The sequence below is a fragment of the Haemaphysalis longicornis genome, unplaced genomic scaffold, assembly GCF_048455015.1.
Source record: "Haemaphysalis longicornis isolate Haplotype H1 unplaced genomic scaffold, Haemaphysalis longicornis Haplotype H1 scaffold_5, whole genome shotgun sequence".
Lineage (NCBI taxonomy): Eukaryota > Metazoa > Arthropoda > Arachnida > Ixodida > Ixodidae > Haemaphysalis > Haemaphysalis longicornis.
The window spans coordinates 118,132,807-118,276,985 of record NW_027526385.1 but is presented as its reverse complement, the minus strand read 5'-3'; positions in this window follow the sequence as shown (position 1 = coordinate 118,276,985).

Sequence of the window (144,179 nt, the reverse complement as noted above, 5' to 3'; positions counted from 1 at the left end):
TGCTGGATTCCATCTGCTACTGTTGAGAAAGCTGCACTGCTTCGTGGTGATCGCCACAATTCTGCTGACCAGGGCATTGCGCGAACGCCACCATTTTAGTTGAATCAACCCTGGATTCTCATGAAAAGTGTGTCCCGCTTCCTGAACATAGATATCCTGAGCAGTTTGGGCGAATTCGAGATGCGGAACCAGACGTTCGCGTGTCTTTCAGCGTTACAAGTACTTTTTTCTTTGACTGGTGCTGTCTTGTCACAGTGTTCCCCCTTAACGTCGAAGTGCTCCTCCCGACCACCCGGTTTCCTACATGACATGAGCCCATTTGCGGTGATCGGCTGACGGTTACTAGTTGCTTCCTTGTTGTGGACGTTTGCATCTTGGCGGCGGGTGGAGTGTGTTAATGATAATAAAGAGGCGGATGGTAGGGGCACGGCGCACGGGCACAGCTCGCACCGCGTGATGGTGGCAGTGGGTCGTGTTCAGCCTCAGGGAACAGCCGACTGGCTGTGTGGACCCTTTTCTCCGTCGCTTTCCGCCACACAGGTTCCGAACAGAAAGCGACGTTTTCTATGAAGTTTGCCAAGCGTTAGCTACCGCAGAGGGCATTGTGATTACCAAATACTCAGGATGTCTCCATTTATTTAGGCAAATCTAAAATGCTTTATTGGTGGTGCAAACACAGTAGACGTTGTGGTCGCAGAATTATGCTGCCAATAAACCGATTTTGACGCTTTGAAATTCCGTAAGCATTCTGAGAAAAGCGAAGCACGTTTTAAATGCCGAGCACTTTATGGGCTCGCCTTGTTTTCTGAGCTCGCTAACAGTCGCGGCGACTGCCGGAATCGGGCGGCGCAGCGAGGTAACGAACCAAAGAAGAGCCTTCTGCAACTGGGTAGTGTGTTACGCTGAGGCTTCGAAAAACCACGCGGTTTAAATATTCATACCGGTTCGAACCTCTTTAACCGCTGGCGCTTGGATACATCTCCCCGTTGTTTAGCGCACAGAACCTTCAAGTACATTTCAGGCAAAATTTGTGTATGTAACCGGCAATCCCCGCTTTGTTTAGTTAGGAACGTTTGTTGGGTTGGTTTTTACTAAAGTAAGCTAAATAGGCGGCCCCGCAAGAAAAAATGGCAGGGTAAAAATTACGCAAAAACACTGCAGCCGCGAAAAAAATTACGCTTCGAAATGATGCAAAAATCATCAGCACACAAAGTTACAGCAAGCACAAAAATAACAGACTCCCGCTGGCGCAGTTTCAGGCAGGGTGCGCGCGAGAAATCCTAAAGCGTGAAATATAAAATTTATTGGGTGGCAGCAGCGAGCGGATAACGGTGCTGCAGCCCATTGTGGCGAATCACTGCTCTGCACTTCCGACAGCTTCCACATTGAGCAGAATGGCTCTACTTTTTTTCAATTACAATGTTACCTCCTTTTTAAAAAAAAACCGTGGTTACGCCATCCTCACCTGCATATGTTTAGTATTTGCTTGTTAATGAGAGCTTTTTCTATTTCCTCATTAGCTATTTGTGGGATATAGCAAGTTAAGCGTTTACCCTCAGTAGTTTGACGTGGGCTTACGTCGCTGGCGTACATCCTGCTGTAGGATCGTAATGCTACTTTTGCTACATCGACCATGTTGTGTGTAATGTCACCCTGCCCATTTCTGAGTGCGTAAATTCTGAGTTTGCTTATAGCTATCTTTCTGTTGGTTGCTTCTAGGATTCCTTTCATTTCCACCGTTCCCTGAATCGCTGCCGTGTTGTAACCGCGAATGTCATTGGTTTTATACCTGTAATCAATTTTCTGTTAATCATGCGTATAGAATGTGTGAAATAAACTTGTATTTCTGTATAATAATTGCGTGAAAAGTGATATTCAACCCCAAAACACGGGCGTACGACTTTATACCATCCAGACGCATTCTACTTTTATTCTTCAAGTACTGCTGAATAGATGCTGTATCGTAGAACATGGACGAATATACCGAACCCACCAGCTAGACACACTGCTATATTTACGCTCGTTGTGATAGCGGTGAATTATTCATTACAAACGCTATGCTGGCGGACGCTGTTGGCGGTGCCTAAAGAACAGGACCCTACCCGCTCAAGGAGATTGGCCCTGGTACTTTGTGAACAAAAAAGAACGAACACGCATAACACCATCAGCTACCATCATCGGCGAGGATATCGAAAAGATCACGGAACAGCCGCCGGTGTGTTCTGCTCGTTTAGAACTGCCATCGCTAAGCGCTTGCTGCCTCTTTTTGGGCAATAAACCCATTTTACATTTCGTGGAGCGTGCAGTTTCCACCTACACCCTTCTCCTCAGCTTCACCCTAAGTACCCACGACCCTAGAACTCGTGAGCCGCTCCGTCCTCTAAACCCTGAATCATTCATGGCTAGGATTAGACAAATGCCGTGACATCTTCTGCACAGGCTAGCACGCGCTCTCCCCGGAACATGCGGTAAAGATGGCAAGTGAACGCCTTCTCGCTGATCCTGGTAATCCACAAGGTATTGCCGACTTCACAAAACCAACCCCCCTAGAAACCCTGCACATTTTCCGTCGAGTCTTTCACGTATCCTTCGATTCTGAATTGCACTGAATGTGCAATATCAACAACGGAGGGTCGAACCGTTTCGGCATGAACTGGTAACTGTTATTTCTTTTCCGGTTCAGTTCGGGTTCGGGTTCAGCGTGCTCAAAAAATACCGGTTCGGGTTCGGGTTCAGCGTGCTCAAAAAATACCGGTTCAGGTCCCGTTTTCGGTTCTGTTCGGTTCCGGTTCGACACCCTGATTGTATATATAGGGGAGAAGCACAAGGATGATTAGTTCAACTTGTAAATTGTTTTTTTTCTGTCACACTGCGCTAGTCTTTTCGTCACACCTATAAGCACTGCTTTCCAGAGAAGTTTGTATGGACTGACAAGTGCCATGGAAGGCCATGAGTGTGATTTAAAATCCAGGAACCCCATAAAAAAGTTTTTCTTAGTTGAAATCAAACCCCGGTTCCTTGTGTTTTGTGCCGACGTATATACGATTGCGCCATTCGGGCACGGTACATATTCAAAGCGTTCGAGGTGACAATTGAGCTCCTCGTTGGTATGTGCCCATCCTCAGTTGATAAAACACGTTGAAATGCTGGTCAATAGCGGCTTATTTGAAAGTTGCGGAGAACTTTAGGGCGGCAGCAGACACGCCAGTGGAAGTGAATCTGTATGTCACCAGGAATTTTCTTGTGACTAGCGGTTACTTTTTATACGTTGTGTGAGGTATAGTTTTTGTTAAGCATCAGTTGAAGCTCAGGCAGTAGTTTGAGCGGGGTTCGGTTTGCGTTGATCGATGGCTTGGGTTCTGGTTAACTGGGTGAAGGTTTTGGTTCTGGTTAACTGGGTGAAGGTTTTGGTTGATTGGTAATTAGCTTGTCTTTTTTAACCATTGGTTTGAAATTTCAGTTTTAGTTTTGTTTTTACTGACTGCTAACAATTCTCGTGCGGACCCCTGGTCTTTTTATGTAAGGTGTTGGCTAGTTCTTACCAGAATACCGGCTTATTTTCAGGATAAAATTTCTATGACAGGACATTGCAGCTTCGCCCATATAGCTTTGAAAATAAACCATCTTTCAGACCTTTTGAACTGCCGCGCCTCACGCATACAATCTACAGCTACACGTTTTGTACATTATATCTTGTTTCTTGTTGCTTCTTGTTACCGTAACGTTCACTCAGTATAATTCTGCGCCACATCTGCTGAAATAGTTATAAAAAAAAAGCGTTGTATGTTTGTGACAACGAACGAAACATAAAAAACAAAAAGAAGTATTTAGAGCACGTGTGAAATCAAGTTTACTTACGTAAAAAGGATAATATTCACCTGCTCTACTGAAACCAAGTTAGTTTCTGGGCCATCTTAACTTGCCATCTTTACTTGCGGTGAAGATAGCAAATGAATGCCTTCTCCCTGATCCTGGTAATCCACAAGCTATTGCCGACTTCACAAAACCGACCACCCTAGAAGCTCTGCACCATTTGATTGGCTTCCGTTCATATATCCGCCTTTTCCTTCCGAATTTCGCACCCGTAATTGCCCCACTGACAAAGCTCGGCGGAAGCCACTACTGGTCGACTTGGCTATCTGCGTGCGGTCAAGCCTTTCTGATGTTACTTCGGTTTCTTACGTCATTCACTATAGGCCGCCACTTTGATCCTTGCGTGCCCACAGAGATCCATACTGATGCCAATGGTCTGTGGGTGGGAGCCGTACTTCCGAAATGGAAGCCAGAATATGACGAGTACGGTACTGTTGATCCGGGCCGTACGAATACAAATGCAAACTGCTGTTTCTCCGTCACGACAAAAATTGTTTACGCATCGTGTGAGCTATGCCGAAATTCCGCCGCCATTTTTATGGCCCTTCTATCGATGTCGCGACGGACCAACACGCCCTTTCTGGCTCAAATAACTGAACGATTCATCTGTTAACTTTGACCGCTGGGCCACACGCCTCCAGGAATATGACATCTGCGGGATATATCGCTACGGTCGATAGCAAAACAAAGCGGATTCTCTGTCCTCTCAGCCTCTGTGGACAGATACGGCCCAGCATACTGGTGTTGCTCCACCCCGATACCTAAAACATTTGAGGAAACGGCGGGGCAACTGCGGAAGGATCCTTGGATATCCTCAATCTTCTACTTCATTTCAAATGCTCCGCAGGCTACCGCTCTTCGGGCATTGCGACGTAAGGCTGTGCACTTGGCCAAACGTGATGTTCTTCCTTGTTACCGGAATTATTGTCTGGAAGGACGCAAGTGGTTGCACGTGATCTCTTGTGACTTGCCGTCTACCATTTTTCCTAGCTTCCACGGGGATGTGCAAAGTGCATGTGCAGGCGTGCTGAACGCGTTCAACGACTGCGACAGCGCTGTTTTCGACGAGGAATATACACCGCCGTGATGACGTTTATGCAGGCATGCGAAGAATTTGAGCGTCAAATTCCCCGCATCAGCAACAAACCGCTTAGTTGCAGCCTTTACCATGCTCAGCGCGTCCTATTTTACCGCATCGACATTGAAATATATGGGCCGCTGTTAGCTACTCCGGCTGGCCACCGTTGCACTGGAGGTGCTATACTATTCTCTCATGAGTTCATTTTAAAGTGTGCCGCTTTGTATTCTTTCTGGAGAGCTTGGAACACACGACTAAAAGACAAGCCCTCTGTCACTTCAGGATATGCTCCGTGACAGAGGATGAAACGATTCTTACGATACGGATGATACGATAACGAAACGTACTACGCTGAGGCCACTGCGGCAGGGGCTGAATATTGAGCGAAGTTCTTCCCTTTCACATCGTTCCATCCTCTGTCACGGAGCATCTCCAGAAGTAACAGAGGCGTGTCTTTTTTTTCTGTGTGTTTGAAGCCCTCCTGAAAGAAAACAAAGTGACACACTTTATATTGAACATTTGAGAGAATTGTCTGCTTTGGAAGTTACTGAATCGAAATTGAATTATACCAAAACCAATCCTACATAGACAAACCCAGACGTTTCTAAGCCAGCTTCATTTGTTCTTGAAGGGGTGACTGGTGTAACACTGCAGCTGAAGTAAAAAGAAGGAACAATGGGTAACTTGAATATGTAGCACGTTGAAAGAAAGCATTGGCCGCCTTGCCGCGACCTCAACTTTTTCTTCGCTATGCTCAAAATTGTTTTTGCACTGTGTAGACCTCCGCAGTTGAGAGCCTGAAAAACATCTAAATTCCCTCCACCCCGCCATCCAGGCCACGTTTCAATGTGAACATGATGGCTCCATTCCCTTTCTTCAAGTCCAAGTGACGATAGAGGGTAAAACCCTGGTGTTCCTCATTCGAAGGAAGGCGTCGCACACTGGTCTAAAAAAGCGTTTAAGTTCGGCTCATCCCGTGAACCTCAAGATCGCTGTTGTATCCTTTTAACTGGACAGAGGAACTGCCCTTTGCCCTCCGGAATCGGAACGCAAAAATATAACTGGGTAATTGTGGGCCTCCAGAAAGGCGGCTAACCAAGAAAGTTCTTTCCTACAATAGTTATAACCAAAAAAAATACTTCCTACCATACTTATATATAACTTTTATTTTTACAATGTACTGATGCTATAATATTACGAGGCTCTTGAAAACTGTCGCAGGCTGCAGGGATAGACTGGTCATTGATTGATGCAGCAGCAAATTGTGCAATTATGAGTGACTCGCCGATTTATTTGGAGGTAATATGTTCGTTTAGCACAAAACGTTATGACACCGAAGAACTATGTACCAACAATACAAAGAAGTCTAATTATGTATCACTTGGTTTTGCAAATGTAAGATGTGGACGCACTTGGATAGGACAGGCGGGCGTAAAGTGATTGCGATGCAGTTGTGGCACTGGCGATATCAGCGGTTGTCCCGGTCGGCGGCACGCAACGGAAGCAGCAGCGTGTCCGAGATGATCAGACCACGCTGTGGCTTGTTGTAGACGGTCGGGGCGTGGTGCCTCAACGTCGTGCAATAGCTGCAGGAGACCCCGTATTTATTCATCTGAAGACACGTCACAGAAGCAAGTCTTTCAGGCTGCGCTGTCCAGTTCTTCCTAGCATTGAACTACGCTTCGCTGTACAATTCTAGTTGGCTTTGCAACTCAGTTCGCATCGAGTCTCATTCTCCCTAAACACGTTTAAAAGTACTACTCTGGGCGCCAGATATATATGCCACAATCTTATGGAGGCTCTAGACGGTTTACGAGATGCTCTAATCAGGCACGGCAATACGGGGTCTTGTCATTTTGAATGAAAAAAATTGATGCATCGGGGTGTACAGGATAAATAGGACACAAACAAACATCTCATCATCATCATAATCACCATATCTACGCCCCGTGCAGGGCAAAGGCCTCTCCCATGGGTCTCCAATTATCCCGATTCTGAGCTATCTGCGACCAATTTATCCCCGCAAACTTCCTGATCTCCTCTGCCCATCTAACTTTCTGTCGCACCCTGCCTTGCTTGCCTTCCCCAGGGATCAAATCTCTTACCCTTAATGACTAACGGCTAGCTTGACTTTGCATTGCGTGCTATGCCCACACTATTTCTTAGTCCTAATTTCTACTAATATGTCGTTAAGACGCGTTTGTTCCCTGAACAACTCCGCCCTCTACTTGTCCCTTAACGTTACAAACAGAACTGTGGCAGACCTTTGAAGTGTGCGGTAGCGGAACTTACGTAAACACAGATCGAATCACGAAGAGTTCAAAGAAAGCCAAGTAAGGTACATGAAAAGCGGTTGGGTTTTACAAAATTGAAGACGTGGCTACTTTTGAAGCCGCAGGAAAAATAGGGTCTAGAAGCGCTTTGAAGGCATTGGCTTTATGAATTGGGAGTAATGGTGCAGGCAATGAGGTGATAGAAAACGAGCGGCGTGGATAGGCGTACAGTACTGCGAAAGATGGACTTCTGCAGATGATCGGGACGCAGCACCTACGTTTCCTACGAGATCCACAGCGCACTGTGGCCCATGTATCCTCGCTTCGATAGGTAAAGTATGCCTGAACAGTACTGAATAATAAACGTGATTACCTGGACAATTCATTACAGAATGGGAGATATTGCCGGAACACACGATTCTATATAAATGCACGTTTTCAAGCTACCTAAATTTCATAGCGCACACCCCTCATTAAGGTGTTTAGTACCAAACTGAATCATTTCACGGAGGCAATAACTATATAAAACTGCTTCTAGAGCTGCCCACAGTTGATATTCGTCCATAGGGCATCATTATTTTGTCCATATTCTGCACATGCTACATTCTCTGCAACCGTATTTGATTTATTGCACAGAACATTCTCATAGGCTCTATAATCTGCCAGCTTCCTTGAAATATGTAAACGAAGGTTTATTTCGTTGACCAATATATTTTCTTTCTCACTAAGACATAGAAGAGACTGCCCAATTGGATTATGCATCACAATACACACAAAATATTTCTCGCAGAATATCTCACATATCGCTGTAGAGTGTGTTGGGGAAAATTATAACACCAATGGGTGAATGATTGACGAACTACTTCTTGCAGATTTATTTCCCAGCGCTGGCGTAATAAGAAGACAACATTCGCCGCTCAAGAACTTCGTACCAATACAAACCATTTTCTTGAAATACGTTCTGCTTTCGCGCGATAACCTGCGTTTTACACGCCTATCGAATTCCTAACAATTAGCGTTCCTGAAATGTTTTCATCGTGATAAAAGTACCCATCCAGTTGTGCATGTCCCCAGATTTGCACCAAAGGCTAACGGCTATCTAGCCCAATATATCAAGGCTTTTTCCCCCTATACGACAAATTCAATCGATTGGGTTTCAAGATAGCGCTGAATATCTGTCATTAACACTGTCTTTTATGGTACTAAAGCGAAGCCCGCTGCCCAAACGGTTCCCCAGATGTGACTACTAAAAGCCCACCATAATAAATCGGATTACTTGGTGGCGTCCTAGATAAAGTATGCTACTTTCCACAATTGTGAGTACTGCAAACGTTATTTTTAAAAGACCTTCTTCTACTAAATAAAAACAGTTCCAAACTGCCAGCTAGATGGAACATGCTGTCCCACTATCCCAGAAAGAACAAAGCATTTCCCGCAATTCATTGCGTGCTTGTTTAGACTGCTAGCATTCGTAGCCGCTGAATTCTGTTTCTCAAGAAATAAATCCTGAAAAATAAATATGTACCTAATCGGGAGGTGTTAACAAGCCTTAATGGCGCGACAACAGCCCATACCCAAATCAGTGATCCCCTCCCCAAGTTACTATGCTAAACAAAGGACACAGGCAAAGCTCAATGTAAGGATTCGCGATCTTCACCACCACCTTCACAGGTGCGCCGTTGTCATCCAAACCGTTCTTTTTTGTGACTGGATAGTCATCACCCCAAAGACTGCGTTGTCAATAACGACTCACACCGGAGGGCCTTGGGTAGCAATGGGTGCAGAGGTGCAGAATAAGGCACTACATAAGCGTGTTCCCCGGCGTAATTCTGGGGCCTCGAGAATCGCAAGGCATAACCATGACTCGAGCGACCACCTGTGGCAGTCAGCGGTAAGAAGTTTCGACCAACCGGCGCAATCATTTTTCTTTACAAATCACCTCACCTACGTCCAGCGGAAAGTTATGCTGGTAGGAGCGAGTCATCCCCGGTACTAAAGTTGAAATGTGTGGATCACCTAAATCACAGATCTCGGCACACACGACATCCGAGAACCTAGTGGAGCGCTACGTCATGCTACTCCAAAATTTAGACCGAGAGTTTACGTACGTAGAACTGTGCGATACATATAAACCAGTCACGAGTACTACCATGCGGAAGATCATTGTTGGCCGGACGCTCGGCATCGACGACGCTCTAGGGGCTCGCCACCCGCTATCATTGACACCGACGCCACCTCGCACAGATATGTCACCGTCACACATACATGTAAATGTGCTACTGTGCCAACCGAAGATTTACTGCGCTGCGGTACTATATCCATGCGGGGCAACACATATACCTTTCTGAAGAGTTCCGTGTGGCGCTCATAGTGTTGTGTGGTACTCATCATTGCAAATTCCCGTCGAACGGCATTTTGCCTCCGCTTAAGTGGTCCAGGCACGTATATCCTGCTTTATGTGAGTGCATGAGTTTTCTGCTGTCCGAGCACGTGGTGAACAACATTAAAAAGCATAGCAATTCCGTAATATACTGAGAAGTTTGGACATCAATTTTGAGGCTCGTTTACGTACATAAGGTGGGTCTCTGGGTTCCTGATTACATCCGGTGGCCAGTAATTGCAAGGTAAGCACTGCAAAAGAAAGAACCGTTCAGCAGTCGTTTACTTAATGGGTAACAATGCTTGCCCACTACTTATACCGTTGGGTCTACTATTTTACAAAGAAATCAAACAACTATAATGTAAACAACACAATCTGCTTGTATAATCTAAGTCGCTAATTTTAAAACTTGCAACAAAGGTGTCCCTCCAAAATCGCAACTACACATAAACATTTATTGAATTGGCGAAGATTTCAAAGATGTTGTTCAGGTAGGGACTTACAAACGCTTACGTTTCAACTAGGGGTGTTCGAATATCAAATTTTTCGACTACGAATCGAATACGAATATCTAGCTTTGATATCGAATCGAATATCGAATAATTATGGGGGGCGTCGGTTTAGAAATCAACTTTCCTCGCTCTATGTGGATTTCAATAAAAATTCGCACAGCAACTGGAAATGCTTTCGTAATAACACCATAGAAATATGAACAAAATATTTTAAAATTTTTTATCTATAAAATGTTTTTTGTTTACTTTGTACCGAGATTGAGCGGAATATAAAACTTCGTATAAATCTTGTTCAGTCTTTGCATTTCCAAATGAATGGACGAGCCCCTGACAGTCTTCTCTTTTTTTATTACAACACAATTTTCTTTATTTAATTTTTTTAGAGGTGAATGTACAACATGCATTTAGACCATGAACGACTACTTGGATAAAAAAATGCCCCGAAAGTAAACCTGAAAATATAAGAGTGTCAAATCTGAACTGTTCATCAAGGAATGTACAGGCATTTAGACCATGAACAGACTATTTGAATAAAAAAATCTCAAAACGTAAACTTGAACATTTATGAGTGTCAAGACCTGAACTATTCGTCAAGGAATGTAACGCAAAGAATGGAATCAAAATAGACCTAGCGGTAACAAAAAAATCACTGGAACAAGCGATGTAGGTGGCAAAAAAAACTTTCTTGTGAAAACGGCTTCCGAAGTTAGCGCATGAATTTCATTCATCAAATATCGCTGGGGTTGTAGCCTTTTGTGTCCTTTTGAAGACGCGGCTTCTAGAATGCCTTGCCGTGAAAATGGAGTGCCTTTTGCAGCCTTTTTCTTTTTTACAAAACAGCACTTTCAACTCCTCTGTGAAGAGTACATATCCCAGTTTGCGGACCAAAGAGCAAAGTAGGTTAGCTGGTTCCCTGTATTGCACTGGACAACTTCATTTTGCAGTGTTGTCACTATGGCAACTAGTGAAGCACTCTTTTTTTTACTTAAATTTGAAAACTGAGTTATGACTTCAATGTTTTACAACGTCGCCTGGAGCAGCAACTTAGTACTCGTACGTGCAGGTGTTCATTGCGAAAACTTTATACCACAAGGATACGAATGAGCTACTTTTGAGCTTAGCATAATATTCTGCATAACCCCAACTTCAATGCATGCACAATTTTTTAGTACTCATGAAATTCAAGACATCCTATATTCCTCGAAGCACAGCCAATATACACTATGGATGCATGCATTAGTACTTATATATTCCCTAAAAATACAATTTTGAATTGCTGCGACAGTAACTTAGATTTATAACGCCGTCATCAAGTTTTTATTCCGAAATCAGACCTGTTTGCATGATTACTGGAAGTGCAAGGAATACGTTGCGCAAGGAAGCTGTATGGCTCCCTGCATCACGATGCTCGAATACTGCCACGTGTCATACTTTGATTGTCCCTGGCATTGCCCCTGAGGTGGAGCCACGCATTTTCCCGTAATCTGGCTTGGGATCTCAGGCATTCCCATCGCGAGAATTTCCGTGTTGAATACCAAAGCAGATAAAATGACTGAAAAGAAACCTGTCCGAGCGGAGCAGCGAAAATGAACTCAGAAAAGCGAACTACGCCGCTCAGGTGGCCGCCATCTTGCATTGCCGCAGCGACGCCCATTCAGGAGGGCCGAAGGCCAGTTTTTCTGCAGTAGGTTTGTTTGGGAATGAACGAAGATAAAAGAGACCACCGCGACCGGAAAAAAGATGAGTATCAAACAGAGTATGAAACTCTATGCGGTCGGCCGATTCAATGATATCAAAATGGCCGCGCCCGGTGGCACCGGTGTGGAGATACAGCGCTCAAAAATTGCTGTTTATTCGCCCTTTTGCGCTGGCATTTGGTCACCGCAGCTGCCAAAAGCATTTTTCTAGCCACTTTGGTGCGGTTTCCGGCGCAAAACGTTGCAAACGCAGAGGATAGAAAGCAGAGAAGCCAAACATATGGCTTTCAAAAAAACGATGTTTTCTTGATTTTTCCAAAGTTGAAAGCCGTCTCTTCTCCTTCAACTAATCAATCTAAATATTCTATAACAGCCGAATATTCGAAACCTTTCGAATATTCCAAATGTCTCTTCTACATAGTTTTCGAGGCGAATACGAATAAAACATATGTATTTTTCAGTAATATTCGAAAGTTTCGAATGTTCGCACACCCCTAGTTTGAACAAAAAAGCAAACGTTTAACAACAATTGCGTGGTTTGCGAGTGCATAGGGTCTGATGCTTTTCCAACATCACGTTTTTTGTATAAAATATAGAATTTATTTCGTTCGTGTAGTAAAGTTCAAGCGACAAGTGTCCTGACAAAATGAAACCATAGTGTGTCTATAAACTGGCGAGATGGTTTAGATGCAGTGTTTTACTGAAGTAAAAATTAAAGCCGTTCCACTCAATGTGAAAGCTGTCGGAAGTGCAGAGCAGTGATTCAACATAACTGGCTGTAGCACCGTTCTCCGCTCACTGTTACCACCACATACAATTCCAATATCCCGCCTTCGCAGTGCTCGCGCGCCCCCTTCCTGAAGCTGCACCAGCGGGAGTTCTGTTCTCTTTGTGCTTTTCTCTTCGCACGTGCCGGCGCCGCAGTGCCACGTTTTGCGTTTACTATCGTACAACCCAGCCCAATGGGCACCCTTGACTGAAGGAATGCGGGTGCTGCAGGATAATTACGTATATTTTTCCTAAAGTGTACCTATACTTTTCCTTGCGCTAAACAACGAGAATATGTATGACAAGTGCCAGCGTTTCACGAGTTTCGAACGCTTACGACTATATACACCGCTTTGCTTTCGAAGCCTCTGGGGTATGCCGCGAACAACAGGGTTACCCCGGGACCCCGCCTTGGTGCTCTATATACTTGGGTTGAGCGAGCAGGCTAGGACAAGGCGAGCGCCGAAAGTGCTCTGTACTTAAAATCAATCTATGTAATGGAACATGCCAGAGGACAGACAGAGAGAAAAAACTTGATTAAACTGAGCTTTTCTCTAGCGCCAGAAGTTGGTGGTCGTTGCTATCAGCCCAATGACGACCGAAGCGGCCTTTGCAGTCAGGGAGGTCCGTACCTCCTTGTCGCGGGGTGCCAGTGATTCTCTCCACTGCTCAGCTGTGGTGATTCGGGGATAGAGATTTTGGGGGCAGGAGCACAGAATGTGGTTAGGATGGCTGGGGCTGCGCAGAAGGTGCAGTTAGGAGATGGGACTTGTGTTGCGTGGATTAAGTGCAGGCGGGTTGGGTGTGGGTATGTGTTTGTCTGTATGAGTCTCAAGTCTAGTTCTTGGGCTGTTGCGAGTCCGGAGTGCGGGGGTGTTAGTTTTCGCCGGCAGAGCGATGATGTTCCGTAATATCGGTATAGTTAAGGAGACTGTCTCTGGATGACCTTGCCCCGCGGGACGGGTCGGGCGCCACTCCAGCTCGGAGGGTAAGATCTCGAGCCTGAGAGTGCGCGTTTTGTTTCCTTCGAGTCCCGCGTGGGCCGGTGTCCAGAGTATGTCTACTGGGGTAAGGGGGGGGTATTCTTCGGAAGAATTTTGAGTGCCAGGGATGAAATGTTGCCCTGGGCAAAAGTTTGAAAAGCAGTTTCGGAATCTGAGACAATTGGGAAGGGGGGGGGTGTGGGCCGTGGCGTCAGTGCTACGGCTATTGCTGTCTCTGCCGCCTCTGCTGGGTTTTTGTGCAGATAGTTATTGCATCCACTGGTGGTTCGTCTGTGCCTTTCGTTACAATAATGGCAAATTCTGTTATATGTCGGTATTCGGCGGCATCCATAAAGAGGGTGTTTTGATCTGGAGGGTGTCTTTTTTGTAGGTATTGTGCACTAAGTTCTCTTCTGTACTGGTGATGTGTTGGGTGCATATGCTTCGGCAGTGGTTTTATGATTAGATTGTCTCTTAATGTTAATAGAATGGGCTCTCTCCCAACTAATATAACCGGGATATTGATTCTGAGGTTGTGGGCTTTTTGGTTAAACGTACTGATTGATTAGTTAATTGCGCTTCTAGTAATTCCTCGCAATGGTTCTATATGCCTAGCTCATCGAGTCTAGCGTTAGATATACCTAATGGTATTCTTAATGCTGCTTTATCTGCTTTTCTAATTAGTGCATTTATTATTTTTGTTTTTTGGGTGCTTACATGGAGGTAGGGGATCGAGTAGGTAATTCGGCTGATTACAAAAGCTTGAATCAGCCGAATTCGGTCTCGCTCCTTAAGTCCTGCTCTTCGATTGGTGATTCTTTTCATGACACATATTGTTCGGTGTACATGTGTTGAGAGATTTGTAATGTGTATGGTGTTTGAGCAATTCGCTTGTATGTGCTATCCTAATCTTCTGATTGTTTTAAGTATGGGTATCTGATGCTGTTGAATGTGGAGTGAAATCTGCGGAGCTATTTTCTCTTTTTTGGGGCGAGAGCAGAAGCAATTCCGATTTTCAAGGTGAGCAGGTTAATCCTGTTTCGTTTGCAGCTTTTGAGACTGCCTCTACTCCTTTTTGAAGAGTGTGTTCTATGTGAGCGTCGCTGCCTCCATGTATCCACTATGTGATATCACCCGCGTATGAAGTATATTTCAATGAGCATATTTTGTTTAATTCTTTTGGGATGTTTAGTATTGCTAACTTAGAGGAGAGTGACAGCATGGCCCCTTGTGGGGTCCCCTTAGCTGGTAATATTATGGTGTCTGACTCCACATCTCCTACTGATATTGTGGCTGTTCTATTTGAGAGGAAATTTTGGATGTATACTTTTTTGTCCCGGGTTTGTTGCTTGTAATTTGTTTAGAATAGCTGAGTATTTAACGTTGTAGAACGTTTTGTTGAGGTCTAGGGCTAGGATTGGTGGTGTGTCAAAGTGATTTGCTGGGGTGATTATTTTTTGTTTAAGTGGCAGTAGTATATCTTGTGTGGAGAGCCCCGCTTGAAAACCTATCATGGTCGGTGGTATGATGTGGAGTCTGCTTGAGCGCTGTATCAATCTGGCATGTATTATGTGCTCTAATAGCTTGCCCAGACATAACGTTAGATATATTGGTCTTAGATTATCGATTTAGAGGGATTTTCATGGTTTTGGTATAAACGTGACCTTCGCACGTTTTCATTCTTGGCGCGTTGTTTCTCTGGTTCAATATGCGTTAACAAGTGCTGTGAGGGTTGTTATGGAAGTGCCGTCTAGGTTTTTGAGGATTTTATTAGTCATTCGGTCTTGTCCTGGTGCGGACCGTGTGCGTAGTTTGTGCAAGGCTCCTGCTACTTCAGATTCAGTTCTTTCTTTGTCTTATTCGTGGTGTACATCTCCTCTGTAAGGATGGATTGGGTCCGGTGGAGCGTTTGGGAAGTATGTATCTTTAATTTGGCTGATGAGATCTTCCTTTCCTTTTTATGGCTTTGTACTAAGTGTGTTATTCGGTTTGTTGTTTCGGATTTAGAGTTGTCGGGGTCAATGAGGTGTTTTAATTACTGCGATGTTCTTTTCTTTCCTAGGTTTCCTTGCATTTGGTTGCATATGTCATCCCATTGTGTTTGTGCTAGTTGAGCTGTGTACTTTGTATTGCTTGGCCCAGCATTGCTAGTTTTGCTGCGTAGGCGATGCTTGAGTTTATTTTTCCGCCATCTTTTTTGGATGCCCTCTTATGCTTCTCTAAGGTGTAGGAGTAGGGTGTCCATTATTTCATCCGGGAGACTTTCATCTGGCGTTTTTGTATGTATGACATTCTCTAGTAGTTCCCTGTTCATTTCTCTAGAGATGTCGTTTCTTGTGATTCCTGTTGGTTTTGTCTATAACGTGGGAATTTCGGCCAGTCTGTTATGTTTGGTGATTTGCGTGGCTGTCTTGGCTTATTACCTGTTAGTATGGTTATTTGTATTGTGTAGTGGTCACTATTTAGTGTGTGTTCTGTAAGTTGCCATGGTGCTTGTTTTATGTGATGCGTGAAGGTGAGATCGGGTGTGGTGCCTATCTGTACGCTGTTTCCTATTCTGGTGGGTATCTGGGGGTCATTTTTGAGCGTGAGATGTCGTCGTACCTGTTCCCATAGGTGCCTTCCCTTTGCTGCGTCAGTAGGGTAACCCCAAGCTCGATGTGGTGCGTTGTAGTCTTCGGTTATAATCAGATGTTGCGACCCCGCTCCATTTTTAGCTAGTGTGAAGAAGTTCTTAAAATTTTGGTGCTGCGCTTTTGGGGTGTTGTATACGTTGAGTATGTGGAGCGTGCCTTCTTGTTTTTGGGTGGGACGAATTGTAACAAAGTCGTGTTTGACGTCTGTGTTTTCGAACTGTTCCGTCACTGCTGGGATGTTGCGGTGCACCTGTATTACTGTGAGTGGACTAGACCTGTTTTACAATGCTCTGTCCACAGGGAGCGAGTCCGTTTTACCTGTTTCCTGCAGCCTTATAATTTGGGGAAAGGATTGCTGAGCTTCGATGAGTAACTGTAGGCTCTGCTTTTTTAGAGTATCCTCTGCAATTCCATTGCCATAGCGTTATACTCTTTCTAGGGTTGTCCAATAATAGCAGGGAATGGCATTTGATCATGACCCATTGTTGGTTGGATTGTTTCAAGTACTCGTTCATTGCCTTCGTGTAGTTAATTTCGGAGTGTCTTAAGGCTGGCACTAAAGTTGCTGCAGGTTGATTTAAATTCTACCTTCTGTTCGTGAAGTGTTTTGCGGGTGTTGCTTAAGCTCTTCTCAACAATCGTAATTCTATTGTCAAATGAAATTTCGGGTTCGTTGGAGAATGATCCGCCGCTTTGCGTTTTTGCGCGGGAGGGAGATCTGTGTCCATTTGTGCGTCTGGTTGTTCGTTTCTAGCTTTAAGAGTTGTTATTTCATTTCTTAGACCTTGATTTTCTGCACGGAGTGCCTGTATTTACCGGCGCATAGCGTTAAGGTCTTGGAGAAACTCAGGGGATATAGCGGCTGGTTGTGGTGGTGGTTGGGGTGGCGAGGGTGGTGGCAATGTGACTTTGAAGGCTGAGCAGTTGAAAGAAGCAACCATGTGTCTCACCTTCCGGTCGCCGTTAGGTCTGCTTGCTGTTCGTTGGGTGTTGCTTGTTTGGTTGTTCATTGTCCTTTTGGTCCAGTTGTCATTTGAGGGTGGGGTGAAACTGTTTGATGTGGTTTTGAAGGAGAGTCCTTGAGCACTTGAGCATACGTTATGCGTTGGCGTGGTTGAAAACGTTGCAGACAGTCTGTCGTCCCTGTCGGGTCGTTTCCTTAGCACACAATGCAGTTTGGGGTGCACGTGTGGTCGTCGCTAGGATTCGGTGTTCCGCCGCACTGCAGCGGCTTGAGGGTTCCTGATTTGGACAAACGTCCTTTCTTTGTCCGTTCTTTGTCTCAGGGAGGTCCGTACCTCCTTGTCGTGGGGTGCCAGTGATTCTCTCCACTGCTCAGCTGTGGTGATTCGGGGATAGGGATTTTGGGGGCAGGACGACAGAATGTGGTTAGGATGGCTGGGGCTGCGCAGAAGGTGCAGTTAGGAGATGGGACTTGTTTGGTGTTATGTTTGGTGATTTGCGTGGCTGTCTTGGCTTATAACCTGTTAGTATGGTTATTTGTATTGTGTAGTGGTCACTATTTAGTGTGTGTCCTGTAAGTTGCCATGGTGCTTGTTTTATGTGATGCGTGAAGGTGAGATCGGGTGTGGTGTCTATCTGTACGCTGTTTCCTATTGTGTTTTCGAACTGTTCCGTCACTGCTGGGATGTTGCGGTGCACCAGTATTACTGTGAGTGGACTAGACCTGTTTTACAATGCTCTGTCCACAGGGAGCGAGACCGTTTTACCTGTTTCCTGCAGCCTTATAATTTGGGGAAAGGATTGCTGAGCTTGGAAAAACGTTTCTTTCTTTGACCTTTCTTTGACCTACCTGCCATCAGGCGAGGCATGCTTCTGTTTTACGTCGATATGGTTTGCAGCGGTAGGTCGTCGATCTGTACTTGACCCAATAAGGAACTCGGTTTCCATTAAATACGCTTTGTGCCCTATTCGATGTCCCGGGTATCTTCACGGCAAAAATGGGCAGCTCTGGGTTGTAGCTGAAAATGCTGCTTTGGATTTCTTCATGGGTATCCGTTTCCGAGATATTGAAAATTACCCCTGCCGTGGTGTTCGAAGGAGCCTCCGCATGCGCAGCAATCATGAAGGAATTGCCACCTACCTGAATGGCTTCAATGTTGGCTTAGCGTTGAGGTCGTTCTTCTGAGGAATTACAGTCGATTACATAGTTCGGGGTAGGTCGAATGCGTAGCTGATGTTGAGGGGTTTTGGCTTTTTTGGCTGCTTGAAGCACCGTATCCGCTAGTGCTGCTGGCGTAACTTTGCGAAGATCCAGTCTTCCCCGTGGACGGAGCACTATCTTGAGGTCGTCGGGCGGCAGCGGTGTGGCCGGAGGGCCATGGCGTGGCGGCTTCTGGAACCAGCGACTTTCCACGGTTGAATTCTTTGCAGGTTCTTGAAGACTTCATTGTCTGCCATGCACATTCTTCCAATCATCGGGGACGAGTTCTTCCGGGTTGATTGGCTCACCATCGACGGCGATTGCCTCCACGTTGGTAGCGCTGCGCTGAGGCTCGGCGAGACAAGGTCGGGCGAAGCCTAGGCGTTAAGCCTAACCCCGGCGTGGTCTTCGGTCGATCGGCAAGTTCGGCCCCAGAGGTGTACGTAATCACCAACGAGGATACTTGGGGTGGTCATGGAGCCTTCCGACGTCTCTGGATGCTAAAGTCAGATTGATGGGCCTGGAAGTTCTGGCTCAGCGCATGAAATTGGGCGGCGCTCATATAAAGCACGTCCGAAGCCCAAACAGGACTTCAAATAAACAATTTATTTCTTGGATACTCTTCGGCAGTTTACGCCGCGTGGGACGTGCTGCAACGATGGTTTGTGCACATGACGGCTTGCATGCGGGCGGGTACATCAGAGAAACGAGCCGCTGTTTAAACCACAGCCGAAGTGAGCTGCAGTTCTCGGTGAGAAGCAAATGAGGCTCACGCCTTCCGCAGCGGTCATAAGCAAGCCATGCGAACAGCCCCTAAATCTACCCACACCACTAAGCAGAAGAAGAGAACTGGTGGCAATGCAACGGACTGAGGCATTTTCCTTCAAAAATAATTCCGGAAACATGGTCAGTGAGCCATCGATGTCTTCTTATGTAAATGAATATGAATTTTTAAACTTTACTTATATGTGATAAAGCCGGCTACGTTTATGTGCTTCTGCTAGTAAGAGAATGTAGGCATGTTCATCTCTTCGCACAGAGCACCTTGTGTAGTCCAGGTGACGGTATTTTTGACATTCCGGACTCCGAGCCGGTATACATGAGCTGTTAACAACCAAAGTGAATGTCGAGAGGTGGAGGATAGAAGCCTGGTCGAATAGGAGAGTAGAAGCCCTCGTTCAGCTGGTCTGTCTACAAGGCCGAGAGCTCAGAAACCTTAAGGACAATCGTGTAAAACCAGTCACGAAAGCACCCCATTCCCCTGCTCAAACTGGGGCGCAAGGTGTTTTCTAAACCCCCTACAAACGCGGCACTGAACTACTGTTTCCCCCTTTACCAACCATGAGCTTCCCAAAGCCAGATAACTCCTCTATATATCTGGTAATAGAATTCGTTGACAGCTCATACCATATTGTTTCTCAGTGTGTCCTTCCAATCTCCCAAGTTTTAGAATCCATTATTGGTGTCCTACAAACCCAAAATAAGACAACCAGAGAAGTCCTTGTAGAAGTCCATAACAAATAACACGTCACAAACCTCTTGACAAACGACCGCATGTGATATGTGGATATCAGGTTGACGCACAATTGCAGCTTTAATAGCTTCAAGGTGTGGTATGTGTGTTGAAGAATCTCAAAGGCGAACGGAAAGCAAGAAAAGCAAACTGTATTTACAGTAAGTACAGGGCAAAACAAGCTTTAACATGGCGACCGAGAATCTTCCTTCTTCTTTCTCGTCTTCGTCTGTCTCCTCCGCGTGCCATCACGCCGAGATTCCCGCTATTTTTCTACGTGCTGGGCCCCGCACGCGGGCGCCAATTTCAAACCAGATCACAGTTCTTGGCAATAAGAAACACCCTCCCGGACCCAGCACTGAGGGTTGTAATCTCCGTCTACGTTGCAGTAAGCTCTATTGGGTACAGTAGCTGCACCGGTCGTCGCAATGTAGCTCCGCTAGGAATTCTCACAATGCAGGCTCGGACGTTGTGGTCGCGTCCCATGATAACTTGTATAACCCGACCAGTCTTCCACATTTGTCGAGGAGCTTTTTCTTCGTGCACAAGCACCAAATCTCCAACTTTGAGCTCGTGGGTGGGCACATGTTTCGCATGGTGGAAAGAGCGCAACTGCAACAAATATTCCTTACGCCATCTCCTCCAGAACTGTTCCGCAAGCCGTTTACGATGGAGCCACCTTCGCGTGACTTCGCTTCTTGTTGATTGCGCTGTTGGTGGTTGACCCGCAGGTATCGCAACAAGCCTCCTTCCTATTAGGAAGTGTGCGGGCGTGAGTACCTCTGGGTCATTTGGTGCTGGAGAAAGGTACGTGAGCGGACGGGAATTAATTACCGCCTCTGCCTCTTGAAGTACAGTCGTAAGTTCTTCAGTCGTCAGTGCAGCTTTCCCCAGGACTCGCCGTAAACAGGATTTTACGGTTCGCACCATACGCTCCCAAAATCCGCCCCACCACGCCGCTCTTTCAACAATAAACTTCCATTGCACGCGTGTTTGAGCACAGTAATCTTGAAACTTTACGTCCAGGAACGCCTTTTCCAACGATGCAATATCTTTGGATGCCTTTTTGAAAGTTCGTGCGTTGTCCGTGTAGATGACAGCCGGGAGTCCACGGCGAGACGTGAATCTTCGTAGGGCTAGAAGAAACGCTTCACTCGACAGTCTCGAAACCAACTCCAAATGCAGGGCTCTCGTAACTGCACATGAAAACAAGGCAATGTAAACTTTCGCAGGTGGGCTTTCAGTGCGAGCATAAAGAGGTCCAGCGAAGTCTATCCCTACTACCTCGAAGGGATCCGAGCGGCGCACTCTATCACCAGGTAAAGGGGCTACAGGTGCACTGGCTGGCCTTAGTCGTATCCTTATGCAAGCATTGCATCTGCCGATTACCTTTTTTACTATTTGCCTACCCCGTTGGACCCAGAATCTCTGTCGTAGCTCGGTCAATGTGTCTTGAGTCCCGCCATGAAGGGTTCGTTGGTGGCAATCGCGAATGACAAGTTCGGTGAACGCGTGAGAAGGGGGCAGTAAGAGAGGGTGCTTGACTTCCTGTTCTTCTTGAGAGAACTCTAGCCTGCTTCGTACACGCATCAATCCCGTTGAGTCAAGGAGCGGACTGAGCATCCGAATGCTTGATCGGCAGTCGAGAGGAGCTTGATTCAAGAGCCGCTCGAGCTCCTCACCGTAAATGTCTTGTTGAACAACGTGGATCCAGTACAATTCAGCGTCCTTAATCTCTTCCACTGAGATGGATGTAGATATCCGGTTGGCAACATTTCTACAATTTCTGATAAATCGCAGAATCCAAGCGGTGATTCGGAGAATTCGCAACAGGTTGGAATACCGCGCCAAGTCCAAGATGGGATTCACAGTCCTCACAAAGCAGATTTGCACACATCTCTCCCTTTCGTCGTCGACGCCTTTCAACCCAATTTCTGACTCTTCCTTAGGCCAATCTGTAGGGTCTTTCAGTAATCACGTGGGTCCATGCCACCATCGTTCATCGGTTTTCAGAATGTGCAATGACACCCCGCGAGTGAGATGATCGGCAGGATTGCAATTTCCGGGACAATGCCGCCACTGTGTCCTAGCCGTCAGTCTTTGAATTTCGGTTACTCGATTTCTGACAAATTCTTTCCATTGTGATGTATTACCCGTAATCCAATGCAGAGTGATGCGGGAGTCTGTCCAAAATATAGTTTCGACGTTGCACGGTACTTTGGCAAGAGATGCTTCCAAGAAATTTGACATCCGGGCCCCGAGGACGGCGCCGAGAAGCTCGAGTCGCGGCAATGTCAACGTCTTCATAGGAGCGACTCTTGACTTGGCCATCATCAGTTCTGTTTTCACGCAATTGCTGTTGTTTTGAAGCCTTAAATAGGCGCATGCTCCGTATGCTTTTGGGCTCGCGTCACAAAATATGTGCAGTTGAGCTGCCGTAGTCTCTGGGGATAAATGTACCCAGCGAGGTATTTTGACGCTGCCAAGTTCCTGGAGGTCCGACCGCCAACGTCGCCATTGCGCTCCGATGTCAAGTGGAAGATCCTCATCCCAAGAGACATCCTGTTTCCATATCTCTTGGAATAATATCTTGGCTTGAACTGTGAATGGTGCGATCATTCCGAGAGGATCGAAAATTCGTGCCACTGTATGGAGCACTGATCTTTTGGAGTTTCGATCTTTGTCAAAAAAACTAAGTACAGACTTTGAAGCTATGGTCATGAGATCTCTTCGGGGCTCCCGTACCATGCCAAGAATCTTGAGTGTTCCGTCGGTATAAGTGATGCCTTCTTCCTGCTCGAACAGCTGCTGTAGGTGTGTCGAGTTAGAGGTCCACTTCTTAAGACGCATACCTGCTGACTCTAGTATAGCGTTAGCTTCCGTGAAAACACGTTGCGCCTCTTGGTCGCTGTCGGCTTCCACGAGCAAGTCGTCGACGTAAAACGACTTTGCGAGTAGGGCAGCCGTGTCCCGAAAGGAACCGCTGACAAGTCTCAGGTGATGTTGTAAGGTGACGTTCAGCAAAAATGGGCTTGCTGTGGTACCAAACGGTACTCTGGTCATCCTCCATTCTTCCACTTCAGGTTTAGGATTCTCGTCCGAGGGAACTTGCTTGAACCACAGAAACCGCAGTGCATCTCTGTCTTGCTCTCGAATGCAGATTAGCAGGAATGCCTTTTCAATATTTGCGGTCAGAGCGATGGGATGCAACCGAAATTTTATCAACAGTGTGGTCAAGTCTGCCAGAAGCCTTGGGCCTTTTTCCAAGTGTTCATTGAGGGACGTGTACTCCGGCCCATGTGACGATGCGTCGAAAACCACTCGGACGTTGGTAGTCGTGGACTCGCTGCGAATCACTGCATGATGCGGCATGTAATACACCGGAAAGGATGACGGTCCGATTTCCTTTACCCGCTCTGCGTGTCCCAAAGTCATGTAGGACCGAATGGTGGAGTCGTATTGCTGCCCGAATTCGGGATGGCGCCGCAATTTCGTCCCGAGAGCCAGAAGTCTCTTCATAGCTTGCGTCTTATTGTCGTCCAAGCGACCACCATTATCTTTCCATGGGAGTGCAACCTCGTAGCGGCCCTCCTTAAACTTGACGTTACGCTTGAACTCACAGAGAACGTCCGAGGCCTCATTTATAGTATTGTCCTGGTCCACAATACCTATGCTCTCAAGCTCCCAGAACTTCTGCATGATGCTGTCTGCTGGTTCCGCTGATGCACTCACTCGTAGAACGCAGGTGTTCATCGTCAAGTTAACTGATGTACTCAATGAGAGAGGTCCTTGAAACATCCATCCGAAGACGGAGTCAAGAGCCACCATGCCTGCGTTACCAGAGTAGCGCTTTATCTCTCCAGTCATTAGCTGCCAGAGGTGATCACAGCCCACAAACAGCCCAATACCAGGTACGGCTGCCATGCCCGGTATATAAAGTTTGTCGGCGATGTTGTCACCACTGTCTTCCAGTGTCTTCACGAAGTCATGTTCAGTCGGCACTTGGACAACATCTTGGCAAATGAATGGGACTTCAACGGCTTGTATAAGATGCTCCGTACCGTCGTACTGACGGCGAAGACGTACTTCCACGAGGCGCCGACGCTGTGAAGTCGTAGCCGCCTGTCCGAACGTATTCAACTGGAGACTCGTACTTCCAAGCTCTTTCAGGCATAGGGTCTTGGAAATGTCCTCCCGAATAAACGTTGTCTGGCTTCCACCGTCTGCTATTGCACGAATGTACGCGCAACGCTGACTTCCGACAACCCAAGTCCGGAACGTCTGCAGAAGTACCTCGTTAGTCAAGTATGAACACGTGCTTGTGTGAAGGCAGTTAGCGTTCACACTCTTTGTGACTTCAGCTTTCTTGGGTTGCCACGTTGGATCGCACATAGATGAAACATGCCTCCCTTGACACTTGCTGCACTTTAATTTCCGGCGACAATCCTTTGAACGATGTCCACGCGTAGTGCACCGAAAGCATCGGTTGTCTTTGGCGAGCTTCTTCAACTTTTCTTCTTTCGTGATAGTTACATCACAGTTCTCGGTAGAATGCTTCGGAGAGCAGCAAAAGAAGCAGGTCTTGTTTTCCTGTGGAGCGACGGTATGCAGTACGGCTGCAGTTGGTAGGTGCGCCAATTGGTTGCGGTCAAATCCACTTCGAGGACTTCTTTTATCTTGGCGATCAGCCAACCCACTTCGCTCTCGACTCTCTACCTCTACCAGCAGATATTCAAGAAGACCTTGCAGCTCACGCTCTGCCGTGCCTGTTTCGCAAGTTGTCGGGGATAGCGACCGCCCGCCTTCGTCTTGCTGTTCGGTGCGCGACGTGGATGAGGTCTTAGAAGTCGCCACCAGTCGATGATAGCCAACGACGACGTCGCTTGGTAAAGCTTGCAGTATGATGTCCGTCAGCATGGTCGCATAGGTAGCCGAACTGATGTTCAGGGCTTTAAGTCCCCTCATGTGGCAGTGCACGTAGTCCATAAGCTTGCGCAAACCCTTCACGTCGTCCGATTCTTGCACCGAAGGCAGAGACCTCAAGCGAGCCAGATGCTCTTGAACGATGCGTCGAGTGTCACCAAAGCGCCTTTTAAGAATGTCGACGGCATCATCGTAGCATTCACTCGTCGCTTGAAGGCCCGCGATAGACGCAGCTGCCTTGCCGTTGAGAAGCGTACGTAGGTACTGGAACTTTTCTCCCTTAGTTAGACAGTCGGTGGTATGAACAGACGCCTGGTAATGCTCCCAGAAACTAGGCCACTGGCATATCTCCCCGTCGAAGGACTGCAGTTTGAGTGTCGGAAGCTTGACGGAACTGCCTCGCGCTAGTTCCTCGCGTTGATCCACCCTCGTATGTGACGGGTTCCTTGGGATAGGTGACACGTGGCTTGATTGAAGCATTGCTTCTCTTGACTTTAATTGAGCGAGCATACCTTTAGCGGCGTCTTCGTAATTCAGTACAGCCTCCATTTCCGCTGCGACCTCTTCGTCCTTGAGGTGCTCTTCGAACAAAACATTCAGCCTTTCCAATTCGTCGTTGTTGGCCTGCAGTCTTTCACGCAACGACGCCAGCTCGCCGATGTCCGCCGTATCCAAGACAGCTTTTGCTTCATTGATGAGGCGAGTATTCTGCTGCCGCCGAGCAGTACGCTTCTCCTTCAGTCGGTTCATCCTTGCTTCCGAACACCGTTCACCTCCTGGTGGACACCCGAAGCTTTTCCGCTGTCTCTTTCACTGTAGGGCGTTCCACAGTTCCCGGGTTTCGGCACCAGTTGTTGAAGAATCTCAAAGGCGAACGGAAAGCAAGAAAAGCAAACTGTATTTACAGTAAGTACAGGGCAAAACAAGCTTTAACATGGCGACCGAGAATCTTCCTTCTTCTTTCTCGTCTTCGTCTGTCTCCTCCGCGTGCCATCACGCCGAGATTCCCGCTATTTTTCTACGTGCTGGGCCCCGCACGCGGGCGCCAATTTCAAACCAGATCACAGTTCCTGGCAATAAGAAACACCGTGAGCCAGACCTAATGAATGATCCAGAGTCCGATCTGCTAGAAGGCCTGAAAGTCCAAGTTGCGATGCCAGTAGCCGTATATAATTCGTCACAACGAGAAAATTCCAGCAAAGCTTTGTATTTTCACCTTCTACCGTTCCAAAGTTCCTCAAACAATAAATGCAGACTTCATTCAATTTCTCGTGCGAACAAACGCCCCAAACTGGTGCTGCTATTTTAAGTGCCAGCCGCTTGGGCATAACAATAACTTGTGCCGTTGTTGATTAAAATGTGCGAAATATGTTCAACATGATCATCTTTCTCAGAGTTGTCTTTCATAAAATTTAACCTGTGCAAACTGCCAGGGACCACGCTTGGCATACTGCTGGCCGTGAGGAAGACATCAATCACAAAGAAAGATATTACTGTCACAAGGAAGAGATGAAATGGTCAATTACACATAGCGCCATGGTTGGCCACCTTCGAAGAAGATGAAGCACGTTGCGTGAGACAGACATGCTCGCGCCAAAATGGCATCGCCTTTACTATCATGGTTCGTCTCTTCTTTGGCTGCCGCTATGTAACATTTTGGGGGGAGTGTGCCGGGCATCCCCAACCTGGCCCCAGCTTAACACATTGTCGGTTTGTACGCGACCATCGACGGTAGGCGGGCCATGTCGGTCAACCTCAGCCCCGCTACGACTAGCACTCGAACGACCACGTCCCCCGCACAGTACCCCCCGGCCGTGACCAGCCTATAAAGATCAGCCGCAACTAGCCGAGGCCAGATAAGACGAGCCAATGGCGCTGTGTCCCCAGCCCTCTCATCCGAAGTGGTTCCCAGAAAACATGACGCTTCCTCACTGCCTTCAGGAGATCGGTATAGTGGGGCCAGGCATCACGGATGCAATCATGGTCACCCGCTGCTGCAACACCCTCACTGTTCACTGCCACCGCATTCGTCACTTCCCCGCGACCTCGACCGAGACGGTCGCCCTCGACCGGAGGTATATGTCACTAAAAAGAGACGAAGAAGTGGACATTATAGTACCATGCGGACATATAGCACAATGGGTGCCCACTGCTATGTGCCGGGCTCGGCGTTCACGCGCTCATGTATCCTGGGGTTCACGCGCTCACGTCCCTGGCGTGAGAGCGGACGGCTTGTTCAGGCGCTATGTTTTAGCCGTAGCCAGCGGCTGAACTCTAACTCGCTTCCTGGATAAACGGCATCGAGATTTGACAATGGTGACGAGGATGACCAGTTTTAAAAAATGACGCATCGACCTACAGCGGCATGACGATGCACGCCTCCATCGAAGAGTTTTCGGGTACGGGCTGGGCTTCGTTGTCGGAGCGGCTTCACTTCTACTTCGAAGCCAACGGCATCTGGGAAGAGACTCGGAAACGCGCCCTTTTGCTGAAGCTTTGTGCACCGAATACGTACGAGACGGGAACCGCATTGGTGGCACGTCCAAGACCGAGTGAAGTTCCCTTTGACGAGATCGTCTCTCTCCTGCGAGACCACTTCAACCCCACGCCTTCTGAACTCTACAGTCGCTGTCGTTTCCAACCACGCAACCAGTTACCAGGCGAGTCGTTCACGGCTTACGTTGCCGCCTTTAAGACTTTAGCGGCGCAGTGGAACTTCGGCACACCGATGTTGGCGGCCACATCGCAAGGAGCCGGATCGGGCCTGCAGGCCGCAATACTTCCCCTCGATGTCATGCCACTTGACATAATCGTTTGCGGTTTGCAAGAAGCCTATCTTCAACAACGTCTCTTCGCCGAGAAAAGATTTGTTGTTCCAAAAGGCGTTGCAAATATATGTACGCTCCAAAACTGGGCAGTTGTAATCGCAGAGCGTCAAAGCTAGCGTCGCGGAGGCGAACAAAGCTGGTGTGAAGGTGCCTGGGAAAGCTTCAGTGCACCTGACGTCAGACAAGCCCTGCTACCGCTTTGTCGAGCAGCACAGATCAGATTCCAGCGAACACCGATGATCACGTTGCCATTTTAGCAGGAACGTGGGTCATTTGAGAAAGCGTGCATGAAAAAAAAGGCAAGAGACCACAGGGCTAGACCTCACAGAGGCAAGCTACACGCCGTCCTTACACACATTCTGAGCAATACCGAGCCATGCCACCAAGACCAATGCCACGACCTCAATGATGTTTTCGGCTGCGCCTTTGACACCAATGCATCTGGTTGAACTGCACGTTCATGGTGTCAATGTCGTTTTCTAAGGAGATTCTGGAGCATCGCACTCCAACATTAGCGAAGACACATTTCGCCGTGCTTGGCCAAAGAAGCTACCCTCCCTTCTGGACACGCCTGTGGCTCTGGGCACGTGGTGAGGGGAAGGCCTCCAAGCACGGGGAACTGCCAGCATCGAGGTGCACTACAAAGGCACGACCTAGAGATTACCATAGGTCTATATGAAGACACTTGGATAAAACCTGTAAGCCGCAACTGGTTCGGGCCGCTAGGCATCAGCATCCATGGTATTAACCTCTTAGCCTGTGCCAGCAGCATCAAGGCCATTCTGGAAAGGATCGGTTATATTTTCAATGACAACTTGAACGAGTACAAAGGGCCAATGGTTAAGCTGTATCTCAAGGACTCGGTATCAGCGAAGCTCCCCCGTGATCTTACTGTGCCGTTTGCACTTAACTCGTGTCTATGAAGAAATTGATCGGCTAAAACAGGCAAGGTATCATCGAACCCATAAAACATTCCGAATGGGCCACTCCCATTGTCATTATTCTGAACAAGGACGGGAGAATTCGTCTTTGGCTTCGACTATCGAAGCACTGTCAACGAGGCGTCGACCAAAGCTTCGTTTCCGCTACCCACCGTAACTAAGGTGCGGGTAAAGGTCGAAGGCGGGAAATTGTTCGCGACTTTAGACCTGAACCAAGCCTACCAGGAGCTCAAAGTCACGGATGAAACAGCTATAATATTGCCGAATAATGAATGAATGAATGAATTAATTACTGGAAAGAAAGTTTATTGGATCCTGGTGAATGCCATACAACACAATTTACAGAAAGAGGTCCCAAACTAAACACTGTAGGGGGACCTCTTGGCTGCATGTTATGAGTCGTACCGCTTAGTTGTGAATGTGCTGAAGTGGGAGACAGACGTGCGAATGACACGTAAGGCCCCAAGACACGATACAGTAGTTGATGTGACTATGAACAAATGCATAGTACAGGGAAATGAGCCTTGATAAGCTAAAATATTGACGCGCTTTTAACAAGGCTCTGATACCATATGTCGTCTTCCTTTTTAAATACTGAATGTGGGCAGTGAATCTAAGGGAGCAGTCCAGTTGTACCCCGAGAAACAAGCATTGATCGCTTGGGAATATGGGGTGGGAGTTAATGAGTATGGTCACAATTTTGTGACTGAGCTTACGGGAAATAAATATCAAGAATTCTGTTTTAGATCGACTAATTACTAGCTTATTCCTGTCGCACCACGTGCTAAGTTTCCTAAGGTCTTTATTTGGGTTCTGTGTTATTTCATTAATATTTTCGTGGGCGGTGTAAATGGTTGGGCCATCCGCGTAAAGTAGACAGTCGGCTGCAGATGTTAGGCAGTTTGGGAGGTCATTTTTGTAAATTAGGAATAAGATTTGGACCAAGAATATACCCTTGTGGTACGCTTATATTTAGTATTTTATATCCGCCATTGCACGTGATACGTTAACGGTTTGTTCTCGATCGAGCAAGTAATTCCTAATAAGGTTTAAAGGGAGCCAATTATACCATATGAGGCAAATTTTTGAAAAAAGAATGTCATAATTTATGGAATCAAATGCCTTACTAAAATCTATGAAGACGGATTTGAATATTTTACCTAGATTAATTGCTTTCTTTAATTGATCAGTCAGCGATATTATAGCAACATTAGTGGAGTACCGCACCGAAAACCAAACTGTCGATGCGTTAGAATTGCGAACTTGTTGAGGTAGTTCAAAAGACGTTGTTCGATTAGCTTTTCAATCACTTTACTAAAAAAGGGAAGCATAGAAATTGGTCTGTAGTTATTCACGGCAGTCTTATCCCCTTTCTGAAGACAAGAAATAATTTACTTCTTTTCAGCTCTTGTGGGAAGACAGCAGTTTTAAAAATTAAATTTACAATGTAAGCTGGTGTAGCGGATATAATATTAACAGTATACTGATGTAGCGCGCATGAATGTTATCAATGCCGGCACTGATTGTTTTAGGATTGATGATAGTAGAACAAACTTCACTTGATGAAGCTGGGAAAGAAAGAATGATTGCGAAACCTTTCGGCGTGCAGAAGAAAAGGGTGCATTCACTACATTAGATGTTGTCGAAAAAAATGAGCTGAAGGCGTTAGCGATTTTTTTGTTTGTGCTGAGCGAAAGACCGTTGTGTCGTATTTCTGAGATAACATTCGGAGGAGCGTTGTTATTAAGAAATTCTTTAATTATACGCTGCTGCTTTCTGGTGCTACCACTGGTTTCACTTATTCCTCGGCCGTAATGATTCTTTTTAGCAGTTTTTAGCGATAGTGTCAAAGTAATAAAATATTTTTTGTACCGCCTAAGAACCGCAGCGTTAAAAGGTTGCTGCTTAGTTAGTTTTTTGTACAGGATTTTTTTTGTACGCATAGCTTTTGAGCCATCCGAAGTTAACCAGGGGTTCTCTGGGAATGATTAATTTTTACGACACTTTACTGTAGATGTAGGGGATGGTATGCAGTTGTTTATTATCACCGTAAACTCCCTGTACGATCCCTGAGCATCTTGACACGACAAAACTCGGGACCAGGGGGCGCATGACATTAACTCTCGGAATTGCTGTTTGTTGAATATTCTTCTGTATGACTGATCTTTTAAATAGTTTTTTGCACAGGGAAAACGAAGGGCTATTGGATAATGATCAGTAATGCTTGCTCGAATGATAAACGCTTCAGGTGGGGTGAGGGCTTTGGTTAGCGCATGATCTATAAGTGTCCCTGAATTGGTGCTCGAAGAAGATTGGTGCGTGAATTAGTGTCCCACGTCTATAGCCAAGAAAGCAATTAGTTATTCATTACCATGCGCGACCGAGTACTCGATGAGGTTTATGTTTTATCCTAAGATCCCGACGTTTTTGTTTTCCTCTGACAAATAATGCAGGAGATCCCCAAAGGGGAGCAACATTTTGAGATAGGAGAGCTCGTGGGAACGGTAGATGCAGCCAAAAACAGTTTTTTTTTATCGCCAAAAAATTCGGACTTTCAACTTCAATTCATAGATTCGCAATTCGGTACATTAGGAGAAAGGTCAAGTGTACGTTTATAGGTTACACTACCTAGTGCGAAAATGGCTGATCCACCATGGCTTGAATTTCGTCGGTGGAACTATTCTGCGGTATAAGACTGGAAACCAAACAGGTTGTTATCCCTTTCTGAGAGCCATGTTTCCGAGACACAAATGAGAGATATGGGGGAGGTCGTTGACAAAAATAAAGTGTGAAATTCGTTGTAATGTTTGCGGAGGTCATGGGCGATAACGTTGACAGCAGAAGCACGTGTGGGTACAGATCGATTGAAATTCGTTCAGTCCAATGTAGGCCATATTTTGGTGTGATTTGCTCATTCGCGTGCCATAATAACGGAATATGGAACGGTCAGCCTCATTGCAAACACGGTAAACTTTGCTGTTTTCAGTTTTCATGGCCTTCATTTGGCAATATTTGGGCCAGAGAAACCGCCGGTTGTTTTCTTTTTTGAGGTTTAGAGCCTTCCCAAACAATCGTTTGTTGGCAGAGGATAATGTAGACCGATTTTGGGTCACTAACGTGAAAGTTGATTTCGTTTGTTTGCAGTAGTGCCTACCGCGCCTTCGCGACGAATTTAGCCTTCTTGGCACGAGAGCAAAAGTGAACGATTAGGTTTTTGACGTTTCCCTTCGCTGGTACTCGGTGTACGACATCAAGGACAGCTTCGGAAAGAAGAATTTTTATTTTTTCCGTGATTGTTTTCACTATTGCCACTACATCTTCCCCTGCGTTTACGGAACTCCACTGATCTCGATGGTATTGTTCCTTGAGTATTGTTAAAGTTCCGCTATTCTGCTTTCTAGTTCTTCGTTGCGTGCATTTACCCTTTTATTGGCAGCCTTAAGCTCTTCCAGTTTTGTCTTTACTTGTTTCACTAGGTCATTCAACATGGTCATGCTTTCCTGGCATTCAGCGACTTCATTCTGCAGGGGTTCGTTCCCCGAAGCGGACTGAGGCTTCAGCTTTGACAGCGCAGATAGTACACGCCGTTTAGCCATGCCTATTGCGGATTATCGTGTGAAAGTAGCATACATCCCTGCTTATGAACCATTGCGCATTGCCCCTGTGCGAGTATGGAATGCTGGTAGCCTTCAGAGTACGCGCACGTGATTCAAGCACGAGTGCATAAGTGTGATACTAGGAATCGATTTACCAACCCATTGAGTGCTTGATGCATGCTCCAGCGTCCGTAGCAACGGACTTCGCAGCATCGTATATTCCAGCTTAAACCCGTGACTGAATACGAAACTACGATAATTTGCTAATCTCAATGTACGTGCCACTAGCCAGAATACCCCAGAAACTGTCGGTTATACGTGGAGATTAGGCCTAACGTTTCGGCTTGAGGTCTTACGACGTCAGCCACGGTACCCGCATCTGGATGCGCAATAAGTATTTTTTATGAGGGAGTATTAAATGACTTAAATGGCTGGATGTGGGCTACGCGCCCACATCCAGCCACGACGACCAAGTAGTGGAACGCTTCTATGAAGATGTGGAATCGGCAATGGCTAAAGTAAAAACACAGTATACCGAAGTTATGGGGGACTTCAATGCTAAAGTAGGCAAGAATCAGGCTGGAGACAAGGCAGTTGGGAACTATGGTCTGGGCTGTAGAAATAGCAGGGGGGACCTACTAGTTGAGTTTGCAGAACGGAATAACCTACGCATAATAAATACCTTCTTCTGTAAACGGGAGAGTCGGAAGTGGACCTGGAGAAGCCCGAATGGGGAGCACAAAAATAAAATAGACTTCATATTATGCGATAAACCTGGCGTCGTGCAGGATGTGGAAGTGCTCGGAAGGGTAAGGTGTGGTGACCACCGTATGGTAAGATCCCGAATTAGGCTAGATTTGAGGAGGGACCGCAACAATCTAGTACGAAAGAAGCCGATAAATGAGCTAACAGTAAGACGTAAAGTAGAAGACTTCAGGATCGCGCTGCAGAACCGATATTTGCTCTTAACGATGAAGCCGAGTTTACGACGCAGGAAGCCAGCGACAACCTTACACGCATTATTACGGAGTGTGCAGTAGAAGTCGGGGGCACTATGGCTAGACAGGATACTGGTAAACTATCACAGGAGACGAAAGATCTAATCAGGAAACGGCAAACTATGAGAATCTCCACCGCAGCTGACAGAATAGAACTAGCGGAGCTCTCCAAGCTAATCAATAAGAGTAAGACAGCTGACATACGGAAGTATAATATGGAGAGGATCGAATACGCTGTAAAGAACGGAGGTAGCCTGAAAGCAGTGAAGAGACGTCTTGGCGTGGGGAAAAATCAGATGTGCGCACTTAAGGATAAGCAAAACGATGTCATCACAAATAGGGATAAAATAGTCACAGTGGCTGAGGAGTTCTATAGGGATATGTACAGTAGCCGGGACATACAGGATAATGCCGAACGAGACAGTAGTTCACAGGAGATAGACATCCCACCAGTAACGACCGAAGAAGTAAGGAAGGCTTTGAAAGAAATGAAAGGGGGCAAAGCACCTGGTGAGGATCAGATAACAGCAGACCTCTTGAAGGATGGCGGAGAAATTGTCCTTGAAAAACTGGCAAACCTGTATACGCAATGTCTAGTGACCGCAATGGTATCGGAATCTTGGAAAAACGCGAACATCATCCTAATTCATAAGAAAGGCGACATGAAGGACTTGAAAAATTACCGGCCGATCAGCTTACTGTCAGTCGTCTACAAGGTATTTACCAAGGTAATCGTTAACCAAATTTCTGCAACCTTAGATTTCAGTCAACCTAAAGAACAAGCAGGGTTCCGTAAAGGTTATTCAACAATGGACCATATTCACACGATCAATCAGGTGATAGAGAAGTGCGCTCAGTATACTGAACCCCTATATATAGCCTTCATAGATTATTAGAAAGCATTTGACTCGGTCGAAACCCTAGCAGTCATTCAGGCATTACGGAACCAGGGTGTAGATGAGCATTATGTAAGAATACTAGAGGATATCTACAATGGGTCTACAGCTACGATCATCCTCCATAGGGAGAGCAGTAAAATAACTATAAGAAAGGGTGTCAGACAAGGAGACACAATCTCTCCAATGCTATTCACAGCATGTTTACAAGAAGTATTCAGAACGTTGGATTGGGAACAGGTTGGAGTAAGGGTTAATGGAGAATACCTCAGTAACCTCAGAATTGCTGATGACGTTGCCTTGCTAAGTAACTCGGGGGACGAATTGCAAAGCATGCTTTCCGCACTGGGCGAACAGAGTAGAACCGTGGGACTGAAAATTAATATGCAGAAAACTAAAGCAATGATCAATAACCTCGGGACAGCACAGCGGTTTGACATAGGTGGCGAGGCAGTGGAAGTGGTAAGCGAATATATCTACTTAGGCCAAGTTGTGACCCCAGATCTAAACCATGAGGCAGAGATAATTAGAAGGATCAGAATGGGGTGGGGTGCATATGGCAGACATTCTCAGATAATGAATAGCAGCCTACCATTGTCGCTGAAGAAGAAAGTGTATGACAGCTGCATCTTACCGCTACTCACCTACGGGGCAGAAACTTGGAGGCTCACTAAGAGGGTTCAACTTAAATTGAGAACGACTCAGCGGGCAATGGAGCGGATAATGATAGGTGTAACATTAAGGGACAGGAAGAGAGCGGAGTGGGTCAGGGAGCAAACTGGTGTTAAAGACATATTAGTAGAAATTAAGAAGAAGAAATGGACGTGGGCAGGACATGTAATGCGAAGGCAAGATAACCGCTGGTCATTAAGGGTAACAGAGTGGATCCCTAGAGAAGGTAAGCGTTGCAGGGGACGGCAGAAAGTTAGATGGGCAGATGAGATAAAGAGGTTTGCGTGGATAAATTGGTCACAGTTGGCACAGGACCGAGGCAATTGGAGAATAATGGGAGAGGCCTTTGCCCTGCAGTGGGCGTAGATAGGCTGGTGATGATGATGATCATGAATAAATGACTAACTGAGCGACAAAGCCAACATTGGCACCGGGAGCCGCAAACGGGCTCCTCGAGAAACGTTCCATAGCACGAGGCGTTCCTCAGCGCAAGCTTAAACTCGGCAGTAGCGAGGCGAGGCCGTGCCCGCCATTACACCGCACATGACGGGAGCGGAAGAACGCAGCCGAACTAGCCGACAGACAAGCAGTGAAATCCATCATTATAGTCAATTCTTCCATTACACGGCGGCAGAAACGATCAGCGGCGCAACGAGTAGGAGAAGATCGAAGGCATTCGAAAGCGTTAAAGGAGTAGTAACATGAAATTTCAAAGCTGAGATAACTATGTAAAACGCTTCCTTTTTATCAGGAGATATATCCCAGCAAGTTTCAACAGCAATTGTTCAGCGAAAAATATTTAAAAAGGCGCCTACGATGGCCGTTCATCCGGAACTAACAGAAAAATGCGAACCTAACTCTGAAACCCAGAACGCGAAATTTACGGAGAATTACTCGACACGCTCGACCATACTAGTGCCCGATTTAATTCCAACAGAAACACCCCCCTCGCGAGGGGCACGATCAAATGCAGAGCATTTCCGCGGGGGGCGCGCCTGCAAGTCGTATGGATTAGGTATTGGTTGTTGTTGTTGTAATTGTTGTCTTCCAGCGTAGACATTGTCGATGAAGTCGATGGTGAAACGTGAAACGTGCCGTGAACCCCCTGCCGCGGCTATGACGCAACGTGGAGAGGCTATGACGCAGCACAATCCAACACAATCCACTTTAATCCAATCCAATCCAAATCCAAACCAATCCAATCCAAGCCAAGCCAAGCCAATCCAATCGAATCTAATCCAATGCCCCTCGCGAGAGAGTGTTATAGCGCCGAAATCGCGCCTCCACACGAACGCGTGACGTTGACGTCAGGATCACGCCACAGATGTTAGCGACCGGAGCGCGCGCGAACGACATATGGGGTTTACGCGCGAACCGACCGCGGCGAGAGAGCGCTATGCGAGCGCCCCCAGCTGTTCTTGCGCGCGAAGCGACTGTTGCTCAGCGCGAACCTAACGCGGCGAGAGAGGGTGTTGCGCACGTCCCCACCTGTTGTGCGCCCGAACCGAACGCGGCGAGAGAGGGTGTTGCGAGCGGAGAGAAGGCGAGGAGGACGCGGGGGAGAGGGCGCACCTGTGGCCGACGGTTGAATGAGTCAAGGATAGAAGGCGCGTTCGTAAGCTTCCATTCTGTGTCGGCTTTGTGGCGCAGTGGGTAGAGCATCATGTACGTTGCGTTCCGGCCGCAAAGTCGTGGAATCGAAACCTGGCGCCGTTAAGTATTATTTTTTTATATAGTGTAGGGGGAGCGATGCGGACTACAGACGTTAACGCGGGTGACATCGTGAGTTACTGAAATGCTCTGCATTTAAAAAAAACGGCTGCCTCCACAGCTTTGGCCACCCTTGTGTCAAATGACTCCCCTAACTCTTCAATTCGCTTCGCCAGTTCGGCATTGGTTCACATGGTTACACCACAAAAACACTATCAGCAGCAGTCGCAGCACAAAAGGGGTAACTAAGAAGGCAGGGTACTAAGGAAAGTGTCAAAACCTGTGCGTAAAACAGGTGGAATTTAGCCACTGTCACCGGCAGCAAATGGTGCTGCTGCGATGGTGATGTAGGCTTGGGATGGGCGTCCTTTACGGCCGCTGCCTCAGTACTGCCGCCAGCGGTGGGAAGCCAACGCACTTTCGTCTGCGCAGGCGTCGACACTTGGCACGTGTAGTAGTCGGCAGTGCTTGAATCAGAGGCGTATCCTCAGCAGCTTGACAGCAATCACGCAAGTAGAAACCTGTTTGTAAAACGAGTGGGATTTAACCACTGCTGCGGCCGGTGACAGGGCGTCCAAGGGCCTGTACCCTTCCAAGGGGTTGCCGTTTGGCATGTCGGCTGCTCCTGCAATTTTCCAGCGATAAATGGACACTACCCTTGCTGGAACAAAAGGCGTTTACGCATATCTGGATGATATCATAGTTTGGGTTCCGACGCAAGAGGATCACAATAATCGTCTGAGTTTAGTGCTTGCAAGGCTACAGGCTCAGGGACTACGAGTTAGAAGATCTAAGTGCCGTTTCGGACTCTCGGAGGTTGTCTACCTCGGACACAGGATTGATGCCAAGGGGATTTCCGCCACATACCAGAGGATAAGGGCGATTAAGGAGTTGCCGCAACCTACAAAAGGCTACACTGCAGATGTTTCTTCGGATGATTTTTATTAATGACCGCTTCCCAGGAGCATCACGCCACCATTGGCAACAATCTCTACCAGCTGCTCGTCAAGCATGTGCCGTGGAGATAGGAAGCCAAGCGTGCCGCAGCTTTCAAACGGATCCAATAGCTTGTGCTGCAGAAAACTGTGCTGGCTCATTACGACCCATGAAAACCGATGATCCCCTCCTGCGACGCCTCGCCGTATGGCGTTGGCGCGTTCGTTGCCGAGAAATACAGTCAAGGCGAGGAAACCCCATTGCTTTTGCGTGCAGAACTCTAGACCAAGACGAGAAATATTCCCAACAGAACAGAGAAGGCCTTGCTATCGGTTTTGGCACCATTCATTTCCATCAGTACCTGGCAGACCGTTTTGTGATCATTTACACGAACCGTAAGCTTCTACTTGGGTTTCAGAGCCCCGGGAAACCGGTACCGGCGGTTGTGTCTCCCCGCATGAAGTGCTGGTGCGTCAAGCTAGCTGCGTATGACTATGAATTGGCGTACCGACCCGGCAAGTCGCATCAAAAAGCGGATGTTCTTATTCGGCTTCCGCTATTGTCCATGGATGATGAACCATGGCCTCCCGCTGACGTGCTCATGACAAAAGCCCTTCTGAATCCCCCACTATCTATTCAAAGGATAGCCTCATTGACGCAGGAAGACCCGATGCTTGGTCAAGTCTACAATGCGGTACAAATGGGTAGGATTCGTAACCTAACTGCGGACACCTTCCAAGATTTCGTAAGAAGGACACCGAGCTGTCTTCACTTCGTAGTTGCCTGCTTTGGGTTGGGGGTCACGAATTGTGGTACCAAAGGTGGTTCGACCTTAACTTTTGAAACTTATCCCTGACGCACACACAGAGGTAGTCGCGATGAAGGCGGTCGCACAAAGTTACGTTTGGTGCCCTGCTATACACCGATAAATCGAGCGAACGTTAGTTAATGTGTTCAGTGTCAACAGTCCCAGAGGGACGAAGCCAGAGTTCGTGTGGCTACGTGGGAACACTCATCGCGCCCTTGGCAGACGTTACATCTGGACTTTGCTGGACCGCTGGAAGGGCGAATATTCGTGGTCATCGTCGACGCATACACAAATGGTTGGAAGTGCGCTGCGTTCGAAACGATAAGTCGGCAATGGTTCATCCTGGACCTGCGTCGACAGTGTGTGACTGTTGGAGCTCCGGAGAAGCTCGTTACCGACAATGGTACTGCCTTCCTTGCTGCCGAAATGACACCCTTTTTGAGAAGAACGAAATTCAGAAAATTACACGTGATCCTGAGCACCCGGCAACTAATGGCCAAGCGGACCGCACAATATATGAACTTATGCTGGCTCTGGTGAGAGAGAAAGGTACGAACAATAACCTGCGCTAGGCAAGATTCCTTTTTAAACAGCACTCCACTGTTAGCTCACAAACAGAAACAGGGAAAAGTTCAGGACAACTAATGTTTGGTCGTGAATTCCGGACAAATCAACAGTTGGTAGTGCAGACTAAGCCCAACCACCAAACCGAACAGTCTGACATTTTGCAAAAAGATTGGTGGCCACAACAGTAAGTTTTCTTAAACTTCGGGAATTGGCCTTGATGGATTCCTGGCGTGCTACTCAAAAGGAAAGGATTCCGCTCGTGGTAAGGCCAGACGTCTGCTGGACAGGTTTGTAGATATCTGAATTATTTACGCGTAATGCGGACCGAGTACTCAAATCCGCCGTCTTCTTTACAGATGCCGTTAGCCGTGGACACATCGGGTCCGGACATAACTGACTCTGGAGAAAAGCTAGCGTCGAATGCGGTTGTCGACGCGGAAGAAGGAACCTGGAACGAGAGACGAGACGATGAAGACAGCACACCCGCTGTGAGTCCTTCCAGAGAAAAGCTAGCGCCACCAACTACGGTTGTCGACGTGGAAGAAAGCGCCGCATCACGTTCAAAGCCAGCACTGCAATGGCGCACAAATCCACTGAGGAATCGACGTCGTCCTGCAAGATATAGAGTCTCGAACTAGCAGGGGGAAGAGTGCTACATACGGCTATGTGCCAGACTCAGCGTTCCCGCGCTCATGTAAGCCGATGTTCACTCGCTCACGTCCCTGGCGCGAGAGTGGGCTGTTTGTTCCGGCGTCATGTTTTCGCCGCAGCCAGCGGCTGGACTCTGACTCGCTTCCTCAATAAACGGCATCGAGACTTGACACCCACCTTCGAAGAGCATGAAGCACATGAAGCACATGATAACCGTGCTCGCGCCAAGATGGCATCGCCTCATCAGTCATGGTTGGTATCATCTTTTCTTACGCCACATCTAGGTAACCCAAAATGTTTCCTTCCCGCAGGCGTGAAAGAGGTTTGCCTTTTTCCGCATGGAGACCTACGCAGACGCCACTAGCCTGGAGGAGCAGCAGCTTCTGCTTTCGGTGGCCGCACCACCTTGGTTGCCCGTGATGACCAAAATGTCCACCCTACCGCACGGAAAGCCCGCAGCGGTAGTGGGGAAATGGAGTGATGCCACTTCCCCCATCTCCGTCTCCCCCAGCCCCAGTATAGCTGGGCGCGCCGGGGAGGGGGGTGTAGATGGACTCAAGGCGGTTACATCCCCACAGCACCGCCTGCGCCACTTTTGGCGGTCCCAACCACCTTTCGGGTGGCGCCCTAGTGAAAGATCACCCCAAAGCGTGGCAAGTCAATGGAGCCCCATATTTTGGCAACTTTTTAGGACGTCCGACGAATACAAAAACGTCCGGCCGTTCCAGCATGTATTGCAGCGCAGGGAATAAGCTTCGAAGTCTAGGTCTATGGGGATCAAAAAACCACATACAAGAGTAAAGAGTAACATCGCCGAAGACAATGCATAAATACAAACACAAACACACACATAGGAAGATAAACCATCAAGTAATGAAACTGTAGAGATGCTCATAAAATCAACAACATTTTATAAAAATACTGCTTTCTCATCGGCCTGGTGTTTCTCCAAGTAGCAAATTTGAATTCCCAAAACATAATTTTTTTGAATAGTTACAAGGTATATAGGTAAGACGCTGATCGTGGTGGCACATCTTTAGAAGGTGTGACCATCATTGCCCAAAACCCCTAGCCATTTCATACATCCCTTTATAAACCGTTTTTTACGCGACTGTCCTTACAACCAAAAATTTTCTCACGACATTAACAGTTTGCGTCTTTTGCATCCCACAAAATTTCCAGCTCTCGAGTTCTTGGCTGCAATAAGATTAAGCCCATCGGAGAGCATACTTCTGCAGTTATGCCAACCTCTTTTATAAGATACATTCGTTATACCCTACCAGTCATCTCTAACTGGCTAACTTCATGCCCACACACATTGGAAAGCATGCGAGCAGAAGCTATACTGAGTATGCTTAGGTCTACCACGATGAATTTCTACTATGGGATTCATTGCAGAAAAATGTGTCTATCAAATGAATGCACTTTTTTCGTGTTAATATCTTCGTGAACGTCTCACAACGCATGCATTGTCAATTTTTTCTGCCACGTGCTCCAGAAGCAGTTTCGCGTTATGCACGCGTTATTTTTTTTGGTGACGTCCAAATAGTGGTTTCACGGAATCTTCTGTGGGTGCTGTTAAGACCATCATTGTGCTACATATTCTGGGAGTTTTCAATAGGTGTAATTTTTCCACGGTAGCTCTCCAACAGTTGCCTTTAGCGTCGCTGAAAGACGCATGTGCCACAACTACACGTCTACAGCGAACGGGTGAGTCCACGCTAAAAACGGCCTTGGTGATTCGAAGCCAGGGATTATCCCTCCGTTTCACACTGGACCGCATGGCAACGTTTCCTGGTGCAAATTGGCTGTCATTCGGAAGGCGCTGTTTAGTCTTTTGAGAACCACATCAACCCTTGGCACTCATCTGTGACGCCAAGCTAGCGCTTCAGGTCCTCAATGCTGGTATAAGGCAAGGACAATGTTATGCGCTTGCCATAGAAATGGTGTGGCTATGCTCTTTCACGGTTCAGCAAGGTCATGTTTTGATAATTAAATTGGTTTGAGGCCTGTGTGGGTTGGCGGACAATGAATGGGCTCACGCGGTGACGAAGAAGGTTTTCGCAAGGGCAATAGTCGTAATTCTTTTCGCAAGACGGGATGCGAGCGCCCTTCTCAATGGTCTTCTGCGCAACATCACGGCGAATTACTGGGCCCACGCTGGCCGCTACCACAAAAGTCTCCATCCACTGGACTTACAATGCAGGTTCCGGATGCCCCCAGGTACTCAGTGAAGGCACTCATCTCTGTTCTATTGACTGCGGCCCGACGCAGCGTTTACTCACTCTACCAAATCCTCAGTGGACATTCGATTGACCCTCACTGTGAATCGTGTCACACCAGACAATTGAACATGTATTGTGTAACTGTCCCTGCTAAGCGCATCTCCATGGAAAGTTAGCGACGTCGTTGGCTAGGTTAGACAATCAGACATTGTTTCAGGACATCCTGCTGGAACCCTGGTCACACCCGCAGTGTTCGAATAAAGCCTTCCAGGAAGTGTGGGCCTTCTTTAAAAGCAGTGATTTTGTAGCTCTATCTTAGCCCAATACCGCTGTGGTAATATATTGGACATGTTCTGCACGTGGCATGGGAATTTCTGTATACAGTTATACTCTTACCCCTATCTCTACGATCATACATGTCACCCTCTTCCTACGCTCTTTTTTTTGTTCCCCTTCCTTCGCACAGAGTAGCAAGCCAAAGCCTATGCCACCATACCGACCTCTTTTTTGCATATGTTAGCTTACCCTATCACTATTCTCCCCGGCTCTCGAGCTCTGCGTTTGGCGCTCTGATCGATGTGCCGCTAAAACCCTTCCTTCTTATAAGTGGCATCAATGCGCACAATCCACTCAGGAGCTCTTCGACACGGGTGCGCACGGTCACCTTATCGACACGTTTCTCACATCCTCGAGAGCAGGGCCTAGTCTACAAGAAATAGCCTACATACCATGACATAAGATGCAACAATTTACTCCCAACTTTACTTTTCTATTGGTTCTTCAGTTGTCTTTTAATCTCTTGAGTGGGTGTGGGCAAGAACCCGCATGGTAGTTACCACTTATCAACCACACTAATATGCATAGGTAACGGCCCTGATAGTCCATCTTCGCATACCAAGTTGAACAAAGTCAAATTGGATTACATTCAAAAAGACATCTAAACTGCACTACACATCTATAACACACGTCCACGTGTATGAGGCAGCCCGACTATATACGACCACATTTTTTTGACGCCGCCAAAAATTATATTCCCCGTGTGAACGCTGCCCGCAAAGTGCTAATTGGACATGGTGAAACAAGGACTGTAGGCGGGCACAAGACTTCCAAAAGAAGGTGTGGGAATTCTCGTCGAAACCCCAAGTCGAATGATAATATATCGCTGAAACAAGCAGAGGCTGTTGAGAAGGGTGTTGGTCGCGAGAAAAAAATGAAGCCTTGGCGCGCCTCGTTGACAGTCATAACTCAGACACAGACACAGAGAGTCCTCACACGAATATGTAAGCCTAACTGACAACAGCACATAGCCTGCCCCTCGTCAGCAGAACAGAGGCCACACTTCATTGTAGGGTTTAATGCACCGACGCAACGCAGGCGATGAGGCGCGCCGTAGTGGAGGGCTACGGAATAATTTTGACCTCCTGGGGATCTTTAACCTGCACCGAAATCTCGTACACACGGGCGTTTTTGCTTTTCGCCTCCATCAGAAAACCGGCAACCGCGGCCGAGAATCAAACCCGCGTCCTCGTGCTCAGCAGCGGAACGCCTTAGCCACTGATCCACCGCGGCGGGTAAGAGGCCACACTTGAGGACCAGCCTAACACACTTCTAAAACACTTCCAATACGTTGGCAGGTGTGCACACCGGAGAAACAATTTCATGAATCACGAAACGTACTGTGATAAAAGGTCCCTGCAAGATAATAATGAGTCAAAAGCCTCTTACACTCTCCATTCTCACCTAATAAGGTGGAAGCTGCTTACAGCACATGTTGGCCTTGGGCTCCAGGCGCCGTTACATTGCTTACAATATGGTACAATACCTCTACGCACACTGTGAAGACACCTCTCCGCCCCGCACGGGGCACCTTGAGTAATCTTGGTGACGGTGTTGGCGACACCACGGACCCCGAGCCCCCACACTCACGCTGTAACCGACCGTGGTAATGGGTTTTAAGGTGAAGGGTAGAAACCTCAAACGGTGGCCGTCGGAGCCCAGGTCAAGCTCCGGAGGATGGGCTCCCTGTTTGTTTACCAGGCAGGGAGCTCAGGAACCTCTTTGACCATCAGGGTAAAGTCAAAGAAGAAAGTATCCCCGTCCCCTGCTTCTATACTATGATATATAGCATTTTATAATCCCCCGAAAGGTTATCGGCCCCCGAAAAGGGGCCGCACTGAAGTTTCTTTTGCTCCTTTGCAATCAATCTCTCTCCCAAAGCCTGATAATTTCTCGCGGTTTTTGATCATGGAATCTCTTCACAAGAAAACGCCCATCACTTCTCAGTCTGTGTTTTTAATCTCCAAGTTTCTTGAAAGCCTTATCGGAAAGTCGTACAAGGCTAAGAAACTCACAACGGGAGAATGTTTGATAGAAGTAGAAAACAAACAACAATCTAACCTCCTCAAGCAAACGCGCATGGTAGATGTCGACATCAAGATCACGCCCCGTCGCAGCCTCAATAGCTGCCAGGGTGTGATCTCTAATCAGGATCTAATGAGTGAGACTAAAGCAGATCTGCTCGAGGGCCTCCGAGATCAGGGCGTGACAGCAGTGAGGCGAATCACAATACGCCGAAATGATGAAATAATTCCAACGAAGCACATAATCTTGACACGTGACCGCTCAAACCTTCCTGAGTCGGTCAACGCAGGTTTGTTGAGATGTCCAATCACGACCCTACGTGCCGAACCCACGCCGTTGTTTCAAGTGTCAGCGGTTTGGGCACGGCACAACCTCTTGTAGTAGTAAATTGACGTGCGAAAAATGTGCAGCACATGATCATCTTACTGCAAATGTAAATCCGAGAACTTCAGCTGTGCGAACTACGAGGGACCACACGCTGCCTATTCTAGGAGCTGTGAAAAGGTCAAAGAGGAAAAACAGATCATTGCCTTGAAAGTCAATGAAAACATCACCTTCCCAGAGGTGCGAAAGAGGTTCGCCTCGTTCCCCCTGGGGAGTTACGCCAACGCAGCTCGCCGGGGAAAGGAGCGGCGTCTTGTTTCGGCGGGGACCCAGTCCCGAGAGTCGGACTTGGGCCCGCTCCGGCCCGCCCCTCCCCTGGGTTGCCTCTTGCAGCCCAACCCACCTGCGCACCGCTCGCTGAGCCAACAGCGGCTCTGGTGGCTGTCAGGTTCTTAGTCGAAGCTAAGTAATAGAGAAAAGGACCAGGAATAACTGCGTTAATATACTGGTCAACCGACGACAGACACACGGAACAGACACACGGAACTTCTGCATGAGCCCGCTCTTGCTCGGCTTTCACAAACGTGCTCAGCCCTCTCGCTCATAGCTTTTTGTTCGCGTGCCCTCTCTTTGCGGTCTAGCGCTCTTTCGTCGCGCAAGTGTTTCTGCTCTGCCTGGACCCACTGCCTCAATTCCTCGCCGCTCAAGCCCAAGCGTTCGCCCATGGTAATGAGCTCCCGTGTGTCCATTGTGGGTTTTATGGGTATTATTAAGCGAACTGAACCTGCCGTGGACGCCAATTATTGCCAGCTTCTTAGTCGAAGCAAAGTAATAGAGAAAGTGACCAGGAATAACTGCGTTTATGTACCGGTCAACCGACGACAGACACACGGGACAGAGACACGTATCACCAAAAAGAGGACAATTTAATCATCCGGAAGAGACTATACAAAAGTTTGAACACAGCGCACGGCTTACAGTTTCATGAGTCCCGTCGCACGGTCTGCCCGGGTAAGGCCTGGCGGAGTCGGTGTGGGCCAGTCGCGGCATGGGTTGTAGGTGGGGGCCCGATCACGTATGGACGCCCCCTGTGGTGCACCGTGTTCCAGGCTCTCGCGGTTGAAGAGAAGGCTGCCCTCGTGGAAGCACGGTCGACCCCTCCCGATGCGGGAGTTGATGACAGGCGGATCGTAGGTGCGGATGTCACTCGTCGATGCTCGCCGCTACACGCTCGGGTCCGAACGCCCGACAGCCATGTATCTCCGCAGCATCCCACACACGTCTTCTACCTCTTCCCCGTCACCGCATCCCCCCGTAGTTGCTGACATCTTCTCATTGGATGCTTGGCAAGACGAAGATGATGATGTTGGAGACGCCGATGATGATGTTCGGGTGTTTGGAGCAAATCCCGTAGAGCGCATCTTCCTTATCGTTTTCACTTCACCTCGTGACAGTCATCCACGTCCGGTGGGAATGCTGCTGCACCCACCGTTTTCTCCTCTCCGCCGGCCCGAAGCACACGCGAGGGCCCGGAAAAGATGGAGACGGAGGAAATCGCAGCAGTTCGCACCTCCGCCGCACCGCCTGTGCCACCCGGGGCGCTCCTGACGCCCTCGGTGGTCGCGGCTCAAACGAAGGGCACCAGAAAGGGTGCCAAGTCTGGGGGGTCAGGTACGCCGGGTACCCCTTCCAAATCTGATGATGATTTGGAAGGGGTACCCAAATCTGATTATGATGAGATGGATGTGGACCTTTTCTGTCTGCTTTACAGAGGAAGGAGCGGGTCCCTCCTTCTATACCTCCAGAGAAGGCAAAAAAGCCCCTCCCAAGAGTGCAAGCCCCAAAAGACCTTACGTAAATAGTCACACTCCAGTAGCTCTAACACATCATAATGGGAAGAGAAAACATAGTTCAATGGAACTGCAGAGGCCTTCTGAATATTCTTGACGACGTGCATGAGATTCTGCATGCCAACCAGCCAAGTTTAATGTGTGTCCAGGAAACGCATCGAATTTCAAGCACACAAATTTCTTGAATAGTTACCTGGTATAAAGAAAGGACAGGGCTGGCTGTACACACTCTTCTGGCGGTGTGGCCATAATCGCCCGCAAATCCTTAGCATGCCACCCTGTCACCTTGAACACCGTCCTTGAGGCTGTAGCCGTGCGCACAATAATATTTAATAGGTTGATAACGGTATGCTCCATCTACATATCTCCTGATCTTGCACGTCTGAGCTCTGACTTTGAGGCACTGGTCGACCAGCTTCCTGAACCATACATCCTAACAGGCGACTTCAGTGCACACAATTCTCTTTGTGGCTCTTCTCGCACGGATTCCCGAGGTGGGCTGATAGAGAAGTTTTTAACGTCCTCTGGAGCATGCCTTTTCAACAAGAAACAGCCTACATACCATAACACAGGTCACAACACATACTCACATCTTGACTTGGCGATAGGTTCTGCAATTCTCTTTCCATGTCTTGAGTGGGGTGTGGGCACAGACCCATATGGTAGTGACCATTTCCCCACTTCATTAACGTATATAGGTACAGGCCCGAGCCATCCATCTTCCCATAAAAGGTTTAATGAAGCAAGAGCTAACTGGAGTACATTTACAGATACATCCAAACTACACTACACGTCCATAACACACCTACACGTTGAAGAAGCTACCCAACTGCTCACGGCACACACCCTCGAACTCGCCGAAAAGTCTATTCCCCACGCCTCTGCTTCCCGGCGCAACCAGCGGAGGCCGTGGTGGAATGAGGACTGTAGGCGGGCGCGAGAGGCCCAGAACAAGGCGTGGGGTATCCTTCGTCGGTACCCCACGTCGAGTAACCTCCTCTTGTTCAAACGGGCCAAGGCGTTCGGAAAACGTGTGCACCGTGAGGCAAAATGCGATAGTTGGTGTACATTCATAACATCAATTAACTCCTACACAGACACACGGAAAGTATGGACATGAATACGCAAACTCAACGGACATCAAACACACAGCCTGGCTCTGGTCAGTACAACAGGGGACACACTCGAAGACCAGGCTGACACACTCGTACAAAACTTCCAACACGTTTCCAGTTCAGCACAGTACACAAACACTTTCATGAAACACAAACTCGTGGTTGAAAAGAAGCCTTTACATAACAATGATAGGTCACCCACTTCTTATAACTCTGCGTTCACGCTTCATGAGCTGAGGGGTGCTCTGAGCACGTGTAAACCCTCAGCTCCAGGCCCAGACAACATTACATATACAATGATACGGAACTTACACACAGACACTCTTGTAACACTTCATCACCTTTTCAACAAGATATGGCTTTCGGGGCACATTCCAAAGTCTTGGAGGGATGCCATAGTTGTAGCATTCTTGAAAGAAGAGAAGGACCCTTCTTCTCCCACTAGCTATAGACCCGTTGCCCTGACCAGCTGCCTGTGCAAGCTTCTCGAGAAGATGATAAACCGGAGGCTCGTGTACTTCTTGGAGTATAACGGCCTTCTCGAGAGCTGCCAGGCAGGCTTCAGGGCGGGGAGATACACGAACGATCAACTTGTGGCACTAGAGTCATACATTAAGGATGCCTTCGTGCATAAACAGTATTGCGTAACTGTGTTTTTCGACCTCGAGAAGGCCTACGACACTGCTTGGCGCTACGGGATCCTTAGTGACGTCAAGTCATTCGGTGTCTCGGGTAACATGTTAACAGCCTTGTTAGTTACCTTTCGGAAAGAACATTTTGAGTAAGAGTTGGTTGTGCACTCTCAAGATTTACGTGCAAAAAATGGAGTACGGCAAGTAGGCGTGTTGAGCTCTACCCTCTGCATAGTTAAGATAAACTTCCTAGCAAAGGCACTGCCACCTACAATGCCTTATTCCATGTATGTAGATGACGTGCAGATACCTTTTAAATCATGTAATATGTCAATATGCGAACGTCAAGTCCAGCTCGGCGTCAAGAAACTTGCCGGCTGGGCAGACAAGAATGGTTTTAAATTGAATCCTGTAAAAAGCTCTTGCATTGTGTTCTCCAGGAAGCGCGGGGTCCATATGAACCCAGACATTACTCTTAATGGCGTGTCGCTTCCTGTGAACAAGGCGCACAAGTTTTCAGGTCTTGTGTTTGACCACAAATTAGCATTCATCCCACCTATCAAAAAACTTAAGCATAAATGTATGAAAACAATTATTATCCTTAAGGTACTCTCGCACCAATCCTATGGGCCTGACAACGAACTCCTACTAGGACTCTATATTGCTTTGGTTGGTTCTGGCTTAGACTATGGAAGTGTGGCATATGGGTCGGCGACTAAAACAGCGTTGCGAATGCTTGACCCAGTGCTACACTTAGGGCTACGGCTTGTGTCGGGTGCTTGTCGCACTAGCCCTGTCGAGAGTCTGTATGTCGAGTGTAATAAGTGGAGCCTTGAGAACCACCGGACGTACATAGACTTACTTTATGCTTTTAAGATTTCATCACTGAATAAACATCCTCTTTATCCTGTCTTTAACAACACATCCACATCTGCGCTGTTTGTAAATCGCCCATCCGTTCCTCTACCCTTTTCACTTCGAGTGAGAGAGCGAGCCTCGGATCTCAGCGCTTCGTTTTTAGATGTGTACAGGTCACCCTTTTTAAACATTATACCGCCTTGGCAAGTTGGTCCTGTGTCCTGTGACCTTTCTTTTATAAAACTTGACAAAAATTGGGTACCGCGAGCTGCAATACTGCAGCACTTTCTGTCTCTGCAGTTTAAATACCCATTTGCATAATTCTAGAGTGACGCTTCTAAACCCTCCACTATGGTCTCCTGCGCTGCTCATGGTCCGAATTCCAATGCAGCCAGAACCATGAATGTGGACACAACATTTTTTTCAGCAGAAGCGATGGAATTTTACTGATTGTACGACACATACTTGAAAATCAAATTCCAAAGTCTATCGTCTACACAGATTCTTTGAGTGTTGTTCGCGCACTGTCATCGCATAAGCCCCCCAAAACCACATAGTTAATCTTGTATTCAACACTTTCATGTCTGTGTATGCGCAAAAGCACCAGCTGCTCCTCTGCTGGGTCCCAGTACACGATGGGATTGCTGGGAACGAGTTGGCAGACGAGAGTGCTGCTGCAGCTGCACTCAAGAACACTATAGACATTACAACGATACCCTTTACAGACGTCAAGCCACACATAAGACAACACTTGCGCATTACATGGCAAACACACTGGAATGAACAGACAGACAACAAACTACATGTAATAAAGCCACACTTGGGACGGTACACATCTGACTCTCACAACAGACACATGGAAGTCGCCTTGGGTAGGCTGCCGATAGGGCACACCCATGCAACGCACTCGTATCTGCTGACGGGATCTTCTAGACCCCATTGCAGCAGGTGCGGAGATGCCCTATCCGTAGTGCACATACTAATCACATGCAAGGCACTTCACACAACACGACGCAAACACTTCAGAGAACTCTACAGACAACATATTCCCCTACATCCATCGTTGTTTCTAGGTGACGATGCCATGGCGTCTGTGAAATGTGTGTTAGAGTATTTGTCAGACGTCAAGATTTTAAACCACATTTCCTATCACGCATAACCAAATCTGGCCCTATACACCAGCCATCACCATTTTCTTTAATTCATTTTACTATGTTCGGTTTACACGTTTTTATACCTACCCTTGTGTGGTAATCACTTCTCTTCAATAAATAACCTCTCCTTTGGCGCTCTTTGCCCTCGTTGGCCTTGCGTCATTAAACACAAACCATCATCTGACTCCTTCCCGTACACAACAAATTATCGGTTTTTGGGCACCGTCAAACGTCTTCGAAATAAGATGTTGTGCCGTATTTTTTGAAATAGACGAAAGAACCACCTTCGCGCGCAAGCTAGAGTCCTATAGCTGTGAAACGTTGCCTGTGAAAGCTTCTCGAGAAGATGATCAATAAGAATCATGTATTTCTTAGAACAGAATAGTCTTCTCGAGATCTTGCAGGCTTGCGTCAGGGAAGTGTGATCCGCAAGCTCTCAACGCGAGGCCCAGGGATCGCACATCAAGGTGCGTTAGTCCAGTTGCACTTTTGCTTAACGGTGTTTTTTGACCTTTAGAATGCTTGTGACACGTTTGGAGTTACGGTATTCTCAACACACATACGTCATTCGGTTCACTGCGCAGCACTCTTTGCAGTTACATGTCGGAAGGAACCTTTCCTTTGAGAAATTTTATGTACTTTAAGTGTATACATCAAGAAAAACGGCGTGGTTCAAGTCGGATTTTTGACTTGCAGGCAGCACGAAGATAAGATGAACTCTCTTGGAAAGGCGTTGCCTCCGATGATTTCGTATATTGCTTATATAGAGGGCGTCTGGATATACAATAAACAATTATTACATCAATCACTGATTTTAAAGTGACAGTTGGTGTCAAGAAATATGCTGGCTGCTCTGATAAAGATGGATTTATACTCAATCCAGAAAACAAGTGTTGCGCTTTGTTCTCTAGAAGGCGTGGGATTTGTGTGGATTCTGACATAACAATTATAACGTGACGATTGTCGTCAAAAACGAAACAAATGTTAGCTATAAAACTCGATAGCAAGCTGATATTTATTGCATACTTATCAGAGCTTCAACAAAAATGCCTAACAGAAGTAACCCTTTTTATGGTACCCTCACACCAATCTCATAGGCAGACGCGCCTTTATACTCCCTTGGAAGAGTGCGTATTGGACTACGGCAGCGTGATTCACGGTTCTCCAACAGGCAGAGCAAACCAAACGCTCGACCAAGTGGTTAATCTGGGCTTTTGTGTTGCGTTCAGCGCTTCCCCTCCCCTGGCCCAGTTAACAGCCTATACGTCGAGTTTAATAATTGGCCCGTGCAACAACAGAGAACATGCATGAACTAGTGGTGTGCCAAAAAAGTTATGCTTGTGACTGACCCTACTTTTAATACCGCCATTAAAGATACATGATACCACGAACTATTTTTAAATAGTCAATCTATTTTTGTGATTTTTTTTCTCACACTGAGAGAAGAAGCTTGTCAGCTCAAGGTGCAATTTTTAGGTATGCATCAGACACCCATTCTTTATTTTATACTATGAAGGCATTTCCGCCTTGTGTCGTACGACCTGTGTTTTGTGCAACTTGACAAAACCAGTACACAAAACAGCAATTTGAAGAATTTGCTGTGTTGGAGGTAGAAGTACCTGCATGCAGAACACTTCTACCTCGATGTATCGTGCAGAGCACGGGAGGAATTTTGAAGTCTATAAAACCATGTACGTCCACAACAGTTTTTTTCAAGTCAGCCGTGTACCGCATCTGTGGTGGTATTAGTGGCTAGACCTTGAGACTTGCGTCGCACCAACGAGACAGGCGCATGAGAAACTCTATGACGACGGACACAAACATATATCTCGACGAGGCGAGCTAACGATATGAATTTACAGTTACCTACAGGATGCCATAATTTCCTCTATACTAAGGACACAATGTTTGGCAACATCAGAAAAACTAACGAGTCCAAGTGCAGTTCATTAATAAATGGCTAATAAAATAAACGTCTCACCTGCGGTGGCGCACTTGATAGCCAAATGGCCCCGATGTGGCGGCAGTTATTCGCAGGTCATGGTAACGTCACGTCGCACAGTCGATGCCGGTGATTTTAATGCACTGCAGACGAGAAGGCAGTAGATATGCTATTGCTGCCGCCCGGCTCGGGAACACCACGTCACTCTGCCGATGTCGGTGATTCACTGCGCGCACTTCGAGCAGCAGTAAGAAGTTGCTGGCTCCGCAATCTGGTTGGGTTTCCGGGCACCCTCCATGATGGCCTCGGCAGACCACGGCTACCACGTCTTGTGGGTAGTCCTCATAACCATGTTCCTCCGAATCCTCCGCTACGTAGGCCAGACACAGTCTCCTCCTCTTCTTCTTCTTCTTCTCCCGTCATTTATATTTTTCGGGCTATTTTGCCGGTTTCTTTGAGGTAACACCTATCCGGCGCATACCCACAAAAGGTGGTTGTCCATGGTCTAGCATGTCATCATCATCAACTTCATCGTCGTCGAAGCTTCTTACAATGCACACACCACCTCTGTACTCTACGTCATCACAGCATCCTAATTGCATTGCATCCCATTATCCAACTTCAAATTCCGAAGATCATCGTGCACACAGACTCCCTTAGCGTTGTACTTGCACTGTTATCACAGCGATTTAAAAACGATTGATCAATCTTGTTTTAAGGGCTAATATATCTACATATACCTCAGACCGGGAGATATCTATGTGCGGTGTTCAAGGTCACTATGGGATCACCGGGAATGAAATCTCGAATGAAATGTTGTCCCGTGCTTAACTGATAATGATGAAGTTGAGGTTTGATGGCGCAGCAACCTTTCGGTTATATAGCTCCAAACACAAGGTAAGAAGATATCAATGTCAATTAAAAGTTTTGCTCAGGGTATCATAAATATAGAAATGAAAAAGATGAAGTAGCTAAAACTGGTGTAAAAAGCCAGTGTCGCTAAAAAATTCAAACCTTTAGACAAAGGTACCATTAGTTCATCACTAAGTAAAAGCATTGGGTGTAAGGGTATACAAATGGTGTATAAAGATCTAAGATGTCTAATGCGGGCCTCTTCTAGGTATGAAAAAATTATTAGGATATGTATAAAGTAAGAGGTTCTCCGCAGTGCTCACAAATGGGTTCCTGTTCCTTTTTCAACAGGAAGCCATGTGTCAGCACAGTGTGTCCTATACGCAGCCGGCACAAAATACCCTTGAAAAAACGATCTCGGTGTCTAACATTTCCATTAGGATACGTAAGGTTTGAATACATGTAATTTATTTCTGGTTTGTTCACCCCATCCAGACTGCCAGTACATCTTCATTGATATCCGTGTGCTCTTTCGAAGGACCTGGTAGGGAAGCGTTCCCTCTGTTATTTCAAGATGCTTGGTCTGATAGGCTGTTTTATCAGCGGTTTTATTTTCTGGGATGCCGATATGGTTTGGCACCCAACAAAGGACAACACTAACCCCTGCTAACGTAAGACAGCACAGTCGGTTTTTTAGCTCACCTACAGCTGCATTCTTTGAAGGGACAATGGAAGTTACATCATGTAAGACACTCAAAGTATCTGTAAAAATGGCCACTTTTTAGGCTCCCTTTGCTACTACATATTAAAAAGCTAAGGTTATACCAAAAATTTCCGCAGTGAAAACGCTACTCTCATCAGCAATGCTCCTTGCTATTGCCACCGGTGGATTGAAAACAGCAAAACCTGCATGACAGGAGGTTTTTGAGCCATCAGTAAAGTAGTGACAGCAGCTACTGTACTTGTCTTTAGGTTCGTGAAATTCTTGGCGCATAATGTGGTGTGCAGTTTGGCCTATGTAAGCTTTCCTGCACGATATAGGTATCCTATAGACAATCCCCGAGCAGCATGCGACCAACTTACTCGTGTACTTAACGCCACATACTGTTTGTTTGGCATCTCTGGTTTTGTTAGTCATCTTACGGGTTCACTAATCAAGTACTTGTCTCTTTTGCAGAAAACGTGTTAAGAACAGTGGTAAAGGAGATTAACAAAGAGAAAGACAGCAAAAAACCAAAGAAGCGGCCTATCGTTCTGCAGAAAATCCACAAAGTTTCCCACAGGTTTAAGAAGGTTGGCACGAGGCAAGATGCCTGGGTTGTTTTAATGCTCCGAAAAAAACTGAAAATGCTGTGCAAGATGATTAACAAAACCAGAGATGCTAAAAAAACAGGATGTGGCGTTAAGCACACGAGTAAGTTTGTCGCATGCTGCTTCGGGATTGTCTATATGATACCTATGTCGTGCGGGAAGGCTTACATAGGCCAAACTGGACGCTGCGTTAACGAACGACTTAGAGAACATAAAAATATGTGCAAGCAAGTCTCATCCTCAGGGCACTTGGATTCCCGCTGCGCCAGACATGGGTGCTCTGCAAAATTCAAACGCACCACGGTTCCTTTTAAATCTACTGTTTGACTCAGAGTGCAGTGCGAAACTATGCCACGAACAGAGTACGTTGTGGGGCAGTGCGGGTGCTCGCTGCACTGGCCCTCAAGGACAGAGAAGTGTCTGTTAAGTGTTTCCCAGTCCACGCCGGGAACAAAGTCTCGGAACGTTACCAAAACCACAACGAGACGGCGAAATCGACCACGCGAGAGTTAACAGGCTGCGCGGCCGTAGCGAACCCGTCTGCGAAATGGTGGGGGGAGACCAAGGATTGGCTGGCCACTTATAACAAAATAACGAAGCATTACAGGCTGAGCAGGAGTAGAATGGCGCCGCGCGACCGGAGTATGACTCGGGAACAGGCGGCGGTGTTCAGACAGATCCAGACGGGTTCGCTACTGACCGCCGGTCATCATGAAACACGTGTGCCACGAACAGCACAAGGACGACACGTGCAAGGTGTGTCACAGCGCGCGAGCCACTGCGGCCCACCTGCTGTGGGACTGTACGGCAAGGCCCAGCAAAGCAGCGACAGCAACAACAATTCCGGCTTGGTTCGAGGCTGCGGCGTGGAGCAGCGGCAAGAACGACCAACTCCAGGCCGTCCAGCTGATCCTGGCGGCCCTTAAAAGGCAGAAGCCGGTCGAAAGCCGAGAGGGCTCGGTCCCCATTAAGGGGTGGCTGAAAGACTTTGAGGAGAGTAGAGGGGGGGGGGCTGCCGAGCAAAAGGTATTTGACAGGATGACGTAGGCCGCGTCATGGTGCTTTATTCGGGACGCCACAGCAGGCGATTCAATAAAGTCTTTACTCGCTCACAAACACGATCACCCGCGTGATATAGGAAGCCTACGCCATCCGAAAACAAAAAGACTATCAGTTCGCCATCGATTGTATTATCGACAACAGAAATGGAACTACTTGACAGTTCGTAGGCAAACGCATGCGCATGACAAATATTGTATACATTTTCATCGAGATTAATTAACTCTTCCTGTTACGTCATCTGAATTTTTTCTTTTATAAGTTGTGTTTGTTGTGATTAAAAATCAGTTGGTAGTGTGCGCGTCATTTGTGTGTGTAAATCCTCGTCCTTGTCCCGCCTAGCGCCAGCAATGTTCCGAGGAAAATTTGAAACCACGTCTAGCATGACAGTGCTCGTTTTCGTCACTATCTTTTTGTTTCTACGCACAAAAGACACGAAAATGTCGTGCATGAGATTGCCGCTACTGGCGCTACCGTATGTTCGATGGCCATGAGATCGTTTCGGTCCTGGCTGTAAATGGAGGGATCTAAATTAAGACAGGGTTTATCGCAAAGTGAAGAAAAGACCCCTGCACTATCGACAAACAAATTTATTATATTGGTGAGGCCATGTTTGCAGTTAGCGAACAATTGCCACCCTGAATAGTCAGCGCTTTCGGCTCGCCCCTCGGCAACTCGGGAGGAGAGGAACAAAGAGGTTCGATCTCGGTGCCAACGTGACAGCAGGCGCCTCGCCATTATTTGCTAACTAGGAGCCTATGGAAAGGTGTGCGAAATAACTTCCGGACCTGTGCTCGAGCGTCAGAGAAATTTGGACGCGAAAGGACATTCCGCGGCAGGGGTTTTTAGAGCAGCAGAAGGCCTTTTTACACCCTGCAAGTGATAGCTTGCCCTGACACCCAACAGCGCTTGAAAGCCGCTATTTATCCTCACCGCTTTTCCCGGCATAAAGCGACTCGTACAAGTGGGGATGTCGGGGGGAGGGAAGCAGTCGCGCCAAAGTTGTACAATGAAGCGCTCACATGCTTAGACCGTGCCCCACGTGTCGGCGGGGTCAGCACCTTCCGGGGGTGGTGCCGGAGAAACCCCGGCAGAAACGCCAGCTCTTGTCATACCACGGCCTTCGTCGTACAATGTGAGATTGTCTGTGCCAGAGAGGTTGCAACATTGATCGATTCTTCTCACGTATGATTTGCCCTAAGCACTGCTAACAGCTAACCGCGCTGAATAACTACAAACTACAGCAAGCAAAACCACCAAGGAATTATCACGCGGCAGTTCATTTCAACCAAGGTATGCCAGAAGAAAAGCTTCTCGTTACCTCAATTTGCAGCTCTGCTAGAATCCGCTATTTTTTTGCCAGCCCGTGCGTCGCAACGCGTTGGTTTTGAACACCGAGATCTAAACCCTAAACAATAATAAAAAACCGCCAAGTAGACCCGTGGTTGAACACCACTCGTTGACACAGAAATGTATGATTGCAGAGCCAATATATTAATCTGTTTCAATAACGTATAAAACAATGGTCAGAATGCGTTTGACAAAAACAACCAAACGACCGCCAAAGTTTATAACTCAAACGTGGCACGTAAAAGCGTCATCGTTCTGAGCATCTAATGTTCTGAGCGGTGAAAATGTCCCTCCTTAGTCTTCACTCCTATGGGAGTGCCGCGCCTAGCGATACCTGTACTTTAAGTGGGTGCAGCAAAATGACTGTACTTCATTTTTTGCTCCCGCAGATTTCGCGCTCACTTTAAACGCCACCGACGATGCCGGGTTTTCTGCATGGGAGCATTGAAGCTATCGCTGTAACAGAAGTAATATATGAAGGTAGAAGCAAGTAACAAAATAAAAAATACCACTATTATATTGTTCTGATAAAAAATGAAAGCATAAAAATCCTCATACCATCAAACCGAAACAACTATATCACCTGCAAAGAATAATACCCGTGGCTCCCAGCCATGTTGTAATCCGATTATCCCTTCAGAGCAGGGTTCTGAGTTGGTGCGCGAGTTTTGTAGGAGGTAGCGTAGACAGTGAGAGGGAGTCTCGAGACGACAGCCAAGCAATATTCACTTCGCGGTAACTGAAAGAAAACACATTGCATATGTACTGTCGGTCCCGAAATAAACCGGACGACGAAGGCAGCGGTGCGCGATAACTATAGGCGCGACGCCTTCCTACTGAGCGCCTGCTGTTGAGATAGTCGATGGCGCCTGCGTGTTCCAGTCCAGTTAATGCATGTCCGTTTTCTCGATCGAGGACGCAGCGCCTACTTTATTTGAATGTGGCACCCCGCGGCACCGTGCGCTGTGCTCCGAGCGAGCGGCACGATTTTTGGCAGCGGCCGAAAGCATCTGGCATGGGCTTACGCGCGCAACGGTGCCGCTCATCTGTGCGATATGTTGTCGGGCGCCACCTTTACTGCCATCTTGTTCGCTGTACGGAAAACTGGCTGCACAAAACTGTTTGGAGTATAGAGCTCTCCCTTACCGTGCCACATACCTGTCTCTCTCCCTCTTCTTCCTAGCCCTCATACAATAACTTTTCCTCTCACTACTACCGATAAAAATGCTGTATAGGGTTGCTAAGTTGAATTATTGTTTCTGGCGGGCGCATTATTTCTGCGGGATCTGTTAAAACGCACGAGTGTCTTGTAGGCAATTTGTTCAATCGTACTTAGAGTAGCTCCATCCGAAATGATTATTTCCAGTGTTCCGTTTGATCTCCCCTCTCATTAACAGGGGTTTTCAACGCGCAGTCGTGTTATTTGCTATTGAAAGAATTAGATTAACGGGGTTTATGCTTTAACTTTCTCTTATGTACGAAGGAAGGAAGACAAACAAGGTAAACCATCGGCAGGGCTGTTAACCAGGCTGCGGCCTAGTATGCTATCCTACACGTGAGAAAGGACAACAATGGGAAAAAGAAGAAAACAGGAAATGAACGGGAGAATAAGGACAGATCGTAAAAGCGATGTCCCCAGGGGTAGGACACTGTAAGCAAAAACGTTTAGTGAGTTCATAGAGGGCCGTCGTATGTGATACTGTGGTCTGTGATACAAGCAATCAAGGTAACTTGAGCTTTTGGCTGAAATTACCCTACCCGTTGTTTTGGTCTGAATAACGCGATACGTATGACGTATGCGAGCTGTTCATGTAGTTAGTACTCTCCTGCCATTCATGCCGTTTAAAAAATGTTTCATTTTTGCCGGCCGCTGAGTCCTGCGACATAGGGACTTATAGACAGAAACACACAGAGCCAGACTTCGTTATTGGCGTTTAGAAAGCCTTCCAATGATCATATTTAAAGTTATATCCTTATTCAAAAGCCTTGGCGGACGGTGAACAGCATAAAGCTAATGAAGATGCTTGCGCCTGTCACTGAACCACAACTTAAGAGTAATATTTCGCAGTTTCGGGCATAAAGGCATTAACCGAGAATTGTTATTATAGCCGAATGAGTTGCGCGCGATATGATTGAAAAATAGAAATCTTCGCGAGTGAAACTTCCTGATTACTATTTCAATCCACGTTAAAAATTCTTAATTACTACTCCCAATCCACGTCGTGTGTTTTAAGCAACAGGTAGAAGTGTGATGAAGCATGTACGTACTGCAACTCCAAACGTCACCTACCCAAATACTTTCCTGAGAAATAATTTGGAGAAGTAATCAACAGGTTTTACTCAAGGAGATGCCATGGTTTTGCTGCACGCTGAAAGGACAATGAGCACGTTTTTGTCTCTGGAAGGTTTTCTTCAATGCGTACGCCAGTAGACGCTACTCACGCATGTGCCAACAGAAAAAAAATGCAATTAACGTGCTCCTTATTCTTAAGGAACTGTGAACTTATGGATTATGGTGTGCGCAACGTGTGGGGAAAAAATGCGTTGACACAGACGTTGCAGAGTTTAGGTTATCATTTCGTTCCTGGGAAGTTAGTTACAACGCCTGCCGCACAGTCAGAGGACTATTAAATTGAGGCGGCCAGCGCACGTTCTCGAACGAAAACCTTTGCAACCACCAGAAGTAGAAATGCATCGGATTTGTCAATATTTCTGGGGAAATGTCCCCAAGCGCCCAACGTCACCCGGCCGAGAGGCCTCGGATGCTCGAGCTTCAAATGAAAGGCCAATTTTGAGACACCGCAATATTCCTGAGAACTACAGATATCCGCACATATTCTGGTACATTGTGGGCGTTTGCAAAAGCTCAGAAAATGACATTGCTAATGGGATCCTTCAGCCTGACATCATTACTCCCGGTGTCATAAATATTCTTATTGGTTTGGACAAGATGTCGATTATAATGTCGAACGAATTTGTGAGGTCCGAAAAAGACCATGTTCTGGCTGCTTTAAAAACAAATCTAGGGTAGAGGTTTCTAGGTTCCAGTACCTAGGTTACAGGTAAAACAAATACGTTTCGGGCAGTGATCTTAGTTTTAAGGGCTGACGTAACCGAATCCATCTAGATCCTGGCATCTTTCTGAAAAGTCGAAATTACCGGCATCTTATATTCGCGTATCAGTGGAATCTATACGCGCTAAGACGCTACACAGAGAGAGGTACAAAAAGACAGGCGCAGTCTTTGTGTACCTGTTTTTGCGCCTATCTTTGCGCCTGTACCTTATATGCGCTTGTCTTTGTGTACCTCTCTCTGAGTAGCGTCTTCCTCAGCGCAGTTTACCCCTTCTAAGAAAATGCACTAACTCGCCCAACAACAAGTCTTTCTGAACCTATAAGACCGCACTGTTAGAGCTCTTTGAGAACAGCATTTCCTTCTGATTTAGAAAATACAAGGTGGCGCTATCGTAGCAAAGAGAAGTCGAAGTCGAAACCGACTTCAGAAACTTTTACAACGACTGGAAAGGAGAAAGACTGCTCTTTGAGAACAGCATTTCCTTCTGATTTAGAAAATACAAGGTGGCGCTATCGTAGCAAAGAGAAGTCGAAGTCGAAACCGACTTCAGAAACTTTTACAACGACTGGAGAGAGAAAGACTACCGCGCTCCTAAGACACAGCGGTCTATGAATATCTACAAGCAAGGCATGCAAAAATGATGAAAGACCAAGTTTCCAATCCCAAGTAACTGTACCATATGCCTGATATAGGGAAAAGAGAATAAGCACTGACAAGAGAGTGGAGGATCGTCGGTTCCAATTTTTCGCACCTAAAATGATGTAAGTCACGTAACGAGTGCCTGTAAAGGGGAAAAACGTGTTCGAGGAACCGAGAAAAATACTGCCATTTTGGCAGATATAGAAAAAAACGTTCCTATAAATATCAATCAAGAAGAAAGACACACATATTTTCCCCTTCGTTTCTATCACAGGAAAACCCCTCTTGAGTTGTATGTCAGCCAGCTACAGAATGGCTGGCTCAACTTCCTAAAGCTCGCTACGTGTAGCCCCTTTCTACTAATCGCAAAGATACTTCGTCACTTGAAGCCACTGGCTGCAGACCAGGCTCATACCGCAAAACGTCTGAGTTATTCGTTCTACACCTATGAACTTGACACGGGGGCCGCGTTTGCAATAGAAGTGGCAACGTTGTGCTCTGAACCAGTTAAATCATGAAGGCCGCAGGCACGACGCTCAAATATTGAACCACCAACATAGGTGAAATGATACTTTAGAAAGGACATGAATCTCATGGATCCTAAAAAAATTAGTCTTATTTACCGCATTCATTACTACATTTCTCAGCAAAGCATGGGACTCTGAAAGAGACGCGTTTTTGTTGCGTATGTGTATTCTTATAACAATATAACAAGCAACAATTGATACAAAAAGATTTGTGCTCCAATCAACCTCAGGATATTTAATTCACTGCACTTCGTTGTACCGTGTGTGATTCAGCAAGGCTGTCCTTCTGAAAGCCTTGGACTAGCGATGTAGGCTGGTACGAGCAGGTACTACAATATCTACAGAATAAATTGTACTAGTGGCTAGCCGATATGCCGAACTTACAGGATGTTCAGTTCTTCGGTATGTCGACTGTGAATTCAAGTCTGTAAGGATACTAGAAGTACAAATATTTGGCAAGGAAAGCACACAAGCATAGTAAGCAGGAGCAATATATTATGACAGAGAATGAGCAAACGTTTCTCCTACTGATCGCCAAGTATCGTGTGGCTCCACTAAAAGAAACCAGCCGACCGCGGTTGGAGCATGTAGGACATGTATTTGGCGCAAATCTTCTTAGCTGTGCTGCTGCCGGACTTAAGAATATTGTTCTAGTTTCGACAAAGACACCCCCCAAAAAACACATGGTTCGTCAATCCGTCTACGATTTACATACGAGATGGCTTGTAACATCCGGACTCATACAGATACTTTCTTATTTGAAACTTCGCACCTACTCATTTTCTCGCAACGCACAATGAGTACAAACTATTATTGCCATGTCTCGCCCTTCTAAAGACGACAAGAAAGCCAGCTAGGTGCGACGAAGATATTTTAAATGCAGAGCATTTCTTTAACTCACGATGTCACCCGTTCTTGGCGTCCGTAGTTGTCCGCATCGCTCGCCTCGACATGCCCGGCTCAGACGTTTCGCTATCGGCGCGATCAACATATGATAGCGCGCCCAGGCACGTTTCAAGAACAGTCTCTCCCCTCTCTCGGACTCAACGTGCGCCGAGGCTGCCAATTTTAATGCTGACGAGCGCTCTCTCGTCAGGAGTTGCCACAAGTGCAACAACATTAACGTAACGCAAACTACTTAACGTCATGCACCCCCGGAAATGCTATGCATTTGATCGTGCCCCTCGCGAGGGGGATGTTTCACTGCGTCGCTATGCAAACAGTTTGCCACGCTTTAGTTTCAGTTCCGTATATCCCCGCCGCGGCCGTGGAGAGAAGACGGCCGGCCGCGACTCTCGCCACCGCTCCGCTGTGGTTGCGAGTTGCGCTAGGAAAGCGAGCGTCGTCTGCTAGCGGGGAGCGGAACGCGTTCCGCTCGGCATCTATGGTCTTCGCCACTTCTGGCAGCGCACTGCAAATGAAATAACTTTTTAGTTGCTCTTCTTGCTCCTTTAGTGATGCCATTTATCCGTGTGGGAAATTGGTAAACGAACAAGGAAGCTCTACTGGGCTAACACGCCCACCTCATAGTCCCCCAAAAGTAAACTGCAAAGTTGAATGGGGAGACCGCTAGAGAATTCCTTCGCCAAATTCGAGAGGAATAATACATTCATGTCATAGTCAGGAGAATATCCGACAAACTAATTTTTGGATATGTTAACAGTATATCATGTTTAAGCGCGCCTGAGCGAGCGCAAGTGCGTAGGCAGTACACTGCGGACGCTATCTGTTTCCCTGTCTGTGTTGCATTGTATAATAAACGAGCGCGCAAAAAACCGATTGTAATTCTTCCCTGGGAGACTGTTTGCCTCTGTTCCTGATAAGCACGGACGAAACATGGCGTCAGAAGTGGCCACGGGCAATTCTCGGCATTGAAAGAAGATACCACGGTCATGGCGGAAGCTGAAATAAGCGGTATAGAATTTTTGAAACTGCGCGACCAGCTGCGGCTGAACGGCTGCGGCTGATATCAGCAAAACTTGGCGACTGTTCAAGCAAAAGTTTGAGCTGTTTGTGACTGCCTCACCGCCACCGGCACCCAAGAAAACGCCAACGACGGGTCCCACCAAGGGTGCACTGCTGCTCAGCATAGCCGGCGACGACGCTCCCGAAGTATACAGCAACTTTTCCTTCGACCAAAATGAGGAACGAAATGATTACGGCACAGTAATCAAAAAGTTTGAGGAATATTTTGCCAGGCAGCTAAATGAACTGCATGGGCGCAACGTTTTTTGTCAACGCGTTCAAAACGAATGCAAGCCTACTCAGCACTTTCTTGGAGACCTGAAAAAGCTGGCGCAGTCCTGCAACTTTGGCACAATGTCTGAATCACTACTTAGGGATCAGCTTGTTTTCGGAACAAAATGTGACAAATTAAGAGAAAAGCTTCTTCGTGACAACAGGCCGACTCTTGCGACAGCGACACAGCTATGAAAAAGCTGCCGAAGTCTCTTCTGCCCGAAACGACAAATGGACTCGAGAGCGACTAGTCCACCCAGTTAAGGCGAGGTCTAGAGACGCTGAACAGCCCCTCAGTTAAAGTGCCGGAGATGAGGGCGAGTGCATGGCCCTCGCAAGTAAACCCAAAATTGGACGCATATGTACAAAATGGGGGCGAGAAATCACTTGGCCGTCCAGTGCAAAAACACCCAACAGGTCGCTGAATTTGTGGACAGCGACAAAAAGTTTCAGATATTCCAAATATATATAGATGCCATTTTTCCGCAAGAAGATTGGATCGTGCAAGTCCATGTGGGTCATAACGTACTTCCTTTAAAGGTCGACACTGGCGCCAAAGCAAATTTGTTGCCGTACAGCATGTACAAAAAATTTCCGCCCATTTCGCGAATAAGGGCCGGAAACTCGGTTGTACGTACGTGTGACGAAGGAATCATCACACAAGTGTATTGTCCCTGTGAAACTGCCCTCTCCACTAACAAAGGTGACATCGACTTCTTTGTCGTTAAGAAAGGACGTGAAGGGCTGTTGGGACTACAAGCAAGTGAGCTTGTCGGCTTGTTTCGCACGCTCCGTGAACGCAGTGTCTACGAATAGAAGGATGCAAGCCGTCAAGCAGTTCAAAGAAGTGTTCGGCGGCACGGCATGTCTTCAACGATAATACCCGGTGGTGCTACGGGACGACGGCGTTGCTGTCATCCAAACAGCTCGACGAGTGCCCCTGGCGCTACACTGGCCCCGCAAACATGAAGTCGACCGCATGGAAAAGGCTGGCTCGTGGTCAACGTACAAGGGCCTATATACTGGGTTAGTCCTTTAGGAATTTCCAGGAAAAAGCTTGCATGGCAAATTAAGAGTAAGAAGGCGTTGTGAATTATTTTTCTAAATTCTTTCAAGCACTAGCTGAGAAGGCGCTGCAAATTTGGCAGCTAGTGAGAAAAAGATGTGAATTCGAATTGAATTCCAATGCTTTAACATTGTTTAATGTGTATTGAGCACCAGGCTGTGATCTAGTTACTCCCGAGTTCTTGGTGGGCACGCTTTGTTAACCTTCAGTCTTTCTATCAATGATCTTTCAGCAGTCCTTCACCGAAGATTCTCTGCCATCACACTGGAAGGTTGGGAATGTTGTTGCACTTCACAAATCTGGTAACGAGCATTCCCCACTTAACTATCGCCCAATTTCGCTTACTAGTATTCCATGTAAGATTCTTGAACACATTTTGTAATTACATCTGGCCAATTTCCTTGAAACGAATTCTTTTTTCCACCATAACAACAAGGCTTTCGCAAATCATATTCATGCGAAACACAACTGGCATCATTTACGCACAAATTAAACGTTTTCCTCGGTCGTTCATCACAGGAAGATTGCATATTTTTAGATTTCAGCAAAGCTTTCGTTAAAGTGTGTTACAACCTTCTGTTGCTTTAACTCTGGTTTCTTAATCTAGATTCGCAACTCTTAACCTTGATTGAATGTTTTTTTAACTAACCGTTTCTAATTCGTCAGCGCTAACAACAAATAATCTGAGCAAAATGCAGTGCGCTCTGGTGTACCACAAGGCTCAGTTCTTGGTCCGCTCCTCTTTTTAATCTACATTAACGACCTACCCTTTAATGTTACTAGCGACATTCATCTCTTTGCTGACGACTGCGTGAGCTTCCGAGAAATAACATGCAAAAACGACTTACATATTCTTCAGTGAGATCCTAATGCGATTTCAGAATGGTTTAACAACTGGTTGATGGAATAAAACCCCAGTAAGCGCAAACTCATGCGTGTAGCTAGGTCGCCTAGCACACCGCCTGTGTACTACCTCTATAATAAACCGTTAGAAAATGTACCCTCTGTTAAATACCTTGGAGTCACATCACAACTAACCTAACATGGTACGTTCATTATACCTATGTAATAAACAACGCCAACCGCATGCTCGGGTACCTACTCCGTAACTTTTAAAAATCCCCTTCCACTCTAAAATTGCTCCTTTACAAAACACTAATTCGCATTAAACTAGAACACGCAGCATCCATATGAGATCCATTTCACATCAATTTAATGCAGTCGTTAGCAATGGTTCAGAATATTTCTGCTCGTTGCATTACATTTAATTACTATCGCACCGCAAGCATATCATTCATAAAAGCAGACATTAGTCTACTATCTCTTGCATCACCCCGTAAAGTTTCCCGCTTATGTCTTTTTCACAAGCTCTACCACCACGCCTTTTTACATAATGAATTCATAATCCGTCCACATTTCACAACGTTTGGACCACGCCTTCAAAGTCAGAATTCCTTCCTGCAGAACTATCTTCTTTTTCCAGTATTTCATGCCACGTACATCGGTGGAATGGAATGGCCTTCGAAACGCGACAGCAATCATTCGAAACTTCAACCTTTTCAAGAACGCAATAGCTAACAATGTATGACCAAAAACGTGCTGACTGTATAACTATTGTAGATCTCTTTTTGTTCCTGCGTTGTGTTCTTCTTTTTACTGTTTCTTCCTAACCACTCCCCTCTATATTGTCTATCGATGTTGATGGTAAATAAATAAATAAATAAAAATAGATCATGTCAAGGAATGGGAACAACTCTGCGCCTGTCGGAGCAAAAAGCCCCTGTCTTGCCATTTTCGACCCTGACGAGACACTGTCACAACCCCCTTTGCCAGCTCGCGCAAAAAAAGAAGGCGTGACAACAGTTATTTATATTTGCAGGATAGCCGGCCCGTGCACGTGTGTCGAAGTTGCTAGAGTGAATGAGAGGGTACGCGGGTGCACGAATACGTTTAAAACTAAATATATTTCACTGCATGAATACGATGAGATTACATTGGGACAGGCAGCGCTTAATTAAAAAAACCTTTACAGGGACACTCCTCTGTGCGCGCAAGCACTAAGTGGGGGAGGCCGTACAATGTGCGCACGTGCGCGTTTGGCGGCTAATGCACGGCTCTAATTAAACAGGCAACAAATAAAGGAAAAACCAAATACACAATGGGAGAATACAGAACAACACTATCTGGGGAGACTTACATCTAAACACTAAGAAAGAACAACAAAATACAGCGTAATTGGGGAATACAGAGATACACAGCCTTACATCATAACACTATGCAATTACAACAAAGAAAAAAACCTACCAGGTAGGAAAGCTGTGCACGACACAGGAACAACTAGGAGCAGGCATACCTCTCAACCCTAGGCGTGGCTATGAGTAACCTCGAGCGGAAAGTCACCGCGGACGCAAATGACGGAAAATCACGGCGAAGTGAAGCCGGCTTCGCCGGGCAGGCGCTTAGTTTTTCGAGGATCCGGAGTGCGGAGTAAGGTCAGCTTTGAGACCCGGAACGAGGAGGCGAACTCGATCCCGTAGATGAGGTGCTGATCGTTCCCCCGCGGGCCTACCGATGGACATCCGCTAAGGCCGCGTCACCCCCGGGGCCTTCCCAGCGTATTGCACGTTCAAATATTTCCAGTCGACTGCCCCAAGCCACTGCTCGCACACCCTCAAATAAACTTTGCCAGATCTCCCGTCTGTCCCGCACCTTAGTTCCCTGGGCCCCCACCACCCCACGGCATGCTGTGCTGCTCGCGTGATTGTGACGTCGCCTTCCAGGAATCGCGCGGGCACTACGTGCTGGTCGCTAACGGTTTATCGCGGACCCCGCCACGTGCTCCCTTCGGAGCAGTGACAACTAATGGCAGGAGAAAAGAAAACAGACGCGGGAAAAGTGGAAGGGGTGACTCAAGTGCCGAAGCGCGACGAAAAATCGCCGGCACCCGCTGGGGAGTCGGGCATGTCGGCCACCTGAATAAAAAAAAATTACCGCCTGGCATGCCGTTTCTGACATATAGAGAGATAAGGTCCGATGCGTTAGAATAGCATTGGTTCATCACTAAGGACGCTTTATGATAACGCGTGGAAGCCAGTCGCTTATGCCTGGCACATTTTGACCAATCCCCAGAAAAGGTATTAGCACATCGAAAAAGAGGCGATGGCTGTTTTATTCGGGTGCGAAACATTCTATCACTTTGTATACGGTCCTAACATGACACTTGAAACGTATCACTGTCCGCTGATTGCTATCCCGCAAAAATCCATCGGCGATATGCCATCGACATTGCAGCCCTTTTTCTTGAGTTTGCTGAAATATCGTTTCCACCTGCAGTTTGTCCCAGGAAAACAATTGGTTTTCACCGGCCTGCTGTCGAGCGCCTCTGTTGAACAATCAGACGACGAGGTGGACGAAGAGGTGGAGATTCATGCGGTCACAACTGTACAGTCGCCAGCAAAAGTTTACGGGATGTGCGGCGCGTGGCCGAGCGGCGCAAAACTGCATCGTGGTGCCATCTGCAGCCAGCGAGCGCCGGGTTGAGGCTCAAGAAACTGGCGGGCTAGGCGCGCTTTGCGCATGACTGTCCTTTATTTGTTATCCGGCATCTCCGATCACTCGCTTGCCCGTGACATGCTTTGGATATTCGCGGTAGCCGCGGTGGCGCCGCGTGACCATCGCTGTCGTTCTGCTATGACTGGTGCTACAAATTACGCAGCCCGCGGCTGCCGTTTGCGCAGCGCGCAGCATTCAATAAGTCTTCTCTTCCAAGTGATGGAATGGTCTCCGACTAAATTTATTTTACAGGAGCTAATAAAAGCTACCTGTTGGAAACTGCGTACCTCGATGTGGTGCTTAGAAAATGTCGCCGCGCCAATTTTATTCTTGCCGGAAGGCAAACTTTCTGGGGAACGTTGTAGCTCTCAATGTAATGTACGTATCATGTAAACATCATACTGGAATTGGCCAAGGGAGGACCGCTATCATTACGCCGAATCACATTTACTTGCCATAATTATTTTTAGAAAAGCCGCAAGTGATACGGCATTCAATACATGAAGACTAAGGAGGAGGTGCAGTTACAGAAAACGGCGGTAACTCTTGCCTTGTTAAAACTACCCCAAAAGCAATTTTGTTATAATTAGCCTCTGAGACGACTAAAACGGCAATTGTGGGTCAGCTGACAGTTTATCGGTGCTTAAATAAAAATAAAATAAAAGTATTTCCTATTCAACCAGCAGTGCCTCTTGAAAGATAAGGCCGGCTTCAGACTGTCCGCAACTCCCGTAACTAACTTTAACGAATGACGTCATTTCACGTCTCAATCCCCCGAACAGCGTGACACGCCGTCTTTTTACGTCCATGGTCACGATATGGCTTTTGCATCGATAGTCTGCGCATAGCCTAAGATTTATTCAACGAAGCGCGCCGCACAAACGGCGACTGCGGGCTGCGGATTTTGTAGCACCAGTGATAGCAGAACGATGGCAATGGTGACGCGGCTCCACCGCGGCTGCCGCAAATATCGAAAGCATGTCACGGGCAAGCGAGTGATCAGAGATGCCCGGTAACAAATAAAGGACAGGCATGCGGAAAGCGCGCCTAACACGCCAGTTTCGTCAGCCTCGACCCGGCGCTTGCTGGCTACAGATATGCAGTTTTGCGCCGCCGCGCCACGTGCTGCACATCCCGCAAACTTTTGCTGGCGACTGTACAGGCCCTGATCAGCGAGGCAACACAAGTACAGGCGGGGGCGTAATATTCCGGACCACGCGAGCGCGTGGCAAAAGCCACCGATGTGCACTCTGGAGGCCTGGCGCCTGTTTTCGAGACCGGTGCGGCGCGCATGCGCGTTCTTTTTACTCGCAGGCACGCTCATTTACTCGCTTCCTGCAGCGGTGCGGCGATGTTCATTGAAGCACCGCAGAGGCACGCCTTTGTAGCATTCCGTTAATCCCGATGCAACATTTGCGGCATAATGTGATGATTGCGGGGGATAGTGGGTAATTGGCGCTGCAGGTCAGGTTGGAGCAAGTACAGGCGCCAGTTTATAAACTCCGGCGTTCGATGGAGCGCAGTGACCTTGAGGCATAATGGCGCGATAACGGGATGTCGGCCTACTGGGCACTTCCATGGGCATGATGAGCAGCTTTGTCTGCACATTCATCCTCAGAAATGCCGCAGTGGCTAGGTAGCCATTTAAAAATAATATTGTGCCCACGCCTTACTAGAAAGTCATACTCTTGACGAGTCTTAGCCATAAGCTGTTCGTAGGGTCCCCGGCAAAGATGAGGGTGGAGACACTGGAGAGCTGGCCTGGAGTCGCAAAGCATAGCCAATTTTTGTGGTAATTCTTCCTGTAGGTACAGAAGAGCCTCGCGAATAGCTGTATGTTCGGATGCAATTGACGTTGTTAAACTGGACAGCTTGAATTAAATGTCTATCCATCTGGCTGGCACAATTGCAGCTCCCGCAGAACCTGATTTCGTTACCGAGCCATCGGTGTAGACATGAATAGAGTCTCTGTAGGCTTCATGTAAAAAGTGCATAGAGAGCTGTTGGAGACCTCGTGGTGGAACATCCGATTTCTCGGTTATTCCCGGGATGGTTAGATGCACTTCTGGCTTGTAGATGCACGGAAGAGGTGATGATGATCATGCCGTTGCTGTGTATCCTGAGGGAAGGCTCTCGCAGTGAGCAGCGGCTATCTTAGAAAAGGATGCCTCTGGCCTAGTTGACGGCAAGGATGCAAGGTGGCGGTACGGAAGCCGAGCTAGATGCCTAATGTGAGGCCCGAGTGCATCGACCGCCACGTAGGTCGCTATCGGGTGGTCTCTTGCGGTGCATATGGTTGCCCCTATTGAGGCGCAGCGTGGTAGACCAAGACACGTCCGGAGACCACTCTAAGCCACAGTTAGTCGGGACTAGCATTCGGTTTTGCGAATTGATCGGGATGGTAGGCACACTTCGCGTCACGAATGTGGCCTGTAAATATGTGTTTTTAGCCATATAAAACTTCTATCCTTGGGGACTTCATAATTGCTGCGCATGTGTTAAACATCTCCTGTATCATTTTCAAACACTCTTGGGTCATCCATAGTTTACAGGTCTTCTTTTATTTATTAAGTATTCTAGGCTTGAAGTTTTTTTTTACGATTTAGTAAATGCCGACATGAAGATGGTATACGCATTGTTTTCGCATTAGCTATACAAACGGCTTCCAATCAACCCTGGAAAGTTGTATTTTATATTTCTCGAGCATGTGGCCCATAATGTTGTCCAAAGCAAAACTTTCGGCGTGTTTTGATTAGCATATATATGGGTAGCTGATCACTAACCGTACTGTCAGCAACACCACACTCGACGTCAATATGTGCGGGTGTTATAAGCACATCAAGAAGACATTCCTATTTTGGCGTGTCGCCAGTGGGTTCTCTTTTACACTTTTGAAATTGTTTGATTCGATAAATAACAAGACCTCCTTAGCGGTACTTGTTCGTTGCAAAGTATTCACATTTAAATTGCCTCTTATAACTAGTGTAAGTTTATCATTTGAGGAGGACATGGCACTTCCCGCAAACGTGAGAAAACTGTAGACATTTCCACTGGGCGGGCGCTACCTAACCACAAACATGTTGCTTCCAGACAGAACCGCTGAAGCTTCGTAAACTGCGCTGAAGATACAGAACGCAGGATAGTATATTTGCGCGAAGGTCGTTTTCAACAAGCAATAATACGCCCCATTCACGCATATTTTCTCGGCTCAAAAAAAAACCTTGAATAGCCACGCTAGTTAGGAAACCGCACTCTGATTGGTACCCAGTTTCGGTGGACATTGCAACTTTAAACCTGAAAGGAGCCATGAAGAGAAAACACAAGTTTGGTTCATTGAAAACATTGCCTCGTTAGAATCATACTGACACCAATTTTACGTATACTTCGCTAAAATAAGCTACGAAATTAGGAAAAAGTCAATGGCCATGCGACTCACTAGCTCATTTCCCGGAACAGAACCTATGATGTCATACCAGACAGCTCTGCAATTGGCGGAGGGGGGCAAAAGCAAACGCATTTTAGGCAAAGCTTATAGGCTTGCCGAGCGAGCTACTTGCGCTTAAATTTAGGGCACATTCTTTTTGATGCCCTAAGAATGAGTGGAAAAAACAATGGAAGTTACGAAAGCACACGTAAACATATAAGTACCACTGCGTAATGCTGTGTTTACTGCGCGCATTATGCTTGGTTTAGCTACACTGAACTGCGGCGCTTTGGGGTTGTTTTAGACGACACTGGACGATTGACGCAAACGACAATTCTTACGTGACCGTGTTTGTCAGCGGTGCACCATGTTTCACGATACGGTTGTCTCCATGAACAAAACAAGACGGGTACGAATACCTTCACAAACAAACCAAAGGCATAAAAGAGCTTGCCGTGGTGTGGTGGCGCCATCTAGGTTAACTAACGGTAAACAAGGCCCTTCGATGTCATTGCAGACAACGAAAACGCACGATTTAACGGGAAAATCAAAACTCTACTTGAATATTAAATTTCTCAGTGAATAAAGCATCGTTCGCACTTGGGCATGCGCTGATGCACTATAAAACTAATGTTTTGTCTTGATGCCTTCTTTAAGGAAAAGGCCGATAACTGTTCAATTAAATCATCGTGTTTGTTTCTGGGTGATTGAACATTGCAATGAAAAAAAATATGTACCTGCCCCCTTCGGGGCAAGATATATGTTTAGGATTGGAAATGGGGATTTTTGCGCGACAACGGTGCACTTATCATGGTTTGATGGATCGGTCGTTGGCGTACGCAGTTATCAAATTATACCTCGTCGTTTATTATATCATGGTACGCGGAAGTGTATCTGTCATGTATGAAGAAAAGTCGTGTCCTGCAAACCAGAGAGGCGATCGTTCTGACTGCATTGTAAAAACAGGCGGGTAGATGATTTAGACACAAGGCCCAATTTCAGAATGAAGCTTGAGTTCTCTTCAGGTCACCAGTAAGAGCAATCCTGATAGCCTGAATTCTCTTCAGGTCGTCTATGTAAGCAGTCCCGATAGCGGAGTGCGGTGAGCCTGGCTGGCGAAAATTTTTCCGTTTCACACCGAGGCGTATTTGAACTGCGCATATCGTATGCGCGCGGCCGCCTACCCCAAGAGACGCTTCAGAAAAAGCACAAGTCCTCATTAACAAATACAGGTGCATGTGTTCCAAGCCCGAGGTAAGAGCAGTTCAGTCTTTTGCTGCTGGCTTCCTCAAGCAATTTGTCTTGCAAATGCCAGCGGGCAAATTGTACTACAGTGGTTTTGCTTCGGGGCTGATTAGCCACGCGAACCCTGTAAATGCCCTCTAGGTAGGGCGGCGCACCAGGCACGCCCACTTTTTCACTGGTTTTTTGTAATCATCTCTAACAAGGCTCTCTTTGGGTGAGACCGGCATACCTTTGATTTCAATATTCCGACTCATAAAATAATATTGAGCCTCAACGATTCTAGCCCCTTCAAGCTGAATTTGCCATGCCAGAGCGTCAGACTTCTCCACCAGCTTTGAATCCGCCAGCTTTGAAAGTAAATAAATTTAGGGCTGGGGTGGAAAATCCACCTTCCGAGTAAGTCCCGGTAGACTGGCGACACTTTTATTCAAGAAAATAGCCGCGGAGGATGTGGAAAATACGCTGAAGGCTGATACTCGTAAGGCAGATGATGCAGTACTTCAGAGTACCAGGCGGCAGCTATATGATGCCCAGGTAGCGTTGCCACAACGCGCAGGCGCATGCGAAGTTGTTCCACTGCCTGCAAAGCAGTGGGCAGAAACAGTGTACTCTCTGTCATGGTCTTCACTATGAATGTAGCCTTCGGAACTGTCGTTGCACGGCGGCACAGGCCCCGGAGCATACAGCTCGCCAAGTTCAGGGACACCCACCATCAACATACACATAGATAGGCACATTATCACCCCTTCTCAAAGCATCAAGACACTGGGCGTCACCTTTCAGGCTGACAAGGAAACTATCAAAGAAATCAACACCCGTTACGAAGCAAGTCACACACAGGATCAGCCGCATAAGAGCTAAAACAAAGGGTACGGGCGAATCTGATAAACTTCTACTCGCATCGGCCTTCTTCGTCGTGCGGATCACCTATTCATTACTCCATGTTCTGCTCTTAAGAACGGAACTGAAAAAAGTCGGCAAATTATAAGAAACGCCAACAAGCAGGCTCCGATTCTACTAGTCAGCAATTTGACAGAAAAATGTTTTCGTCTCGGAGTCAACAACACAGCTGATGAACTCATCAAGGCAAATCTAACCCAACAGAGGGCAAGGTTAGGCACTACACAAACCGCAGATCCTTCCTTTCGAGAGTTGTACTATCGATTCCTTTTTAACACCCAATACCTCAAGTCACAGACGTCCCGTATGATAACAGTACACACATTAGAGTACCTGCACTCCTACAAAACATGCACCCAGTGCATCATGCCGATCTTAAAGAAGCGAGAGTCCGTACTATCTTAAAGCAGTATGGAAGCCATCCTGCTTTGGCATGCAGTGACATGGCCCTCTATCCCAGGAGGCGCGCCTCAGTAGCCACAGCTATAAGCCAAGGGCACTGAACCAGCGTACCACTTGACCGAACCAACCCCCTATTCGACGGGAAAGCGGCCGTTGTTTTGGCGCTTACAAAAACTAAAGTTGAGACCGTAATTACCGACTCTCAAAAGGTTTGTCGCAACTTTTTCTGCGGCTGAATACACAAGAATGCATTTGAAATACTGCAACATATACCACTGGAAAGACCCGTCAAGGTAATCAGGGCCCCTACGCACATTGGGGTATTGGGATACGAGATTGCCATTCTCACACTGGCACAGCACCTGAAGATGAAGCTCTGCGTCCGCTTCCTCTAGTCTTGTATTATGATATTACCGTGCACTATCGGCTACAGAGACAAACGTACGCCCCTCCGCACAAACTACCCAAGGGCCGCCATACAATACTTCGCTAACTGCATATTAATTCTTACCCCCCCGCGAGCAGACATCACTACGTAGCCCCCATGCTGTACCCCATTTGTTCCACTTCTGTGGGGAGTCCGGGACACTTTTTTAGGTGGCCGGCGGCTGTACACATAGCCCAGTTGACACAACCAATCCTTTCCACACTTAAGAGCGTTGGGAGAGCGCCGTGGCCAGCTCTTCCCTCGACTTCCAGCGCAAGTTGGTGGAAAGGGTAGAAGACGCGGCCCGTGAGAAGGGAACATTGAAACGAGGAGGGCAGCCTAAAGACTGCTTACTAGGAAATTATAAATATGTTTAGTCTGTACCGCGCGCCCTCGGAACTCGACCCTCGCGGCACAATGCTCGCCTCTCGCCCACTCCAGTATAGGGCGCCTGACCTTGGTGACGCGTAAAATAATTTTCCTCTTATTGTTTCACCGCGAGCTTCATTTCTCAGTTCCTGCTATGCCTTGGCTGAACATATATATTATGTTTGTAATGCGTCTTACGTTTACCCGTACATTAGATCTTGATTTGTTTCTGGGGATTTCCAGCTGTTAGCAAAGGTTTCTAACATATATTTTAAAAATGCGCAGAACGCCTAAATTCGGCCAAACACGCTTTGGGATTCTACCGAAATCAGACATTAAGTGCTTTGAAATTCTCAGTTTAGTTTTTTAATATTCAAATACAGAATAAGTTTTCTTGCGTCTCTTAATATGTCATAAAAATGGTTTTTGTACGTTCTATCGCCGTTATTAATAGTTACGACACGTTCTTGTCTTACCTCCAAGTTTAGATTTTTACCTCCATGATTAGAATTAGCCAGAGCCATCTGTTTCGAGTTTCCAAGATAGGGACGTAATAAAACCAGCACGGCACATAAACACCGACAATCATGTCTTTTATGCACGTAAGTGAAACCTTCTTGTGCAAGCGTAATGTGTTTCCTCTTTTACGTTTGAGCTATTCGAAATTTTCTGCTCTATCTTGAGTGGACTATGCTGACGCAAGCTAAATTTTGTCTGCCAGCTTAAAATCATTACTTTTGATAGTATTAGTTTAGGCGACCTAGAAACAATCCAACATACCAATGTATTCAACAACTTTTAGGCACAAAGTAAAGTAGTCTTATGTTCAAAAACAGTATCGGGTTTATGTTCGCAGAATATTATGTCCCAAAGTATTTCAGATTTATTTATACATTAACATCAGAAGACTTGTAATACATGCAATAGTGGCAGACAAGAAAATATGCAGTTTTTAATCAGAAAAACCGTTACTTACACAATGCGGCGACGGAGCCCACACAAGCCTGAGGAGTACCCATTACTTACGATGGTGTAAATGCGCTTGAACAAAATAAGTATATACTGTTCATTTTGAGGCTCAATGACGTCAACGTGACGAAATCGCAACATGCTTTGCGGTTTATTATCGAGTGCAAGAGGGAACGTAAAGTTCAGAGCAATTTACACTGACGTTTTATGAAAGCACACCTGCGACATACTACTTCAAAACAAAATAAATTACAACCTTAGGAGTGTCTTTTTAAAAGGTTATAGAGATGGCTTGTGGTAGGTATAGGAGCTGGTTTTAACATCTCGACATCATGTAATTCAGGCTGAAAAAGCGGCAGCCTGAACATGCTTACACCCTGAGAAAATCAAACTACGCTGTGGACGTTAGAGGGCCAAGGCAACGTTATATATAAGCGGTGTTTGAAGGCTCACTCTCCATAAATAAACCAGCTCAAGTGTCATCTACGGTAATTCTCTTACAACTTCTTCGAAACAGAGCTCACATAACTTTACCGTGTGTACTGCAGTATGCGAGGATAACAATTAATGCGCTGGCCACCTTTCAGAACGCTCCCAACTAGGCCGTTTGGCAAGTATGATTGCAAGAGGAGACGTGCAGTACTAGAATCACCGGGGGAAAAATTCTCCAAGAAAATATCTCCTCGTAGAACTTGGACATGGTCTTATTCAAGGCGAACGACTGAGGAATTAAGTCACCGCAGTGTTAAACATTGCTCTCACTTGAACTTCTCCACGTCATCAACCCTAACGATCCCACCTCTATTTTAGACCATGTAGTAGTGTAATATTTGACGAAGTACTCTAGCTTTCTCTTTTATGCTCTAAGGACTTATTTGAAACGACGCGTAGGAGATATGTTCCGAAATTATACATCTGCATGCTGCGGAGAATGGCCATTTTACTACACAAAGAACGCTATATTTTGAAGATTGGTGATGACGTATGCGGGGTTTAACGCGCCGAAGATATACCTGGGTAATAAGGCACACCGTAGTGGAGGGATCCCGAATAACTTTGAACAGCTGGAGATATTTAACGTACGGCGAAATCTTCTTGCTCGTGCGTTTTGCTTTTCGGCTTCATTAGAAACACAGCCACCGCAACCAGGGTCTAACCGGCGGCCCTGGGTTCAGCAGAGAAAGACCCTAGTGACTTAGCCACGACGGCGGGTCACTGCTAACGTTGCAGCTGCTCTGCACAGGTGGATAGATCCAAATTTCCGCACAAACTACCCTTGCTAATCTTGCTCTTAACGTTTCCCAGAAACCGCATAATGGCTATATTTCCGTTGCAAACTTTACAATAAATGATTGTTTCACAATGCTGCTTCTTGGTTTTCGAACGGTAAGCAAGCCGTACCAAGAAAAAACCTCTCCTCAACAAGCAGAGGTTTGCTAATGGAACGCGTGAAACCTCAAAGTAGGCGGCAGTTTTAAAGAACACTTCTTCTCTTTGACAAAAATTATAACCGGATGAAGCTAAGGCATGGCACGTTCCTCCGATTGATAGGTGTACCGAATTTACAAAAGCGTAGGAATACTTTCCTCCCCACAAAAGCGTTTGCTGGATGAAGAATTCCCAGGACAAATGTCCCCCGTGGCAAACGAAAAGATCGTTTTTGTAGTGAAAATTTCAAGGTCCTCTACTCATTTAACATTTAGATAATACAAACGAAAATCCTCTTGATTTGCGCAGTCGGCGCATACCAAAGCCTCATTTTCCTGTTCGTAGTACACCTAAACCAGCCCTTTATTGTGAATGAAAACTTTGCAGTTGAGAGGTAAAGATATGTGGTGCCAGTTTCAATTTTATACCAGTTTATGACTTTCCATAACAATATCACGTCTGTAACCAGAAAGCATTTTTGTATTTGTCCCACATTACTCGCCAAATCAAGTCTAATAATTTTTCTTTTATTTAAAAATACTGCTGGCCAGAGGCCAAAGCAGGAGGGACAAGCAAATGCAGTTATCATAAATAAATAATTATACAACACCAACAAAAGAATGATGAAAAACGGAAAGCAAAACATTTTTATACAAGAGCAACGAACGGAAAGAGTGGGGAGAGAAACGCGGAACAGTTGCGATTGTTAGAAAAACTATTCCAAATTTCGGCGTAAATAGGCTCAGGAGAGTGTAAACTGCTTGCAGGCAAGCCGTTCCACTTCTCAATGGTACGAGAAAAATTTGATATCCGAGACACCCCAAAGGCATTAATTTGGATGTTATCGCTATCATTGACTAACCTTGACTATCTCACGACATCACCACAATGCATTCTTGTCCTCATTCACCTCATCGTAACTTTTACTTTGATAACCCGCACGCCCTAGTGGGATCATTTCGAATTTTAACGGAATTTATGACCGACCACTACTATGTCGTGATAATAATCAGCAAGCATTTTTGCAGTTGTGCCGCGTGATTGGTTGATTGGGCTTTTAATTCGATGCCTTACAGGCACTAGCGGGTATAATTCGAATGTTCACTCAATCTATTACTTACCGTTATTATCTCATGATGCGGTCTTTATTTAATCTAAATGGCCATGATCACGATGTTTCAGTAGACAATCATTTGAAACAGCGGAAATGACCGCCTGACGCCCTCCTCTCTCCGGCGCTCATCTTGTTCTTTTTTTCCACTGGCACATCTTTAACCGCCAACAAAAGAGCAAGAGCAACTCACTCACAAATGTATTGTTCGCTTCACCTCTCACTCAGCTCAAGCGGTAACGTTGTTGAGGTACTCATGTATGGTCCTTCAATCTTAAACTCCCAGCGAGAGCAAAACTCAGAACTCACGTTGGCGCAAAACTCACTCGGGCTCAGGACTCAATGAGGGCTCAGAACTAAAAAGAACTCAGAACTCACTTCTGCTCAGAACTCACTTCTGCTCAGAACTCAAATTGACTCAGAACTCACTCGGGCTCCGGCGTCCTCAAACTCAGTCGGGCTCACACTCACGATGACACACTAGCCTCACGCTCATTAAAACTCAAAATCGATCGTGAGTTTGAGGAAAAATAAGTCTGAGTGAGTGGGCTCATGAGTGAGTCCGCCTACCTCCGGCTTCGGGTGACACGATATTTCCAGCGTTTTCAGTTTTCTCAACTTTGGTGTTTTGGGCGGGGTCAAGTTTCATCAGCCTGATTAGGTTTGTTTGAAAACAAAAACAAACGCAAAATGAGAAACAGGCTAAAGCAAATTTAGCGTTCTGTCGTGAAATAAAAATTGTGAACTTGTTCCTAACGCTTGATTATCACTCACTTTGGCGCCCGCTTGGCACGGGGCAGGCGATGTTGTGTTTCATCTCCAGTTCTGATGCGGGTATCCGTCAAAAGTGCAATTTTTTGGACGGAATTGGTATATTTACCGAACACGCTTTTTTATCTTTGTAGTACTATTGTACTTTGTATTCCTGGGGTGATGTCATCCGAATCTGCGGTAACCTACTGCCGCATCCCAACGTGGTACGAATAAAGATATACAATTGATTAATAATGTTCCTGCGAAATCATTTTTTGGCAAATACGACACAGCACCAACCTTGAACTCTGCAGTATCTTCACATTAATGTATATTTGACAAAGCTAAGAATATTTTTTGTAAAACTGTAAATATTCAGTGTGGTGCAAAGAAAGAAGATTAGTGCAACATATTCACAAAAAACAGGTCCCTCGAAGTATGCTAACCACGCACGCGGCACCTTGAGTATTCATGGTGACGGTGAGCAGCGACACCACGGACCCCGAGCTCCCATACATAAGCCGTGTCCAACTGTCGCGAGGTGTTCGAAGGTGAAGGGTAGAAGCAGTAAACTGTGGCTATCGGAGCCTTGGTCAAGCTCCGGTCGATGGGCTCCCTGCCGGTCTACCACGCAGGGAGCTCCGGGACCTCTTTGACTACCAGGGTAAGGTCAAGGGAGAAAGTACCCCAGTCTACCTGCTTTTATACAATGCCATTAGGTATTTTCAAACCCCCCCTAACCGTGATCGGCCCCCTAAAAGGGGCCGCACCGAAGTATCGTTTCCCCCATTGCCATCTTCGACATCTCCTCACCAAGATAATTACTCTCGATTTCTTGTCATGGAGTCCCTCAATCCAATCCACCCTCTTGCATCTCAGTCAGTCTTCTTAAACGCTAAGTATCTTGAAGCCATTATAGGAAAATCGTATAAGTGCAAAAAAAAAACAAACGTCTGGTGAACTCCTAATCGAAATAGATGACAAGCAGCAGTCTGCAAAGCTATCTAGCTCAGACTAGACTGGCTGATCTGGACATCAGGGTCCCACCCCATCGGAGCCTCAACAGCTCGCAGGGTGTGATATCCGAGACAGATCTCCTGAACGAAACGGATGCGGATCTCCTTGCCGGCTTGAAGGATCAGGGCGTCACTGCCATGAGATGCATCACTATCCGCAGAGACGACAGGGAGATTCCCACAAAGCACATAACTTGACTTTTGACCGCGCAGTTCTTCCAGAACACATAAATGCAGGTTTTATCCGTTGCTCCATCCGTCCGTACATCCCGAACCCGCGGCGCTGTTTTAAGTGGCAGCGGTTCGGGCATGGTACAAATTCTTGCCGTGGCCGAACGACGTGTACGAAATGCGCGGCTCATGATCATCCGAGCGACAATTGTCCATCCGATACCATATCTTGTGTGAACTGCGGCGGGCCGCATGCAGCGTACTCGCGCAAGTGTGAAAAATTTCAACTGGAAAAAAAGATAATCAACATCAATGTAACTGAGAACATCACCTTCCCGGAGGCGCGAAAGAGGTTCGCCTCTTTCCCCTGGGGAGGTACGCTGACGCGGCTCGCCTGGGGGCGGAGCGGCGTCTGGTGTCCACAGGGACCCAGTTCAGCGAGTCTGACCTGGTCCTTCCAAAGCCCCCCGCTGGGTTCCCTCACGCAGCCCATCCCGGCACCACGCCGCTTGCTGAGGCAGCAGCGGTTGTGGTGCAAACCACTTCTTTTGGGACTGGTGCCGCTCCCGCCTGTGCCTCCTCGTCCTCAAGTGCGTTGGAGGGTGCCGAGGGGATGGACACCACGGGCCCCGCATCCGCTCCCACCGCCACCGCACCGCCCGTGCCACCTCTGGCGTCCGCGACGGTGGCGGCTCAAACGAAGGGCTCCCGAAAGGCGGCCAAGTCCGGGGGGCCCGGTTCGACGGGCACCCCCCGGACATCTGAGGACGAGATGGACGTCACGCCGTTCTTGCCTGCAGCGCACCGCAAAGAGCGGTCTCCGACGGCCAAGCCAGCAGAAAAGCTTCAAAAGCCTAATCCAAGAGTAACAGCCCCGAAAGACGACACATGAACACACACGAACACACACACTCCAGTCATTCTTAAATTTAAATAATGGGAAAAGAAAACATCATCCAATGGAACTGCAGAAGCCTCCTTAAAAATCTTGACGATGTGTATGAGATTCTGCATGCCAGTCAGCCAAGTATCATGTGTCTCCAGGAAACCCACCTCAATTCTAAACAAACAAATTTCTGAAATACGTATATGGTATTCAGAAAAGAGAGGGTTGGCTGCACCCACTCTTCAGGAGGTGTGGCCATTATCGCCCGGAAATCATTAGCATGCCACACTCTCTTTAAACACTGTACTCGAGGCTGTAGCGATCCGTACAGTAATATTTAATGTGTTGACAACGGTATGCTCCATTTACATCTCTCCTGATTTTTGCATATCTGAGCTCTGATTTCGAGGCACTGGTTGACCAGCTGCCCAAACCATACATACTAACAGGCGACTTTAATGCGCACAATTCACATTGGAGCTCCTTCAGAATGGATGCCCGAGGTCGCCTGATAGAGAAGTTTATTACATCCTCTGGAGCATGCCTTTTCAACAAAAAACAGCCTACAGACCATAACTTAGGACACAATACATACTCGTATCTTGACTTGGCTATTGGTTCCGCAGTTCTCTTTCCAAGTTTTGAGTGGGGTGTGGGCATGGACCCATATCGTAGTGCCCATTTCCCCACTTTATTAACGTATATAGGTACATGTCCGAGCAGTCCATCTTCCCATAAAAGGTTTAATGAATCAAAAGCAAACTGGAGCACATTCACACAAACATCTTAACTACACCACACATCCATAAAACACCTACACGTGGAGGAAGCCGCCCAAGTCATCACGGCGCACATCCTGGACGCCGCCGAAAAGTGCATTCCCCAAGCCTCCAGTGCGTCCCGCCCCCGAAGGAGGCCCTGGTGGAACGAGGACTGCAGGCGGGCGCGAGAGCCCAAGAACAAGGCGTGGGGTGTCCTTCGCCCGTACCCCACGTCAGATAACCTCATTTCTTTTAAACGGGCAAAGGCTTTTGGGAAGCGAGTGCGTCGTGAGGCGAAAAGGGAGAGTTGGCGCACCTTCCTCACTTCCATCAACTCATACACTGACACACACAAAGTCTGGACACGAATACGCAAACTAAAAGGACAACAGACACACAGCCTGCCCCTGGTTAGTACAACAGGGGACATACCGGAAGACCAGGTTAACACACTCGCACAACACTTCCAACAAGTGTCCAGTTCAGCGCACTACACAAACACTTTCATGAAACACAAAACATCTGTAGAGAAGAAGCCCCTGCTTGATAACAACAAGGCGCACACTTCTTACAATTGTCCTTTTTCAATTCATGAGCTGAAGGCTGCCCTGAGCACATGTAAGCCTTCAGCCCCTGGTGCAGACAAAATGAGATACACCACGATACAACACCTACGCGCAGATATTCTTGAAACACTCCTACATCAATACAACAACATATGGCTTTCGGGGCACATTCCTCGCTCTTGGAGGGAGGCCATAGTAGTGGCTTTCCTGAAGGAAGGAAAGAACCCTTCCTCTCCCGCTAGCTATCGGTCCATCGCCCTTACAAGCTGCCGGTGCAAGCTCCTCGAGAAGATGATAAACATGAGACCTGTGTACTTTCTTGAGCACAACGGTCTTTCTTCTCTAGGGCTGCCAGGCAGGCTTCAGGGAGGGGCGATCTACAAATGACCAACTTGTCGCCTCTGAATCATACATCAAGGACGCTTTCATTCACAAACAGTTTTGCGCAACGGTGTTTTTTTACCTTGAGATGGCCTATACTACCGCTTGGCATTACGGGATCCTCAGTGACCTGAGTCTTTCGGTGTTTCGGGCCATATGCTCAACACCCTTGCTAGTTATTTGTCCGTAAGAACATTTCGCGTGAGAGTAGGTTGCGCAGTCTGAAGAGTTCATGTGGAAGAAAACGGCGTTCCGCAAGGTGGAGTTCTAAGCTGCACCTGTTCATTGTTAAGATGAACTCCCTTCGGAAGGCATTGCCACCTACAATTTCTTATTCAATGCATGTAGACGACGTCCAGGTAGCTTTTAAATCATGCAATATGTCCATCTGTGAGCGTCAAGTCCAGCTCGGTGTCAAAAAACTTGCCAGCTGGGCAGACAAGAACGGTTTTAAACTTAATCCAGAAAAAAGCACCTGTGTTGTCTTCTCCAGGAAGCGTGGGATCCATCCGGACCCAGCCATTACCGTTAATGGCGTTTCGATTCCTTTGAGGAAGGAACACAAGTTTTTAGGTGTGGTGTTGGATGAAAAGCTTACGTTCATCTCTCACATTAAACAATTGAAACATAAATGTCTTAAGGCTCTCAACATTCTTAAAATCCTGTCCCACCAGTCCTATAGAACGCACAAGCAACTCCTGTTACGTATTTTCACAAGCATAGTGGGGTCTAGATTGGAATAGGGGAGTGTTGTGTATGGGTCAGCCACGAAAACAGCACTTAAAATGCTCGACCCAGTGCTTCACTTAGGGCTTCGCCTCTCTTGTGGCGCATTCCGTACGAGCCTTGTACAGAGTCTCTACGCAGAGTGTGACAAATGGTGCTTATCACACCAGCGAACCTTTGTTGACTTGTTATATGCCTCTAAAATTTCATCAATGGACAACCATCCATTTAAACCGGTTTTTAATGATACATCCACATCACAGCTCTTTTTAAATCGCCCATCCATTTCTGTTTCCTTTTCGCAGAGAGTGACGGACGAGGTCACTATTCATGAGGTCTCCTTTTTAGACACATTCAAGTCATCTCACACTGATCTTGTAGCACCATGGCATCTTCGTCCTGTTGCATGTGACTTGTCTTTCTTAAAATACAAGAAGAACAGGACACCAACAAGTGGGATTTTGCAGCATTTCATGTATGTGCAGGACAAATACAGGGCTGCAGAGTTTTTCTGCGATGCATCTAAAACGTTCACTACAGTCTCTTGTGCTGCGCATGGACCCAATTTTGAAGCATCTAGAACCATGAATGTAAAGACAAGTATATTTACGGCAGACGCATATGGCATTTTTCTGGTCATAAGTCACATAGTTGAACATCATATTTCTAAATCCATTATCTATACAGATTCGCTGAGCGTCGTCCGTGCATTATCATCGGGAAAGTCATCGAAAAACCATGTCGTTAATCGTGTCCTCAAATCATTTATGCTAGCTTATTCGTCAAACCTTGGGGTGACTGTGTGTTGGGTGCCAGGCTACTGGGGCGCTGCCGGAAACGAACTGGCAGATGAAATGGCCGCCAGAGCAGCACTCCGAAACACAGTAGACTTAACAACAGTACCTTACACAGACCTCAAGCCACACATAAGACAGCAACTCCGTAAAACTTGGCAAGCAGACTAGAGCGAACAGTCAGACAACAAACTACACGTAATAAAACCACACTTGGGACAATACACTACTGACTCACACAACAGGCACATTGAAGTTACCTTAGCTAGGTTACGGATAGGCCATACCCATGCAACACACTCGCACCTGCTCACGGGATCTCCAAGACCCTTGTGTAGCAGGTGTGGGGAGGGTTTATCCGTGATACACATCCTCATTCAATGCAAGCCACTCGACTTTACACGACGCAAACACTTCAGAGAACTTTACAGACAACATATTCCATAACATCCCTCATACTTTTTAGGAGACGATGCCATGTTTTCGGTCCAGCGCAGCTTCAAGTTTCTTTCAGAAGGTCAATTCTTACAGCTCATCTCATACCACCCATAGTTTTACCCCTGGTCCTATACACCAGCCACCTCTTTTTTTTAACCATTCTTGGTCTTCATCCTGGCCCTTTACACAGCCGTGCTCATAGTCGTAATTGATTTTATTCGTGTTCCCACTAACCTTTTAGTTGTCACCAATTCATCAAACCACTTTCTTGGCGCTCTTTGCCCTAGTTGGCCTTGTGCCATTAACCTTCAAACATCATCCTCATCATCGAAGTAATCTAAATAGCCTAAAAGTGTCCAAATTTGTTTGTTTATTTACAAGTCTCATACGACAAAACCTAAGGAAAAATAGGAGCGGCGTGTGGTTGGCCCTGTATTAGTTGACAACCATTCAAAATTCTTTTCATCGGTTGCCCCACAAGGCGGATGTTTTCTTCAATATTAAAGTCAGCAGAAGAACGAGCACGCTGGGTGGAAAAAATGCATGAACGAAAGCTTTGCATGCACTTATTTACAACATAGTTATGGCTGTAATTCTAAGGCATACAGGGGAAGCAAATTAATAACCGGTAAATGTCTCCTGAAGAGCTCGAGGTGCTGCCCACAGCCGTACAGTGCGTTGTATTCCACCTGCTGTGGGCAGGCATTCTGTGAAGCTGCAGTGTTTCCATGACACCTCTGCTCATTGATTCTACAAGAAATGAAACGTGAGTCTACACGCGCATTTTGTTTTTCTTTTCTCATATTATTATTAGTTAAGTCCAATCCAGGGAACACCACAAATCGGCATTCCGTTTTCATCTAGCATGCGCACTTCGCGTGAAAAAAAATTGCACAGGCGGCATAGCTGATGCGGGGTTCTTGGCGGCGGCACTTTTTTCCTATTTCGTGGGCATTGGGCATAGCACGTATAACTATTCGGAATACAATTCGCTTGAGAGCGAACACTACACCAAGATGAGGGACGGTTCAAAGCAAACATAGCCTCCTGCCGAGATGCAAAATTCTGTAAGGAAATAGGAACAGACGATACCTTGTCGCGTCGCTTACTCTTACGCCCCCTATTTCTGAATGTGCTATTGTAACGAACTTGTTCGTAATAGGTAACGTTAGCTGCATATTTCTAAACACTTCTAAAACTGTCGCTTGTCTAGAAAAAACAAAAATGTACGAAAAAAGTGTGACTGCTGTTGTTTTTCTAAATACGCATAATTTGTAAAACGCATTTTTAAGCACCAGCTGCCCTCCGTTTTATTTGAAATTAGGAAAACGGCAATCTTTAAGAGTACCAACAACGACGATAAAAGTATTACGAATTATCTTGTCTGTAACGAAGTTAAAACGGCTGACATTACGTGCTCGAGACCCTTATCCGTGCCCTGTGCTCCACTGCCGCCGCGGATTTCATGGCTTCGCGGCTTCATATAAGTGTTTGTTCGCATTCTCCGGCAGTACGATAGACGTTTGAACTTTTTACGTCCTTCTAAAAATGAAATCCGCGTTTTAATGTTCTTTATTTGCAATGATTCACTGGATAATAGCTAGCCTAGCTACGCTTGCGGCAACGGCCTGCCACAACGCACGCCTTTCCGCGGGTAACGTTTTGCTCGATAAAAACGAAATAGCGGGGTACGATAAAAATAGATTTCTTGGTGTGTCGACTGCCGTACCTAACCACGTACCTTAAAGTTGATAAAACTGAACCAACCACTTGTTATAAAATGGGGCGCTTGTGTATTGTATTAATAAAAAATGCAATTGCAATTAAAAACTGCAATTGCTTTCGCTGTAAGAAACAAAAACGACATTTACCAGGACACGCCTTAGGTATAAATAACCTCTCTGTGCATATTTATATATAACATACTTCCAACCACAGCACTAGCAAAGTGCCAGAAAAAGTCGTCGGCGCAGACGTTCACGCAAGAAGGAATTTATTGAGTGAAATACCCGGAACGCCAGGCGATTTGCTGAAAAACGTGGCTCTCTTTCGAAAGCACTTTGTTTCTATTTAGGACAATCAGAATACCTTATAATGGTCATAAAATGAAGTGAAATGTTTATAGCATTTTTGTTGAAATTTTGACATTTGCACTGTCAGACCCAGAAAACCAAATTTCTTGTGAGGAGCATGTGAAAGGTGACCGTATCTTCTGTGATATGTAACGGAAGAACAGACAGGGGTGGTTTGTATAAACTAGAAACCAGATTTTATACAGCTCGACGTGTTGGGTGCTTTATACAACGAACCTTTCAGCCGTACGCAACGTTCACGCGCGAGCATCTCCAAGGATGGCCACGTAACAGCCGCTGATGGCATCTTGGTAGTCCATGCGGCGGAACTAGCTGATGCCGTCCTTACTCTTATCCCAGTGGTCGGTATATCTGTACCCTCGGTGAAGACACACGACTTTTCTTTGTTGGAGTGCGCCCAACAAGCGTCGGCTCGTTAAGAGAGCATCCGCTCGCCAAGAGAGCAGTACTTTTGGAACTGTAGTTACCACTAGGAGGTAAATGCACCGAATCATTCGCACCCGCCCGTCACTGGTTCAGTTAAGGTAGTGTTCTCACCAAGAAAACCAATTGTTTTGTTACCTTGCTCTATACCTTAGGCAAGAAAATATTTACGGCCGCAAAGGCGCGCTTTTTGGCGTTTCGTTGAAAGCAGCGTAGCTGTACTAGCGCATATCCAGTGAATGAACGCAAAAAACGATTAGAACGCTACTATATGTTTTCAAAGGACGAAAACGTTAAAGAAATTTAGGTGTGCCCACATAATGCGAAAAGACCCTTCTTTATCGAAGCGCAAAACCAGAAAAGCAATGGCAGTAGCAGAGCACATGGACCCACGTCTCGAACACGTCATTTCAGCCGCCTAAAATTTGGGGACAAAGAAAATAATGCGAAATATTCTTCAGTACGGTTGTGAGTCCTCTTGAAAAGTATCGTCTCCCTAATTTTGAAGAAAATCGAGACCGGGGTGGTTTATTCAGATTTTTAAAATTACGCATTTTCATAGAAAGCCTAGCACTCATTCTTTTTTCTTATATTTATGTGTTTGTATACAAGCGATATTTTACAGATGCGTATAAAAATATCTGGCCGATATTAGCCACCACTTACACTTTGGTTACAACTGAGAATGCGCAGAAAGCGGCCTCCAAAGTAAGCCGCAATCTAGCGTGTTTTTCGAATTCACAACATTATTTCATATATTTGGTCACAGCAAAATACAAAGTTCGCTATGAACTGTGTGTTATTGATGGGTAGTGTTTGTACTGAAACAAATTTTAGTCAGAAAAATTACACCTCGCTGGGCGCAGAGCTAACATTGTGGAAAAAACTGCAGCAGCCAGAAGCGCTCGTCACTTGTATCACTTTCACAATTTCATTTCTCGCGAAGTACGCGTTCTATAGGAAAACATATATCCGTTTTGGTTTACTCTATGTATTGCGAAAAACTCGTACAAATATGGGAAACGACCAAAAATGTTCGTGCCCACGCTTGTTCAATCTCTCGTGGAATCAGCCTTCTGCGAAAACAATTTTTGGGCACTGTAAATGGGGAAATTGGCGGTGTGCGTTTGTTATTTTATTAGCGCAGATTAAGCAGTGTTGTCCCCGCTACATATAACTGCATATGGACCTGAATGGCAACTTGGGCCTGTGAACCTGGGACTGCCGTTAGATTACGGCCAGGCAGAGCGGTCTTCTTCGGTGCGTGGCTTGTCTTCTGCACGGAGGAGACGCTCCGCATATGGTGAAGCTGCGTCTGATGATGATGAATGGGGGCTAACGTTTGACAAACACTTGCCTGGTACAACTCGTATCTGGCACAGTTGGTGGTTGGTTGTTACATCTCGCTCTGACCAATACTTCTTGTGTGATATATAGCATTTGAAACGGCTGAGGCCCTCGGCTCCGATAAAGTTGGGCGCGTGATAACAGCAACATTTTTGCTTGTAAACGGCCTACAAATGTGACCAGCATATCTATGCATCATCGTATGGTCTCTTCGTTACCCCGAGACACATTGGTAGAAGCTCACGTTTTGGCAGATCGTAATGACATTTTCCATACGCGAGTTCGTGATGGCCTTTTAACCTAAGTGCTATTTGACACCTTAATTTGAAATTTGAAGTGACAATGAGGTGAAAACGAAGGAAAAATAAAAAACGCTTCCTTGGAAAATTTACGATATTGCCGTTGCGAGCCATATATTATTTAAATTTAAAATAGACGCTGCTACGGCGTCATAAGAGGTCGTGGTTATAATAATGGGATAGCCATGATGGGTAAAACAGTGGGTTTTGCGTTTTAAAAATTATGCATATTGAAAAAAACAACAACTTACAGTTTTTGCGTACATTTTTGTTCTTTCTAGACACGCGACAGTTTTAAATATGTTTAGAAATATGTGGCCATCGTTACCTATTACAAGTTGCTTACAATAACCGATTCGGAGATACGGGACGTAAATGTAAGCGACAAGCTACCGTCTGTTCCTATTTCATGATTTTCTTCAAAACTTTTGTACCTCGCCAGAAGGCAGTGTTTTTTTTAACGGTTCTTCCTCTTGTTGTCGTGTTCGTTCTCAAGTAACTTTTATTCCGAATAGTTATAGGTAGCCATGCCCAAAGCCCCCACAATAAGACCCCGCGTCACCAATACCGCCGTTGCAAGTTTTTTTTTTCAGGCGAAGTACGCATGCTCGAGGAAAACCGAATGCCGATTTTGGATGTTTCCTAGATTTGAGATAACAAAAAAAATGAGAAAAATAAGAATATAAGCTCGTCCACTCATATCCGATCACTTGTAGTATCAGCAGGCCGAGGTGTCATTGAAACACTCCAGCATCACCGAATGCTTGCCCTCAGCAGGTGGAATACACCGTATTGTACGGCTGTAGGCAGCACCTAGAACTCTTCACGAGACACTTATGAAGTATTCATTTTCTTCCACTGTATACCTTAGCTATGTATACCTTATCCCTGTATACCCAAAAATACGTTGTAAACAAATGCATGCAAAGCTTATGTTCAGTTATTTGTTCCAATCTGCCTACTTGTCCATGTGCTGGCTTTGGTATTAAACAAAACATTCGCATTATGTAGCACAGCAGGCACAGAAATGTGAACGATTTGAAACTAATACTGGCCCAACCGCACGCCGCTCCTCTTCCTGTAGAGTTTTTTTTTTCGTATAAAACTTGCAAATGAATAAACAAATTTGGACACTCTTAGGATATTTAGCGTACTTCGAGGGACCTATTTTTTTCTCTGAACATGTTGTACTAAGGTTGTTATTTTGCACCACATTAGATGTTTACCTTCAAAAAAATAATAAACTTGTTACCTCGGCCAAATACGCATTTATGTGAAGATACTGAAGGGTTCAAGGTTGGTGCTGTGTGGTATATGCAAAAAATGCTTTCGCGGGTACATTATGAATCAATTGGATATCCTTATTCGTACCATGTTGAAATTCTGCAGTACGTTTTACATTCGAATGACGTCAACCCAATAATACTAAGTGCAATAGTAATACAAAGGTAAAAAAGCGTGTTTGTTAAACATGTCTACTCCATCGAAAAATATCTGTTTCGATGGATACCCGGAGCAGAACTGCAGACGAAACACAACATCGCCCGCCGTGTGCGTAGCAGCGCGCTTCCTTTCCTTTTTACGGTGCTACTTTATGCCACAGCTTCTGAATATTCAATTCGCTGAGCGATTAAAATGTGATGAGGAGTTCTGGGGGAATGTCCCAACAGGCGGCTGATCAACCCAAAGTTCTTCAACGTAACGCAACGACACAATCTGCTTCAGCGTGGAAATGCTCTGTGAATAATGCAGGCACCCTTCATATTACGGCCAGTTATTTGCATTGATATGATATGTATTTATATGATATGTTTTATTCCTCTCAAACAAAGTGCACAAACAAAGTACACAAATAACACAATGAGAGAGGACGGAAGGGAAGAAGCTGCCATATGCAGCTTGAAGACCCCTTACGCCCCACTTAGCAGTTATGTGGTTAGAGCACAAACGCAACGCGACAATTTGAAAAATATACACAACCACAGAAATTCAAATCGGTAAAAACATTGTTATACAATTCTAAATATATACAAGTACACAATTCCACACAAGTACCAATACACAATTATAATGTCAAAGGCAAGAAAAATACAGCGAAAATAATACATCGTGACATTTCATTGTAAAATTGCTACTTAGATGAGCCTGTTCCGTCGAAGGCTCAAGAAGATGCATCAATTCTATGAAAGTTGTTATAGAAAACATTCGAATATTAAAGTTATTACCATCGAGAATATTTAAGTATTTGGGTAGATTCCAAGATAAAGACTGTGTGCGGTATTTGGTGCGACTTAGTGGTAGGATCCATGGATTAGAGTGACGTATATTATAAGTAGGTTCATGCCGCACTAGCTTAAAGATTGTTATCATGAAGGCATTCTTTATTGTTACATCAGTTTTGTAAATGCAAAGTAGCCTAGATGTATACAGGGTAGTTACTCTAAGAAGATTATACCGCCTGAAGTATTCTTCTGTGTGAGCATTCCACGGTATATTAGCTATCAGCCTTATTGCTCTTTTTTGTGCAACAAGAAGGCGTGTCTTATTAGACTTTGTCGTCGTTTCCAGAACCGTGTGGCAATAAGTGACCACAGGTACAATATATGCGTTGTAAATGAGCAGTTTAACTTGTGTGGGAAGTGTGAACCTATGTTTACATAACAAGCCATTTAATTTGTTCATTTTAGCTCTAACACTGTCAACCTGTATATCCCAATTCAGCGTCTCAGAGAATACGAAACCGAGAGATTTTATACTAGACACGATGTCAATCTTGTCATTTCCCAAAAGCAATTCGATGTCACCACTTACTACTCTATTTTTTGCTCTATATATCACAGCTTTCTTTTTATACGTATTAACCTTGAGACGATTTCTATTGCACCAGCAACGCAAATATTCCAAAAATTGGTTGCAACAGAGTGATAACTCAGCTAGTGTGTTTCCTGTGGCAAGCATTGCAATATCATCAGCGTAAGCTACGAGATAAACTGGAAAAGGGATATCAAAAATATCATTTATATGTACTAGACACAACAAAGGCCCCAAAATGCTGCCCTGCGGTACACCAGACGTGATGGACTCATCGTCTGACAAGGTTTCATTAAAACACACCATTTGTCTACGGTACATTAGGTATGACTGTATTAAAGCAAGGCCAATTCCCCGAATGCCATAGTGACTGAGGTTTTGAAATAAGACAGAGTGATCAATCAGGTAAAATGCCTTGGATAAGTCCACGTATATGCCGACAGCAAGAAGCTTTTCTTCAAATGCGTCAATTATAATTTCTTTTTGTTTCGTTAATGCCATTTCAGTGGATCTCTGTTTTCTATATCCGAATTGGCAATCGGAAAGCACAGAGTGCTTACTTAAAAAGTTAGATAACCTGCAATGAATAATTTTCTCTAGTGCTTTAGATAATACTGAAAGAATAGATACCGGTCTGTAGTTAGAAAAGTCAGAAACAGAGCCACCTTTGTGTATGGCAACAACCTTTGCAATTTGCATTGGTTGTGGGAAGACGCCAGTACTGAGACATAGGTTATAGATATGTACCAGTGTCGGGGCCAAAAGGTTTATTACAAATTTAAACGGGTGAATTTGAAAACCGTCTTTATCCCTGGATTTACTTGTTCGAAGGTTTGAAAACATCGATATCACTTCAGATTCGGTTGTCGGAAACATAAAAAGCGTTTCCTGTACGCTTGGTGTCCCACAGGCATAACTAACAGGGACATCTAGTGGTGTACACAACGCTTTTGTTATATTGACGAAAGACGATTAAACTGGTTGGAAAGTTCCTTCCCGCACAGAACTTCCCCTTCTTTTTCAATTGAAGCAATTTCGCTGTGCGACCCGCAGTTTAGCAAGCGTTTTAGTTGGTCCCATTGGTCTCCCGCACTGTTACTTGAAGAGCGATCAAAAAGATTGCTGAAGTACTCCAGTTTTGCTCTCTTCAGTTCTCGGTTTAGCTGATTTCGGTATTTTTTATGTATATCTAGCTTTTCAGGATCTCGTGATTTTATGAACTGCGCGTATAACTTGTTTTTACATTTAATTTTCTGGATTGATTCTGCCGTTATCCAGCGTTTCCTATTTTTGCATTTGCTGGCATGCCTGATAGGAAAGGAAGGGTCATAAATGGCCTTAATTTTGCACAGAAAAGCGTCGTAGGCTCTGTCACAATTTGTTGGCACAACCCACTATAGGGGCAGTGCAAAGCACGTCAGCACGTGCATTGCTACACTGTTTCCTTGGAAATCGTGTGACATTGCGAACGAAGGGAACACACAAAGAGTACAAAAACACGGAACGATGTGCAATTGCCAACTGGGCATTTTGTCCAGAAAACGGTAACATAGTGTGCAGGTGACACCGAGAACTGATTGACACAAGAAATAACAAAGTACAAAAGTTAAACAAGCCCGGTAGAGTGAGCAGTGAGTGGCTGAGCTTTAGACCTTTCCCTATATTTAAGAACATTTTCCGCTATGTACATCTCCATCTTTCCCGCGGTGGCATTTCACAAGCGTTGTTTTGGTGGGTATGCGAGATTTTTTCCATACATTGCGAGCTGCGGGTAGAAATCACTTTACAAGCCATGTTTTAAAGATGACCTGATTAATCCGCGAACATCATTGACCCAGATGGGGGTTTTAGAATATGGCCACCCTTCAAAGCTGAACTCGCCGTTATTGAGCAGCTTGTGTTTGCTTTAGCTGCACCGAATTACCTACATGGACACCTTTAATTGTACCGCCCTGAAAAGCTTACGACAAACCACAAAATGTTTACTGATAAAGTTGCCAGGCATAATGATTTTACGATGAGGTCATTGGCTGGGTAAATTTTGCTCCCTCAAAACCTTTCCTTTGGCCTCTCTATTGCTCTTGAGGGACCATTCTAGCATCTGTACTAATTTCGTGAAAGGTAACTACCTCTAACTAGTATTGATCAGTGGGATGCCCTCTTTATTTGTCCCACATGAGTTTCATGATCAAGACTTTCACATGATAACAAAAGTACCCTAGCCCTTCAACTTCAAGTACCCTCTTCAAGTACCCTCTTTGAATTTTAACACAAATTTAGAGTGACCATGACTATCTCAGAAGGATGACGAGGAAATGTTTCTATTTATTTGTCCCACATTTTTTTTTGGTCGTGCGTGATTCCCCTGATCAGGACTTTCAATTTATACGCCTTGCGCTGCAGTGGCATGACTTTGAATTATAACCCTCATCTATGATTGACATGGCTGTGTCACCATTATAACGAGGATGCATTTTTTTAACACGTCTAGCCCCTAATCTATTTCTTTAATTCAATACCTCACAGGCCCTAGCGGTTTCACAATGCATTTTAAACCACTCTGATTTACCATGACTATACCATGTACGCGGCCAGGATGCATTTTTTCATTTCTCGCACGTTTTTTCGCGTCCCGAAACCTCTATTTTCATACCACACCCGTCTCAGGAGCATCACTATAAATTTCAACCGAATTTATGACTTACCAAAAGTGTCATGATTGTAAACAGGACGCACATTTATCTTTCCTGCGTGATTTTCCCCTTCCCAGACATTCTGCATGATACCCCATATAAACTAGTGGGACATTACTAAATTTTAATCGAATTCATGACTCACCATGAAGGTGTCATGTATATAACCAGGAAAAAGTTTTACTTGCATAAGTGAATCTGCTCATCAAGACCCTCAATGTGATACCCTCCCCCAAGCATTAGCGGCTTAATTTCGAATTTAAACCCAATCTATGACCTACCATATCTGCGTTGGGATTATAACCAGCAAGCAATTTTTTTTGTCCCACGAGAATTCACTCATCCAGAATTTTCGTTTTGTACCTTACTCTCCCATAGGGCATCATTTTGAACTTCAACGCAATCTATGGGTTGACATGACTCTTGTGATACGTGTGCATCGTGACTAAACCCATGGCAGTTTGAGAGTGGTGCACGTAAAAACCACAGGAAAACCTGCCTGTGGCACATGGTTACACCCTGACATGTCCCATTCATTTTTGCAATTTTTGCACGTGTGGTGCTGTTGGCCACAGTCAGAAGCGACACCTTTCCCAGGGCGAGCCCTATAATCAAGCAAGCATGCAAACAAAAACAAAGGCACTTCCATGAACTCTTCCAGCTTTACAGACTCATAGCAACACTTGGATTTTCAACGACACCGTTTTGAGGAGGAAGAACATAAATGAAGGGCAGATTAGAGCTGTAGAATAGTGCATGGGGCGTGACAGCAGCTTGATTCCACGTCAGTGGAACACATGTTCCACAACGCCACCAAATACTGATTAAAAATAGCGGTGGGGTGGGCGAGTCTCTTGATGATAATATTGGTGTTTCAAAGAGACAAACCGATGGGAAGAAAGAGGCGCATGGCGGGTGTAGCATAAAAGAAGATTGTTAACATGCCTCACACTAAAAGAAAGAAAAAAACGAAACGAAGTGAGGCACAACTACGACATAGTAGATAAAATGTGATGCATCGCCAGATGGTCACCTTCGGACACGTAAAAAGACTAAGTGCCTAGAATAGATATTAATCCTATAAATAGTATTCTGCAGTTATGGAGATAAAATGGATGTTATTTTCATTCATGACATATGACAAATAGACTGATCATAAAGCCACTGAAAATGACACTGAATTAAAAAGGCCCTATGGCTTGGTGCACTGAAAATATACAGCCTGGTTAGGACACGGATTTAAGAGTATAAACATAGGTCAACAGATGCAATACTCTGATCGTTCGGAAACCGCATGACAATGTCCTGGATCTTTCTTGCACGGAGCATTAAACATTTTTTTTCATTGGCATTATTGGCACTCGTTTTGAGCACCCACGATTTAACGCCAACCACACAGTCTAACGCACGAATTACGGTCCTTCTTTTGCGCCACTCATCCTCTTATTCTTTATTGATGCACATAAACTGGATTTCAAAACCTTTGTGAAAAGCGGAAACTAACAAAATATGATCTCTACGAAAAGTACTAAAATTGTTTCCTACTCTTCAAAAACAGGCCTCCCACGTGGCTATATAGAAAAATTTTAGTTCTATCAGTGCAGAGTTCTGATTTGAGAGAGAAAGAGTGCACCGGCCAATCAATGAAAAAGAAAAACCTAAAATACGTTTCGGCTCCCACAAGGGAGCCAAAACAAGGCTGCCCTGCGGGAGCCGAAACGTCTTTCAAGCTATCTTCTTCATTACTTCGTCGGTGCCTCCTTTCTCTCTCATACGTGCCCTACCGACCAGACAAGCTTCCGTCACACCCTTGAGTTCAGAGTTTTGGCTGCTACTTCATTTTTCCACAGTACATTCATTGGTCATTTATACAACTGTGAATGCTTTTTATTTGTAAAACATGATTGCCCACAAGTGATAAAGATACTTTTGTTAGCGTGCTCCTAGTGTTGTTCTAGCTACTGCGGAGTCGCAGTATGCCAAAAGATACGCATGCACAAAACTTCTCGGTACTGCTATACAGCCCTAACTTTGGTTTTGGGCCACCTACATGAGAAAGATGGCGTACGACCTGACCCGGGCAAGGTCACAGCTGTCAGCCGTTTTACGCAGCCCTAGTCTGCGTGCGACCTTCGAAGTTTCTCGGGCTATGCTCCCGGCCTCGCCGGTTTGTGCCTAACTTGGCATAGCTGGCTGTTTCTCTGTCGTCTTTTTTGTGCAAGAATGTGCCTTTCACTGGACACCACAATACGTCACTCATCTTCCCAAATAAAGTTTCCACTCTCTTCTGGCCAAATATTTCGCCACTTCTATCCGTCTGCTTCGACCAAAGTGCACACCTATTCCAATAGCATCGGCGTCGGACCAGTACTCGGGCAGAGGCATCGTGGGGCCCAACATGTCATCGCCTATTCTAGCCGCACACTCACCAAATTCGAAAGAAACTATACAGTGACTGAGAACGATTATGTAGCGGTTGTTTTTGTTGTGCTCAAATTTCGCACTCACATTTATGGACGCCATTTTGCAATCGTCATGGACCATCCCTCTCTGTGTTGGCTGGTTGGACATCGGGGTACATCCAGGCGGCTTGGTCGCTGGTCGCATTAGCTCCAGTAATAATTTGTTGTGTCCTACAGAAGCAGCCGCAGTCACACTTACGCTAACTACGTCTCCAGGCTTCCAGTTTCTGCTACCGCTTGAGACGCCGGGAATTTCAACGACTAACTCGCAACAGTTTCTTTGTGAGGTTTCTGCTGGTTTCAGCAGAGGGTCTGCACCCTTGCGTGCTGCGCCCTATACACGATGACTTAAAATCTGTACGCTTTGGTTTCGCTGCCAAATTACACAATGCCCACGAACGCTTTTACTGGCCCAGAATACAGAACACGACGAAAAAATACGGCCCCAGCTGTTCAGATTGCCGGCATTAAAAACGTCATCCTGCGCTCCACCACGTCTGCTTCATCCTGCGCAACCACCCATTGCTTCTTTTGAGCAAGTTGGAACTCACCTGGTTGGTGTACTTCCATGAACGTATGCTTGCAAGCGCTTTGTTATCGTTTGCGTCGACCACTTAACGAAGTACGCGTCACCCCCAGTAGTCCTAACTTCTTCAGCAGCTTCTCCTCCCATTTTCCTGCTGAATTTTTTATTCCTCGCCACGCTGCCCCTCTTGTGCTAATTAGTGACCATGGTCACCAATTTATTGCGGATGTTGGGCAGTAGTTACTCCGGCTTTGAACCTCGCAGTTCCGGCATGCTACACCACACCATCCGCAGACTAATGGAGCGATCAAACGAAGTAATCGCACGCTCCTCACCATGATTTTAAAGTACGCTTCCTACGAACATATAAACTGGGATAGAATGCTGCCGTTTATCAGCTACGCTAATAAAACAGCCCAGCACAAATCAACTGGCTACAGTTCCCACTACTTCGTCTATGCACTGTCACCCGTGACTGCTATTAACACTATCCTACACGTTTGCTCGCACAACAAGGCATCAGTTGTCACAGCCCTCTTCCCGCCCGACTACGCATCCTGCCCTCTAAGTTTCAATTTTTTGAAGGACAAGTACGAAACTCGGCATCGTGGTGTTGCCTTTTATACAGGCAATCTGTTGTTGCTATGGCCATTGTTAAGAAAACATGGTTGGTGCACAGAGTTTCTGTCCCATTACTCCAAATTACTGGTTGCTGTGGACCGCCTAAGTGACACCAGTTACGCCATTTCCCGGCTCACAGCGCACCGACGCTGGTCAATTACGACTGAAGTACTGCACGTGCCACGCTTGAAAATCCCCCCCCCCCGCCCCGCATGCTGCTTAGTGACTCTCCCGAGTGATTTTTCTGTGTAGGGGAAATATTGCACAAGAGGACTGCTTCAGAATTGTTGAGTGGGCTCTAGATACTTTGCCTTAATGGATAGGCAAATCTTCCTTTCCAGCATCCCGAATTACGAAAAGAGAACGAAGCGCTTTTGGACGGACTAGAGGCTCACATTCTACGCTCTCCGGTGAACCGCAGCCAGGGCTGTGAATAAACGCTGCTTTTCCCCTTAGTCTCTTCATAATCACCATAACAATAGTTCTGCATTCTACATTTATTACAAAGATTTCTGTGGTTCGTGGATGCCAATCTTGGTTCAAAAGCAGCCCACGTAATTTTTGAGTGTTTCGTGAAGAATACGTTTGTTACCGTAAGGACCGCCATCGACAAAGCGGTGGTGTCATCACGGTACTTCACCATAAAGTTAACTCTAAAAATTATGTAGATAGACGTTCATGTGAAGCCGCATGGGCAGAGGTTATACTGAACAACAGCAAAAAGAGATGTGCTCGTAGCACCGGCACCGCGAAGACAAGTTAAGGTTCTCTATTATTTTGCGAACAAATTATCCGATTTGTGGTTTAGTTCTAGGTGGACATTTCAACTTGTCTGATGTTTCCTTAAAACCACTAGAAGCGACTTAAGTTGGTTACTGCTCGTCATGTAGGGACGTGTTTAAAAAATCTGATGTGTTCACACTATCCCAGTTAGTACTAGAAAGCCGCCGTGAAAACTATGTACTGGATCTTTTTTCTCCGACAAACCTGAATCAACGCGTGTCCTGGTTCTTCTCCGTGGCATTAGCAATAACGAACCGGTTTTGTGCGGTAAGTAAATTCAATATACTAGCGTTGCCGATACCTCTTATATACGCATACGCAATTATAATTGCGCACGTACATCAACATCTTAGCCATTGGAGGCGTAATATTGCCGCGAACCATGCATTGCGTGTGTTTATTTATAGTTTGTTTGTACTGCCCGGCTGCTCCCGGCAATGTTATCTGTGTCCCAAACGAAGCGCATGTTCCATTCTTTATTTTTATTCCCCAAGGGTTATCGCATTCAGATCAGGAGAGCGTTTCGCCCTTACGTCATGGCCGGGAATAACCTTCTTTGATATACATAGTTCTTCATGTAAATAGACGGTTCGAGAAACACTCGCACCGAAAGATAAAAGCCTTCAGAGAAGACGCCGCGTCATTCGAATCGCCGACGCTTGCTTACGCACGTCACTTTACTGGCTGCTGCTTCGCCGCCTCTGTACTTTTTCGAGTTATTAGGGGAGAACAAGTTCGTTTCAATAAACTTGCTTTTCCTGCAAGACGACTGTGTCATCTTTGGCTTCGTGACATCTGGTAGAGGTGCTGGGTACGCACTCTTTATGCTCCCTGTCCCTTCTGGAAACGGACAAGCCAGCCCAAGCCGAGCAAGCCGCCTACTTGAAGGTTTACCGGTCGAGTTTGGACTTCTGCCGGAGAGAACCCAGCAGAAGACAGCCGCATCCGACAAGATGGTGCATGAAGCCACTCCCCCCCTCGTCTTGCAACAGCGACGGGAACCACCATCGTTCCACGGATCTCGCGGTGAAGACCCTGACGACTGGCTTGAGAAAGTGGAGCGGGCCCGGATCTTCAACAGGTGGGATGACGAAGAAACATTTCGGCATGTGTTCTTCTATTTGGAGGATACAGCTCGAACTTGGTTCGAGAACAAGGAAAGTTCCCTGACTGACTGAAATCTCTTTAAGAGTGAGTTCCTGAAAACATTCGCCACCGTCGTGCGGAAGGAGCGAGCCACATTTTTGTTGGAAACGCGCACGCAACACCCCAACAAAGGGGTTGTGATCTTCGTTGATGAGAATTAACTATTTCGCCGCGCGGACCACGAAATGACAGAAGAAAAAAGTTACGCTTCCTAATGCGCGGTGTGAAGGAGAAACTGTTTTGCTGGATCCGCCCAAATCCGCCCAATCCGCCCAAAACCATCGCCGAATTCGTGACCGAAGCCAGCACAATTGAGAAGGCCCTCGGAATGCGTGGTAAGCAGAATGACCGTAACTTTGTCGGCACGGCCAATGCGAACTACGTCGATAACACGCGGATTCCGGCTGATAGCTTACGCGAGACCATCCGCGCAGTAGTGAGAGAGGAGCTGCTCAAACTTCTCCCCACGACGCCGCAACCCCAAGTCACTTCCCTTATAGACGTGATTGGGGAAGAAGTGTAACAAGCGTTCGCCATCCGAAGTACCCTGTGAGCCACAAGCTATTACGTACCCCACGGCTGTTCGTCGACCCCGCCCTGCTCCAACACGCAATTAAAAGGCCCCGCCGTGCCGCCGCCCACTGTCGCCCGCCCGCCCCCCTGTAGTCCGAAACCAGACGCCGAGGACGGACGTATGGTGAACTTCCGATAATTATCCTCTGTGCTACCACTGCGGAGAGACTGACAGCATCTACCGTCGCTGCCCCTACAAGAGGCTTGGTTTGCGAGGGTTCTCCGTCGACGCACCACGCCCCCGACCCGGCCAGCGCCAGGCTGAGATTGAAGGATACCTGTCCAACCCTAGCCGTGGACCAGCCCGTTTCAACCGTTTGCCGTCGCCCTGCCCGTACCAGTTCCCGAACCGCCGTAGCAGTGCTGACTTCGACGTGGGAGGCCCCCAGTTCAAGCGGGGGAAACTAAAGGCAGCAACTTCTGGAGGTGAAGTTGTACAACGGCGGAAAAACGAAAACACTCCAACGGCGCAAGGATTCGCCGAAGACTTCGAATCACGACATGCCCACATCCCCACGACCCGACCTAACCATGACGAGACTCCCGATCACGACGACAGCCACACGGCCCGACGCGTACCCGACTTGACCGAGACTGCCACTGAGCAGACGACAACGACGACAAACAGTGCCCGACCGTCAGCCCGCACAAGCCCAGATGCGACGCCCCGACGCCCCCCGGAACTGGAGGAAGGCGGCGGCCGAGGTCAAGGTGTCCATCAATGGCTTTTATGTAGCCGCCTTTATAGAGGCGGGAGCCGACTGCTCAGTGATGAGTGGATCATTCGCTTCTAAGCTGGAGAAAGTTACGACCAGATGGAACGGTCCGCGCATACGCACAGCAGGAGGCCATCTCTTAACGCCACGTGGAACGTGCACATCACGCGTCACTATAGACGGCAGCACGTACGCTGCCGCTCTCATCATTTTGCCTCACTGTTCCCGCGACGTAATTCTTGGAATGGACTTCTTGACGGACAACGGTGCAATAAGTGATCTACAGACCAAGTCGATAACATTTTCCTCCGATCACTCCATGACACCGCAACCGAACCACGAACACCGTGCTGCTGTAATTAGCGCCGAAGATCATGAAACCCTGCTATCCCGTGCAAGCTTGATGATCACCGTATACTGGGAAGATGCTGCTGCTGACGTCGATGCTACGATAGAGAGTGACCAAAGGCTGCTTCTCAACCACGGTTTCTCCGTCGCAAGAGCCATTGCGCGCTGTAAACTACGAAAATCCCACGTTTTGGTCACCAGTTTCATCAAGGAGTACCAGCATCTAAACAAGAGCGCTGCAGTCGCGTTCCTCGAAGAAACGCAAGAAGCAAGTCAAGTGATCGCAGTCGCCAACTTTGAACGCGCACGCGCAGATGCTTCCAAGGTGCCGCATCCTCTCGACGTGAACCCGGCACTGCCGCAAAAAAATCGATACAGGTTACTGGATTTGCTGCGTCGCTACAGCGAGTGTGTTCCTTAAAACTCAAAGTTATGTCAGACAACTCAAGCGAAGCACCGGGTTATAACCGAATATAGGGCCCGACCTACCCGACAGTCACCGTACCGCGTCTCTTCACACGAGCGCGAAGCCATCCGGACTCAAGTCGACGACATGCTCAGCGCCGACATTATACAGCTATCCAAAAGACCCTAGGCTCGCCGGTCGTACTCGTGAAGAACAAAGACGGCCCATTAAGGTTCTGCGCTGACAATGGGCGACTGAACAAAGTCACCAAAAAGGACGTATACCCCCTGTTACGAATCGAGGATGCCCTCGACCACCTGTGCCATGCGAAGTACTTCTCATCAATGGATCTGAACACCGGCTACTGGCAAATTGAAGAGGACGAGAGAGACCTATTGAAGACTGCATTTATAACCCAGGTCGGCCTATACGAGTTCAAGGTATTGCCTTTTGGCTGTGCACGGCGCCAGCAACGTTTCAAAGAGTCATGGACACTGTGCTAGCTGGCCTGAAGCGGCACACTTGCCTCGTATAACTAGACGACGTTGTGGTATTTGCCCGGACTAAAGACGAGCATCTTGCAAAGTTGGAGACTGTACTCGAGGCCATTCCTACGTCGGGGTTAACGCTGAAGCCTGAATTGTGGCGTTTCACGAACGAGGCACTGACCATCTTGGGCCACGTCGTTAACGCCGCGGGAGTCCTACCTGACCCGGCAAAAGCTTCAGTCATTGCGAACTTCCCAACGCCGAAAGACAAGAAGGGTTGGCGAAGATTTCTCTGACTGTGCGCAAACTACCGGCGCTTCGTCGCAAACTTCGCACGCCTTGCAGAGGCACTTGCACGCTTGAAGAGAGATACCACCCCTTTTAGCTGGGAAAACGACCAAGGAAAAAATTTCACCACCTTCCCGCAGAGGAACCCTGAGTAGTATGCGAAGCAGCCCTGGCGACGACTCAAGTTCCCATTAGTTTTCAGTTCGATCGCGGCGTTGCGGGAGGAGAATGAGGGGAACGGAGCGTGCGCGCGCGTCATTTATGCCGCCGAGCTACAGTGGCGCCTCCAGAGGAGTATGCAGCGGCTACCGTCGCGTCTCTAACACTAAGCTGCTTCGCATTATTGAGCGCGGAGCCGCATGTGTTGTTATTCGTTGCGCAATCCCGGAGAAGAGAGGCGCGTCGGAGAGCAGAGGAGGAATGCTGGAGAGGAGAGGAGTGTCGGAGAGGAGCGGAGGAATGCCTCGCATACTACTCAGGGTTCCCCTACGGGAAGATGACGACGGTGGTTGAACGCGAAGCTATCTCGTGATGGATTCTTTGGTTGGCCAATCTCTAGGGGCATCCTGCCACAATCATCATCAGCGGTGCCTGGCCAGGCATGCGCAGTGGGGGTGTGGTACTCAGCGTTCCCCTACGGGAAGATGACGGCGGTGGTTGAACGCGAAGCTATCTCACGATGAATTCTTTGGTTGGCCAATCCCTAGGGGCATCCTGCCACAATCATCATCAGTGGTGCCTGGCCAGACATGCGCAGTTGGGGTGAGGACGGCGGACAACAACGACAAGGGAGGGAGGGACACAGCCCCGAGCATGAGATGCTTTGCACCTAAGAGCATTCTGCATGCAAAAACGCCTGCAAAGCCCGCCCGTGCTCGCTCATTTCGACGAAAACACCTAAACGGAAATGCACACGGACGCCAGTAATATAGGCTTTGGCACCGTCGTCATCCAAAAGCAAAGCGGTTGCAAAAAGGTCATAGCATATGCCAGCCATGCTCTGCCGAAGGAGGAGAAAAACTACTCTGCCTCCGGGAAAGAGCGTCTGACTATCATATGGGCCGTTTCAAAATCTCGTTCATACGTGTATGATAGACCGTTCAAGGTTGTGACAGACCACCATGCGCTGTGTTGGCTTGCCAATTTGAAGGACCTTTCTGCCCGTGTTGGGCGGTGGAGCTTTCGTATGCAAGATTTCGACATTACAATCGTCTGTAAATCCGGCAGGAAACACTGGGACGCCGATTACCTGTCCCGCACCCCCTTCGATCCACCACCACAAGACTGCGACGAAGACAGCGCGTTCATCAGAGTTGTGAGGGGAACCGCTAGGGGGCCACGCGATGCGAACTGGCTCCGCTTTTGGACCCCTGTCTTGCCAATTAATTAATTTACACGTTGCCAATTTTCGCTCCGCGATAACCCGCTAGCCACACCGATAATGAGGACACCAACATCGTTGCCGAGGACCAACCCAGCGGTCAGTTACAGCCTTTTGGAAATCTGCCACGCTACCAGCTCCGCTAGGCCGCTCAACGTCTGCAAGCGGCTCTACCAGCTCCGCCGGCTCAACATCTGCAAGCGGCGGCACGAGCTCCGGCGCATCGCCGCTCATCGCAAGACCCAGCATGGAAACCATCGTGGAAAGGGAGGACATCGACCGCGAGGAGCTACAGCAGCCCGAGTGGGCTATGATTCGCCACCGCCGAAACGCCTTGCGCGACCAAGCACGTGCGTCTACTGCAGCCACGAACACCTCGGGAGCCGCACAAGCACCCAAGAAAGAGAAAAAAACTCCCGAGCATTTCCCTGAGGGTGAACATGGTTAAGTGCGAATGCACGGGGTGATGCTATGAGGGGGAGTAAAGTTAAAATCCGTTGGCATTCGCCCGTGAGCGCGCGCGAGCCGACCCACGGAGGTCTGGCAGTTTATCGCTGCATATATAGGGGGGTACGCCGCGCCGAGCGCGCCGAGCCAGGTGGCTGAGAGGAGTCGAGCGCAAGGGGAGAGGGACAGCGGCGCACGGCAGCTGCAGCCGAGCGAGGGGGAGAGGAGAGAGTGTGACGTCACGGTGGAGAGAGAGGCACGCGGCAGCTGCTGGGGAGAGGAGGCGCGCTGTGACGTCATACCATGACGTCACGGCGCGAGGAGCGGTGCGGGGAGCGGCGCGCACCCGCCCAGCCACGGCGAGGAGGCGGAGCGAGCGCGGTCACGTGGTGAAGTGACGTCACCGCGCCGTTGCTACCGACGCTCCTCTCCGCTCCAGGCCGTTGCTAGGGAGAGGAGGACTGCGGACGCCACCGCCGCCGCCGGCGGTGGAAGGTTTGGGGTCGCTTATAAAGTGCATTCGCACTTAAAAGCGTTCCCCGCGTCGGCCGCCACCAGCTTCGCCTCTCCCATCGTCTGATGTGAAAAACGTCCTGCGCCCCCGAGGAGGACTCACGCTCTCATCTATAACGCAAGCCAGATTAGAAGATGCAATCCTGGCCGAAGCGTGAGTGCCACCGAACTGTGAAGATCAAATTCGAGTGCAACACGTGGCTAATTATCTCCTCATCAGCACACCTTCTGAAGATCGTGCCACCAAATACGTCGGCATTAAATGTCTCGTGCTTCGCGGTCAGCAATTTGGAATAGTTGCTCACGTGTCCGCGCCAGTTAATACCACCATGGGAATCATCAATTTTCAAGAAGACGATATCCCGGAACAAGTGCTGGACGGCACTTTCAACTACAACTAGGACTTACCAATTCTTGACGCCAAACGCTTGGACAGTTCCAATATTGTGCGAATTCTGTTCGATGGTCACAGAGTCCCCTTCTGGGTACGATACAGAGCAACGACGTACCGGTCCGAGCTCTTTCGCCGCAAGACAGAGGCATAGGAAGCCGGGCACCGACAAGACGTATGCCCAAACGCCAGATCCCACAAGCGCTGCTCCTGTTGCGGCATGACGAATCCCTCCGATGACCACCCGTACACCCCCCGGTGCATAGTGTGCGAGGGCCCTCACTCCACGGGCTCTGCGGACTGCCCAAGACGCTTCCAACCCCGTAATCGATCCTCCTCGTATGCTTAGGTGGTCTCTGAACAAGGACACCTGCTCCAAGGTCCGGACGGCCGGGACGTAAATTTTCCTTGACTCCATCACGGAACCCGGACTGCCCAGCCCAACAGCCAGGCCCGGAGCTCCAAGGACCTAGACAAGCTTCCTGAGGGCAACGATTACAAGGCGTGGCTGCACCCACCCCGAAACCAGCACGGGGCGGGACCCAAGGCACCTACAAACCCGCCCTCCAACAAGGTGGAATACCCCCACGGCAACAGGTGAGCGGCCCCAGCGCCTCTTCTCCCCGGTCAGAAACCCAACCTGAACGCCAACATTTCCCCTCTCATCATCCAACCCCATCCAACCCACACCATCCCTCTCATCTGACCTAGCAAGCGAATTACTAGCCATGCGCCTAGAAATGGCCGCGCTGCGGGCTGAGAATGCCGCCCTCAAAAAACAGATCAATCTGTTGCGAACTCCGCAGCGAGAGGAGCCCCCGCCCAAACAACAGGCACCCAACCCACCAGATGGGGAAGTGCCTCTCGCCCGAGCCCCCCTCGGAGAAGCGACTAGGCCGTCTAAAAAGGTCGCTAGCGGAGCACAGGCTTGAATACACTTACGCGCTACAAGCCATACTCACCGCTCATTCCGAAATGCAGGCCCGATTTGAAAATATCCACTAGGATATGTTGTAGAGTGTCAGAGACCTGGCTGCATGGGTAAATTCCCAAAATGCCCCAATGTACGACATCACTGATGAAGGCCTCTAAAAGGGAGTCGTGCATTGGCACTGGAATTGCCGGGGCTTTGCTCGGGAACGGGCGGAACTACAGCTACTGCTGGAACAAGTAGATAATCCCACTGACATAATTACGCTACAGGAACCTGAAAAGCGGCTCAAATGTCTAGGATACCAGTCCTTGCAAGCACAACACGACACTGCAGTGCTAGTACAAAGAAACATATCTGCCCAACACATGCACTTTGATAGCTGTTTGTTCGCTCACGACCTTGTAACGGTCTTCCCGAAACCTAGGACAGAACAGGTCATTCACATACTAAATGTTTACAGTAGCCCCAACCAACACGCACATAATTTTCGATCACTGACCCTGGCCGCCAAAAACGCCGCTTTGGGCTCACCCCTGATATTCACTGGTGATTTTAATGCTCCACGCACGGCATGGGGTTATCCTAGGGATAGCAAAAAGGGCAGGCAACTCTGGGATGTTTTTCAGTCTCAGCAGCTGGCGCTCGAAACTCTACCGAACCTACCAACCAGGGAGGGGACACGTGTACGACGAGACACCACCCCGGACCTCACCCTAACCTACAGAGTGGGCTGTGCAGAATGGAGAAGTCTAGATGACACACTAGACAGTGATCATCACATAATACAGCTACACACAACACTCAAACACCCCACCCCACCACAGCGCATGGAGACTGTAATCGCAGACTGGCACGCTATCTGGGAAGCACGACGAGCTGAGGACCTGCACTCCTCCCCGAGCTTGACCTAGCTCAATAGATGGATCAGCTCCTGGCGGACGTAAGAAATCATCAACAAGAACTAGATCCCTAAATACCGACGCCACAGGTCGACTCTAATTTGCAGCATATGCGGGAAGGTCTTAAAAGCCTGAAAAGGCGATGGCGCACTCAAAAGCACGACAAGCGCCTAAGGAAACGGATAGCCACCCTAACCAAGGAAATCGAATGTTACTCTGCCAAACTAGTCGGATCAGGATGGAAACAGCTATGCGATCGACTACAGGGCTCTATGAGCATGAAGAGGACTTGGCCCCATCTGAGGCGCCTCCTTGATACAAGCTGATCTAAAACGTAGCACGCCAACAGAATTACCCAGCTCCCCAGGCATCTAGAGACCGATGCGAACGGGGCAATTCGAGACCTCATCGGAAGATGTACTAGACGAAGAACAGGAAAAGCACCCGGACTACTCCGGGCCACGTAACCCCTCCTTGGACTAGGAAATCACAGAGGCACAAGTCAGAGGAGCGCCACAGGACGTGCTAATGTCTTCCTCCCCAGGGAAAGGCCACGTAAAAAAAAATGCTGAGAAATCTTGACGATGGCTGGATCGCCTACCTCACTAAGCTGTTTAATAGGCATTGGATGGAGGGCACTTTTCTTTAAGAATTCCGCCATGATAACATAACCCTAATTTCCAATCCGGGCAAGCAGCTTTCGATACAAAATCGTAGGCTTATATTGCTGACCTCATGTATATGAAAAATATTTGAGCACATCATTCTAACTCGAATAAACAGGTTAGCAGAAAAACAGGAATTGTTGTCACCCAATATGTATGGCTTCAGGGCCGGGCTTGCAACAAACGATGTCCACTTGAGACTTATTACGATCAGCTAAAGGACCCTCCCTCGCGGGACTGAGCAGCGATCCTGGCCTTGGATCTAACAAAGGCATTTGATAAAGTATTTCACAAAGCCATCTTGGCAGGGCTGGCGCGTGTAGGACCGGGCGTACGTACATACAACTGTGTCCGCGCATTTATATCTAACAGAGCAGCCACGCTAAGGCTGGGAGACGTGGAATCACCAGAACTCCGGCTTGCATCTTCTGGCACACCACAGGGGTAGGTTCTATCTCCCCTAATATTCAGTTTAGCAGTATCCCACATAGCCTCCGCTCTGGACCCAGTGCCCGAGCTCCAGTACAGTATTTACGCAGATGACATAACCGTATGGGTTACTAGGGGAAGTGATGCCTCCATCGAAGACACCCTTCAAGCTGGCGCTAGAGCAGCCGTACAAGGAGCCCGAGTAGCGGGCGTGCAGTGCTCCCCAACAAAAGCCGAACTTTTAGTTCTGCTTGCTAAAAGATCAGGATCTTCGCGAGGAGCTGCCATCCACGTTTCAGTGGACGGAAAGCCTGCACCTCCAGTAACTAGCCTCAAAATATCAGGACTCACACTGCAGAGTAATCGGCGAAACACGGACGTGCTCACCAAGCGTTCGGCGCATGTCACCAAGATAGTCGGCCTGCTCCGAAAGATCGTTACTCGAGAGCACGGCCTCAAAGAGCAAGAGTGCCTCAGACTTGTCCATGCGTTCATAATCAGAAGGATTACATACGCTCTTCCTATTCATCCCTTACCGACAGCGAGATAAGAAAAGTAGATGGCCTAATTCGCGAGGCATTCCGAGCTCATCTGCAGTTATCCCCGAACGCTTCCATGGCCAGGCTGGGGGAACAGGGGCTTACAAAACGACGGCAGAACTTATAGAAGGCCACCGCACTGGCCAAGACAACCGCCTGGCGCGCTCCTCCGCGGGCAGATTCCTCCTAGATCAGCCGAGCTCAAGGGCATGCGTTAGTGTGCACCATTAAACCATCAATCAGAAATCATATCCTCATTCGACCAATAGCAAAGAATATGTACCCATCATTCCATACCGAAAGGCGGAAGCATCAAGCCATGTCATTAGCTAGAAAATTTCTCCCCTTCCAGAGCTACCCTTTATGTGGGCGCTGACGAATATCGCCATAAAGAGGCGTTCGCTATCGCCGTTATTAACTCCTCGTCATCTCCTCCTCTTGCTACCCTCACCCTTCGTACCCGACACCCTCATGTAGCAGAAGAGGCCGCAATCGCGCTAGCAATAACCCAAAGGCCCACCTCGGAAATTATATTATCCAATTCGAATTATATTCTCCCCGCCTTACCTCTGACGTTACCCACTACGTCCGGAGCTGCCGTGACTGCTAGCAACAAAAAACGCTGCCGACGATACCTGCCGGACTTCTGCAGCCAATCGCCGTCCCATTGAGGCCCTTCCAACAAATGGTAATGGACTTTCTGGGCCAGTTCCCTTCGTCACGATTCGTGAACACGTGGATTGTCGTAGCGACAGACTACATGACGCGCTACGCAGATACGGACGCTCTTCAGAGGGGGACTGCACAAGAAGTCGCGAAGTTCTTCATAAACCAATTTCTGCTGCGATAGGGAGCCCCTGAAGTCCTAATCATGGACCGCGGAACGGCCTTCACTGCGGAGCTTATGCAAGGAATCTTCGTCAGAGCAACACAGATCACCGAAGAACGACGGCTTAGCACCCCCAAATGAACGGACTCACGGAACGTCTGAACAAGACGATCGCGGACATGCTATGTTCGTCGACGTTGAACATAAGACTTTGGACGAAGTCCTCCCATATGTCACTTTTGCGTACAACACAGCGACCCAGGAAACTACGCAGATGACACCGTTAGAGATTGTCTACGAAAGACGGCCGACTACGATGTGTTGACGCCATGCTTCCGCAGGTAGAAGACGACGACTTCCACGCCGACGTCCAAAGATAATTTGAGCGTGCGGAGGAGGTTCGCCAGCTCGCTCCAGTTTGCACAACGGACCAGAAGCCGGTAGATGTCAGCCGCTACAACCTCCATTGCCGAAACGCCGAGTACCACCCAGGGGATCGTGTGTAGGTTTGGACCCCCATCCGACGATGCGGACTCAGTGAGAAGCTTCTGCAGCGGTATTTCGTACCCTACCGGATTCTACGACGTCTTGTCCGACTTACCTACAAGCACATCCGGCACCATTCCGGCACATCACGAAGGCGCACGCGGTCCGAAGTCGTTCACGTGGTTCGCCTGAAACCTTACTGAGCAACGTGATGGACTTTTTCTTGTTGGTGTTTGTTCGGACTGTCTTTTTATTTTAGCATCGGGTCGATGCACTCTTAGAGAGGGGTAATGCCGCAAACCATGCATTGGGTGTGTTTATTTATGTTTTGTTTTTACTGCCCGGCTGCGCCCGGATGCGTTATCGGTGTCCTAAGCGAAGCACAAGATCCATTCTTTATTTTTATGCGACAAGGGTTATCGCATTCGAATGAGAGCGTTTAGCCCTTACGTCACTGGCCATGAATAATCTTCTTTGATCTACAATGTTCTGGATGTAAATCCACGGTTCGAGAAACACTCGCACCGAAAGATAAAGGCCTGAAGAGCAGACGCCGCGTCATTCAAATCGCGGACGCTCGCTGATGCACGTCACTTTGTTGGCTGCGGCTTCGCCGCCTGTGTACTTTTACAGCAAAGCTGTAAATGGCTCGGATCCAGCAGATCATCTCCGGTCACAGAGCGAGGTAGACAGGAATCGCTAGCGAGCGTAGCGCCACGTTTCGGAGCTCACTCAAATCCCCGGAATCGTAAAACTGCGCGTGACACCCCCGGGGCATGGAAAAAATCATGCAAAATTAAAAAGCTCCTAGGGCGTTCATAGAGCATGCGCCGTGATTACCATTTCTAACCACGATTCCTGTGTGTTTTGTAGAGTAGGCTACACTGGCCGAGTTTGAGCAGTTTCACGTGTGCCGTGAAGGGCCGTTCGGCGCAAGCGCAAGGGGCATCTCCATTGGATTCGACTGGCTTGGCTTGGCTTGGCTTGGCTTGGATTGGATTGGATTCGATTTGATTTGATTTGATTGGGTTGGATATCGATTGGATTGGAATAAAGTGGATTGTGTTGCGTCATAGCCGCGGCAGACGCACTGGCGCCGGCGCGTGCCCAGCTGTGCGCCTCAATTGCGCAGTAGCCAAGACTGACGCTGTGTCGTAGCCGCTTGATAGCCGTTTCACGTGGCTCGTGAAGAGCCGTGCTGAGCATGCGGGAGGAGCAGTGACTGGACAACACTGGACTTTCAGTTAATAACCAGGAACAATGCTCAATCGCAACTTACAAACAAACGTGTTTTGCTTTGTGCACCCTTTGTACTACGACCCAGTGAAACCTCATGTTGAGGCTCGGCACCGCAGCTTTGCTGGCCATCCCTCTTCATGGGGTGGAAGGGCCCTGAATTTTTTTTTGAGTTGTTAAAGGAGCACCAGTTCGCTCCAATAAACTTGTTTTTCCTTCAAGACGAGTGTGTCATCTTTGGCTTCGTGACAATATGATGCACTCGAAAGATTATCTGAAGCACTTATTATGCAGAAATTGGGGGATCTCTTTAAAGCTAAGCTATTATATCGTCGTATTCTACATGTGCTTTCCTGGATAGTAAGTCCAAGAAAAAGCAAAAGTAAGTCATTGGTCTAAACAAGAGTTTTCAAAGCCGCGGATAAAGGTCGGTGGACTTGGGCAGTTTCAAAAACTCGGAAGCAGCAGCTGCATGCTTAGGTTGCAAAACTGCTTCGATGAAAGGAGCTTCTAAACTGGAAGGATACAGTAATCTTTCCCGTATTCCCAAGCAACATTTGTACGGTTTGCTGCTGAATAAGAATTTTTCAGCTTGAACGGCTCTTTAAACTACCAAAAAAGTTATTGTTCAGTTTAATAGTTATGTTTGTGTTGAACATTTTGCCAAGATTACTTGTGTCCACCAACGATAACTAAATAGCAAAACGCTGAATCTAAAAAGGATTTGCTATTTACCTAGCTAGATGTGCGTCCTCTGCAATGAATCAGGCTAAATACATTATGGTAAATATTAATAAGTAGTGATCAAAAAGATCGCAATCTGGAACGAAATTCGCATTCGGACTCTAGTTTCTTGCATAAAGTTCCTAAACATTAAAATATTGCACAGATTTTTTGAGTTGTTTTTATTCACATATTTATGTGTTAAAGCAGTATGCAAACTGTCATTTCAAATATAATTCGGCAAACAGATACTATTGTTCGCGTGGCATGGGGTTTACAAACTGTTCAGACAAAAAGTAAATGATGGTTTTAAACCCTGCGAAGTAAGAAAAAACACGCATATAGGGCTATTTTTCACCAAGTTTTTTGCTTGAGCCTAAAGGAAATAAAAAAAGTTTGAGAAATTTGTTTATCAAAAAATATTAGTTCTTTCTTCAACCAACGGGTACTAGTGTTAATTTGGCGATACGTGGTCAAAACTGCCCGCTGGAACTGCTAGACTAACCAGAATAGAAACGTACTTTTTTGTGTAACCTATTTCTGATTGCACAAACCTAAGTGAAACGTACGAGAAAAAGAAATATATCACGTTACTCCTTGAAGGAAATGGAAACTTAAGTGTGATCAGGGAAAACAGCTCTCATGCATCAGCGAACATTATCGTTGTAGGTCTCGTCGGTTTCAAATTGATAATAAGTTATTAACACTCCAGACAAAAATCAACCGGAAAATTTGAAATGGCCAACGTGTTACGGAAAAAAAAATTAAGCAATCTCACACTAACGCGCGTAAGACTTGGAGGTAGCGCAGCTGTGCACTACCTTCACGTCCATCACGAAGGTCTAGGTCCACAATTGCAGTCGATTTGCTTATTTTTTGCTGACACAACGACCCATACTCAATCATTGTTGCTATAAGTGTGAGCTTTTCTTTTTTTTGGGAGTGGACATCACCTGGCGTACGCTATGACGTGTCTTTCTCGTTGGCAGCAAGTGTTGCGACGATTACGGCGAAAGCTGGAGTTTTTCTGGTTCTGAGCAGTGTTTCTACGGTTACGGTGAAGGCTGGAGTTTTTTTTCTTTTGCGAATCTTAGCCAATCTTCCTAAATGAGTATGCTTGGCGTGACAAACGTGCACCGGGGACGCTGGGCGGTAGCCGCGAGGCACGTACGCACAAGCGGTCGGCATTTTATTGTTTTTGTTTACTGCCAAGCAGTCGCCGCGAAACCCGCACTCACGTGCCGGTACTTGGCATTGTCTTGGCATTTTGAACTGCGGACATGAAAAATTACGATTTGCTAAACAGCTTGGCTGTTAAAATACGAATTTTCGGGACTCATTTATTATGACTTTCTTAAAACAAGGCAAGAGCTGGCAACTGGACGTAAATCCAAAACTAATCAAAATAGGAACATGACGTTCATTCTTACTTGTTTTTGAATGCTTCGCTAGGTAGATAAACAACGTGTAAAACAAAAGAATTTGTGTTACCAGCTCCTGCCGAAGGAATAAAGCCATGTCCAATCATCGGAAACAACATTTTTCAGCTTTTGGCCACTTCATGTTTTGCAAGAATAATAAGTGCGCAAAAAAGCAAAGAGATACTTGATATTACCAATACAAAGATGACGCAAAAAAATATTTTGAAAGCAACGTAAAAACCTATTTGTAGAAACAATACAATTTATGTTGGCTTTTTAAATCCTGAGGGTAGGGTTACAAAATTTGCTGTGATTCTATAAATATGCGTAATGGGAGCCCTAGGTTTATAGGGTGTGTATCAATAATGGAGGAAATGAAAATATAAAAATAAAACAGATTTTTCAAAACAGCTGGCTTTTGAGAAAGTCCCACCGCCTTTGCAGGCAAAGACACCATTTTTGGAATCTCTTCACATGCGACTCAAGGGTCGTCTGAAAGAACTTTGAGAATTACTGGAGCAAAACAGAAAAGACCAGGTGTTTATTATCGCCTTTTTATGTTGATGGAAATGTTCTTGAGGCCAGTATTTTAAAACCCAACATTTGCTGGTCTGCTTAACAACCTTTGTTGGCCATCCGTACTATTACGCGGTATATTTAACCCTGCTTCCTCTCCTGTAGGCTTAATGAACAAGAAGAGCTTCACATTTATAGAACTCGTCTTCTGTTCTAGGGCTTAAACGTGGATAGTGCCCCTGGGACTGATAGCTTTCCGACCGCTTTGCACTTCTTGAGCACCCCATCCGTACCTGATTATCTGCGCATTCTTTTTACGGGGCTACTGCAAGGAGGGCGTTACCATGCAAATGGAAGATGGTAAATGTAGCCCCAAATTAGAAGAATGGCCCTCGAATGTGCCGGCCAGTGATCGGCCGGTGTCGCTAACGTCACTATAGAGCAACGTACACAGTCTGTTTTCCGCAATAATTGCCGGTTGATAAAGAGCGTTCATAAGTTTTTCTTCCTCTACAGCCCAAACGTTTTCTTTTTCTGGGTGCTCTAAATTTATCTCTTGCAAACTCCAGTATATAGCGATGTTGAAATAACATTGATGTATAGGGTCGTATCCTTGAAGCGTTCAAGGTGATTTACTTAATGGGAAAATTCTCGAAGCTGTTACTTCATACAAATACTTGGGCGTTCATGTCACTGCTGACGTATCTTGGAATCTTCCTATTGATTATATCACCAATAAAGCCAATCGAATGCTTGGCTATGTAAGACGTATTTTCATTCCGCTCCTTCTTCTGTAAAACTGCTCCATTTCCAATCCCTTGTCCGTTCACAACTTGACTATGCTTCATCTATTTGGGACCCATCTACTGAAGTACTGATTAACCAGCTGGAAATGATTCAGAATAACGGCGCACGATTTATTCTTTCTAACTACCAGCGAGCAGCCAGTGTCTCCAGAATGAAAACTAACTTGAATCTCCCATCTCTGACGTCAAGACGCAAAATTGCACGTTTGTGATTATTCCATAAAATGTATTCACACAGCATGTTTCACAACGCACTACTTAGTCCCCCATCATATGTATCTTCTCGTATAGACCATGCTCACAAAGTTGGTATTCCTACTTGCAACACCAAAGCCTTTTTTCACTCTTTGATTCCACGTACCTCTAGGGACTGGAATCATCTTCATTCTGATGTCGCTACGTTTAGCGACCCGGACTTGTTTCATTCCGCTGTGTGCAACGTCATCACCTAGATTTGTCTATTGTCTGTAGCGATACAATGGTTCCTGCCAATCCCCCTTTTTTCGCTGTTTTGTTTTTATTGTTTTTATTTTATTTTTTATGAGTTTTGCCAGGAACGCCAAAACTGACACGAAATTGCAACTGACCCCCTGTATTACTCCTTACAACATGTATACCTTAGCCGCATTTCCCACGTTGTAAAATAATAGTTACAACCTTATTTACTGTTTTACGTTTGTTTTAGAGGTAATATGTACTTGCAATGTGTTCGTTGTACTGCATTTTTCTTATTTCTTGTTTTGTATTTACCCACTCCCCTCTTCAATGCAATTGCCTTGAGGGTATTACAAATAAATAAATAAATATTGCTTTAAATAGAAAAACTTTTCAAATGTCGAAATTTACGTCGATCTATGAAGAAATGTACCTATTGCAAATTGTCAGACCTTTACAAAGGGTAATTCTCAGTGTTAAGTGTATTCTTCTGCTTCTGGACGCCTCTGGTGTGTTGTACTTTAAGCTGCAGCTTATTATGTTGAAACAGGCACCCAACATCTTAATTGGACCGTACTTGGCCTATATTTTCAAGTTCTCTTTTTCTCTAACGAGCAACAACATCGGTTATATTCGGGAGCATTTTCCATCACCCAAGTATATTATGTGTGTATGCATGTTGTGCATTTTTTTATTTGTTTATGCTCATTCTCCCAATAACTAAAGAGCATGAACACTGTCGCATATGAAGTGGGTGCCTTAATTTGTCTTTTGACATATTGAAAAAAGAAATCTGCCCAATTTTCGAGCTATTATGAAAGATAAAAATTGCGAATATTTTTTTAGTAAGCAAACATTGCATCTCAACAAAAATACATTGAAACAACACGATCCCTTGCGACTCGCAGCATTAAAAGGATCGCAGTGGGCCATTGCAATGTCTACATTTTCCTTGATTCGGCGTGGTGGAAGCCAAATAAATACAAAATGAATCAGCAAGTATGTTACTTTTTGAACCATCATATTATAGTTCTTCCCGTTTAAAGGTTGCGCAGTTAGCAGCTAAAGGTGTCTGGAAGCCTTGACCTTCAGACGAACAAGCGCTGAGAACTACAAGAAATGTTTCCCACCAATCTCAAGGCACCAAACAATCTGCCTTCGAAGTACTTATTGCGTTAAGTCTTGTTACAAAGACAAGATAATACACCGGTTTCAGTGTTGTGTTTTTATATTATTCTTTTGCAGAGACAAGTAATGGTCGTATTTTGCTTTTTGTTTTTATATTCTTGCTTAATTAGGAAAACTTTTCAAATGTCGAAATTTACGTCGATCTATGAAGAAATGTACCTATTCCAAATTGTCAGGCCTTTACAAAGGGTAATTATCAGTGTTAAGTGTATTCGTCTGCTTCTGGACGCCTCTGGTGTGTTGTACTTTAAGCTGCAGCTTATTATGTTGAAACAGGCACCCAACATCTTAATTGGACCGTACTTGGCCTATATTTTCAAGTTCTCTTTTTCTCTAACGAGCAACAACATCGGTTATATTCGGGAGCATTTTCCATCACCCAAGTATATTATGTGTGTATGCATGTTGGGCATTTTTTTATTTGTTTATGCTCATTCTCCCAATAACTCAAGAGCATGAACACGGTCGCATATGAAGTGGGTGCCTTAATTTGTCTTTTGACATATTGAAAAAAGAAATCTGCCCAATTTTCGAGCTAATATGGAAGATAAAAATTGCGAATATTTTTTAGTAAGCAAACATTGCATCTCAACAAAAATACATTGAAACAACACGATCCCTTGCGACTCGCAGCATTAAAAGGATCGCAGTGGGCCATTGCAATGTCTACATTTTCCTTGATTCGGCGTGGTGGAAGCCAAATAAATACAAAATGAATCAGCAAGTATGTTACTTTTTGAACCATCATATTATAGTTCTTCCCGTTTAAAGGTTGCGCAGTTAGCAGCTAAAGGTGTCTGGAAGCCTTGACCTTCAGACGAACAAGCGCTGAGAACTACAAAAAATGTTTCCCACCAATCTCAAGGCACCAAACAATCTGCCTTCGAAGTACTTATTGCGTTAAGTCTTGTTACAAAGACAAGATAATACACCGGTTTCAGTGTTGTGTTTTTATATCATTCTTTTGCAGAGACAAGTAATGGTCGTATTTTGCTTTTTGTTTTTATATTCTTGCTCTGTTCATTCGTATTTTATTTTCCTGAGTATTCCACTCCACGAGCATTGTTATTTTCTGTGTGGTACTGTCACCTGCCAATCCTACTTTACCTATTCGGCGGCTGCAGTTTGTGCAATTATAAAACAATAAAATATAACACGCTGGCGCAAGCAATACACTCAGTCGTAGCGCATTCCAAATTAGTAAAAATATTATCGACGGGTTCCATCTCTGTTATGGTGGGCCGTGAAGTAACCCTAGATTTCGCGTTTAGAACAGTATCTTCTTTTGTACGGTTTGTTGTAGACCCAGGATTTCACTTTCGCACATAATATTTTAACAATGTCCGTTTCGCTAAGCACAGTGAGCTTAGCGCCATAACCACATTTCGTTGTACATTAGATTTGTCTCTGCCACCTTGATTACAAGCTTAACAACCACGCATACGGACCTGTATCACCGGGTATCCAATTTTTTTTTCTCGCATGGAGTAATTTACACAGAGGATTGGCGGAACGGGATGCAAAAGCACTTTTTACTATACCAAAGCATTGCTATATAATTGCGTAACCTAAGCTTCGAATAAAAGTTTTGTAGTACTCTGTTCATAGCTCCCATTCAATGCAATCGGCTATATGCATGTTTTGGCAGCAAAGCTTCTTGCAAGTACATAAATTACGAAAATTTGAGAGAATGTGAGGCAATAGACAGTTTCAGCAACGAATACGAAGCGTACAGAGGTAAAATACAGCACAGCATCGGCATTCAGCACCCGCGGACGAAGCGTGGTTCAGGGCACATTAGCATATCTTTTGTTGCGGCAGCAGTGCGCATGTGCAAAGCCTGAGATAATCGAGCAAGCTCAGAAATGAATAAATGAAGGCTTTATTTGTTCCAGAAAAGCAGAAATATTGCTCGGGAATACACTTCAGAAATATAAGAAATACAAAAAAGGTGTTGCAGCCGTGAGGTCGGGTAGACTTTGATATGCCCATGCTTCTTGCGATGTACCAGTGAACACGGTTTTGCCGCCGGAGCTTCTAGTTGGGTTCAAACAATGTCCTCAACTTTCGAGAAAACGTTTCCCTATGGGTGCCGTGCGCTGGTATGGTGGAGCCACTGATGTCCTGTGTTCAGCATTATCTTGCGGAGAACGAAGGCATAACTTCTGAACTTCGCGCAGCTGGCGACGTCCCGAAGCATGGCATTCAGCGCTATAGGATTAGAAGCAAGGGAAAGAAAAAATCACCGATATTCTGTTACAGTGCGGTACAAGCAGCGGTACACTAGTCAACAGAAAATGGTTTGCAAGGGCGACACGAAAGCGATTGGTCACAATAAAACCAGCTGTACACGAGAGAGGGATTGTTTCTGCGCTGCGTGGGCACAGCCATTTCTCAACGGCTTCAACTGTACACAAGCGGCCCCGCCCAAATAAATATAAAAAAGGCGTAAACTCGCCATCCAACTTACGAGGAGAACGAAAGGACTGCAGGAGTGTGCATGTGTGTGTGTGTGTGTGTGTGCACCCCCTACTGGAAGCGGAAATGGGCGTATTAGATAAGGCGCCATCCCTCCACCCATGAAAAACTTTTTTGGGGCGCTGGTTTTATAAGAGCAAGAAGTAACGGCGCAACGACTGAACGGTGGCCGCAACGCTTTAGTTGCTTTCGTAGATTTTAGTTATTTTCCTTTAGATTTCGGTGAGAGCATTTGGCAAACTTGTTGGAGGACTTATTGTGAAGCGAAGGCCAGCGACTTGACTTCACGGTGCTTGTAGAAGCGAATGTCTGCCGGGTAAACTCCACTGTGTCTTTTCCCCTGTGCACTCCACAGGGAAGATGCTCGATGTCACTTTTGTGTGTGTGGAATTTTGGCGAAATGTTTCTGTATATACTACGACACACATGATACACGTCTTGAAGAGCAGGTAATTAGGATTGTAGAGGCAGGTTTTTAAAGATACGGTCAAGCAGGAAAGCTCTACTTGAAACTGCAGAAACTGGATTAGTGTTCATTGGATGGGTTACAAAAATGCAGCTTGATGCCTTTTTTCAAACGCGTTCATATGTTGATAAGGGCGTACCTAACATGGGAATATTTTTGGACGTAGATGCCCGTGAGAGCGGTTTTACGAAAGCCTGTATACTTTTACTGAACTTGTTCACTGTTCTATTACTCGACATAACCGCTGGCTTGAACATTGAAGAGCGCAAAACCGTGGCTACAATTTTATTCTACTGGTTCCCCTGAAATTCGTAGCGCCAATGGAAAAAAAGGTCATGTGAATAATCGAGATCGTTTCAAAGCTTATAGAGTTGTACCTGATTGTTCGTGTAACTACATGCCAAACTCCATTGTTGCATGTCATCATGCATGTTATCTCTGTCAGCAAAAATATTTCCCGCAACAAGTTCCACTTCAACTCGTTTTCTTGGGTCAACTGTGGCAGAAACGCTAACTACTAATTAAACAGGACCATATGTTCGGGATATTTGAGAGACATTTCGATAAAGCTGAAAATGCGAGTTTCCAAATTGCAGCTGGTCTGTGTACATCTGTTCATCAGTTGTGGATCTGCGTAGCGTAAACGCTTACATTGCTTGCGTTTTTGACTTGAGCTATCTTTGCATTTGACCGGCATGGCATTTTATCACAGTGGTCACACGCAAATTAGCGTGAAGATATAGAAAATGCAACTATGGTTCTGTTTTTTATTTCTTCTCGAGTGCTTTGTGCGTTGAGCACATCGGCTACGCAAGTGGCCCATCCGTGTACTGTCGTGTGCTTTTATTAGAATAGAGGCGCTTTCTAAAATGGTTTCACATGCATTCCCCCACAACTGACAAGAGGAATAATTATATTGAAATAACAACTGCAAACTTAACAAAACGCAGTGACGTATCGCATACTAATTTCCTGGTTGGTGTTTTAATTGAGCTCCGTAGCAATCTGCTGCATATGTTTATTTTCTTTGGAAAGAACTACGCCGCCGCTCTCAGGTCGTCCCAAGGGATCACTTCAAACTGCAGTGCACAAGACCCAGACCACTGTAGCTTGGCCAAGTAAAGATGAAAGCTTTACGTGCCTGTTCGTCCGAGAAGTCGACAAGAAATATCAACTCGTCCGTAGAATAAAGTAATTGGTTGCAAACCCAACGCTTCCCTTTCGGTTTGCATAGGCAGAAAAAGGCGGAATTCTCTGTGTTTCTGTTAGTAGGTTGGTTAATCTCAAGAAAAACGGAACAAAAGATTTTACTGAGCGTAGAACAATCTCCGCCTGAAACTAGATCTTTTACCGTAGAATTACAGCAGAAAAACTCAAAAAAAGGTGAAATATTACCTTCTTACAAATTTTCATCCTATAATGTAAAGGTCTATGCTAAATATAGGCTACAATTGAATAGAAAATAGTTCTTTGCGCTCCTAATTCGCACTGTGGAGTTAAACAAAGCTTCATTTATCAAAGAAGCCTAGACAAATGGCATTATTTTTGTAAATTCATATCTTTGTAAGGTCGCAGGAAGAGGTTTAAACTAATAGGCTAAGAAGCAAAAAAAGGAAGGAGGAGCACGTAATCAAGGCGAGATGAGTTCGGCCCTAATGCACGTGCTGATCTCAGAACTGTGATGTTCTTGAAAAAAAAAATGTAAAACCACAGTAGCGCCAATTTTCCGTCGTAGCCTTCCAGAAGGGACGAAATGGCGCACGGGCATCCTAACTAGGTTTTTATAAATTTACTTTCGTGACATTATTGAACTGTGATATGTCACCAGTTTAGTTATACGGGCCTCTTTAAAAAGATATTTCTGCGAAACAAGCTGTTATAATGTGTCGCCCTCTCAGCTACAGGTACAGAGCTCACGCTTGTGTGAGTGTTGACAGCAATTTGGCCTTTGTGTCCTTATTTCTTGCCGAAAAAATAGAAATTTTATTACGGCAGCTGAAAAAAAGAACAACCCTGATCTCGCAAGAACTCGTGTTCTCTAAAAATTATAATCAGTGCAAAACCGGTATTGTTCGCAGTGGTGTGCTTCGTTTCAACTGTCTAAATAAAGAGTTGAAAAAATACCTAAACTATACAATGAGGGACAAGAACTTGCTTCTCGCTGTCCACTTAGAACACAGATGTTTGCCCACAGCAGTATCCGCTTGCCCTCACTAATTTCCAAAAAACTTATGTTTCTTTTGTACGTTGACTCTTCAATACAGTAGGCCGTTGGTTCTATTTGTTTTTGTTATAAGAGAGGCGTCCAGAACCGTCACCTTTTACCAAACAAAACAGGTGTGACCAAACCTTCACCATATTCGTATGCCTTTTACGTAACAAGCCAAATTTCAATAACATTCACGTAACATGAAAAGAGAATCTTCGCAAGTTTTTGTTCTGCAAGTTATCTACTAAGGAATATCTACAGGCAAGTTCCGAAAGTGCCGGGGTACGTCGTTTTGTGCTTAGGCTTGCTTGTAAGACTCGAAGAAGTTTTATTAAAATGATGCACGTGTATACCCTTTTCCTCTTTGTACAGAACTTTATACACAACAATAATTTCCGCTCTAAACGGACGTTTACCAAAATACCTTTTTGCAGGCATGCGAAGGGGTACTTTTTACCCCAACTATGGTCATTGTAAAAGGACCATCAGGGCATCGAAAATACGAGGGACGCTTACAAATTTCTAAAAATCTGAAGAATAAACCTTTGTTGAATCTTCCGTTTAAGTGATGTTAAACGTTCAACTCAAACTTGTGTTCGCGTCAGTCGCCATGTGAGCCATGACAGTACCCACCAAAGCTCGCCCAGTTCACTCTCCATTGCCAGGAGCGTGCTGTTCCTCCGCCAGTACCTGCACATGTTAAGGTAGCTCGCAATACATCGACGGCCACGGCCTGTCTTTTTCCGCAATTCGCTCGGCTGCCCTTCTCGGAACGACGTCAAGAGGCGCTGCTGTTTCCCTTTGTTGGATCGCGATTCCCCGGTCCATGCTCCGAACTATTTAAACGGAGACTTCTTCTCCTTTATGCCCTGTTGTACGGGAGCTGATGTTGCGGCAGCCAAAAACGGCGCACAGCTAAGTATTATCCTCTGAGCAGATAAAGCTTTCCCCAATGTACCGCGCCCATGACACCAGGTAGCGGCGGGCACCATAGCGGTGGGGAAGTCACACGAAATATCACTCCCCGGCAAATTGCGCCCGCCAAGCTCGTGGGGGGTGGCGGGATGCTGGCGGCGGGGCGCCTACAAAATGGTTAATTTTGGATGTGTTCCCTCAGCTGCATTTGGAAGTTGTTTGATTTAAACACCGCGCTGTACAACAAGAGTATCTTCGTTTTGCAAACCGAAAGACGTGATTCAAGGCCGTTACTTGTTCCGGACATAAGGGACGATAACTAGTGGAAGCACTATGCCCAGAAGCGGTACCGGAACAGAACACAGAGATTAAAGATCTCAGGCACGTCGGTCAGTTTGTTATGGCCGCGGAAATCGTCAACACTACAGTCGTCGTGGGCCTCGTTACTACGACCCCTCCACGTGACTTTAGAACGACAAGGAAATATGGGGTAACAATATGAATATGCAAATCGTGACGTCCGTGCACAAGTATTGTGTAAAGCGTTCCCTTTCTTCGACTGCAACCATTGAGGGCGTCCTGAACTTTTTTGCACCTTATAATTTTCTATACTTGACCACCAGCTGGTTTTAAAAAGTAAACGCCCAAGCGTTTCGCCTTGATATCAAGACCGATGAATTTATAGGTAAAGTTCAGTGAGTGCAAAAGAAAGTCTCGGTTTGTATAACGACTACCGGTAGTACCCGGCGATGCTCTGGTTGGCCCCTAAAAAAGGACTTAACGGGAGTAACTCCTCTTCAGTTATTTCTAATCATAATTAGGTAGTTGACCGAGAAGCTGGAGAAAACTAGGTGCTCTCACAGGAGGTCAACACAAGGGCTGCTACAGGGGCGTGTGGTAATGGGTTGTAACTCTCCCGAAAACCAGTTGTACCGTGATGGTGAGCTCAAACGAGTACTTACCCATAGGGAGTGTAATCTCAGTAGGTATAAAAGGTCCTCTCCAGCCACAAGGTTATGATAAATAACATGAACTGGTACCGTGAAGCACGTGTTTGCCGAAACTGCAAACAGATGGCGAGAGCTATGCGAATGAGGGAAAACTGAACTGAATTCCATGCCTGAGAAATGTGAGTTATATATCCCGCTCGCGTCTTTATAAGCGTGTAAAAACAGAACCATGAAATTGCTTCTTGGACGTATGTATGGGCACCATTCGCAAGCCAAAGCGAATAGGATATACGAAAGGGCTCTTCATTTACTAAGTAATTGTTAAAACACGTAATTTTCTCGAAACCATTATTGTCAAGATTAGGTGGGTGTTACTGAAAAATATTCTTAAACAGTGTTTACATACCTGTATAAGTTACCTATATCAAATATAACCAGTACAGTACCTGGTCTGCTATGGTATAAAAATAAATATATTAAAACTATTCCAGCGCTCTCTCTGGAGTAATTTAAAAAAATCAGAAATATTCAGCTCCTACACTGTAATCAGAATGTCTTCATGAAATTCGAAACCGTTCGAATGAGCAGTTTGGCTGGGCATCGATATCACCTTTTAGGCCTTTTCGGCTCGTTCGGCTTATTTTAGAAGTGCTTTCGCCTTTTTACCAGCGTCGCAGGGTGAATCCCTTGATTCACCCTGCGTTATTAACAACTACTACCCTCCTGAGAAGTTCCGTATATACAGAAATATGGGAATATGGAGTACTTTCTTAGAATGACACAAAGCCGCAACAAAACACGGACTATTTTTGAGAAACACCCATCAATGAAATAGTGCATACTTATCCAAATATTTGACACCGATTTTATGTCTAAGTTTACTAGAACCGGCAAATCATTGTCCGTATGAATTCCGTATATACGGAGTATACGGAAAACATACGGAGCGTCATTTTGCTTATTATTGAAGATAAAAACATGAAACCTGTGCCAAACGTTTTTATTGCGCCCACTAATATGATTCCCTGTTTTTTATACTAACATCTACTTTCGGTGTGCTTGGGGGAGGAATAATCCGTATGAACTCCGTATTCCCATAATTCCGTATGTACGGAAAGTTTCAGTAGGGTAGCAACAACTATTAACAACTACTAGCTGCGTTATTAACAACTACTAGCAAATCCATGTGGATATACCAAGCAGTGAAACATTTGTTGGATAATCTCTCAGCCCATACATTTTGTTCCACAACGCAGAACCGGCCCAGTAGGATTGGTTTGGGAAAAACCTCAAAACTTCTTTTTAGATATCCCTAAGGGCTACACATATCAGCAAAAGGTCCTTCATTATGTGAATGGGTGATCGAGATAGTGACGAATGTATGATAACAGAATTTCTGCTATATCCCTGCCCAGGAGCGCAGTTTCGGAAAATACCGTGTCAGCGAACCCCTACGTCATGACACGAATGTCCTCCCGAAATTTCAAATGCCTAAATGCAGCAGTTTTGACTGGTCGTTAAACAATCACTCAATAATTCAGTCAGTCAGTCCGGCGCTCTTCTTTATAGGTATATATATATCAGTGTGTCGAACCGGAAAAAATACCGGTTCGGTTACGGATCGGGTAAAATATTTTCTTTCCGGTTCAGTTCAGGTTCGAATAATTTACCCACCGAACCGTTTCGCGAACCGAATGGCAAGCCTGAACCGGTTCGGGAAGAATGTTATGATAAAGTGCGAAAGAAATTTTACTTTGTAGTTGAAAGTGATTTTAACCAAAAATACAAGTTTGGTTTATTCAAAAGATGGATTTGTCCTAATGGCAGCGATGTCGATCTCAATAGCAGCCTAAAACAATTAGGCTACATGGGCATATATGAATGAAGTTGTTGCCGCTCACCAGGCACTTTTTGACCCAGCTCTTATGACGTCATTGTCATGTGTCAAGGGCACCCCCTGAGCGGGCAACCTATCAAAACTCCTCGAAAAAAAGGGAAAAGAGAACAAAGTAACGTCAATTTGAACGGCGCACAAGGAGCGCACCAATTAGAGAACGCCATTGCCTAAACCCCGAGGCATCATGGTAAAATATCACAGCACACTGGTCATCCAATAAGAGAACACCGCGCAAAAGACCAGTGGCGTGATGGCCATATATGGACATGGGAAAGGCCAGGAGCCAATGAGACTGCGCCAGAAGAGTGCCCGTAGGGGAAAAAAGTGGGGCACACAAACAGAATGGGCGGCAAGAAACCAGGATGCGGTAGGAGCCCGGGCGCTTCAAGGAACAAGCCAGGGGGACGTGGCCAGGCCATCGACCATGCCATCCGAGCCTGGGCGGGAGCGGGCCGACTTCGCATCTGCACCGTCATCCTAGCTTCACCACGAACCTGTGTCTTCGTGGCCCAACGAACGTGTGTCTTCGTGGCCCCAGTGGCATCGGTCGGGCACCAGCGGCCAACGTCCACGCTCCGTCGACGTTCGTTTCGACGGCCCCAAAAGGCTACGTTCGTGCCGAGCCTACCTGGTACCTCCAGCGGCAGCGGCATGGTGTAGCCACCGAGGAAGCACGCCGCCCAAAAGATGACTGCGCGCGTCGAGCGTCGGAATAAGGACCTCCAGCGGGAGCGGCTACCAGGAGGTAGCCGCAGAGGAAATGTCAGGACGCGCGGAACCCACGCGGTCCAAGGAACGACCGAGCGCATCGAACGCCGGCATCGAGGACAGACGAGAAGGGCTACCACCGAGTCACGGCCACGCAAGGGTGCGACACGGCAGCGCCGACGACCGGGGTAGGCCAGTCCATTAGAGACGAAGTCGTAGTACAGAACTAGGGAGTTGTGTTGCGAAAGCAATAATTAGGACTTGAAGTAATGAGTGGATATGAACTTATTGGGTAGGACTTTATTGTAGAGATTTCTGGGTTTAGATTTGAATTGTGTTTTGGGATTTAGAGGTTTGAGTGGTTATCATTTGTGTATAGTTTAGTCATTGAGTGCTTTGCGTTAGGATTTTTCAAGTGTGCATTAAATGTGCGTTTTGTCAAACATGTCAACGGCTTTCCTGCGTCCATCTCTCTGAGCTGGTCAAGGCAACCTCACCGTTGGTTCGCGTGACAGTCATAGGGGCACGTTTACGCGATTGAAAACCGCTGACCGAAGCCACCGCAATAAATTAGGTCCGTAAAATTTAGTGGTGCCTCGAGTTTTGTTTCAACCTGCCTCTGTATTGCTAAGGTGTAGTTAACTCACTGATAGATCGGATTTCCAACATTACGTCAGCGCTAACGTTGGGAAGAGTAAACCTTCAAGGTTTTTCAATACTTCTATCGTTTGAGTGAAACCAGCGTTTTGCCGGGCTGGAATACCAAGGGGTATTTCTCTCAAGCAAAACATGTCACAGCTTATTTTGCTTTCATGGTTCCCTTGATATCCCATGCAGAGCGTGCCGGCAGACGCAGCATAGGAATAGCGCCGACCACGATCTTATACTACTTCGATATAAAGCTGCTTTTCAGGCTCAGCAAAAAGCAAACAAAATTCTACCTGCCATTTTATACAAATAACACTCTACGAGAAATGGCGCAAAACTTCTGACAGTTGGTAATGATGCGTAAACATTCGTTCCCGCCGCTGTCTGATGTAACGAGCCTCTCTTATAGAGAGGCTAGTTATAGAGAGGTAAATTTTTCGAACGATAGTTTACCAAGAGTATTGTAGGCAGTTTTATATCACTGTATCAAACCAGTATCCCGCAGTATCACGAGAAATTATACAACGCAATAATGAGGAACTCTTATCGCGTGGGTCGCTGTTGCACGGTGCAACACTCTGGTTGCCTGCCTGCCTATCCACATTTTTTTCTCATTACACCAGTTTTTGGCCAACCAGGCAGTGTGTGACTTTTCCCTCAGATCGGCCAGGGAACACATGGAAGCATATCATACATTCCCCATGCGCTATTGCCGTGAGCGATTTAAATATTTCGCACCCGATATATCACTCAGCAAAATTCAGCAAGTCACTTGGATGCATCTCCAGCATAATACATCCTACAACCCCTATAACCTATCATTGATCTATTCAGGAGGTTTACGACCTGAATCCTCTTTATGCAGTGCCGAACTTACAGATTTAGCCCATATTTGGTATGGCTTCCCCGAGGGACCCCCTTCTAGCGGTCTGGAATAACCTAATTCAGAGATGTGGGAGAGCGCAATATTGAGCACCGACTGGTCGATGCAAGTTTAGACCGTGAGGAGAGCACTGCAGGTTGTTAGAGAGTATAGTGTAGTCCCAACCCTCGCGGCTAATAACACACCATACCTTGCCCCTTTCGTACGAAAATAAATTTCCCTTCATCCACGCATTAGGCGGATAATACACGAGGGACATATATATATATATATATATATACTAGCGGTAGTACCCGGCGGTGCCCGGGTGGGCCATTATATAAAGGACAGCAATTGGCATTTGTTAGTCGCCATATCAGGCTACTTCATTGGGAAGTGGTAAACACTCGGGAGTGCCTGCCTGCTGTCAGTACATGGGCTCGCACTGAAGGCGCGACGTGGTAATGTGAAACGACTGGTGCTCGTGTTTTACTCCCACTCTCGCTAAACAAACTGCACCAAGATGGCGCTTTTTAGCGAACGAGTCAGTGAGTGAAAAAGGTTTTATTGAGTCGGCGAAGTGGGAGTGGTTCCCAATTTCAGAAAGCCATGTGATGAGTGGGACGCCTTCGCTCTGGAGGAAGTATAGTCTGGGCATCCAGATCGCTGTTAGTCACCAGGTTCTCCCACAGCTCAAGGTTTGGAAAAGTGGACGGAAGAAGGAGGAGCTTGGTTTGCTTGCACTCTTAATAAGATATGAAGAAGATTGCCAGGTTGCCACCACAACTTGAATTCCGAAGGAGACTGCGCTGGGAACACATGATGGAGGCCGGCTGGGTGAGGGGTATTCTTCCTCGTAGGAAGTGCTATCTCAGAAGATATGAATTATGCTCATGGGTACAGTTTTATCATAAGTAACATGGGCTCCCTACGGGAGGCGCGAGGTTGCAGGAAGTCCCAGCAGATGCCGAGGGCTAACCTCTCGCTTTTTACTGGTACATCTTCTCTTTTACATTTATGATATATGACACCTGCTCCTACGGGAGTCGCATAGTTGCTGAAAGTGTCAGCAGATGGCGACTGCTAAGCGAACGCGGGAAACCTCAACTGAATTTTACGTCCAAAAGAATGCAGATTAAAAAATCTCGCTGGCCTTCTTATCCGCATGTTAGGACAAAATCCTGAAAGTGGTTTTTGGACAATTAAATGGGAAGCATTCTAAAGAAAAAACGAATGGGAGATATCATCTGGCTGGGTGGTTTTTTACGAAAGTGTAAAAACACAGTGTTTTCCCGAAATCCCGCTTGCCTCTATTGGGAGAGTGTATAACATTGTTGAGATACGTGAGTAAGTTGCCTGTCCCAACAAAAAATCAGTTCGATATCTCAGATGGCGGGCGGTAAAAAAATTAATATCTGAAAAACTATTTTACCGCTTTTCACTCTCTCCATGGTGGAATTTTTAAAAATTTAAGAAATGTTGACCTCCAACACCGTAATCAGAATGTACCCTTGCAATGTGTAGCCGTTTGAAAGAGCAGTTTGGCTAGACGTGTACATAACCTGTCAGGCCTTTTTGGCTCATCAGCCGTGTCATTTGTAAAAAACAATTTCACCCTTTTAGCGGCGTCGCAGAGCGACATCCTTCAAAACGGTTCTGTGTGTTTGTATGAGTAACATATTCTAGCAAAAATCAGTTGGATTACTGAATCTTTAGGAACACCGTTTTAGTTCCGGAATGCGGAATCACCTCGCTGGTGTAGGTTAGGGTGAAATCCAAAAACTACTTTTTAGGTATTCTTAAGGGCTACTTATATCAGCAAAAAGCGCTTTGATATGTGAATGGGTGACCGAGAAAATCGCGAATTCGCGAAAACACAATTCCGCCCTTTTCTTCTGTTAGGAAGGCAATATCTGAAAAACCCGCCTTAGTGAGCACCTATTCAATGACGCAAATAAGCTCGTGAAATTTCAAGTCTCTAGGTGTAACAGTTTTGGCTGGGCGTTGATGAGTCAGTCAGTCAGTCAGTCGGGCACTTCTCTTTATAGGTATAGATGACACCTGCCCCTACGGGAGTCGCATAGTTGCTGAAAGTGTCAACAGATGGCGGCTGCTAAGCGAACGCGGGAAACCTCAACTGAATTGTACGTCCAAAAGAATGCAGATTAAAAAATCTCGCTGGCCTTCTTATCCGCATGTTAGGACAAAATCCTGAAAGTGGTTTTTGGACAATTAAATGGGAAGCATTTTAAAGAAAAAACGAATGGGAGATATCATCTGGCTGGGTGGTTATTTACGAAAGTGTAAAAACACAGTGTTTTCCAGAAATCCCGCTGGCCTCTCTTGGGAGTGTGTCATTGAAAAATCTTGTATAACAGTGTTGAGATACGCGAGTAAGTTGCCTATCCCAACGAAAATCAGTTCGATATCTCAGATGGCGGGCGGTTAAAAAATTAATATCTGAAAAACTATTTTACCGCTTTTCACTCTCTCCATGGTGAAATTTTTACAATTTTAAGAAATGTTAACCTCCAACACCGTAATCAGAATGTGCCCTTGCAATCTGTAGCCGTTTGAAAGAGCAGTTTGGCTAGACGTGTACATAACCTGCCAGGCCTTTTTGGCTCATCAGCCGTGTCATTTGTAAAAAAAAATTTCACTTTTTTAGCGGCGTCGCAGAGCGACATCCTTCAAAACGGTTCTGCGTGTTTGTATGAGTAACATATTCTAGCAAAAATCAGTTGGATTACTGAATCGGTGAAAGATTTATTTGAGAATCTTTAGGAACACCATTTTAGTTCCGGAATGCGGAATCACCTCGCTGGTGTAGGTTAGGGTGAAATCCAAAAAGTACTTTTTAGGTATTCTTAAGGGCTACTTATATCAGCAAAAAGCGCTTTGATATGTGAATGGGTGACCGAGAAAATCGCGAATTCGCGAAACCACAATTCCGCCCTTTTCTTCTGTTAGGAAGGCAATATCTCAAAAACCCGCCTTAGTGAGCACCTATTCAATGACGCAAATAAACTCGTGAAATTTCAAGTCTCTAGGTCTAACAGTTTTGGCTGGGCGTTGATGAGTCAGTCAGTCAGTCAGTCGGGCACTTCTCGTTATAGGTATAGATAGACGACACCTGCTCCTACGGGAGTCGCATAGTTGCTGAAAGTGTCAACAGATGGCAACTGCTAAGCGAACGCGGGAAACCTCAACTGAATTTTACGTCCAAAAGAATGCAGAATAAAAAATCTCGCTGGCCTTTTTATCCGCATGTTAGGACAAAATCCTGAAAGTGGTTTTTGGACAAATAAATGGGAGGCATTCTAAAGAAAAAACGAATGGGAGATATCATCTGGCTGGGTGGTTATTTACGAAAGTGTAAAAACACAGTGTTTTCGCGAAATCCCGCTGCCTTCTATTGGGAGGGTGTCATTGAAAAATCTTGTATAACATTGTTGAGATACGTGAGTAAGTTGCCTATCCCAACAAAAATCAGTTCCATATCTCAGATGGCGGGCGGTAAAAAATTAATATCTGAAAAACTATTTTACCGCTCTTCACTCTCTCCATGGTGGAATTTTTAAAAAATTTAAGAAATGTTGACCTCCAACGCCGTAATCAGAATGTACCCTTGCAATGTGTAGCCGTTTGAAAGAGCAGTTTGGCTAGACGTGCACATAACCTGTCAGGCCTTTTTGGCTCATCAGCCGTGTCATTTGTAAAAAACAATTTCACCCTTTTAGCGGTGTCGCAGAGCGACATCCTTAAAAACGATTCTGTGTATTTGTATGAGTAACATATTGTAGCAAAAATCAGTTGGATTAATGAATCGGTGAAAAATGTATTTGAGAATCTTTAGGAACACTGTTTTAGTTCCCGAATGCGGAATCACCTCGCTGGTGTAGGTTAGGGTGAACTCCAAAAACTACTTTTTAGGTATTCCTAAAGGCTACTTATATCAGCAAAAAGCGCTTTGATATGTGAATGGGTGACCGAGAAAATCGCGAATTCGCGAAACCACAATTCCGCCCTTTTCTTCGGTTAGGAAGGCAATTTCTGAAAAACCCACCTTAGTGAGCACCTATTCAATGACGAAAATAAACTCGTGAAATTTCAAGTCTCTAGGTCTAACAGCTTTGGCTGGGCGTTGATGAGTCAGTCAGTCAGTCAGTCGGGCACTTCTCTTTATAGGTATAGATAGACGACACCTGCTCCTACGGGAATCGCATAGTTGCTGAAAGTGTCAACAGATGGCGACTGCTAAGCGAACGCGGGAAAACTCAACTGAATTTTACGTCCAAAAGAATGCAGATTAAAAAATCTCGCTGGCCTTCTTATCCGCATGTTAGGAGAAAATCCTGAAAGTATTTTTTGGACAATTAAATGGGAAGCATTTTCAAGAAAAAACGAATGGGAGATATCATCTGGCTGGGTGGTTATTTACGAAAGTGTAAAAACACAGTGTTTTCCAGAAATCCCGCTGGCCCTAATTGGGAGTGTGTCATTGAAAAATCTTGTATAACAGTGTTGAGATACGTGAGTAAGTTGCCTATCCCAACGAAAATCAGTTCGATATCTAAGATGGCGGGCGGTAAAAAAATTAATATCTGAAAAACTATTTTACCGCTTTTAACTCTCTCCATGGTGAAATTTTTACAATTTTAAGAAATGTTGACCTCCAACACCGTAATCAGAATGTGCCCTTGCAATCTGTAGCCGTTTGAAAGAGCAGTTTGGCTAGACGTGTACATAACCTGCCAGGCCTTTTTGGCTCATCAGCCGTGTCATTTGTAAAAAACAACTTCACCCTTTTAGCGGCGTCGCAGAGCGACATCCTTCAAAACGGTTCTGTGTGTTTGTATGAGTAACATATTCTAGCAAAAATCAGTTGGATTACTGAATCGGTGAAAGATTTATTTGAGAATCTTTAGGAACACCATTTTAGTTCCGGAATGCGGAATCACCTCGCTGGTGTAGGTTAGGGTGAAATCCAAAAACTACTTTTTAGGTATTCTTAAGGGCTACTTATATCAGCAAAAAGCGCTTTGATATGTGAATGGGTGACCGAGAAAATCGCGAATTCGCGAAACCACAATTCCGCCCTTTTCTTCTGTTAGGAAGGCAATATCTGAAAAACCCGCCTTAGTGAGCACCTATTCAATGACGCAAATAAACTCGTGAAATTTCAAGTCTCTAAGTCTAACAGTTTTGGCTGGGCGTTGATGTGTCAGTCAGTCAGTCAGTCGGGCACTTCTCTTTATAGGTATATATATATATATATATATATATATATATATATGGACATAATAAGGGTTGGCAGTCAAGAAAACCTCGGAAAGCAAAGGGGGGAATGCGTTACGTCACAGACAGAAATGAAGTCCGAACACACGACCTCCAGAATACCGGTCTGGTGCGATAACCACTACGCTACCAGCGGGGGTGTTTCGCCACCACTTTATCGGGTATTTATGTTAAGGTGTTTTTTGTTCCCTGTGCTTGGGGGCGGTAGCCAGCGCCACTCGGACTACTCGTGGTGAAGGGGACCTTCTTTTCAACCCCCGGGCCGTGACTCGAGTGTCTACGACATGTCCAGAGTGGTCGACCAGTGTTGAACCCTCTTAAGCTACCTTCGGCACCAAGACTGCCAGAACAGAGGCCCTCGCTATGCATGTTGCGAATGAGAAATGAGGGGCTCAGTGAATTAAGACAGAATAAGGGTTGGCAGTCAAGAAAACCTCGGAAAGCAAATGGGGGAATGCGTTACGTCACAGAAAGAAATGAAGAATTTTTTGAGTCAGAAAGAAAGTGGTGAAAAAATGGTGGGTTCGGATCCCACCCGGCGGGAATTTTTCATTTCTTTCTGTGACGTAACGTATTCCCCCGTTTGCTTTCCGAGGTATTCTTGACTGCCAACCCTTATTCTGTCTTAATTCACTGAGCCCCTCATTTCCCACTTCTGATTCGCTATATATATATATATATATATATATATATATCTATATATATAGAATTAATTTTCCCGCTCTCCCTTCATTCTTTTTCATTCCTTTGGTACCAACCAACCATGAATCCATTTGTACAAACTCTCCCTCCTCTTACCTTGCCCTTGCGCTTGCTACATTTTCTGTATATGTAGGTCTGAAACGAACCTATTTTGTACTCTGAAGAAAGGGAGTCCTCTCCCTGGAACGTCAGTAAACTTATTTCTATTTTTCTAAGTCTTTCTCGTTTGTCTCTGTCTCTACTAACCTTATTTTTTTCGCGCTCTGTGTGAGTTTTTATTTTTCAGTCTATATATATATATATATATATATATATATATATATATATATATATATATATATATATATATATATATATATTTATATATATATATATATATATATATATATATATATATATATGCAACGGGTGTACAGAAGTTTTGTGTGCCATTCTAACAGAACTCCTGATGAAGCAAGTTCCACTTCCAAAACTGTTGGGTAATAAATAATGCAAGAAACGGACGGGACAAACGCTATCGCCTCCCTCACTATGCTTCTCTCGCTCTCTCTCTTCCTCTCTCTCTCTCTCTCTTTCTCTCTATCCCTATATATATATACATATATATATATATATATATATATATATATATATATATAGAGAGAGAGAGAGAGAGAGAAAGATGAAAGCTTTTTGCTATATTTATATACGTGTTTTTACAATTCTCACAGGATAAATTACCAGCATAGCCGCAGAGATGGGACGTGTACTGCTAAACAGAACAAAAAAACAATGGGAGGGTTGCTGGGCAAGCGCGATATTTCATTTGTGGTTTCGGAAAGGCAGCTAAACTGGGTCGATTTTAAGGCCATACTGTTTTAAAATTTATTTCTTTTTAGGATTTTGTTCCTCTTCTAAGTTACTTGGTAAAATTAGGGCTAGAACATCGTGTTTGACCTGTGAGCGCAATTTCGACCGCTTAGATACTGCGAAAATACCACATGAGAAAACTGGGTAAAAAATGTCAATAAGCGTGAAATACCTCCCACTCTCTAAACAGGGTTTCACTCAAAGCTTGTCAAAACCTGTTGACCCGTGAAACAATCCTGCGTAAAATCCGTGTCAAACGACATTCCCGACTCCTGATTTCTACGCCCCTGACTGGCCCGCTTTTCTCGTTTTGACAACTTACCAATTTCCTAAACACAGAATTAGGTCATCGGTCACGCGCAAGTTTCCGGGCCTGTGGTTGTCGTTCTGAGCTGCGCTGCATGCTCTTCGGCGCTGTGGACCAAGGGCGGCCTACCCCCATGTTGAAGCTTGTCTTCAACTGGCTACAACCAGCACCCGCATATCTCCTGGCCTGGCGCAACACTTGTGCTAGCAGCTTCTGGTTACGGGCGAAGTGGGTCAGCTTAAGCAGTGGAGAGAGCAATTTGGGGAAGGAGTTTTTAGGAATGCGTCGATGATGCAAGCCAGCGAATACATTTTTTGCCTAAAAACACTCTTCAGTAATGTTATAAGCACTTCAGCGGCGCTAGCTTCGTGCAGAGGTTACACAGCCACCACCGGTATACAAGTCCCTACCCAATGACGATTTTGTAAGGGAAATTCACTGAAACAACACTTTTATACTGTCACGGTTGTCTAGTTCAAAAAGGTTCAAGAATTTCTTTTGGGTGACGTCCCGGTGAAATATTTGAGAAATTTTGGATGCGAAACAGAACAATTTGCTTGAAAGTTAAGCAGCGAACTGGAGACGCACTACCCGTATATGTTAATTTTTCACCAGAAAGAAATAGACTTACCACATAGGAGACTGCACTTCAAAGAACTGTGGGCTTACATGTCGCTCGCAGTTACACACAGCCTGCAGACTGTAATACACTTCATTGTGAGTTACCCGCGTGAGCTCCCACATGCATAGTAAGAAAACAATCGTATGTTCCTAAAGGTTCTTGAAGCGCTCTTGTATTGCCGAATCATGCACGTAATTATCTTTAAAACTTAGGCGACTTGCAAAATCAAAAGAACCAAGATCGAATAAATCGACAGAGAGCGGCAAAACCGTAGTGAATTGCGGCTCAGTTCATCTGCCAAAGACGCCCGGGTGGGTGGGTCTCAAAAAAGGCCTTGAGCAGTACCTATTAATATTTACGGCCCGAAAGAATCGAACTCTCCAAATAGTTTCCTATTCCCAAAGGAACCTTGCAATTCACTCCTTAAAAAAATCGCATTGACATTCTCCACAAAATTTTGCTGCACGTTTGGGGGTGAGTGCAGTCTCGAAGAGTATATGTGCGCATATATACAGGTTTCACCCAAATAGAGAAGGTAAGAAAGCTGCCTGTTTATAGCAAGTAATCATTGCACAACGGGTGGAACCTTTCTCAGTAAAGAGTTCGGTGTTGCCAAGCGGGCAATGGAGGATTCTTATCTATGCAAAAAATTTTGCGAGGCCAGGCAATATTTGGGGTTCCTTTAAAAATTAATAGAAATTAAATACCGAATACAATATTCTACACAAGCAGTATTCGGTATTTAATTTCTATTAATTTTTATACACAAGCAGTAGGGAGAGGAAGAAGAAGATCGATTTGGAAGGCTGGTTGCTGTAGCCGGTCTCCAAATTCTTCGTTTCTTTTGCCTGTGTTTACCCTTCTGGGTCACCTTCCTTCGCACTGTCTCCTCCTAGCATTGCCGCGATCCCCAGGAAGAGGACCCACCGCATCAAGCGGCTCGCTGGGACCAGTGAGCGGGCCCTCTGGCACGGCGGGGTGCAGCCATCACCTGCGCTCCATGCCGCCATCATGGAGAACCACGACAGGAGCCTTCCGCACCAGTCTCCCTCTGCTGTACCATGTAACACACCTATAGACCCACAGAGCCCATCAGCCCCGAAAAAGCGCGCAGTAGATCAACCTCCAGCGGACACTGCAGACCCTGACGCAGACGTCGTTGAAATGGACCAGGTACCGTTCACGCCTGTCACTTACAAGAAGAAACGAACCGCCGGAATCCCGGTCGTGTTCCAACCGACAGTAGCTGGATGTACCCAGTGGAAAGTCAACCCAAATGTCTTGGCTGCGGACGTCGTTGCGGCGGCACAGGAGAAAGTCTTAACACATCGACTGAACAAGGACGGCAGTCTCACTGTAACCGTATCGTCTCTGACCGCCGTGAACCGCCTTCTCCAGATCTCTACTATCGCTGGCATGGCTGTGGATGTTCGGGTACCGCACTCTTACATGGCTACCTACGGGAAAATCGAAGGTGTTCCTCTCGAGTACACGGACGAGGATCTTGGAAACTACCTACGCGACCAAGGCGTGATATCCGCCCGAAGGCAAGTTTCCTACCGGCCTAATGACGACGGCGTCGTTACTGAATCTCGTCGAAAATCTGTGATTCTGGAGTTTAAATCAGGTTCACCCCTGCCGGAACGTATGTTCCTCGGCTTCTGTAGTTTTCCGGTGACAGAATATATGGGGTCAGCGAGGCAATGCTTCAAATGCCAGCGACATGGTCATATCGCCAAAAACTGCAGAGGACCAGTACGTTGTAAAATATGTTCCGGTGCTCACTCGCACAAGGACTGCACCTCCCGGACCCAACCTCAGTGTGCGAATTGTGGAGGCCCACATCCCGCGTCGTATGGAGCTTGCCCGCAGAAAAAGGCCGCTACTCTCGCTCGCAGTGTCGAGCAAATCCAGGGCAAAACTACCAATCGACGTGAACCTCCGCCGAACACACAGGTCGTTTTTACAACGGTGACTTCCTCATCGAAAGACGCACTGCTTCAAAGCCCACCACAGAACAAGTCATATTCGGGAGCACTCCAAGAACAGACACCGCCCAAATCTGCCCAACTGTCAGGTGCTACTAAGGACACAGCCTCATCTTCACAGCGACGTCATCGGAAGAACCTCGACGAGACGGCACATCAATCCACACAGCCAGATGTTGTGAGTCTTCTCATTCCCATGCTTTTTACGGCTCTCAAGGCTCTGCTGCACGCTAACCCGTCCGCTCAATCTCTCCCTGAAGTCGAGGCTGTCTTGGCCTTGGAGCCCCTTGTGACGTCCTCCTTCAAGGTGCTGCAACGAGGTTTCAGAGTTCAGCAATGACGACCAAGTTTCAAATCACGTCTCCAAAGGTGTCTCTAAACACTAACCTCAAGGACTGCACAATCTTCCAATGGAATGCCCGCGGCCTGCGCTCAAAACTTGCAGATTTCCGTCAACTTGTACAGACTTACCAGTTCCCATTCCTCGTAATCTCGGAATCCCGCGTTGAAGATCACTTTCGGCTAAGAAATTATTACTTCCTTCACTCGCACCGCCTGACGGGAGTAAGTCGGTTGTTTATTGGTTTTCGGAAGGATGTACAAGCAGCAGGCGTACCCGTCCAACCTCACGACACTGAGGAATATGTGTGTGCCACCACTATGATCGGGACTCAGCGATTTACATTTATTGCTTCCTACTTGGAACCAGGCGCTGCATTTGATGCCCGCAGGCTTGAAAATATAATTGCCGGGACACGCCCACCTTACATCATATGCGGTGATTTCAACGCCCACAATGAAATATGGGGAAGTGCGCATACCAATTCTCGTGGAGCAAGGCTTGCTGATCTACTTATCAATCATGGTATCGAACCTCTCAATGACGGCAGCATCACCTACATAAAAAATACAACCATCAGCAGCTGTATTGACCTTTCCTTCGTGTCAAACAGCTTCATCCAAAAATTTACTTGGCGTACAGATTTGGAAACGAGAGGCAGTGATCACTTACCGATTTTAATATCTTATCAAGATGCAGCTGTGGGTCGACGTCAAATCTATGTCAAGCGCACAGATTGGGAAGCCTTCAAAAACCGCACTGACGTGGGAATAACCGCAGCCACTAACGACAATGACATAATACGAACTATAGTTAATTGTCTGACAGAGTCATCGATCGTAGTGAGGAAGCGCCTAGATATTAAGACCGATCCAGAATATGAAAGGCTGCGTGCCATCCGCAGACGTGCTGAGCGTAAGGCGCGACGCACCAAAAACTTAGAGGACTTGAGGCAGGCTCGCAAAGCGCAAAGACACGTGAGACGTTATTTAGAAAAGTTAAATGGGCAACGGTGGCGTGATTTTTGCACAAACTTAGATGTCCACAAACCATTATCGAGGTTATGGCGCATTATAAAAGGTATGCGCACAGATAACCAGCAACTGTATCCTTTCAAAGCGCTGTCGTTACACGAAGGCATATCACAAAAAGAAGCCGCTGAGGAGTATTGTCGGCTCATATCTACAGTATCCATGCCTCCGCTATTCCTTCAACGTGTCCCCGACGTAACGCCACCAAACGGTGTAGCCGCAATGAACCTTCCGTTTTCTATTCAAGAGCTCGACACGGCCATCTCGAATGTCAAGAAACGTTCTTCTCCAGGTCATGATGACATACCTTACGAAGCGATTTCCCATCTGTCTCACCATTCCCGCCTACGCCTTCTGGAATACTACAACTCAACCTGGCTCTGTGGTAGTGTTCCTACAGAATGGAAAATCGCTAAAATTACTGCAATCCTAAAACCTGGGAAGCAACCGACAAGATTCGACTCATTCCGGCCTATCGCCTTACTAAGCTGCATTGGCAAAATCATGGAAAAAATGATATTTAAGAGAATTACGTGGTACTTGGAAAGCAGAAACCTTTACCCACCTGAAATGAATGGCTTCCGGGAAAACAGATCCGCTATTGATAACATAATCGCTCTCGTCGCTTCACTGGAAGAAGAACTACAAAGCGGACACATACCGACAGTAGTATTTCTTGATATAAAGTCAGCATTTGATTAAGTCTTGCACACTGCAATTCTAGAGTCCTTAGCTGTCCTTGGTCTTGGTGGAAGACTGTACGCCTGGATTGCGAGCTACCCTAAAGGACGTGAAATTTTCATGTGCACGCCAGAAGGCCCTACTTCCCATCACAGTATACAGAAAGGAGTGCCTCAAGGAGCCGTTTTAAGTCCTCTATTATTCAACCTTACGCTTATCCACCTAAAGCGTGCGCTCCCTCCCGGCGTCAAGGTCACACTTTATGCGGATGACATCTGCATTTGGTGTGCGGCAAAGTCACGTCGTACAACGCAACAGCGGCTGCAGAAAGCTTTGAGCAATGTGTCTTCGTACCTTGCGTCCAAGGGTCTTCGCCTTTCTTCCGAAAAAAGCGTTGCCAATGCGTTCACCCGCAAGCGGATGAGACAATACCCTCTAATCCTTGGCGGTCGTTGTCTGCAATACGCACGAACCCAAAAATACCTTGGGATCATCGTAGATAGAAGTCTATCATGGGCGCCGGAAGTGAAGCGGTTACGTACTCGTCTCTCTGCGGTGGCACAAGTTATTGGATACCTTGCTGGATGTCGATGGGGCAGCGACTGCAGATCCATGGTGCTTCTCTGCAAAGCATATGTAGACGGCTTGCTGCGCTACAGCCTGCCTGTTCTGCAACGGCTGTCGCCCACATGCAAAAAGCAACTCAATGCGGCTAGAAATAACTGCCTGCGTACCTGCCTCGGCCTTCCTAAGGGCTCATCGTGTGTTGGCACTGTCGCAGAGGCTGGTTGCTTGCCTTTAGATATTATTAGAATGCAGGAAACATTTCGAATATACTTGAGGCATAGGCTGCACGCAAAATCCAAGTTCTTGGCAGGTATTGTACGATGCAACAAAATTTCGAGCTTCGCAGAAACTCTAAATACTATAAACATCTCTGTGCCTACCCAACGACGACAACTCATGCCATCTGATTTCCCGCCTTGGACTCTATCACCCCTATGGATAAAATTAAACATACCTGGACTCACATCAAAAAAAGTTATGCCTCAGATATGCCTCCTTCAACTAACACTTGCCCATATAAGTGACCAATACTCTCGTATGACCCACATTTTTACTGATGGATCATCTACGCCTGACTGCAGTTCTTGTGGGCTCTTCATTACATCCACCGGCCAAGCGCTCTCATACCTGTCTTGAGCGCCCAACATCATCTACATCTGCTGAGCTTCATGCCATCAAACAAGCACTTCGCTACATTCTCCGCCAGCAGCCAGCACAGTGGGTAATCTTTACGGATTCGAAGGCAGCACTGCAAACTCTTCGACGTGCCAGCTGCTTCAGCATTCATGAACATATATCCCGCGATGTCTCTTACCTAAATCATCTAGTTTGTGTCGCCGGACACCGCGTGATACTGCAGTGGATCCCTGCCCACTGCGGCATCATAGGCAATGAAAAAGCAGATGAGGCTGCCAAGAGAGGATTGCAACTGCGGAACGTGAGGAACATTTTCTTCACGAAGCACGATGCCTCTAGGCTAGCAAAGGAGCTTGTTTTCAGGGAAAGAAGCACCTTCTGGTCTCTCCCGGAAAACCAGCACCCATTCCTGCACCATGTGGACCCAACTTAGGCACTGAGGTTACCGGAGCGACTTCCACGTCGGCTAGAGACTTTGCTCCATCGCTTACGTCTCAACGTGGCGCTAACACATACCTACCGCTATCGCCTTGGCCTAACCTCGAACCCCTATTGTGACAACTGCGGTTCACCAGAAACCGTCGAGCACATTTTACTGGAGTGTCCTACATACTATCAAGCAAGAAACAACCTCGCACAGAAGATCGAGTGCCTCAACCACAGTTCCTTGACTTTAAAAGCACTTCTGGGACCATGGCCATCTCCCTCCTCTCAGCGTAAAGTGCTAACCGCATTATTTGAATATCTCAATGACATCGGCGTCGCTGAGCTGATATAGGACCAGACCATTCTTGCACTGTACAACCGCCCATAGACTTTTCACGTGTCGCACTGACGGACCCCAACGCACACGCTTCCTCCTTTTTTTTTTCACTATTATTTTCTCCTATCCTCTCTCTCTTCCCCCTTTCTTCTTATTGCAACTTTTTTTCCCTCCTCCCGTACCCCGCAGAGTAGCATGTCGGCGTCAACATGCTGGCAGACCTCTCTGCTTTCCTCTAATAAAGAGCTTTCTCTCTCTCTCTCTCCCTCTCACAAGCAGTATTCAAGGTATTATAAAAAATATTCTGATATTCGACTTTTGTTGGCTTCACAACTCAAGTGTCATAAACGTTGCAAAGTTTCTTGCACTGCCCATAGTCTCCTTGGGTTTCTCGTTTCTGAACCTCCCGCGAATTGTGCAAAGGATTGAAACGGCCTCGTAACCAGACCGTTTGAAAATCGCAAGACGGGGCTCAGTTTCATTTTTATGCCGAGCATTAGAAATTTTCATATCATCTGTGACATTTGTTGTGAGCACCCATGATTTAGCCAGAACCCACGGGTTACGCGCAGGGCTTGCGTCACCTTGTCTCAATTTTTCCATTTAACGGACATAAATTTATGGCGAAATTTTTTTCCCACGCGAAAACTTAGGTACCGAATTACTCTGAAAAGAAATAAAACTGTTACCTGCGCTTCACAAACAGGACTCCAAACTGGCGACATAGAATAATTTCAACTTTCCCAGCCCAGTGCGGATACTGTTACTGAATTTTTTTACAGTGTATTTAATATTCATTCCTCCAAGAGTGAAGGTTTATTTCTTAATGCTCCTTTGCAACAACCTATAAAAAGATATTTTAACGCGAGTATGTGCCGAGTATTGCTCGAGCTAATGCGAAGCCACCGTATGTGGAACATACACATGCAATAAATCTCTAGGCGCTACTATAGAGCCAAAACTTTCACACGAGGGGTCCTCTGTACGCACGTATCGCTCCCTTTGTCGTAGCTTTACCCTTCGCTTGTACACAGCACTGGCGGTTATATTGCGAACGGACAGTTTAAACTTCACATTAATCCTCGATTATCTCTAAAATATTACGGCCTACCCTTTCCTACTAATAGAAGCAGTTCACACAATGAACGCATTTTGTTGAGCAGCCGCCTCGTCACTGTGAAATCTTGTGCATGTGCATTGCATAACCGCAACCAACAAGCATGATTTCTTCACACGGGTATCGCGCTTTCCTGTAATTTTTCAAATAAATGATTGGCTTTAAAAGAACACATAGATTATATTTTTGTTGAGTATTTCCGTGAAACAAAACTTCGTTGAAGGCAGTTGACAAAAATTGGTGTAGTACCTCGCGGGTATTACAAGGCTTTCTGAATCCTGAATATTGCATAATCCTGAATATTGCATAAAAAGAGAGGTAATAGTTTTTTTTAAATTACAAAAAACACGAAAACTTGAATACATAGAAGAAATATAAAACCCAATATCTGCGTTTCACCACACACTGTGAATTAAATAGCGGAGTCATAACTATGTCCCTTCGATATCGGAAACACAGAGCGTATAAACAAATTGAGCTGAAAGAGCAGGTTAAGAAATAATTTACGTTATTTATTGTAAGGCAACACTAATATTGCTCGCGCAAACGCATTATGAACTAATGAAAATAAAAATTGTTACCCGGGATGCCTATAAATGTAACATTTTTTTGCCTTGCACAAGATCATATGTTGCTGATAGTTGGTTTTTGCACATGTTGCTTCTATGTTGGTTTTGCACAGTTCCGAGAAATTTCGGTGCTACGACAATCTAACGTGACTGAACGAAGTCAAGAGTTAAGCTTCCGCATCTTTTTGGCTGCCGAGAAGAAATCTTGTCTTCGCTTGCCAACGAATGGCTTTAGCTCTGTTTCCCATTAGGCCTACTTATTTTCTGAATTATCTGTTGGATATTGAAGTCACAGTCTCCTTTCGTAGAAGGCGGAGGCGTAGGTAAACCATACACCTCAGTTTTTAAAACCTGTGTTTTCTCAAATTATAATGTGATCGTTTTACTGCATTGCTAAACAATTGCCCGGCTACCCCATTTCAGATTTCAGCGTCACTCAGTCCTTCCTATGCAAGCTCATGTCTCAAGACAGTCTACCAAAAATTCTTTCAGGGTAGAGGGAAGCATGTTGCACAGGAACCCTTTGATGCAAACTTGTAACCTCAATTTCTCACGATATCAACATAAATTGATGTTATCGTGTTCATTTTCTCTCAACATGTGGCTTTTCTTCAAAACAAGCGCGGTACTTCCCGGGTGTGTTGGTGGATAAATTACTTTTGTTGTGCTGATAGCGGTATTCCAACTGTTAGTTTCCAATTGTTATGCAAAGGCGTAATTTTGATTCAAAGTTTTGAGCAGGTAATTCCTATCGCACTGTGCAGGCGGGTAATGCAGGCTGCACGTTTGTGCGGAAATTTGGCGCCTTCGTTCAACACTGATGCCGTTGAGTTAAAACAGAAACTTTCACCCATCAGAACATAAAAACTCGTCTTTTGTGGAAATATAAGACCTGATATGAGCGCAAATAAGTAGGGGGAGCTGACCAAGGGACGTGGCAAAGAGACATGAAGGCTGAGAGAGCCAGTAAACAACTTTATTGCGCCAAACACGGCGATGCGGAAGAAGGGAAGAGTGCTTCCTTCAGTAGCAACCCCTAAGACGGCGGCCCGGAGAATTTGTGCCCTGTCGGCGTCTTTGGTCATATAAATGGCTGGGGGAAAATGTTCCATGTCATAACTGAGCATCGCGGTCTCCAACGAGAGAAAAATATTTTGCCGTTAATGTCGACCCCTATGTACCTCACGTACGTACTGAAATCTCCAAAATTGAAGTTTGTGGCTAGAGAACGGGATTTTTCGAACACGGACGAAAATCCTACGTGTATCTACTAATTATGGTGCCAAACTAAGGCCAAAAAAAGAATAAATTTATGGCAAGCCGGGCTAGACCAGCCTAGTTACGACGGTATTTGGTGCGTAATAAGTAAGTATGGGTTGTCATTGATTAAGCTCGGTCTCGACGCATCTGTTCTC